Genomic DNA, 143,362 nt, shown 5'->3' on the forward strand with positions numbered 1-143,362 from the left:
TCTGGTCTTTTGACCACATGTGGTTCTTCGAGTTGAAACGCTGCGTTCTGGACTTGGGCATATTTCCCCAATCGGTCCTTCACATTTTGCGCGTGCTTCACTTCGGCCCTCGAACCTTTTATTTGCGAATTTGGCCCCAAATTATTGGCCTGATTCCAATTCGATCCTCGACCCCTTTTTTTTTACTTTAAGTTTTTTATTATTTATTTATTTTTATTTCTTATAAATATGCATGCTTAAAATCAGTTTTATTTAATATTTTACTTAATGCTATACATATATATAAAAAAAAATTTCAGGTTTCGTCATATACATGTACATGCATGCTTCTTAATACGTACATATTTTTACAATCAATATATATACATACTTATATTTTTTATATGCTACAATCTATATGGTCTTTTTATTTTCATATATACACGTATATACACATTTTTTTTATAATATACATGCGCACATATTTTATGTTATAGATTTGTACATACACGTGTTTTATATTTTATAACTCCTACATATGTATAAACATATATTCCTCTTTTGTGTATATTTTATAATCTAAAAAAATAAGTATACCTATATACATTTTTAAGTGTACATATGCACATACTTACATTTTTATTTTATAATACTTACAGTTTTTTATATATGTATATATTTATATACGTTTTCATACTCTATAATTTATATGCATTTCGTACTTTCATGGCTTATAATTATACATGCATACACATTGTTACATAATTGTGTTTATTGTCATCATTGTTATTTGGTGATTGTTTCTTTATTCATGAACACTTTCACTCTTTAAATGTTAGTTCTATTTATTTATTTGTATGCTTTGTTTATGTAATCGCCTCGTCATTTCATTTTGCCTATTGCATTGTTGTTACTCACTTTACTTTGCTCACCTTGTCTTATTCGTTATTGTTTTGCCAAGCATTGACACTAAACACCAAAAGGAAAATTTTTCTAAATAAGGCAATATTTCGCGTTTGGAAACTCGAGAAAACGTGCCCTAACGTGCTGGGTTTCGATTTCTCGTTTGACTAAATAGCCAAATATCCTCTTAAAGCTTCAAAGTATGGTTTCATTAAACTATAAGGTGATCTTGGTTTCGATGGTTTAGAGTATCGTGTCCTAACGTGCTGGATGTGATATTCCTTAGGAACAAGAGAGTCTTATGTTTCAATTCACGATATCAGATTTTCTTTTAAGGATCGTATTTTTAAAACTCTTCAAATTTTCAATTTTCGACACTAAGACACTAATTAATCAACTAGGTACCAATTTTGGGCGTATCGAGGGTGCTAATCCTTCCTCGTGCGTAACCGGCTCCCGAACTCATTTTTCTGAATTTCGTAGACCAAAATCGTTGTTTTAATAAAATTAAATCATTTATTAAAAACAACCACTTTTTGAGGTGACCCGATCACACCTCGTCAAAAAAGGATTGGTGGCGACTCCCGTTTTCATTCTTTTTTAAATCCAAGTCGACCCCGTTTTCATCAAAAAAATGGTGTCAACAATCATAAAGTACTTCTTTGGATTATTTATGTGATTAAGTGGATAAAATGTTATGATTAAAAATAATTTAAGATTTTTTTTTGAATGGACCGACCAAATAGGATATGTGATTTATATGTTTGGCATTGTTAGGCAAATTATATATGTTTTGCAAGTAATTAATAATTTTAGACGTAAAAAAGAAAATAAAAAAAAATTGTAATAGAACACAGTACAAAACATATAAACATTTGATGACAGAGATGGGGTTTTTGGTAAAAATACCATGGCAGTCCTTGTATTAGGAGTTAAATTGCATTCACTCTCTCTACTAAAAAGATCGGTAAATTAGTCTCTATATATTATATCAAAGAGCAAACTAGTTATTTTGTTAAAAATTTCATCCATTTCTACTGTTAGAAAACCGGTGTCATTATATATCAGCATAAGGTACACGTGGCAAGTCACATGGAGCAGTTTGGTTATTCCATCAACTACACAAAATTTTAACAGTAAAATGGATTACATCTTTTATAGAAAAGATTAGTTTGCTCTTTAGTTTAACCTACAAGACTACTTTGATCACTTTTTTAGTAAACGGGGCAAAATGCAATCTGACTTCTAGTATATGGGTCTCCATAATAGTTTTATCTGGAGTTTATTTTGAATAAAATAGGCTATCATTAATGAAGGGGATTTCATATATTTTTAATAAAATTTGAGTCATTTGATACCTATTTCAATGCTACTACACAATCTTAACATTTTGTACACAATTGGCCAACTTTACTTGCACGAAAATACTTCAACACATACCATTCAAATGCAATTAACCACAATTTATTTCATATAAACTTATATCACTTGTTCAACCATTAAACATATCATTTCAATATCAAAGCATACACATCAAGTAATTATCCAATTGCCAAACATTTACCTATATCAAGTCTTCTTGAAACATACATATTTACATCTAGATATGCCATTTCAATTGTCATAAACATATCACAAAAATGTTTACTACAACGTTCACATTCATTTAGGCATTAAATTTTTCAAAATCATGCTTTAGATAGGTTTCAAGAAATATCCCACAATCAAAGATAACATAGACAAAACACATATATACATGCCACAATTTCGGACTTAAAACATTTGAAAAGCTATCGATTCGAAAACGGGATAGTGTGAGCTTCTGAACAATCAGCCTGATATATTCCACAAAGTGACAATGCACAAGGAAAAAGGAAACACTGGAGTAAGCACATTGAATGCTTAGTAAGTTCATATGAAAAGCTACCGATTCGAAAACAGGAGTGTGAGCTTCTGAACGATCCGTCTAACATATTCTACAAAGTGACAATGTACAAGGAAAAGGGAAACATCGAAGTAAGTATATTGAATGCTTAGTAAGTCCATATAAAATTTACTTAGCTTACCTTAACAATTCAATAAGCTAATCATCTAACACAATGGCAATCAATATGACATTATTTGACATATCTTGAAACAACTAACACATAACATCATATACAACCAATAGGTTAGTTCATTTGTATATCAAGTTAATAGATTAGAAATCATAAATCACATTTCTATTTGAAATCATTTATCATTCAATCTATATTCAATTACTTTTAATATTTCCATTTTTGTTAAGTTAAAGTTTCACCTAAGAGAACCTTAGAAAATAGAACTCGGATACACGGGACTATATTGCTTACACAAGTTGACAAAGATCAAGGTTGCTCATACAAGCTGACGATATAACGGATTTGCTCACACAAGTTGACATCGTATCGAGGTTACTAATCTAGGCTAAACCAACGATACATATAAACCAAGAATCCACAACAAATGTTGGATCTCATATCATCATGTAAATCTTTGATCGATTTCGTATTTAACCCTAATGGCATGCTATACGTATCCTAATCTTTTACTAAGTTCATGTGGCCATCATAATCGTAATCGTATCATTTCAAATCCTGTATCAATAAACACATGCCATAAAAATCTTGTAAACATTCCATGTCAATTTTGGTATCTTGTACCTATTCATAATAACCATAATTTTCCTACTTTGCAATTTAGTCCAATTGATGCCAGATTCATCCATTTCATAATAATCTAAATTATATAACAAATTAAACATAATTCAACATAGCAATCAAACAAAATAGTAAGTTCCACATGAACTTACCTACAAAAACATCAAACAACCAACTCTTCAAGGACTAATAAATAATTTTGCTTTTCCTCGATTATCTTCGGTTTGATTCAATTCTCGATCTATACAATTATTCAATTCAATTTATCAATACCAAAAATTTTATAACATTCTATTATATGTATGAACCAATTTAATTTCATTGTCCAATGCCCCTAAAGTTTTTCATTTTATTCAATTTAGTCCCTAAAACTGAAATTGTCATAACTTTCAATTTTGAGCTTCAATTTTAAAAACGATCTCAATTACATCCTTTTAGGACCCTCTACTATCTATAATTACATAAATTTTTCATCAAATATTCAATTTATACACTTTAGTCCTTTTTGACAAAACTAGCAATTTAAACTTTACAAAACCCTTTTTCACATCTAAGCTTAAAATCTATCAATTTAGTATTAATTTCTTTAAGAAATAAACAATGAAAACTTTCAAAAATTGGAATAGTTTTGCAGATTGGTACATGGGCTAGCTAAATCAAGCTCCCATAACCTCAAAAATATAAAAATTACAAGAAAAAGACTTAATTAAACTTACCTAATTCTTATCAAAAGTTTGAAAGCTTCAAACCCTATTTCTTTCTATTTGCTATGGTGAGGAAAAGATGATAAGCAAAATGGTTTTTATTATTATTTTAATTTAACTTATATTCTATGTTTAAACTTAATAAATCTTAATTAATTAATTAATTAAACATTAAACTAAATTAACAAAACTTAGTGGATTTCACCTTTATCCACCACTATTTGACCAATTAGAAATAGTCTAATTACTCATCTGGTACTTTGGCGATAAAATTTTTACAATTTTGTCCCTATACCTTAATTAACTATCAATTCGAAAAAAATACTAGACCAAATTTTAATAACCTTTATACTAGCCTCGTAAATATGCTCAAACTACGGAAATGGGGTTCCAAAATCGCTGTTTTTGACACCACTGAAAATCGGGCTGTTACATGACTATTCTTGGCACATAATGTTGTAACTAGTCACATGTCAACATTAACATCCAAATAGGTTAGACACACTTACATATCATGAATAACATCACCTAACACCGAAGTACTTACATGCCACTTATCAAGTTACAAACATATACCATTCTGTATTCAATATATTTTCAAGCTTTCTCATTTCAATTAAAATATATACTGCCTGATGGAAGTCTAGTAAAACAGACTCAGATACTCGAGTGAACTAGGTTGCTCGTTTGAGCTAAACTTATATCAAGTTACCCGTCTGGGCTAAACCTATGTCACTTATTACCCGAGAGTTTGCGACTAATGTTAAATCTCGTTACCTGAGGATATGCAACAAAGGCTACATCTTATTATATTACCCAAGGGTCTGCAACGAATGCTAGATCTCGTTATATTACCTAAGGATCTACAAAAAGTGCTAGATCTCGTTATAATCTATACAAGCGCGCATATGACCCTATTGACATGCCAATTGTATCCTAACCTTTTACTATGTTCACATGAGCATTCATTACACATATTTCCTCATCATTACTATAGTTATTCACATTTATATATTTTACTCAGTTAATAATCACATCTTACATTTCCATCTCATGAAATCATTCAAATTTTCTCATAACATCTCAATTCAATCCTTTACTAGTCATATATGCCAAATTCACTAGTGTTTTAAATTAGAATCAAACATACATCTATCAAATTAAACTTAGCACGCATATCAATCAAAAGAAATAGTAAATTTCACATGAACTTACCTGTTCAAAATATGAAATGAGTGGATGCTTCAGGGACTAATCCAAAATTTTAGCTTTTCCCCTATTTGCTCCACCTTGATCCAAATATTGATTTATTAATGGCCGAGAGCTTCAAAAGCTTGGGAGGGTTTTCTTTTGCTTTAACAATGGTGGGCGATTTAAGATGGTGAGGAAGATGACAATTTTTCTCTTTCTTTCCACCAAAATTTGGTATTTATAGGTTAATTAAAGTTTAATTAATTTAACTAATCATATTTAGTTAACTTAACTAATTATTAATCATGTTAAATGAATATGCCATTATCATCCACTACTAGTTGATTAAAAAATGGTTTGATTACCATTTTGGACCTTTGGTTAATTGCTCTTCAAGTCCTCAAGCCTTTTTTCAATTAAAACTCTATAGAGATTGAACTTTTACAATTTAGTCCCTAGGCCTTAATTAACTATTAATTCAACAAAACTACTCGACCAATCTTTAATATATTTTTATACTAACTTCGTAAATATTCATATTTAATATTTACAGACTTAATTTACTAAAACAAGATTCTAAAACTATATCTTTCAGTACCACTAAAAATCTGACCGTTGTAGTAACTTTATCCTGACTTATTTGCTTGACACTTTCATGCACTAGCTTGTTTCTCAACCACCACAATGCATGCATCACAACAAAAATAACTTGTCTAGAAACATCATTCTATGCTTCAAACATATATTATAACTAGGACCATAATGGGTTATTATCAGTGAATACCTAACAACTCCTAACTCTCTCTCATAAGACGACAATCCAAGAGTACATGAGTTATGGTCTCCCTACCATCTCCATACCTAGGAAACATAGCGTCAGAAGTGATTCTTTTGAGATATAAATTTTCCATAGTAGGAATAAAGTTGTTGTAAAATCTCCAAATTGTAATTTTAAGTTTCGATGATCTTATAATATGCCAAAGTAGATGATAGAAATTAGTAGCTTCTGTAGAGATACCATTATAACCCTCATTGATCGAGGGTGCCAACCTTGACACAAGCAGCTTGTATCATCTTTTTATTTAATACTATTTGGTATTATCCAAATGCCAAACCAGCATATCTGGCACATTAGCATTTGCAATGGGCACACAAATTTTTTCGAGCCTCGATCGGGTTAAAACTTGTAGATATTAGAATTAAGCTCCAAAACTTACTATTTGGTAGGAATAACTCAGAAACATAAATCATATTTTTGAATTTAGGTGAGTGTATTTTGTAAGAATTGTTGTGAGGAAGCCAATAATCATCCCATATCGATATAGAGGTACCATCTCCCACTCTCCATTTTAATCCAGCATTAAGCAAACCTTTAGCACTCCATATGCTCCTCTATGTAAGGGATGGAGATATAGAAAATCTGAATTGGGGAAATTCTTAGCTTTTAAAAATCTATCAACAAAAGAATTAGGCCAAATCCCAAAATCCAAGACCTCCTTTCTCCTTTAGAACACAAAGTTGAGGCCAAACGCCCCAGCATATACCTTATTTTTTGTGCGATATCTACCACCAGAACTTACTAATAACATTTTCTAAATCACCACAAAGCACCTTTAGTAGAAGAAAACAAGACATAATGTATGTAAGTCACGACTGTAAAATTGACTTGATAAACATTTCCTTTCCACCTATGTTAATAGTCTTGAGCTCCAACTATCCACCCTCACCCGAAATCTATCCAATATTCCTTGAAAAGTGTTAGAATTAAGTGACCCGAATCATTATTTAAATAGAATACCATGATAAAATAAAATAAAAGTAAAATCCCTATAGAATTACACTTCTTTTATTTTATTTTAGAATAAGGTTTTTTAAACCCTATTAAACTTCATCTATTTGATATTGATTAGAATAAGGTGTTTCACTCCTATTAGAATATGGTTTTACAAGCCTATAAATAGACATAGTCTACTCCTCTTGTAATTATTCGAATTCGACATAGTGAATTTTCTTCTCCTCTGCCAGTGGTTTTTTCCCGAAAGGGTTTCCACGTAAAATCTGTGTATTCTTTATTTTTATTTCTATTTCTATTTTCTTTGCAATATATTGCCATTACCAATATTCTATTTTTACAAAAAGCAATATCTTTTGTTCCTCTCAACCATCGTAGGAAGCCTCAAATAACATTCAATGTTTCAACTCCACAAGTAGAATTAAAAAAATTATCACATGTCTCGTTTATTTAACTTTTAGTTTTTTTTTTAAAACCAATTAAAAAGATGTGATGATTTCTTAATCTTATGAAATTAAAAATGCTTGAATTGTCCTAAAATTTGACCTACATTAAATATATATAAGTTTTAAGATACCACTACCCTCGCAATTAGTCATTCCCATTGAAAATGGCTGACACTAAACTAACCATGATTTTCCTGTTCTTATTTATAATTAAACACAAATACGAATATTATAAACTGAATCTCAAATACTAAATCTTAACTTTTAAACCAAAGTTATTGGAACCAGATGATCTGATCGATTGGATTAAAAATCGATTGGTACATCAATTCGGATAAAAAGGTTGAATTAACCTTTGAGCGCACTGTTCAAAACAGATAAAATTCGAAAATCAAAATAAATAAACAACGGTTGAACTAGTTTTATAATTTTTTTAAAATATTTAAAATATTTTTATGAACTTTGATTTGTTTATGTAATTATTGTTGGATTGATGATCAAACCGAAACAGATGATCAGATCAATTTGAACACTGATTCAATTTTTAAAATATTAAAATTAAATATAATTAAATTCTAAAACCTCAATAATAAATATAATATTTACAAATCAATAAAAATTAAATGCAATAATAATACACATTACATTACAGTTAAAAAAAGAATTTAAATTCAAGTTTTGGAGACATATTTTTAAAAAAAAAATCACAACTTACCCAACAGTATGAACCCAAAAATCTAAACTTTAATCTTAAATCTAATATATTTAAAAAAAAAGTATTTTGTGGCTGAAATTTGTCACTAGAATTTAATGTTTTTAAAAGTCAAACCCTGGAACCTCTTCTATTAATGGTCAATTTATTGATCTTTATCAAGAAATGGAGTAATTTCTAGGAGCCACCTCTGCTTTTCCAACTCTAAAAAAGTTGAAAAAAAGGAATATAATTGTCCTTATCCATCAATTTACCCCTCAAAAATTTCACTATATAATTCCCCACAAACTATCTCACCCTTTCCCCATTGCTCTCATCATCACAACAAGATCCCCCCTCACCATTCCATTAATCTCCTTTCATTGCTAGCTCTCATCTTCTTTAGCTATGGAGATTGCTTCTATTTTACTATACATTATCCTCTTCCTCTCCACTCTTCTTTCATTATTAAAGAAACAAAAGAATGGGATTCATTTTAAAAAATTCAAGCTTCCACCTGGTTCAATGGGTTGGCCATACGTTGGTGAAACTCTTCAACTCTATTCAGAAGACCCAAATATTTTCTTTGTAACCAAACAAAAAAGGTTCCCACCATGATCCCTATAAGCTCTTACAAGCTCTTATTTGAGGGTTTTCTTTTTTGTTTTTTTAATGTAACAAATTTGGTGTAATTTTCAGATATGGTGAAATATTCAAAACCCATATACTGGGTTGCCCTTGTGTGATGTTGGCCAGCCCTGAGGCGGCTAGGTTCGTGTTGGTGACACATGCTCATTTGTTCAAACCGACGTACCCGAAGAGCAAAGAGAGGCTCATCGGTCCTCACGCACTGTTCTTTCACCGAGGCGGATACCATGCTCGGTTGAGGAGATTGGTGCAGAACTCGTTAGCACCTCAAACTATAAAGAAATTGATCCCTGATATTCAAGGCATTGCTGTTTCGACACTCGAATCATGGGCTGCTTCTGGTCAAGGTGTAAACACCTTTTACGAGATGAAGAAGGTTTGTTTTTATAACAAAAAACAAAAAGGGGTTATTTATTGATATAGTCCTAAAGTATACTCCTTTTTTCATTTTGATACCTAATTTTTTTGGTCTCATTTTACTCTAAAATAGAAAAGTTATCAATAACAACGTCACGCATGATCCAAATTTCTTTTTGTTGTATGTTGAGTTTAGGGTAAAATGAGATGAGAATGATAGGTTAGGTATTAAAGTAAAAAAAAAGTATACCCTTTTTCATTTTGGTACTTTTTTGGAGTCTCATTTTAGCATATGAACTATTATTTCTGTTTCATTTTAACCCTAAAATAAAAAAAAAAAGTTGTCAATAACAACGTGACACAAAACACATTTTTATTGGACACTAATTTTGAGGTAAAATGAGATGAGACTAAGATGGAAAAAAAAGTTATAATTTAATGGCCAAATCATGACATAAGTGAAATTAAAAAATGTTTTTATTGGTCAAATTCAAGTTTAGTCCCTATGTTTCTTTTTGAAATGTGCATTTTTCTTAATTTTTTTTGTATAATTGCATAAATTTTTGCATGTTTAAAAAGAGAAAAATGTAGAATGTAAAAAGAAAAATTGTGGGTGTACAAATTTGAAATAAGTTTCATATAACATCGAGACAACCTTTATGAATAGATCATACGGTTCTAACATGTGGGTTTTGTTTGACTTTACATACAGTTGTCATTCGATGTCGGCATTTTGTCCATTTTTGGTCACATGGAAAGAGGGTTCAGAGAGATGTTGGAGGAGAATTACCGGAAAGTAGACAAAGGTTACAATTCCTTTCCGACAAACATTCCTGGGACTGCTTATCAACAAGCTATCCTTGTAAGTCCCCCCCCCCTTTTCTATATTATCCTTAAATTATTAAAAAAATTTAATTAAGCCTTCAAAATTGAATGTCAAGATTGGCCTTTGATTCTTACAACTTGACCTAATAAGATAGAGAAGAAGGCAAAAGAGGCAAGCAGTGGCCTTGCCCCCAAATGAAAGATTTGTCATTTAGTTCTTTAAATTTTTTTATAAAATTATACTTTTAACCCCTTAAAGAAATTTTGTGGTTTCGTCTATGAGGGATTGGTATATATATAGCCATTTTCTGATTATTTTTTTCTATTTGACTTTATGGAAGGCGAGGAAAAGGCTGAACCGGATTTTGGGTGAAATAATAAGCTCAAGGAAGGAGAAAAGGCTGTTGGAGAAGGACATGTTGGGCCATTTTTTAAGCTTCAAGGATGAAAATGATAAAAAATTGAGCGATGAGCAGATAGCAGATAACATTATTGGAGTACTTTTTGCGGCACAAGACACAACAGCCAGTGTTATAACATGGGTTCTTAAATTCCTTCATGATGATCCCCAACTTCTAGAAGCTGTTAAGGTAAAAAAGAAATATTTCATTTCCATTAGGGACTTTGTTGCAAATTTTGTCATTATTTTTGTCCTGATTTGTAATATTCCCAAAATCATTACAGGCAGAGCAGATGGCAATATATGACACCAACAATGGAGGAAAAATGCCATTAACATGGGAACAAACAAGAAGCATGCCTCTCACACATAGGGTATATAAATATGCAATGTTTTTAAAGTTTAAAAAGGTTTCCTCTATTATAAGGATCAGATCAATTTAGTCCTTGTATTATTAAAAAGAAACAAACAAGGCTAAGTTTTTAAAAAGTAAATGTTAACTTTATTTTATTTTTTTTAATTGTATAGAGACTAATTTGATCGGATCCCTATTATAGAGGGACTTAGTAGGTACTTTCACCCATTAAAAAGTGATGAAGCTTGAAGAAACTTGTGTTATTTAAACACTTATTTGCTATTTTTTGTAGGTTGTAATGGAGAGCTTGAGGATGGCAAGTATTATATCTTTCACATTCAGGGAAGCAGTAGTTGATGTTGAGTACAAAGGTAAAATTGAAGGGGCTTAATCTGAAATATTCCCTTTTCTGTATATTGCATTAATTAGCATATTGACCATCACTGTTTTTTATATTTTCACTTTAGGATACTTAATACCCAAGGGTTGGAAAGTGATGCCATTATTCAGGAACATTCATCATAACCCAGAATTTTTTCCCAATCCTCAAGAATTTGATCCATCTAGATTTGAGGTAATATTTAATTTATACCGAATTTTAATTATAATTTTGCTCTTGAATTATATATATTGTCACGTTTTGGTACTTGAACTATTATCTTTGCCTCATTTTATCTCAAAAATTAACATCCACTAAAAATGCACCACACGTCACGTTTTTATTGGGAATTTTTTTTTATTTTAGGGTAAGATAGGAAGAAAATGATAGATTAGGTATCGAAGTGAAAACAATAGATAAAATTTAAGGGCTAAAGGATGAATTAAGCCAACTTTTTTAATGGTTTAAACTTTGAAGCAGGTAGCTCCAAAAGCCAATACCTTCATGCCATTTGGAAACGGCGTTCATGCTTGCCCCGGAAATGAACTGGCGAAGCTGGAGGCTCTCATTTTGATCCACCACCTAGTAACAAATTTTAGGTATTTATTTATATATATGATTTTATTAGATGTCCTCAAACTATGTCTTAGATTTTAAATTGGTCCTTAAACTTCAAAAAAATCCTAATTGAGTCTTCAAAGTAAATATGATATTAAACAAGTCCTTCCATTAGTCTAACTATTAGTTTGGACGTTAACGTTGAACATATTTAAGTCACATGTATCAAATTGAAAGCACGCGAGTACTTACAGCATAGAGAATTTGGATTTGACGTGTTAAAAAGAAAGAAACCTATTGTATTTTATCGATACTATCAAATCCAAGTACACATGTGCTTTAAATATGCTTCACGTTCAATTCGAACTGATATTTAACTTTTAAGCCGATACGAAGCCTTGACTAATACTATATTGATAATTTAAGAATTCAATCAAAATATCTCGAAATTGATGAAAATCTAAATCATAGTTTAGATAGTTTACACAAGTCTCTATCCGGTTTAGGGTTATGCATGTGGTGATGAACATTTGAAATTACAGGTGGGAGGTTGTGAGTTCAAAAAGTGGTATTCAATATGGGCCATTCCCAGTGCCTCAACAAGGACTCCCAGCCAGATTTTGGAAGGAACCAAAGCAGTCACAATAATGATGTTTGGTCTTTAATTAGTAATTAGTTAACTAATTTGGTAAAAAAAATACTAGTCCATGCTTTCACCATTGTACCAATAGTCCAAACCAATACTTTTTATGCTACCTAATGAAACTCTATTATTTTTCACCATGGGGTTTCTACTACAATCATGTATATATTATTACCTTTGGCTATGGCACGTAATAATAAGAAAAGAGTTTAATGCATAGTTTAGTATTTGAGTTTATAATAGTGGTATTTGTGTTGTTTTTGGTTCAATGAAACAAATGTTATACATTTTGGTACCTAAAAATAACAGTGTAAATTTTTTAGTGTTTAATTTGGATTTTAGAGTTGATTTAATGAAAAATCATAATTAGCTAAAACCTGAATTAAATCGCATCGATCGGACCGTACTTGACAAATTAAAAATAAATTCACAATTAATACTAAATTTATTCTATTAACATAATCATGAAAAATTCAACCCTAATAATTGTTATGATAAACGTTGATAATGGCGGTAGAACGATCGCAAAACAATAAGAAAAAAAAAGAACATATAGATTTTACCTCTTTCGGGAAAAACTACGAGCAGAGAAGAAATTTACTAATGTTGAAAAACAAATGATATAAGAGGAGTTTTAACTGCATCTATTTAAGGGTTGAAATAGAAGAAGAATAGTTCTATGCGGATTCAACTTGTGCTGTATCCATCGCCCCCACAGATCTCCTTATTTTGTCACTATATTTATTTTTTCAACAAGTAACAGATTCAGGTCACACAATCTCTAACAATAATATTAACAATTAACTTTCACCAAATCAACCCTAAAATCTGAATTAAACACTAAAAATTAACATAATTACATTTGAGTACCAAAATATATAACTTTTATTAAATGCAAGTACCAAATTAAACAAAAAAAACATAAATACCATATTAAAAAAAATGTCAAACTCAAGTATTTAATGATATTTTAAACCTAAAAAAAATTATTACAATCTTGTAAGTGTACTTTGGTTACTGTTATATAATATTGACTTCAATTTTAGGTCCACTCCAAGATCAATTATTTTTCTTTGCTTCACAATTTACATAAAATTAAAATTATTTGTTACAATTTACATAAAATAATTGAAATTATTTTTTATGCAACCATCGGATTTGTTAATTATATAGTAAGATATTAACACTGATTCAATGTAGAACATAATACATGAATTTTGATATGATACAATTATATAGATAAAATTTGATTTTAATTAGTTTATGATATCGATAAATTCTTTAAAAGTGTCGAATATCTTTCTTTAGAAACTTTTTACCGCATGTCCCTAACGTCGGAGTTGGAAGATCCACCAAAAAGGTTCATCGCCGGGAGGATGATCCGCCAAACTCGTGTGGGGTTACGGAGGATGTTGTTCCTGTGCAAAAAGTTTCTTTTAAGGATATGTCGTGTGGTGGTAATAAGAATTTGATTCTTGATAATGACAAAGTTAGAGAGTATTGGCAATAACCTTGACCTCCCCAAAATTGATAGAATTGCTTTAAAGCCCCTTTAAGAATAATAAGAATACAAGTTAGTACAGTAATAAATTTTCATTTTGACCTCCTAAACATTTATAGTTTACTTTTAACCCCTCCAGAAAAAAATCAAGCTTCACCCATGATTCTCGATTTTTCATACTAATTTTAATTTGATTATAAATTATTTGGTTCATTTCCTCAATTTTTATTTTATTTGTATTTCATAATCTATCCAAACATTTTAGATTCGATGTCAATCGCTTTTCGACTTATCAATTTTTCTGATTCAACCCCATCCCCACAACCTCCAGTGGACAAGCAAAACGCGTAAAAATGTACATACTAGTTCTTCACGTGGGAGTGGGCGAAACTGGCCCTAAAAGTTGTACAATTGTGGCCTTGGCTGGTGGGCACGTTCTGTGTTAAGGGCACAAGCTTCGATTATGTCCGGTGAGGCGACCCCTCCACCTCTCCCCTATATATGGACCAAAGTATCGCCATGACTGATAAGCCTACGGCCTACCGATATGGTGGCTTTACCGGTGGCTCCAATGGTCGATACTGTTTATGAAAATGAGGGCACTCTTGTTGGAACAACCTAAGCAACAAGACCAACGTACTCCATATCAAGTGGCCCAAGTACTTATACCCCTATCCTCCTGCTATATAAAAATCAATCATTTTGAATATGTGAAAAATCACTAAAACATAATACTAAACAAAAATGTGAAATTTTTCGGTTGTTTTTTATTGAAATAATTCAGGTTTTTAAATTTTTTGACTTGTTTTAAATTTAGATCGTTTTTGAGTTATTTATTCGAGTCACTTTTGTTTTAAGTTATTTCGAATTTGAATTGTTTAAAATGTTTCATTATATAATTGGGTACAAATAAACGGCTAAAAGACTAATAAAAGCCATTTTCGTTCAATCAATTCTCTACAATGACAAAAGAACATTGGCATTTACAAATGGCAGTGCCTTCTTCATCCTTCAAACTGTGTCGTCTGTATCAGCTACATTGGAGATGTAACAGCCACTACCACCATAGCCAACACCATTGCTATGGTGTTTTTAGTACACGAGATTCTATTATCATCATTTAGCCGATCATAGTGCCACAGCTGTACATACATGCACATGGAACCATCAACATCATGGCTATGTTAGTTCGGCATGCCATTAAACCATTCTCGTCCTTCTAATAATTCATGCCAAGAATCTGAGTATCGTTTCAATCGACATTTTTTTTCTTTGGTACTGATATATAGAATCGCTATGTGTTCATGTACGCAGTTTGGGGTTTATTACAATTTTTAAAATAATTTTTCATTCAATATATATACACACAACATACCATTTTAGGGTTTCATTTCATATCGTTTCGTTAGAATATTACTTTTTGCTTTTATATTGATATATATGGATGCGATGTGTTTAAATGAACTATTAAGGGTTTGTTGATATACTTAAAATAATTTAAGCACTTAAAATAAAAGATATTCAAAGATATTCTTTTCAGTCTCTTAAAATAAAAAATTTGTAAATTTAAGTACTCACGTTACATAGTTCAGTCATTTTGATCGCTGTCATTAAAAGCAGAAATGGTTTACGTGACAGTTAAATAAATTGATATAATAACAAATTTAGCCATCAACTTTTACATATTATATCAATTTAGTCACAATTTAAAAAAATCAACCCTTAAAATTTACAAATTGTCTAATTTGATCCTAATTATAAAAAAAATCAAAGAAATTTATAAAAATACATAAATATTTTTTAAAAAATATAATAATAAATTTAAAAATATATAAAAATAAAAATATTGTTGATAAAAAATATTAATATATAAAATTCAAAGTAATATATAAAAATAAATAAATAATTTAAAAAATATAATAATTTATTTAAATTTATTATATATTTTTTGAAAATATTTATTCTTATATAAATTTTAAATTATATATTATTATTTCTTATCAACAATATTTTTCTAGTTTATTATTATATTTTTTGGAAACATTTATGTACTTTTATATATTTCTTTGATTTTTTAGAAATAGGATAAAATTGAGACCATTTCTAAATTTTGAGCGTTAATTTTTTAAAAATATGACTAAATTGATATAATATGTAAAAATTGAGGGATAATTTTTTTACTATATCAATTTATTTAACTACCACATTAGCTTGTTAGTTGTAACTTCAACGGGAGTGACTGAAATGACCAAACTATGTAACATGGGTGCTTAAATTGCAAACTCTTTATTTTGTGTGCTTAAAATAATTTTTTTTTTATAATTGGGTGACTATCTGTGTAGTTTACCCTACATTTAATTTCTTTTAGTTTCTAGTTTCTTAGTAAATACTAGATTTTATCACACTCATGACGTTGGTGAATAAAATTATTTTATATTAAAAATATAGTAATAAAATTATTTCAACACATTATTATTGGTGGAGTGTAGAGGTGCTCATGGGCCGGGCCGGGCATGGCCCAAAATATGGGCTTAAAATTTTGTCCAGGCCCGGCCCGGGAAAAATCATAAGCCCGGGCCCGGGCCGGCCCATTTTTTTAATAAATACCAAAAATTTATTTTAAAAATTAAAAAAGTATTTTAAAAATATTTTAAAATTAAAAAAATAATAAAAAAAGTATTTTAAAATTGAAAAAATTAAAAAAATAAATATATTTATTATATCGGCCCGGGCCAAAAAAGTGGTGCCCGAGGCCCGGCCCGTTTTCTAAACGGGCCTCGTTTTTTTGCCTAAGTCCATATTTCGGGCCTATATTTTTACCCAAACCCTCCCATATTTCGGGCGGGCCGCTGGGCCGGGCCGCTAGGCCCATGAGCACCTCTAGTGGAGTGTTAAGAGATTTTCACGTGAATTTGTTAGCCTTGTGATTGATTCTCAAAAATGTTTTTGATTTGTTTTGTTTGAAGATTATTTAAAAGTATGAAAAGATTAAAAAACCATGATAATAATATTAATTACCCTTTAAATAAGGGTATTTTGATAATTACATAACTAAGCTGGTGTCGAGTTAACTCATTACACCAACTCAACTAGTAATTTTTTATATACTATAGATATTATATACATACATGCATATATACTTTAATTAGTTAGATATAAAAATTTTAAATTTTTTAATTAGGTTTAATACCTTAATTTAACGATTATATTTTGTTTTTAAATTTATTCATAAATAAAATAAAATAAAATAATTAAGAAAACAAAACATTAAAATTTTGTACTAATCTATGGGTTGGGTTGAGTTTAGTTCATGCAAAGTATCAACATCATTCTTAGTTGTCCAAACTCAACCCGATTTAAATAGGAGCCTCAAATTTTTCTCGAACTCGTCCATATTTGTAAATATTTAACTTAGGACGGTTTAGCCCACCCATATTATTTTTTAAAAATATACTTATTTTTATTTAACATTTAATAATTATATATATATCTTTTATTAAATTTCTAAATATGAACAACTTAACATATTTTTAATATTATATTGTTGAATATTAGTTCAGATGATATTGGTATTGTTGCTAGTGCAGGAGGATGCGGATTCGAACACGTTTAAGCACGTTTTATCCTCCTATTTAAAGAGGGTTGGGTCAAGGTCGAGCTTTGAATATTGGTGCTCGAACCATGTCCATAATTTAAATGAACCTCTTTTTTTTTATTTTTTGCCCAAGTCTAGTTTTCAAGCTTAAGATTTTTGTTCAACCCCTCTCAAGTTTCAAACAATCTTTTGAGCTTTGATAAGTAACCCGACATTAACTAGGTGTAGTTAGTATGTACAAGTATAAGTAGGTATTAAATGAACCAAAACAGTCTGAAATTGTTGAAACACACTTTTTTTTTGGTAATTCGTCATGTTTATTTTACGGTTCTTGTTTGGAATTCAGGGTTTATCCTTCCAAAAATACTTAAATTTTAAGTGAACTCGACTTAAAACCAAAATGGCATGTACTTACATATTCCTATACTAATAACCATTGATTCACACATCTATGATAATACTAGGATTTGGAATACGTACGTGTGAAACATGAATATTCTGTGCTTAAATTGCAATGAAATTGTTGAAACAATTGACGTTTCCACAATTCGTACTCGATCTGGTGCTTGTATTTACCACATTTTTCTGTTCATATTTTAATGAAATATCATAAGGTTAAAGCTTTTAATTAATTTAAATCTCTAGAGCCAACTATAGCCACATATGTTTGAAACCACATCATCTGGGATAAATCTCATGAATAAGGCTTCAAAAATGAAGTAAACCGTTGATTGAGTCTTAACTCGATTGGTATGGGTAGCACATTATCCTCCTGTTTATGAGTTAAGAAGGGGCTATGAATAGTTCTAAACAAATTGGAAATATAACTGATAAATTTTCATTAATGGAACTAGGGTTGCCCTTAATCAAATGACTCTGGTAGTTTCCTAATTACCTTAAACTACTACAAGATCTAGACTATTAAAATGGTAAAATTACATTTTTACTATCATAAAAAAATACAATTTAATTTCGGACCCCCTAAAAAATTTTCTAGCTTCACCCCTGCCTAATCTATAGTTTTTATCCATGAAAGCCCTTGATTTTAATATTAAAATAAAAATATTTTGAATTTTTAAAGTAATTTGTGTAGCGACCTAAAAAAAATTTTGCACGGGTGCTAGTCGGAGTAATTATTGAAAATTTGAAAACAGAATCTCGATTTTATTTGCAAAAGGAGTCGCCACCGATCTTTTTTCTAGGTATGATCGGACACCTAATAAATTCTCTTTTTAGAAGAAAAATTTATTTTTAAATTTTTCTAAAAAAGATATTATTTTAGGTTTACGTGAAAATCCAGAGAATATTAGAGTTCGGGAATCGATTACGCGCGAGGAAAGTATTAGCACCCTCGCGACGCCCAAAATTGGTATCTCGTTAAACGCATGTTGTCTTAATTTTCAAAAAATACGAATTCAATTTAATATTAGTCGTGATCTGATTGAAACACGAGAATTTTAAAGCACAACTTTTTCTTTTTTTGAAAATACGAATTTTTTTTAAATACAAGAATTTTAAAAACACGAAAATTTTGAAACACGAGATTTTTTTTGAAAACACGAATTTTCTTTTTGAAACACGAAATTTTTTAAAACACAAAATTTATTTTTGAAAACATAAAAATTTTGATAAAATACGAAACACGAGGATTTTTTTTGAAACACGAAAATTTATTAAAAACGGTCAATTTTTTGAAAACACGAAAATTTTTGAAAGACGGGAATTTTTAAAAACACGGGAAATTTTTTTGAAAATACAAAAATTTTTGAAACACTGGAATTTTGAAAACACGAAAATTTTTGAAACATGAGAATTTTTGAAAACACGAAATTTTTTTAAAATACAAGAATTTTAGAAACACGAATTTTTTTGGAAACGCGATAATTCTTGAAACGATAAATTTTTTTTTTAAAAAGTGAATATAAAACACGGGAAATTTTATTATTGTTTTTTTTGAAACACGATAGATTTTGAGAATATGAAAATTTTTGAAACACGATTGTTTTTTTTTTAAATATCGTATTTGACACGAATCAATGATATCCACCCCTACATGGCGATGAAATCATCGAATTAGTGTTAAATCGATTCAACTTAATATTAAATCATGATTCTATTAAAACACAAGAATTTTTTTTTTGTTTTCGATTTTAAAAGGGCGTCCCGTATTTAACACGAGCCATCGATATTCACCCGACATAGTGATGAAATCAACGGCTCGATGCTAAATCGGTTTGTTGCCTTATGCATTAAAATAAATTTTTTTTATTTTAAACATGCATATAAAATGACATAATAATATTTCTAAAAAAACTATTTTAAAAATGCTAATTTAAATTAAATGAAACACCATTTAAATACATGAACAAAATTAAAATGGATTAAAAAAATTACCAAAAGCCCAAAGTTATGGGCTTGAATTTTGGGCCTTTCTTTTATATTTTTTGCTGTTGGGCTGCCAAGAGATTGGGCCGAAGCTGCTGGGCTGGAGCTGCGGGACTGCTGGAATGGCCTGCTGCTTGGGCCTGGGTTGCTGGGCTTGGACAGGCCTGCTGCTGTTTTTTTTGCTGCTTTTTTTTAGGGCCTTCTGTTTGCTGTGGTGGCCTGCTAAGCTGCTGGTGCCGGGTCGGGTCACAGGCGGACGGGTCGGGTCGGGTCAGTTTGACCCGACTGTTAAAATTTTTCCTTCTTTTTCCTTTCCCTTTCTTCTTCCTTTTTCTTCTTTCTTTTTTCTCTCTTTTTTATTCTTCTTCGGCAACCCCGACGGCGCTCCCCGGCCTGGTGCGACGGTCGACGGCGGCGCGCGGTGGAGATCTCCTCTTCTCCGCCCCTTTTCCTTTTCTTCTTTTTCTTTTTCTTTCTTTGTCTTTCTCTTTTATTTTTGTTTGTTGCTTGCTTCTTGCTCTCTTTTTTTTTGCTTCTTGGTTGTTGTTTGTTTTGCTAGGTGCCGGCGATGGGAGTGCTGCGGCGGTGGGCACGGTGGCGTTGGTGCGATGGCCGGCGATGTGCTGTTGTTTGTTTGATTTTTCTCTCAAAAATTTTTGCTCTTTTTTTCTTGCTTGGCTCCTCCAATCCCCCCCTTTCTTCTCTTTTTTCCTTCTTTTAAATCCTTCAATTTTGTTTTCTTCGTCTTTATTTTCAGGTGGCAGTGGAGCAATCATGGCCTAGGGAGGCTGCTGGAGCTGGCCTGCTGGTTGCGGCGATTTGACAAGTTCAGAAGGACCAAACTGTAGAAGGTGAGAAATTTCTAGGGTAAAAGTGAATTTTTATGAAAATATGAGGCCAAAATGTAATTTTTGGAAAGTTTAGGAACCCAAATGTAATTTATAAAAATTTAGGGGTTAAGATGAAAATTCAAAAAAATTAGGGGTCAAAATATAAATTTGAAAAAGTTTAGGGACCAAAATGTAATTTTTTTTATATTTTTTCTGATTTATTATTGTTTTATTAATATTATTAAAACATAAAAAACAAAAACACCAATGGGCTAAAGCCCAAACAAGTCCAAAATTAAATAATTTAAAACCCAATTATCCAACCCCACATGCCCAACCATTAGGCCCACATAGGGCAAGCCCAGAAAATCACAATTTTTAAATATATATATAATAAAATAAAATAAAATACGAAGAATGGACCGGACGAAATTCAGTGATTACAATTTGCACTTAATGCTTATGTGAGTTTAATGTTAAAGTAAAATAGTATTCTAAAATTTATTAAAAGTTCTTTTATATACAATATATTTAATCACTCTTTTAAAAATTCTGATTACTCTTTTAAATTTTATGTTGCTGTTGAAGTGTATATAATTTTTATTACATCAACAAAAAAATTAAGATAAGAACTTGAACTTTAAAATTTTTTCCTTTAATATTAGAATCAAGGGTTTTTATGGATAAAAAATAATAAGTTAGGGGCTTATTTAACTACAAAAATACTTCAAAGACTTGTTTAAATAAAGTGCAATAGTTTAAGGGCTTTTTTAGTATATTAGCCTAAAACTTTCTTCCATTAAATCCCTAAATATTAACAACTTGATTTTTTTTAATATTCATATTATAGTATAGTGTAAGTAAATAATAATAACAATAAGATTCTATTATAAACTTATAAACGAGTCGGGTTGGGTTAGGCAGTCGGGTTGGGCTAAGCTCGAGATTTGAATATTGAAACATTAAGTTTGACTCATATTTAAGTGAGGCTTTTTTACCCAAATAACATAAAAAATAATTAATTATAAAAAATGTATGGAAAATAAATTAATTACAAAAATAAGCATTTGCTACAGTGTTCTGATGGTACCACCTGACAAATTGGCAGCACCAGATTGAAATATGATGACTTAAAATATTTAGAGACCTAATATGTAAATTTTCCATTTTGGTTGGCAGCTGAAAATGTGCTGCACCAAACTTTAAATGGGTAAATTACTTCATAAACCCTCTTGTTTATTATTTCTTTTATTCCCCTTTAACACCAAAAATAAATAAAATAATACAATTTTTCGAGATTGTTCAAGGTCTCCTGGTGATATTCGTGGCTGCCATGGGAGAAATTGAAGCAAGCAACGTTCATGCCGGCCCTCAATAGCTTCTCGATCATGGGTACCAATTGCGATGTCAGACCCAGAGTGCAAACGACTTTGGTTTTGGCGATACGACCATCATTTGGAAGCTCCTTCAAGATCCCATCCATGTTAAAATTCGCCATTTCCTTTTGATTTTCTCGAATTAAAAATATGCTTTGCTGCACCCATTATCAATTAAAAAATATTAAAAGTCATCAATGAAAAAGATTGGGGAAGAAAATCTGAACAAAAAGAAGATTATTGAGAGAGATCAAATGAAGTAAATATAGAGATGATTTTTTTAAGATATATATAATCAAATATGAACAAATTACAAGCAAAGAGAAATAAAAATAAAAATAAAATTGTTTTATGTTGAGTTAAATTGAGAAATGAGATATTATACCTTATAAGCAAAAAAAAAAACAGAAGATTTTTGAAGCATATATAGAATAGTGGGGAAAAATATCTTTTGAAAAATTAATAAAATTTTTGGTATTAAAAGAGAATAAAAAATAATAATAAACAAGGGGGTTTATGAAGCAATTTATCCATTTAAAGTTTTGTGCAGCACATTTTCAACTGCCAACTAAAACGGAAAATTTACATATCAGGTCCCTAGATATTTTAGGTCATCACATTTTAATCTGGTGTTGTCAATTTGTTAAGTGGTATCGCCATAACACTGTAGCAAATGCATATTGTCGTAATTAATTTATTTTCTATACCTTTTTTATAATTAATTATTTTTATATTATTTGAGTAAAAAAACTTTTAAATGAATTAAAATCATTTATAAATTTAATATTAGTATCCATATTTTCTCATATTTTAAATAAATTTTGAGATTGGATGAATAACCAACCCGTAATGAAAAACTTTAAATCAAAATTTCCAAATTATATAAACTCAAACAATGTGCACATAGAAAAGACCTTTTAACAGTCCATAATAGAACGATCAAATGATGATCTAATTATGCTTCTAGTCCCTTTACTCTTCACCTATTTAAAATTTAGTCCGTTTACTTTTAATTTCGGAAATTTAATCCATCTGATCTATTGATTTAGTAATTAAAGTCCAATTGATAACTTCAAAAGTGTTATGTTAAATTGTATTATGTGACATTTAAAGAAAGATTTCTAATGTAGTCAACATAAAGCCTCGTGGAAGCCATGTAAACAATATATATTTTTCTGAAATAGAGTAATTTCGTTTTTAATGTCACATAATCTAATTTAACAGAAGTCCTTTTGATAGTCTTACCATATGGACATCAAAAGAGTAAACGGACTAAATTTTTGGGATTAAAAATAGAATATTAATATACTAAAAAAGCCCTTAAACTATTACACTTTGTTTAAACAAGCCCTTATGCTATTTTTATAGTTAAATAAGCCCCTAACCTATGATTTTTAGTCATAAAAGTCCTTGATTTTAATGTTAAAGTAAAAATGTTTTGAATTTCAAGCTCTTATTTTAATTTTTTGTTGTTGTTGTTGATGTAATAGAAATTATATACACTTTAACATCAACATAAAATTTAAAAGAGTAATTAAAATTTTTCAAAAGAATGATTAAGTGTATTATGTATATAAGCACTTTTAAAAAATTAAAAATCTTATTTTATTTTTTATTTAATAAACAATTTTCATCAAATTCACATCAACATTAATTATAAATTAGTTTAAAATTCAAATGATTTTCTTTTAGTATAATAATCAAAGACTTTCATGAGTAAAAATCATTATTAGGGACTTATTTAACTACAAAAATAATACAAGAGTAGTAATTTAAGGGTGTTTTTAGCGTATTAACCTAAATAAATGAATAAAAATTTCAAATATACAAAAAAATATAGGGCCGAGAGCATAATTAGACCTCGGTAAAAATACTTCAATCTTATTATGTTTCTGATCTATAAATATACATCGAAGGAATGGCTCTTGCTTTGTTGTTTTATTTTTCATTTTGGCAATTTTAAGATTTGTCTTTGAAATCTATCAATGGGTCTTAAAATTTGGGCCTCAATTGTGTTTATTTTGCTATTAATTTCAGTCACATATCCACCATCCGCGGCCGGCCAGTGGTGGCTGAAAACGAACTCGGGCGGGCCCTGTGCAGTTCACGTCCCTGATTTGTTCCGTGTCAACAAACAATTTAAAATGCCTCAACTCTTTTAGAACAGATCCAAGTTGTACAAAATAGTTTCAATACTATGTTGTCGATTTTTTCTTTTACTTTTGATCCATGTCTTTTTTTTTTCTTTTAACGTGGAAATTAGTATCTTTACCGTTGATAGCAGTAATTAATCTCCAAATAGGGACAAAGTCAAAAAAAAATTTGAGGGGAGGGCAGAATTGAATGTTATCATGTATTAAATTTATCAAAATATAATTCTATTATATTTGATCATGTATTAATGTTATAATTCTCTTATTTTCGAAGGGACTAAATAAAATTTTTCATATTTGAGGGACAAAGTGTAATTTTACCATGAATTAATTTGTAATTTTGTTATTTCTAAAGAGACTAATGAATTACATTTTTCTTTTCATTTTTAGAGGAGGGCATCGCCTTTATCCCTAGGGGCAAATATAATTATATCTATAATTTCATCTAATGCAAAATAAATTTGAACTCAAAAAATCTAAAACTGAAAAATCCAAAAAAAAAAAAAAGAAAAGTAACTTTTTAAAATCTCTTAAAATAATTAGTAGAATACAAAGATGCTCGTGCAAGTGTATGGGCAACCCTATTAGCTATTCGTCGAACCCAGCAAAAAGTAAAATTGAAAATGTGTGTGCAAACGATGACAGTCGTCAAGAAGAACCCCGAACTCAGACAGATTTGGCAAAGCTGTACAAAGCACAGTAAAGACCTCCATACAGTCGCCTTCAAGGATCACATGAGAGTAGCCTTTCGACTTGAGCCAAGAAAGCGCTTCCCTTATCGAAAAAATTTCAACTAGTAGGGGCAAAGAAGAGCTGGATAGGACCCCGAAAAAGCCTTGACAACGATAACAACAAAACTGGTCCTCTGCTGGTAAGCAAGAGGCAGAATCAACATTGCATTTGAAGGTTCCCGCTGGCGGTGGTGACCATAAACCGAGAGCATTCTGTCGTAAACGAGGAAGCAACTCGACGCGACAATGAACCGCATTCGAAGCATGCCAGTCATGCCTAAATCGAGTGGCAAAAGTGAGGATTTGAGGGTCATCCATAACAACATTCTTCCAAAGAGCTAAATTTCGAAAATACCACAAACTCCACATTATTATAGCAACAGTTTCCATAGCACCACCATCGGAGCCATGGCAGAGAGCCACCTGACAATTGATTTCCCCCAACCCAACCCACCACACCGCACACAATCAGTCAGCACCAAACAGCCCCTTTCGGCTAAACGACAGTGAGTTGGCAAAAAACGACAGAGTCAATGCCAAACAAAGTCCTTAACTTTCAGTGGGAAGGTAGAATTCCAGAGTTTAAGCCATGGCCCATCAATTGCAGCATAACGGCCACTCTCAACCATATCAAAAGCCAAACGATAAGCAGACTTGACCATATAAATACCATGCTTCTCATCATGCCAAATTAACCTGTCACTAGTAGGAAACAAACTGACCGGAATTCGAAGAATACGACTTACGTTACATGGCACCATCAAACCGTCAACAAGAGGAACATACCAAGCAGAATCGGATGGTTGAATGTCCCTCACACGCAAGGATTCCATACTAGACAAAGGACTCGATGCCACGTAAAAGTTCGCATCATCATCAAGCTAAGCATCATGATAAACAGAGATATCATTACCGTCACCCAAGCGCCATCTAATACCGCGCAAAAGCAAATCCTTAGCTGCACAAATACTCCTCCATACAAACGAGGGATTATGACCGTCACTTGAAGACAGAAAATCACCCCTCGAAAAATATCTAGTCTTGAAGATCCTACCAGGGGGGGAGTCTGGGTTGGAAAGCAGACGCCAACCCTGCTTGCTTAGTAAAGCCAAACTAAAACAGTAAAGGTTCCTAAAAAATAGATCATTTTAATTTGGCCTAACAGCCTTCAAGCTTTTTTCTCAGATCGATTTAGATCTAAGAAATATTTTTTTTATTTATCGATGGGTATTAATCTGTCATGCCGATCAACAAGTCACCACTTGAAACTCGCTGACTAAACTTAAAAGTCCAATGAGTTAAATAAAAACTTTTGAATAATTCCCTGACTTAAATAAAAATTTTCGAATTATTCAATGACCAAATTGTAACTTTTTTAATTAAGTGACCAAAATAAAAATCTACCTATAATTCGGTGACTAATGGTGCAATTTATCTTATCCTTTAACTTACAAGTTAAGAAAAACGCAGCGTTTTGCATGTTTCGCCGTCCATACTTTTTCACTGCCCAGATATTGACTCGCTCTTTGAGTACACATTCCATTTTACTGTTACCAGCTTTTGGCTTTTCGATAAATTTTTGTTTTTATTTATTTACTAATTTTTTTAATATGTATCAATTAAATTAAATTTAATTATTTTTAAAAAAATATTATTTAACTAATTATGATTATAAAATTAAAATATAATAATATATAATTACACCAAATTAAAGTTTATGTATCAATTAAAAGTTATATATATTCGATATTTATCTCAATAAAAAATGGATAATATTAAATTTATGTTAAGGAAAACGCAGCGTTTTGCGAGTTTCGCCGTCCATATAGCCCAGATATTGACTCGTTCTGAGTACACATTCCATTTTACTGAGTCAATCAAAGCTGTTACCAGCTTTTAGCTTTTCGTTTTAATGTTTCCTTATGTGATGCGGAAACTTGGGCTACCCATGTAAAAGAGGCTCCACTATTTGACCTGTGAAATGTTCAAACTTGAATTCGTCAAAGGGATTAAAATGAAAATAATAACAACAGTGGTGGACCCTTTTGTATAATTCCGTCTGCTCACTGTTGGCTTCTGAGTTCTGACGCTTATGTTTCACTCAATTTCCAGCTGTCAATGTAAATGCTGGTGGACCACATAGCTAAACACCAAAACTTCTTTTTCCGACCATTAATTAATAATAAAGGGTTAATATAACTTTTACTCCTTAAACTTGGTAATTAGCTCCATTTGGGTATTTTAATTTTTTCGGTCCACTTTGGTGCGTGAATTTGGTAATTAGATACATTTTGATCATTGAGCTTGACAATGTAAAATCTTGATGTTGTCACACATTTAGATTGTGACATGTCATCAAATTTCAATAGAATTCAAGTTTAAAAATCAAAATAGACCTATTTGTCAAGTTCCAATAAAAAAGTACAAATACTAAAGTAGACTTAGGGTGGGTTTGGATGAGCGATTGAGTGCGGTGTGGTGCGTTTGCTTACTTTTTGTCTCACGCTACAGTATCGCTACAGTATCTAATCTCACCGCCACCGCTGTTTTTACACTAACCGCAGGTAAACGCACCGCCCATCCAAACTCACCCTTAGTTGTTAAGTTCAAGGACTAAAAGTTATATTAAACAAAATGGTTAAATCATTATTTGGGGTTTGAACTTGGCAACAACTCCCACAGTGGGGCTTAAAGTTTTTTTGGTTCATGTTATTCCTTAAACTTAGTAGTAATTGTTCCCACATTGTGGCCTAGGCAATTGTTCCTACAATGGAGCTTGAACCTTTTTTGTCCAAGTTAGTCTCCGGACATGGTAATTATTCTTACATTGGAGCTTGAACTTTAAGGTTTTCAATAAAATATCAGGGACTAACTTGGAAAAAAAAATTCAAGTCCCAATGTGAGAACAATTTCCAAGTTCAGGGACTAAATTGAACGAAAAAATAATTTAGACCCTATTGTGGGAATAATTGCCAAGTCCAAAGACTAATTTAAATTTTTATTTTAAAAAGTCTATGCCCTAATATGAGAATAATTACGAAGTTTAGGCTCAAAAAGTGATTTAATCCTAACCTAATAAAAAATTATAAATATTCGAAAATATAAATATTAATTAACTAAAGAGCTAAGATGATATTTATTATATAAGAAGGGTTGTAGAATGGTGTTTAATAAAATTTTGTTAATATCAAATAATTTATTAACTAATCAAACACTTTTTTTGCATTCATCATCATCTCCACTTTTATGAATTTGTAAAAGTAATTTGTATATCATAATAAAATATATTCATCCCATTCAACTAAAAATAATATATAAAATTGTCAACTATAATTGAGTTATGTTCAATTGATATCGATATTGTTGTCAATATAAGAGGACGTGAGTTTGAGTGCGTTGAAGCGTATTATCCTCCCATTTAAAGGTTAAGGAGGAGCTATAGGTAATTCTAGGCATTGTATCAAAAAGAACAGATAAGAATCTATAATTAGATTAATATTCAAAAGAAAAATAATAATATATTAACCGATCAGGCTATTGCTAGTAGAAAACTCATGTAAAAAGAATATAATTTAATTATTTCAAGGTTACTTAATACTTTATTCGTACTAGTTCAAGACATTATTATATAGTAATCCTTTAAAATACTATCTAAATAGAATAGGGTTAGGGTTCAAAGAGAAGATTTGTAATGGGAAGAAATTGAATCATAAAAAATTACGAAAGTATAACCGGTGTTCTTTCTCTTCTAATACAAGTTAATAAGTACAACAATGAAATAACATAATACATCTTCAATTAACTGTGTTGATGTGTGAATCTAACAGGACAGAGAAGGAAGCGAGGATGAGTAGTTTAGCTTAGGGCAAGGCGGAGTGCAATCAAAGATGGTGGTCGGAGGAGGTGAAATTAGGACTGAGATATGAAGTTGAAAAAGGATGGTGTCTTAGGAGAGATGAGGAGAGAGAATCCTCCTTTCTACTGAGATCGTGGGCTTTTATAGTCTTAGTTGCAGTCCCGAAGTGTCACGTGTCGAGTCCCTATTAGTGGTCAAAAGCAAGTGACCAAGTGGCCTACCACTATAAGCTTAGGTAGGGTGGTGACTAGACATACTTTCAATCACTTTAGATAGGATATGATAATTGAAGTTAGAGATGGCGGTTAATGAGTAGGGTCCACATGAGTGTTAGGTCGAGGAGTGTTTGTGAGAGGTTATCCCTGAGGGGTAAGGGTATAACAAGTTGCAATAAACACAAACAAAAAAATTAAATGAGACATGATTTTAAGGTGGGAAAACCACTTTAAAGCAAAGGATAAAAAACCATGAGACTTGAGAGTACTCCACTTAAAGGTTCCACTCTTCTCAAAAATCTTGCTACAATATTACAATATAATGCCACTTAAATGAGCATATAACTCCAATAAGCCTAACAAGTAATCTCAAACAACTAAGAGAGAAAAGTTGAGAATATCATTCAAAAACAATGCTAACTTTAAAATTGAAATCCAAAAGTTATAGTATTTGAATGAAAAATCCAACCATACACAATTAAGATCTTCAAGTCTACTAGTCACTATCAAAAAATCAACTCAAATCTTTAGTGCTCAATCCAAGGGCAGTTGCAATGTTGTTTAAACTTGATAGATCAATTAGACCAATTGGATTAGGAACTAGTTGACCGATTCGAAGAGAGGGTTAGACTGGTTGACCCGCGAATCGCTCAAAATCGATTGACTTGAGCTAAAAAAAGTGATTGAACAGACAATTGAACCGATTGGATCAGTTTTCTATATTTTAATAATTTGTTTAACAATGGTTTAACCAGTTCAACAATTGACTCAGTTCTAAAAATCTTAGATAGTTAATACATATAAATAAGGTTGTTTGAACCAAACCGAGCCGAACCAACTAATCGGATTGGGGATGAGCCAGGTACAGGTCCAGAGGGCATTGAACAGGTTGACCTAAGAAACAACAAGGACAACTTGATCTGATTATATTGAACTTTTAATATTATTTATTTTTTATCATTTTAATAATTTATTTAATTAAATTAAATGAAACGCTCAGATCAATTAAACCAACAAACTGATGAATTGACTAATTTAACCACAAATTCGATTTTAAAAACCTATTTTATTTTTCTTACAATAAAACCGTCCAATATTTTTTTTTTCAAAAAAACCCGCGTGTATAGTATTATAGTGTCAGTATCCTAGATTACATCATCAACCACGTAACATCATTGAATTTGTTATTTTTAAATTATCCTCCACGGGCCTTGTCACACAAGAATTGGTTATCCGTTTATCCCGTGTGTTACCAGTGTCCCAGCTGGCATACCACGTTGGCATTCTTACAAAAAGTCATGATATAAATTCCTTCTTGCATCTTTTTTCTTGTCCGGACACACGACAACCTAAAGTCAAGAGCCTGCAAAAACAAAACTTCTCTGTCAACACCATAGTACCCACGAAGCTTTAATTTTTATGCTTAGGCAAAGGAAACGGTACCGATTTACTGTAATTTCGCCCTCTCTGACGTTTCCACCGTCACCGATCCGTCGTCTTTCTGCGGAACAAGAAAACTCTGTCATAGTTTCCGCTCTCAAAAACGTCATCACCGCTTCAGTCCCTTCCTCTTCTTCCTCCTCCACCGTTGACGTCGCTGCTGACTTTGGTTTGAATTTCGGTACCCTGACCATGGCTGGGGGCTCTTCTTCTTCTTCTTCTGCTTCCTTGGTATTACAACCGAGTGAAGTTATGGAAAAGTGCCACGTGTGCGAATTTGACGGTTGTTTGGGATGCAACCTTTTCCCGCCAAGTCAACAAGAAGACAAAAACGGAGCCACTGCTAGTAATAAAACTACTAAACGAGTAAAGAAAAATTACAGAGGGGTTAGGCAAAGGCCGTGGGGCAAATGGGCGGCGGAGATCCGAGACCCTCGACGCGCCGCTCGGGTCTGGCTTGGAACTTTCAACACGGCGGAGGAAGCAGCACGGGCTTACGATAAAGCCGCCATTGATTTCCGTGGACCAAGAGCTAAACTTAACTTCCCCTTCCAGGTAGCAGCAGAAATTGACAATGACAATGTAATAACACCAGCACCACCACCATCGGCCGCCGCATCGTCGACCCCTACAAATACCACGACAATGACAACAACCATTGTTTCGTCCGATCAAGAAATTAATAGCGGCTCGTTAAATGCATTACAACAAGAGAGTGATCAACAGAAAAATGCGAGCTTTGAAATGGGGTTAGGGACTGAGTTTTGGGATGGAATAAGCAATGATGATGAGATTCAACAGTGGATGATGATGACTGGTTTCGGCGCCAACAACAACAATAATTCCTCGGACTCTGCCATGACCAGTACCAGAAATGCTAATAGTCCTAGATATCAGTTTTGAATTATACTGTGTAAGCTGTAAGCCAAGCCTGCAATTTTATCTCTTTTTCTCCATTTAATTTCTCTTTTTTTTAGAACTAATAACTTAAATCTGCTGCGTTTTTCTATTTGTTTGCAGAATGGGTTTTAGTTAGAAAATTTCAGTCTTCGAGTTTTCAATGAAGATGATCGATGAAATATTTATTTGTTTAGGCTCGTCATAATTCATAAATTAATAACGTATGTATACAGTTTATGTAAGCTTGTTCTACTTCTTTTACGCGAAACTTTTAAAGATCTAAGGAGCAGGATAAGATAATGTAAAAGTCACTATCGTTCGTTAGTTTTTTGGAGTGTTGTTTTGTTTGTTTGTTTCCTGAGAAAATTATTCCCTGGGTTCTTCGTTTTGGTTGACGACATTCAACGCTGCAATTAAAGCGCGCAAATTGAAAAAGCTGGTTAGTTTTTGCTTCAATTTGACTGCTACGAAACTTTTAGGACAAAATGTGGGACCCACTGAAAGATGCTGGATGTTTCGTTTTCACAGGTAAGAGTGAGTCAAATACTTACATACTGTCGTGTACGAAGAAATGTTAGTAAGTGGGACCCACTTTTCTCACGTGTGCCAAAGTTCAACTTTTGTCTCTTGGTGCTTCCTAATAATAAAAAATTTAGCTCTAGGTGTGACCTAAGTTTGGATTGTGTTTGTTGTGTTGTTATTAGACCCTTCTAACCAAAAAAAAATTGAGTTGGTACACCATTCATTCATTATATAAATTTAGTTTGTCGTCAGTCATTAATTTTTTTTATTTAAATTCAATCTTAATTAAATGATAGCGATTAAATTTATGAATTTTCACATGTCTAATAACATGTTAACTTGTTATTTTCATATATTATTCACGATAAGTTAGTTGAAGTGTTTAATAATTGTTACTTACATCTAAGACTAAAATTTCAAATTTAAAAAAAAAAGTGTATGAATTAAGAACGATCAAATTAGAGATCATGGACCGAATCTATAACTTTACACATTATACAAGTTTAATAACATAATTTAACCAAACAAATTTAACCGTTATCGTTTAAGTTAGAATTGAAATTTAAAATTCAAAAATTAAATGGACTAAAATTAACCAATTTAAAAATTACATGACGAAAATTGATCAAATTTAAGTATATGGCCTAAAACCATAATTTGCATAAAGTATAAGGACCAATAACCAAATTTCACCTTTATATTAATCGGATTTAAGCTTTACCATTCAAGGTTTGAATGCATGATTAATTTTAAATTTTATAATATGTTAGTTTTCTTCATACATTGCATAATTTTATTATAAAAAATCATAATGTAATTATAAAAAAAAATATTTAAGTTATTTATGTTTGAAAATTTAATAGAAAAACATATTAAATAAAAAATATCTTTTTTAACAAAAAATAAAAATAATAAATACAAGCTTAAGCACATTATAATATTATATATTTAAATCTGTCTAATTCATGTACACTTCTAAAGACAACACCAAAAGATCTGAATTGCACCAATGGAACAAATAATTTAGCAATATGATTATATAAATCCTATAGAGAGCAAAGCAAATAAAATTTAATTCAACAAGAACCAACAAAACAATTACTCAGGTTGGAGTCATCGTCCACTGCCGGAGAGGCTGATCGAGCTGACTTTCAAGGGTGTTGCCACAATGAGTGGAGCTTCTGGCAAGTCACTACCGGCATATTTGTCGTGCATGAAACGACTCTCTACAATAGACTCATCCTTCAACACAATCTTGTAGCAATAACAGCTCTTTAGGCCCTGCTGATTCCTGTAGCATCCATGGCTAGTGTTCTTCACTTGCTGGAAATCCCATACCACACTGAACTTGCCCACAGTCGCTACTACGTGACGCTCTTGTTTACCATTTTCGGTCACCTAAAAAGAATCATCTATGTCAAAGAATGTAAAGGAGGAATATGATCACAAATGGAACGTATCGGGTGTAAAAGAGATTTGATTGTACCCAAGAGAAATGGCCACCGTGAAATTTGTTGTCATTACCGGCTAAATGTGAGTCCAGAGGAGTCAACTTCAACAATCTGGGTGCCGGGATTCGGTTCCCCATTCTACCGGTAAACCCGGTTTTTGTCTTCCCATCTTTATCTGTAAACAAAGTGCAAATGAGGATAAGGTATGTATCAGTTGTGCCCAACACCCACTTCCCATCATAGGTAACGTCTACTTGAGTGATTGGAGAACCAAGTCCCGGAAAAGCGGTTTTGGCTTGCCTCATTGAAGCCTTTGAATACAACCTGATCTTCCCATCAAGTGACCCGACCACGATCGATCCGTCACCAGTACTAGCAAAGCACTGAAAATTCGTCCCTCTAGAGAACTGGTGCCCTTGTGTCCAATGCAATACAGGTGAACCACTTGTGGCAATATCTTGGACCATCCCTTTCTTATCTCTCATATCCCATTGGCACAATATTTTATCATTCAATCCTAAAAATGTAGATTCAGAGGGATCCAATTGTGACCCTTTGGTATCATTTGTAATATCCCTCATCGTGATATCGGTCCCATCTTTCTCGAACTTCCATTCTGTAACAATCTTCCCAGTCTCGATATCAACTTGCTTAAGGCCAGTAGCATTAGGCTTCCCTTTGTTGGCCGGACTCATAAGCATTATATTCGTCTCGGCTCTCATCAACAGTGTCTTTTTCAGGGTCAAATTCGACGCATTCCCCCCACCATCATACTTAACACAAATACCTTTCCCATTAATCCCACGGTTAAGGTTCCTATAAACATGGACACCAATATCATTTACCAAGAAACTATTATCCAATGCACCTAAAGCCAAACTTTGAACACCTCCATTCGCAGCTTCCTCGAACTCCTCTATTGATCCTCGACTCCCTTTTAATGGAGTCGAATCCGTGCTATGATCCTTTGCATCTTCCCACATAGAATCATCTGCTACCTCAGGTTTCACCCATCCGATAAACTCCTTCCCATAAACCTTGACCTTGTTTTCCTCACTAGCTTCCATGCCATAAGCATTCTCAAACAAACAATTCTGAAACAGGGTAACGAAATTCCTATACTCATAATCACTCAAAAACTTCAAAGCCCAAACAGCTTTATCAACGAAATCAACTCTTCTTTGATCCCCAAACATTTTCATTTGCATTTCAGTCGAAACCCGAACCCTAACTTTAGACCCCACTTCCAAAACCCACCCTGCACTGTCCAGTTCATCATCGTTGCCGTTGGTTTTAGCTGTCTTGACGAAATTATACGAAGTGAGCTTCTCAGAGATTACCCATTTGGCTTTGGGGGTGTTTCCTCCGATGTGAAGTAAGAGCTTTACGGGGTTTTCCAGATTGGGGTTTCCCTGTTGTTGATAAGAACTGTATTTCAGTTTCAGGGATTTGAGTTTAGCATCGATTTTATCGAGGCCTTTGTGGGTACCTGAAGAGGATCCAGATTTCTGGTGATCGCCTAAAGCGTCGTCGTATTGCTCCTCAGCTTCTTCTTTTTCTTCTTCTTCTTCTTCACAATCTGAATCTATGATGCCATCTTCATGGCTTTGAGAAGTGCCCATTTTCAGATTCAAATGATTTGCAGAAATGATTTCAGAGAGAGGGTAAACCACCAAAATTTTCAAACAACTACCCATTTCAGAATAAGGTGGTTTCAGTTAGCATTTTGGGTCAAATTCTGGTGTTGATCCCTCTACTATGCTCAAATTTATGATTCAGTCCTTATATTTTAATTTAACCCTCTATCATTAATCTAAGTAATTAAAGCCGTTGATTATTCCAATAATAACATTAAAGAAAAAGTAGAGGGACCATAAAATGCCAAATTAGAGTACAGGGACTAAAATTTTCAGCATAATAGAAGTATTAAAATCACAATTTGACCAACATTTTATATAGGCTGGCCTTTGGCACTTTGAAATATAAATTGCATGTATTATGAATAAAATGAAGCACTAGATTGTAGATTTAATTTGGAAAAAAAATTCCTGTAAAATTATATATATATGTAGCACCAAAGTCCAAATATAATAGTGTTACAAGGCCTCAATTTCCAGGTAATTTCAATTGCCATTGCCTCTATTCTAAAACAGCATTGTTTAAACCATAATTACCTTGGCATTTGCATATCTTTGGCAACATTGACTGAGAAGCAATGCCGCCCTAATCTATATCGTAAACAGAACAAACTAATCTCTATTAATGGAAGTCAATGGGAAGCATAAGAAGTGAGTAAAAAAACGAAAGTGTAAAGATAAAAGACAATGGTTCACCATTCTTATACAGCATCCTGAGCAGCAACGCGACATGTTATGGCATCTGCAATAGTGGATATTCCTAGCTCGGGGCCGAATATTTTGTAGTGCTGTAAGAGAAACACCACAAAATTGATAAATAAATTGATGAACAAGCTAGAAGAATATGATAAAGGCGATGGAAAATGAAACTGGGAGATCAAAAGGGTTCTCAAACCTTTAGTATCTGAGCTTGGTCTGCTCTTCCTTCCAACTCTTCTAAACCAATCTCTTTTCCATCGATAAGTTTCTTCACAGCTTTCATTTATTGGAAACTCTTAATGTAACATTAACGTCGAATATGCGGGATATAGTCGAAGACAGAAATAGTGAATAGCCACAAGCAAAACATGTATATATATGATATAGTACCACCTCATCACGAGAAGCATTAAATCATAACTCGAATCATCAGAGACACCACCTCTTTTCTCTGTAATCTGGAAACAATTGTTAGTAACAGGAAAATGAGTGAAGTACTATAGTCATAAGCTAAGAACATTACATGCTTAGATACCAAGTAACTGTAAACAAACTCAGAATGCACTGAACTAAGCGCCTTACACGCTGCAACTAGAACAGGGAAAACATCTGGAATCTGTCGAAAGATCTTCAAAACATGAGATCCTAGAGAAAACCATACGAATCGATTCAAGATCAAAATTAAAGTCGGCTAGAAACATAAAATAGAAAACTCAGGAATTCATACAAGTGATGCATTAAGAAATGAAACTTCAGGGTCCAGTTTCCCAGCTTACATAGATTCTTTAAGTTCCCTACAAGGTAACAAAGCAAATTCAGGGCCAAATTACCCAATGTTAGCATTTTCAAAGGAATCCCATTATAAATAGCATCAATGGGGTTTGAAAATTCTCGATAAGCATAATCAAGGTAATGGGATTAAAACCCAATGGCTCATATTGATTGGAACTGACTTAAGAATTCATAATTGCATAAACTATCAACAAAAGAATAAGAACAATTAGAAACGACAGCGTAGAGAGTACTTAGAGTTGGTGACGTCAATGAAGAGGGTAAGCGAGAGAGTGTTGCCATTGATTTCAAAAACCTTCATCTATGCTTTCACCTTGCTTTTCTCCCCAAAAATCAATAATCAGAAACCCTGGAAATGGAGATTAGGGGTTTTTGGTTTGAGGTTCAGTCTCTTTTGCCAGCCTATAAACGTAATACGGCTGCGTTTAATTGTAAAAAAAAGAAGCTAATATTTCTTTTATCAAAAAAAAAGAGGTAAATCTATTAATTCTAGAATCATAGAAAAAAAAAACAAATACTCAGTTATAAATCGTAAATGATAAGCTTTATTAACACAACAAAAATTTTAACCTCAGCATCAATAGAACATTATGACACATTGATAATTGACTTTGTCACAACTGAAGCACAACATATCTATAATAATTGCAAGCACTTAATACTTTAAAAAAATTAGTCTGGATGGTCTAAAGCAGCGATCAAAAATCGACAAAAGAATCGAGCATTCACCAAACTAGGGAGGGCAACAACAAAATCATCCCTAAAAAGCCTTGTAAAATTAAGATTACATGCATAAACAAAACAAAAAAAAACGTGCTACAAGAGCATACAAAAACTTTTAAAATTGAAAACTTATTAAATAATAGAAAAACGAATATAAAAACATATAAAACTTAAGACAACACGAGTCTAAATCGACACGTGAAGTTTTTTTATCATTAAGGAAATCACTTAATTGTGATTTGTGATCTTAATTTATATAATGGATAACGCAATATATAATATCTAAATTTATCAAAATAGTTAACCCCAATACCATAATAAAAACACATTTGACTAATATTTTTAAAGTAAAAATACCATATTAAATATTTTATTAAAGTATATGTACCAAATGTGAAATTACCCCAATATAAATCATACTATCTAGGACTCATTGGTAAACATATTTAAAGGTAAGCAGTGAGTAGTAGACCAGGTCAAGCAAGTTCTCATGGATTCTGCAAATTGGATTTCTATAATCATGCATAGCCATTAGTCCTTCATTTCTCATCCTCTTCTTCCTTAAATTTCATTTCAAAATTTACCCAAAATTTCCCTTCCTCTCTCCCCCCATCCCCAGCAAAATAATCCAAATTATCGGCAATATGTATGTCTCTATCTTCCTCCCATGGCTGCTTACCATTCCTTTCTTGGTCCATTCATCCCCTGATCAGCAACCTAAAGGTATATTACATATGTATAACCCCATTTCACTAATACCCCATCGCATGTTTCTCTGCAAAGTTACATGATTTTATATATATATAATATATGTTGCAGGTTTGTTGATAAATTGTGGCTCCGACGTTAAACAAACGGTAAAGGAAACCGGCCTGACGTATATTCCCGACGACGGTTTTACATTTTCCGGCAACAAAACATCTCTTGACGCCAAAAATTTGCTTCCCATATTAAGCACGCTCCGATACTTTCCCGACAAGGTAGCAAGGAAATACTGCTACACGTTCCAAGCCATTAAAGGGTTGAAATATCTAGTGAGAACCATCTACTATTACGGTGGTTTTGATGGTGGGAAAGAGCCGCCGGTGTTTGATCAGATCGTCTGAGGGACGAAATGGAGTGTCGTTAATACGACGGAGGATTACGCTAATGGACTTTCTTCGTATTATGAGATCATCCTTGTTGCTCACATTAAGACCCTTAGCGTTTGCATCGCGAGAAATAACCAAACAGTTTCTAGCCCTTTTATATCCGCCATTGAAGTGATTTCTCTCGATGATTCGATGTATAATTCCACCGATTTAGGTGCTTATGCGCTTGTTACGGTGGCGAGAAGTAGCTTTGGGAATGAAGATACCATCAGGTAAGGGAAAACTACATAACGCCATTAATGGATTATATAAAGTTGGTTAAAATATGCAATTAGTCCTTGTACTCTTTGTAAATTTAAAATTTAGTCCCTATAATTTTTAGATTTCAAAAGTCAAGTCCAACTGTTAACACTATTAAAATTATTTTGTTAAATTCAGGTTCATTACAACGTCATTTTTTTAGTTACATTGCTATCAAGTGAGTATTTTTTTTATTTCAAAATGTCACACCAACAAATTTAATTTCAGTGTTAATAATTGGACCTGAATTTTGAAATATGAAAAATGAAAGAGCTAAATTCTTAAAAATAAAGTATAATGCCTAAGTTTCAAAATTGTGAGGAGTACAAAGACCTACTGCATATTTTAACCTATTAAGCTTGAAAAAGGGAAATTGTTGTTTATGGTAAATGTGCAATCTTTGGTCTGATTTGGAATTTCATCTCACGACTTTATAAAAATTGATAAGTTAGTCCCTCTATTTTAATTCATTTTGGAATATTTCTCATACTTTATCAGAACTGAGAAGTTAGTCAATTAGGCAGAGAAGAAATCAAGAATTTTTGTGTTGGTGAGATAAAGATAAATTTATAAAATTTCGAGGGGGCAAAACTGAAACATTTATGTTGGAAAAGCTTAAACTAAATTATTAATTTTTGAAAGGGTCAAAAATGAAAATTTCTCATTTAACTAAGGAATTAGTAAAAACCAACTATTTATATGTTATAAATTAGCAAAACCCAGCTTTTGAAGTAGGAGGACCAAAATTTGACAAATTGAAGTACATAACTAACATTTTCAATTTTCGTAAAGTAGAGCGATGGAAATTTATAATTAGGTCGCACTTCTTTTGAAGCTTTCCTGAAGATCCATATTATCGATTGTGGCAATCATTCAAGGATGACAGTACTGATGTTGTTTCGAGCCAATCGAGCATAACCACTTCGGAGTTTTGGAACAAGCCGCCGGCCGAAGCATTTGTGACGGCAATAACGATGAGCACCACGAAGAAACTCGATGTCCAGTGGCCACCAGGGTTGCTTCCAAGCACCAGATACCACGTTTCATTATATTTTCGTGACGATAGAAACTCAAAGACAAATACATGGAGAGTCTTTAGCATTTTGGTAAATGGAAAAACTTTCTATAGTAATCTCAATGTCACAACCGATGGTGTGACTGTGTATGCACCAAATTGGCCTCTATCAGGGAAAACACTAATCAGCTTGATCCCTGATACTAAAAGTTCCATTGCACCTTTGATCAATGCCGGTGAAATCTATCAACTTATGCCCCTCGGTGGAAGGACACTACCACAAGACGGTACAGTATTTTCCGATCACTAGTTTCGGCATTCGTCATAATGGTTATAATCCATTTTTACTTGGTTTTTAACAATATGTTGCTCTCTGATGTTTCCTAGTGATGGCAATGGAAGAACTTGCAAGAGGCTTTGACAACCCACCACTTGATTGGAGTGGTGATCCATGTCTCCCCCGAGAGAACTCGTGGACCGGAGTTTCGTGTTCCCAAGAAAAAATGCCTCGAATTATCTCTCTGTAAGTATCATTTATAGCAAGCACTTGCTTTTAGTGTAAGTAGAGGTATTCACAAGTCGGATAAAATTGAGTTTGAACCAAATTTATGTGTAGTTTTAGTAAATTTCATGTTTGTTAAAGCTCAACCCAAAATTTGGACCCAAATTTTATCAAAATCTGTTCATATTTGTAAATAACTAACCAAGGATTAACAACTTAACATTTTTTTTTAGATTTACATTATAGTATTATGAGCTAATTGCACCAAACATCCCCAAACTATATTCTTATTTTAAATTGGCCCTCAAGATTAAAAACATTCTTGTTACATCCTTAAACTATGAATATTATATCAACAATGTCATTTCGTTACCAAACATATCGTTAATTTAACTGTTAGGTGAGATGCTAGATCTTATGTGATATAATTTAAAATGAAATTTAAAAAAATAAATATGGTAAAAATCTTGATTTTGAGGTTTTCAAAACTTTTTCAAAAACTACCATTCTCTCTCACTCTTTTAGTTTTTAATTTTAAAAGTTATGCGTTTTAAAACTTTTATTTTAAATTAAGTCACACAAGATTTTACATGTCATTTAATGGTTAAATTAATAGTTTCAATAATTGAATGACTTGATTGAAATAATATCGATAGTTTAGAGATGTAATTAAAACTTTTGAAGTTTGGAGACAAATTTAGAATGCGGGTCATAATACCTGTATAACCTTGATATTTATTTTTTTATTTTTAAATATATGCTTTTTTGTTTTTTCTATAATTGAGTTTGTGTCACTTAATTCGTGATACCAACTCATTGAGAAGCTTTATTGTTTACGAGGCAAGTAATTAATTTAATTTTTTTGTTCAAATCTATTTTTCGGATCTATTATTTTTTATATAAATCCTTTCGTACATTAAGTAAAATTTCGAGCTCGAATGGATAACTCAACCCTTTAACATATTTACTTCCAAAAAAATAACACATATTTGGTTACATTTGAAGGCAACTTACCAACCTTGGGCTAACTGGAATTCTAGCTCCAACAGTAAACAATTTAACTGCACTCCATCACCTGTAAGTAAAAACTAGCACTAGTCTCTTCACTTCCATTGCTTGCAAGTTCTAGTGTTAATTGCTATTAATTGGATGGTTAAAATATGTTATTAATTTTTGTAATTTTAAAAAATATATAAAATTTAGTCTTTAATTTTAAAATTTAGGGTTCAATTGTTAATACTGTTTTTTTTTTGTTAAATTCAGGTTAATTACAATATCATATTTTTTTTAATTACATAGCTACCAAGTGAGTATTTTTTTAATTTTAATATGCCACATCAAAAAAATTAACAAAAAAATATTAACAATGTTAACAATTAAATCTAAATTTTAAAATCTAAAAAATAGGTAAACTAAATTCCTGAAATAAAAGTACGGAGATTGAATTCTAAATTTTCAAAAAAATACAAAAATTTATGTAATATTTTAACCTAATTGGAAACCATGTTGTTGTTGTTGTAGTTGGTTAGAGGATAATCAAATATCAGGTTCCATCCCAGAGATGAACTCAGTGGATCAGCTTGAAACTTTGTAAGTGATCCTCTTAAAACTCAGTGGAAGGGTGTTTTAAGAAAAGGCTAAAATCCAATATTGGTCCTTAAATTATATTGTTTTTCCCGCTTAGGTACTTAAAGTTTTTTTGGGGGAAAATTTGTTACTTATATTATCAGTTTTATCTCAAAACATGATACCATCCAATAAAAACATGACATATGTAGCGAATTTATATTGCACACACTACATTTTTTGGGTAAAATGAGATAAAATTGGTAGTTTAGGTAATAGTTTTGACGAAAAAAGTTAAGTATCCAAATGGAAAAAAATATAATTTGAGTTAATTAAAATAATTAACAGTTTTAACTATTTGGACTAACTAATGATATTATAAAAGTAAGGAGATTATATTATGCTAAACTATAGGGACTAAATCTTAAACTTATACATAATAAAAAGACCAAAACTGGAATTTAACCACTTATTGTATTTTAGCATTAATCTGGTTTTTGTCCTTTGAAAAGGCATTTGGAGAGTAACAATTTTACAGGGCCAATCCCCAAATCATTAGCCACACTTCAGTACCTTCGTGAGATGTAAGTGTAAAGCCGATGGGAGCAAAAATACAAATTGCACCAATCATAAATCGCCCAAACTTCAAATTGGTCTTTAAATTCAAAACATTCTAATCAAAGTATCAATATTGTATCAATTAGGCACTTTCGTCGGCATAACAGTCAATTTAGACATTAAATGTCAATTTGGATTTGACATATAGTATACTTTGAACATGTAGGTCAATTATCCACTAACATGTTGAAAAAGAGAAACAACATCAATAAACTTTAAGAAAGTTACTCTCTTTTAACACACTAGATCTAAGCATTAGCCTTAGGTACATACGTATTTACGATCTGATTCATGTGCTTTAAACATAGTCTACGTCAAATTTGAGTTTGACTTTTAATGCACAAACTAATAGATAGGCTGACTGAAGGACTTGGCTGATTCAATACTGATACTTTCAGGATTCAATTAAAATGTTTTGAAATTTACGGACCAATTTAAAATCCAAAACATAATTTGAAGGGGACGGATGGAATTAACCCTATATATTAACCTAATGGTTTTCTGCATATTGACAGATTCCTTCAGCATAACAAACTTGATGGTCCAATCCCTCAAGAACTACAAGGGAGAAAGGGCTTACATATTCTGTAAGAAAAAAATTCATCATTCCAAAGCTTACATTAAGTGTATTTTTTTGTTTTAATTGTAAATTGGTCCTTAAATTTTGTTTGTTTTGATTAAAAGTGGTCCCTAAACTATCAATTTATCCCATTTTACCCAAAAAGTGTATGGCATTCAACTGAGACAATTGACTGCTTAAGAACCACTTTTGGCTAAAAAAAAACTTTAAGGACCAATATGGGAATCAGATGTACTTTAGGAGTCAATTTACAAAAAAAGCCTTGGTTATGGTTCTTTTTCAGGGTGTCTCCTGAAAATCATCTATCAGCATAAATGCTAATGAAGAAAGATATAAGAAAGACAACAACAGAAAATTTCAGCACCAAATGAACAATGGACATTGGCAAGTTTTGGCCTTTAAAAAGTATGCATTCAAGCAGTAAACACCCTGGCTATCAGACCAACATACGGGATTCTTTTTGTTTGTGTCTTCGATCTCAGCTTAATATCTCGATTTTGTTCAAATGAAGGGTTAATATAAATTTTGGCCCGGAACTTAACAATTAGGTTTACATTGATGCATTTCCTTTTTTTGTCCATTTTAATATCTAAACTTGAAAATTAGGTTCATTTTGATCCCTAAACTTGGATTCTTTTACATTTTCCAAGTTTAGAATTAAAATGGATCTAATTGTCAAGTTTAAGTCCCAATGTGGACAAAAAAGACATAAATACCAAAATGAACCTAATTACAAAGTGTAGGGCCAAAAATTACATTAACCCTTAAAATGAAAACCGAAACTGTAAATACACAAATCCTATATATTAGATTACATAATATTTAGAAGAGTGAGATTAATTATATTAGCTCAAAGGATGAAACATGTTTGATTCCCATCCTATAAATATGGCATTCATCTTTTTTGTTTCCTTTTAAGGGATAATACCATCAAATGCCACCGAACTATCACTTAAATTTTAAAACATTCTAATTGAATTCTTAAAATTTTAATATTATATCAATCAAGTCCTTCAATCAGTCTAGTTGTCGATTTATACGTTAAATTTCAGTTCTAATTTGATGTTAACGATTAGATTGAGATTTTTTTAATCTAAAAACTAAGACTTTTTAAATACAAAAACTATATATCAAATTTCACTCAACTTCAATAACTTGATTTAACCTTATTTTCCTATAACATATATAATAAATGCTTTCCATATTCCTTTCCAAGGAAAATTGTTATCTTTCCACATCAATGAGCATTTTCCTTGTATCTGATCAGGGCGAAGTCGGGAAATTTTTGTTTCGGGGGTCAGGATTAAATTATATATTTTTACAATAGTAAAAATGTAATTTTGCCATTTTAATAGCCTATATAATTGTTTCGGGGGTCAGAATCAATTTTTTTTATCATTTTTGGGGGCCAAAGTACAATTTTACCCTTATTATACTAAGGGGACCAGGGCCCCTGCCAACCCTTGGATCCGCCCCTGTATATAATGAAGTTTTCTAACATTTTATAATTCAAAAACACAAATCAAGAAAAGGGTTTCCAAACTGTCCTATATAGCAAACATAAAAATAGCATTTTTTTTTCATTTGTTGGATTTAAGAGGTTGATTCATTCATGAAAAGCTTTTAAAATGTTGATATAATCTTCTATCGAGATTTTATCACTCAACCCTAAAGAGAACTCAAATGTTTGAGGTTATCCAATAAAGTGAAACTATTCCATCAAAACAGACCTTCCATAACACAAAATCATCTAATTTTTAAAATATCGTCCACCCAAAGACAATAAACCCGATCTAAACAACATTTAAGACAAAAAAAATTTCCTAGTTTTTTTTTAACTAAAATCAAACCAACAAAGTTAGGGTCCTTTTGGATGGGCGGTGTGTTTACCTGTGTTTAGTGTGAAAACAACAATTGTGGTGAGATTAGATACTGTAGCGATAGTATAGTGTGAGACAAAAAGAAAGTTAAATGCTCACACTAAAGATAAACGTCTATCCAAAGAGATAATTAATGTTTAATTTTGTTATAAATAAAATACAAAGAGAGACTTTAATCTAGTTTACATTCAAAGCACCTAAATAAGAATTAAGAAAGTAGAGTTTTTTTTTTCCTTCTTTTTTGAGATCCAACATTGTAAATTGAGCCTTGTTTTGAACACCAAAAATATATAAGATAGATTCTTTGTATAGATTAATATTAAACAAAAGACAAGTTTGCAACCAAAATGGGAGACCAAAGTGGGACAAAGACTGCCCAATTAGACCAACATTTTCTCCATTTAACCATGAAAGTTGGCACCTTTGGCACATTGTCTTTACCCTTTATATAATCCATAGCTTTTTAGGTCTCAAAGTACCCAAATTCAACACTTGTCAAATTCCCATTTGGGGATTCATGTAAATAAAAAAAGAAATTGGGAAAATTTTATACAAAGGTCCTTGTATTTTATGTTTTTGTTGGTTTTAGCCCTATACTATAATGATCATTTCCAATCTCTGTACTTATCAATTAATTCTAGTAAATAATTTGACGTGACTTGGGGTGGGTTTGGATGGGTGGTGGGTGCGGTGCGGTGTGTTTAGCTTACTTTTTATCTCACGCTACAGTACCGTTGCAGTATCTAATCTCACTACCACCGCTATTTTTACATTAACCGCAGGTAAACGCACCGCCCATACAAACCCACCTTGAATTTAATGTATGATAACATAACATATACAGATTAATAAATTTTGTATAGATGGAAAATTTTTTGTGTGTGTCAAGGTACATACCATGTCACTACATGTTAAAAAAAATGTCATTATTTGATGGAATTACCTTAAAAAAGGTTGGCTTTAGTACCAAAATATAAAAATATTCATTTCAAAAACTAGAGAAATTAGAAAGATCAAATTATAGTAAAGAGATTAAATTCGTAAAAAAAAATTAAATTATAGTAAAGGGATTCAATTCGTGAAAAATGCATAGTATGGAATTAATATAAAGAAAGTTAACCTCATGAGTATCGAAAATACACAGCTTGAGAGCTAGCGACACTAGAAATGATCAAATTATAGTAAATGGATTAAACTAGTTAAAATGCGAATTAATAGAAAGAAAGAAAGCCTCATGAGTATTGAAAATACACATTTTCGGAAACGACAAACACTAGAAATGATCAAATTATAGTAACATAACTAAATTCATAAAAGAACATATAATAAAAGGACCTCTTATATAATTTGACCAAAAGAATGAACCATGTGAAAGTTCAGTAGGCAAAGGAGAAAAAACAAATTGATAGTCAAAATAGATTAAGTAAAATAATATTTTAATTAATTAATTAATTAGTGTTTAGATAAACTTTAATTTCTACTTGATCACCTTTTTAACAGCTAAGGTCCACATGGAGCTTTACAAAGTGTTGAAAAGACTTGAACCTATGCATGGTTGGAAATGGCAATAACAAAACATAATAATCTTAAAATATAAGAACCCTAACATGGGATTTTGGGGGGTAAATTGATAATGGATGTAATAATTGTCTCAAATATATGTATGTAAAGTTGTGCTACTTATAAAGTAATCTCCATTACACCTTTTTATGAACTTGGATTAATCATGTATTATTATTATTATATTTCAACAATAATTGATCCATTACATTAAAGATAAAGAAAAGTAGTTATTTAACTCACAAGTTTTTTTTGAATCTTGTGTGTTGGTCCGATGGTTAAGATGTTCACCATCTCAGGTGTAGCCTGAGTTCAAGTCACGCTAATCGCGTTACTGTTAAGACTTTATTCTCCTCTTATAATTCACCAAAAAATAAACTTAGATGATTTTTCTAACCCCAATCATCAACTCACTAACACTAACAAGTTAAACATATATTTTATGAAATTAGTGCATATATATTGTAACACATCAAATTTCAAAAATAACAAAACTTAATGAATTCAATAGTTATTATTTGGTTAGGGCTAAACTTTTCAAATTCTAAAAGTACAGCGACCGGAAATGACCAAATTAAAGTACAAGTACTAAATCCACAACTTACGCAAAGTATAGGGTCTAATAGCAGAATTTGGAGATTTAATTAATAATCATTGGAACCTAGTCACATGAGTTGGCCAATACACTCAAAAACCAATGAGCAACACTACTATACTATAGACTAGCTAGGTCTCTCTCTCTCTCTCTATATATATATATATATTGTATTTGCCAGCTTATTAGTTGCATAGTTTAGCCATTGTTGAACAAATACAAAAGTTAAAAAAGAAAAGAGGGTTTAAAATTAATTAACCCCACCACATTATTATTATTATTATTATTATTATAAATCTCACATTAGATGACAAATCTAAGTAACATGAGAGTGTCCAAGATGTCATATATATAAACCCTAAACATCTCCATGTGGATTCTAACAACTGTTAAGCATTGTTCATTGGTGTTCTACAATGGACCCTAGGATTTCATTCTCTAATGATTTTGCGGATGTAGGGATCAAGTATGAGAACAACTATTACAGGGAAGCTCCGGTATCGTCGTCGGAGTTCGAATTCTCCGTTAAAAACTACGCTATGATACCGGCGGACGAGATCTTCTTCAAGGGTGTGTTGTTGCCTTTGAAAGGTGATAATGAACATGGAAGGAAGTTGACTTTACGAGATACGCTGCTCGTGGATGACGGTGATAATGGCGGCGGTTCGTTCCGGCGGAAGGGTTCGGGGTGGTGGAAAGAGAGGTTGGGGTTGAAAAAGGCTAATGTGGTGAGTAAAAAGAGGGAGAGAAATGAAGGTATCCATGGTGAACATATTATTAGCAAATGAAGCAAAAGAAGATTAAGTGAGACTAGATAGGGTGTTTTGCAATAATTATGTGTGTTTTAATGATATGTTTTGGTTGTAGGGAAGGGAAGTGCCATTGAAGCCTTAGAGAGATGATGTAATTTGGGGTGTCAAAGCTAACTATGTATAGGGGTGGAATACAAGGAGAACAAATCCTTTGCAATTCAATGGTTTTTTTTAAAGGTTTTGGAGTGTTTCTCCCTGTCCTGTACTGTAGTATTTTTGTCTTTCATTTTGATTATGTATAAATTTGTCTGCATTTTTAGGGTTCTTCACTTACAATCCATGTAATTCTATTTGTCTTGTTTCTATATTTTTCAATTTTCAGATTTTTGTTTTCTTCTTCAATTTAGCTCATCTAATCTGGGTGTTGGGCTTTTTCTGTTAAAAAGAAGCCAACAAATGGAAACTAGGATGGTAACGAGGTGAGCCGGTTTTTTTGCTTACTCTTCCTCAACTTAATTTTCACTTATACATGCTATCAAACTTATTATTTAGTCATCCTCTTCGTCTCCATTCCAAATTTTACAAAATGTTATATAAAAACCCCAAATCCACCAATCCCAACCCCCATCAAATCGGCTTCTTTTTTCTTCAAGTTGGGGTCAGATTGAGAATAAAACCCTCCACCCAAATTATTTGCAAAATTACCCCTCTATACATATCTAATTTGTTTTCCAAGCCCCCTCTCTTGCTCTCTTTTCAATTTATTTCACAAGTCCCTTCTCTTTGTAAGGAACCTTTGTTGTTTCTTTTTTCTTGTATGCTGTAATTGTAAATCACAACTATTCCACAGGTGAATCATCAAGCAAATCTAATAAAAAATTGGTATTACAAAACTTTTTTTTTTATTAATCACATTTTCACACAAATTTAAAAATATTTTAAAAATGGCTGAATTCATGGGAGTCAAGTATACTATTATTTTAGGAGTATGAGGTTAAAGCGAGTTAAATTCTTTTAAAACCAAGCAAGCTCAATGCAGGCCAAAAAACCATCCCACCCATTCCCATCACAATATTTTTATATTAATTTCTATAAAACTAAATCAAATATTATAATATTCTTATAAAATTAAGAAATTATTATAAAATTAAAAGAGATGCAATAAATATATTAGTACCCAAACCCAAATTTTCAAAATAAAAAACTAATTGATTTTTTTTTGTTTTTGCGATCCCTACATGTTCATGTTAGGGGTGCTTGAGGTTCATCCCATAATTCATTTGATATTTAAGAAGGTAAGAGAAGATTAGATTTGAAGGTTGTAATAATATATATAGATTAATTTGGGCATCCTATAAATCTAATATATTTCCGATAAATAGGTAAAAAGCAAAGACAGACATTCTTTGAAAGAGGAATTCAAATTGCTTCCTTTTTCTTTCTTTCTTTTTTCTTTTCTGAATAACAAATATGCAATGAATTTATTTACAACACAAAACAGAAGCAATATGCACAGTGCACACAGCACACCTCACTGTTTTTAGTGGGAAAGACCATCACTATAGGAAAGCTAATACTTTGCTTATAATTACTGATATACATAATTACATTTTTGTACAAAACTTACCGCCGGAATCCGATTCCGACGAAAAAAGAATCAGTGTAATGGCCTTGATTAACTGTATACCTGGAACAAGCAGATTACATTTAAAAAAAAAAATCAGGCATTGCACAATTTATGAAACCGGTTAAGCAAAGCCGAGCTAATAGGGTCAGGGCAGTAATTTAGCTAGTGACAGCGGACCATAAACCCAATAGAATAATTACAGTAAATGAATATTACTATTTTAAGAGGCTCACTCAACTTACATGAAAAGTCGAACTCTCGCCAGCGAAAAGTCGAGGTACATGACAATCCGTGTTCTCCTCGAGGAAAGAACACTCTTTGATCCATCACAACAATCCTGAGTATCGATAAGAAAATGAAACAAGTAGCTGAAAATTTCTTTTGATGCGCAAATAGTTGACCAATAGAAAATTTTGAACCGTAGCAAGGTGAAAATACCAGAAGTGACACTGTTGCTTGCAAGATTAATTTGGATCCTGTGGCAGAGTGGGACCAAAATATTTCTCCATCGACTCTTTCTTGCGTTCAGGATCAAGGCTGCAACCAAAGATACCATCATAAGTTATTTACTCCAGATTTAAAATGTCGCTTGGAAATCATTTTGTCAGAACAACTAAAAAAAAAGGAATGAATAAGTGACAAATGGAGGAGAGCAGTGTATTGCACTCGCACAACCAGAAGCTGGAGTAAAATGATTTATTCATTTGTCATGAGAAACCATGGCTCCTTCATTATAATCCTAGATAAATTACCTATTTCTGAGTCCAAGGAGAGCACAGTGTATTGCACTTGCACAACCGGAAGCTGGCGCTATAGCAGCAGTAGGAACTGCCCTAACAGCAGTTGCCAGAGCAGAACTTGCACTGGCTCCTCGTTGGTATTTTTTCAAAGGTTTCTGAACCAAAGCAGAAGCAGATTTCCCAAGCCCGTTACTGATGCTCTCATAAGCCTGCCAAATTTCGACCATCAAAAACTTTGAAATATAATTTGCTCAGAGCATGTATCAACTTTTAGTGTCACACTTTAAGACTAGAAAACATATATCTCAATATTAAAAAGGGTGAATGGGTTCACCTGAAGACAAGGATCTAGTACTGCTCACCTGTTGTATTCCTTGTTGGGCATCTTTAGGATGATTATGCCTAACATTTGTCTTTTTCTTCGTCTTTGACTTGCCTTGTGAAGACCATGATACAGGTGGAGGAATATTTGTGAACATATACTCAGCCTGAAGCAGAATGTCACGAGTCCCTGCTGCCAAATGCACACCAAGTCCAACAGCTTCAAGTGATATACTTCGAAGGAATGCCATTGTACCTGAATTGCACATCTTAGCTTGCACGCAAGGGCAAAATTTGCTTAAACAAGCAAGAGTGAAGAAATTTTGCTTAAACAACCTACCTCTTTGCATTCCCTTCAGTACCCTCTGATCTTTTCTATAGCTCTCAAGTGGCAAGGAAACCAGCTTTGCAGCAGCAGCACCAACAGCAACCAAAGATTGGACGGTAGGAAAGCCACACAATACTTTATGAATCTATGTTAAGGAAAAGGAGAAGCATATCATGAATAAACATTTGCAAGATGGCAAACAAAATTCTCTCAATAAACATCCAGAAGGTTGGTATACCTGATTTTGAGAAATATCTTCCAACCACTCCCCGATAATTGTTTCACAAACACTGCCCCACCCATAGACACCAACAGCATGAACGTGTTTAAGTTCTAGCTCAATTCCCTGCATCAAAATCTTGTTTCAATAAGAAAGACATACCACACATAACCTTGCACAGTTGAAAGTCTACGCACATGTATGATGGGAAAGAGAGAAAGTCAAATGCATTTTAGTTATCAAGGTGCTGCAGGTGTAAGTTCAAATCACGAGAGAGCCATTATAGGCATATTACCAAATAAAACTACAAAACATGAGAATGCAATGAGGAACAGCGGTAACATCAAATCTACAAAGATAATGCATAATCTTGGCAACTAATTTAAGAACAAGAGGAGAACATTCTTAATCAGTTGGCAACTAATTTATGAACATGAGGATAAGGGAACATCACTAATCGGTTGGCAACTAATTTTGAGCTTGAAAGTAGGGAAACATTGTTAATCAGTTGGAAACTAATTTAGGAACATGTGACATATCTCGGCAGCAGCCAGAAGTACTATGAGATGTAACCATTACAACGAATAAGTAGATAGCAGAAGTTGTATTATTTTTGCAATTCCAGTAAAAAGAACAATGAAACAAAATGCCACGTAGAAAGCACAATCCACAACATTCTTTTAAACAGAATTAAATAAGCAAATGAAAATAGAAATTTAGAAGCAGTTCTCTTGATCTTAATAAATATTATTTATGGGATGACATAAAAAGCAGTGGAACTACATAAGTAGGAGGTCTAGCACGTGTTTGGAACAATAAGAAACTAGACTAGGAGGCTTAATAGGACCAGAACAGAAATCATGACACAATGCCACTGAAATCATGCAGCACAAAACGTGAAGCCAACTATTGTCCTACTTTATTCATAGTTTAATTAGAAGATACAAATTATTCAAAAGAAAAAGAGACAAAAACAAAAGAAAAGACAAAAAGCAACATCAAATGTAGCATTGGGACATGCATAATGAAATTGCAGAAAAATGATAATAGGAGGAAATAGTTCACCTTCCATGGAACAAAGTTTACAAGTTCCGCATATTTACCACCTTTCAGTGCAGCTAGATCAACATGGTGAGGACTATAGTCAACTCGAACAATAATGGGCCAAATATCAAACTTCTGTAACAAAATTTCCTCATTCAGTACACTAAATTAAGTAGACAAATAGATACATAAATAAATAATCCAACCAATAAACTCAAGTTATGCTGCTCATAGATTATCCAACAATAACTATATTATATATCAGCCCTGAAACACAACACTATTCATCAAATCCATACCAGAATAGTATCAGAAAACAAATAATGCCAAAAGGAGAAAGATAGGAAAACAAATTGGCTCGCCAACTGTCCTACCAAAACTAGAATCATATGCTAATAAGTGTTCATAAATTTGGATACCAACTGTGCAATTGCTACACCAATCACCAAGATGCCAACACACCAAAAAAAAGTGCTGAAAATGCAGATCCAAGTTAAAAGTGACTCAAGAACATGCAATAAAAATATAAAGCCACACTTGCCTGAAAATAAGGTAGCAATGCCTCATTTGCAATGGCATGGCCAGCAAGATTATGGCTCTTCTTCACCAACAAATCAGTATCTGGAGGATAGCTAGTAGTCTGATCAAGTGATGTGCTTTTTTCACCAAAAAAGCTGATGAGAAAATCAAGTTGGCTTTGATGAAGCTGTAACCGCATAGGAAGGAGGGCAATGCGTAACCTGCAAGTAAACAAAAGCAACAGCAAAGTTGCATAGCCATAAGAAAGTGACAGAAATTCAGAAACAGAAAAACAGCAAGCAGAATAGTGACAACTAAGAGTGATTCTAATATTTACTTCAGTTATAAATTGCGTCCAACACAAAAATAATTACAGTGAAACCTATGGTGGCAGCAATAGTTTTAATAATACAAACTTTTTCCTTCTGAATAGAAATGGTAAGCAAAGCAAGGCTCCAAGAAAATGCCGCTAAAAACTCAAAAAACTACATTATAGAACATAAAAATATTGACTACTGAGTATATAATATGTAATAGCATGAGGCAGTTATTTAGATCCGAATCAGATCAGTATCTAAAGTTCTGAGCAGATGGAGCTAGACATGTGAGTGACAAACCATTTCAAAACCTAAACTGCGAAAAACAAAATGACCAATTCTACTAGAATACTAGTCCTCCCAGTCAAAAACAAACAACTGAAATGATAAATTAATTTAGATCATGCATATGGGCAGCGCTTTTCATGGAAAGGACAACACATAATTTCCCTCACTGCTTATGGAACCCTCACAAGAAAAGATTCAGTGCTAATTTTCATTTATTCAGAAATATATATAAAGCAGTAAGAATACCGGTATTCCTCAAGAGGTGTAGAAGGATCTGGTCTTACAGCCTCTAGGTCCAGTTTGAATGCCTTTGAAGAGGATTCCCTAGGATGATCTTTTGAATCGTAGTATCTTAGCACCTACAAGTTAAGCAAGGATTAGAGAAATTCAAATTTTTTTATCATATAGGAGAGGTAACGAACTAGAAATAAAAGTAAAATAGTAACGTGAACATTACCAGTTTCCAAGGTGCATCTGTGCTCTTGTCATAGAGATGAAAATCATGGACTGAAAGAGAAAGTTTGGACACAGAAACTCCGCCAGGTGTGAATATGTCATATTGAAATTCCAACCCAGATACTGCAAGCTCTAGACATACAGTTCTATCCCTTCCAAGAATATTATTGGAACACATGTTACTCTTTCTAGTTTTGTGCCAGTCCAACCCAGCATGCATTCTCCATCTTACATTAATGTTCTTAAGGAGTACACGTCCTATGATGTTTACTGTATTATCAGGTACACCAGAGTCATGATATGAAAGCTGGCCTTCCACAATTGGTTTCAAACCAGCTTGACCACTTGGTTCTGAAATGTGATTTTCTACAATTCTTAAAGAAGCATCTTCATACCATCCACTGTTCCCTCTTCCAAGATCTCCCTCCCCCATATCTATGGATCTGTATTTCAGGACCTCATGAGAAGATTTTAGTCCTGTAGATAATTCTGTAAGGGGGCGTAACTCAGATAGACAGTAACTTTCTATTAGTTCAGGGAAGCAACCTGGTTCTAGAAAGGAAGTTTGGCTACTTTCAAGACCTATCCCATTAAAAGGTAGATCGCGAGAAAACATCTCAGCATTTTCAAAGCTTAAGCTACAAGCTTCTTCAGTAACATGTTCCTCAAGGGGAAGGTGAAACTCTACCTCAGAAGAACTGAACTGGAAGGTCTCCTTTCTATCCAAGTAAAATGCATCTTCAGATATCTCATCCATCAAGCCAGCCACCCCACATTTACCCTCTAACTCTACAGTAGCAGTATGAATTTGAGAAGATGGGCTAATGTCCGAATTTAGGTCTCTACTTTTCTCATCAGTCCTCTGTTGTGCCATCTGATAATTATTCCACCGTGTTTGTAAGTGCACAATAGACTCCTCCACATCAGGGGCAAATAACTGTTGGAATTGAGCGGCCAGGCGAATCAAACCAGATGTGGTGTCATGGCAGGTTTCAACATAAATTTGAGAATTAGAACACTCTACCATCCACAGAAGGCCATTGCTACAGTTAGTTTTTACAACAGCTTCAATAAGTGCCTCTCGAGCAACTTTAACATAACCACCCCCATTAAGTTGTTCGGCACTATAAGAATCCCCAAGTTTGTCGCACTCAAAGACTTCACAAAGAAGAAGACCTAGATCTTGCACTCTAATTTTATATTCATTATCTAGGGAATCTGCCACCATTGAATTTGAAAGACAGAAGGTAGATGCAGCTAGCAGACAAGCTACATAAGGTTCAGACATGTCTTCTTTGCCATTTGAAGAAGCAGAATTTGAGTCAAGAACTTCACTATGAACAGTCAAGTTCTTTAAGTGGGGTTCATAACTCACAGCAATATCAACCAATTTAAGAACAAATGAAGCTCGGCGAGGGGGGGTGTCTAAATCTCCCTTTGGTAAATTATGCTCAACAGATTGTTCAGGATCCACTGAAGGCAAGCTGAAAAAGGAGCATATGACATCCATCCAGTCCAAACGACCACCTACAGCAACAATTGTGCTGCACCTCACAGTTATAGATGTAAAATCTTGGCAGCTCTCTGGCTCCCAGAAGTTTACAATATCTAAACCAGCTAACCTAGAAGATAAAGCATTTGAACCTCCTCCATCACCACGTTTCATTGCAGAATCACTACATGAGATTAAAAGAAACTCCTGATTTTGAACCCCAGAGATTGAACCCCATAATGTACCCTCACTGTGGGTTAACCATAGAAAACTGGAACCTCTAATACCACCAATATTTGAGACAGATAGTAAATTGAATTTCTGAATGTTCAGTCTCAGACAACCCCATGAACCTGGAAGTTCACTCTGCATGGGAGCTTTCACATTTTCAACTGCATCTGGTTTGATTGAAATTTCTAGAGAATCGCATTCCAGAAGAACTGATGTTTGAGGCATTGAATCCTCTTCTTTGGTACCAGTTGCATCACATGAGAAACACGATAATCCAGTAATAATCTGTTTTAAAAGGTTATGCAAGCCACTATACTGTGAACTGTCTAGGTCAACCATAACAGAAGACAAATGAATGTGAGCAAAGCATGTTGTGCTAAAAATTATCTCCTGGCGGGTTTGAACACTTAGATCATCAAGATCTTTCACAGTGGTAACAGTCGCAAACTCATAACCTTTTCCTATGTATTTATTTCCACTCCTGCTTTCTTCTTGTGTCGCTAAGAACTTGGCTTTCTCTGCTATCCAAAGGCCAGTCACAGGACCCTCCTGCCAAAAGATACTAATGAAGGAAAGACACCCACTCCCGTTGCTGACAGAAAGAATCTTTTGAGAAGAAAATTTATGCCTCTGCATGCCACCATAGTCAATTCCACTACCATCTTTATGAGCAGATATGACTGAGTATAAGCAAAGATTACCAAAGTTCAGATGCAAAGAACGTGTGCCAGCTGAGGGAAATTGTTTCTGCAGACTTCCATCAAGATGTGGACTATTGTCTTGCATTCCACCCTTGGACGGTGATGGTGAAGAAATATCAAGAACAATAAATTGATCCCATGAAGTGTATCTTCCATCATCATCATCATCACTCTTAAAAGGGAAACAGAGAATTACTCTTGCATCGGAGATTAATATGTTGCCTCGTAACGTTTCTGCCGAAGACAAGGTTGTAATGCAAGTGCTAGAACTTCTTTTAACACGAGGATGAGATGATTCAGAATTCTCATAGCAAGCATCATATGAGACTTTTTTGTTATTACCTATTTCAGTAGATTTTCCAACTTCCTTCAAGAGCTCCGATAACATTTTTAGCAATGAGAAGTTAAACCAAAAAGTTAGAGGTGGCAGTTTCAGTGAGAAAGAAGTTTGCCCCGAAAACCCACCACCAGATGAACTAGACCTCACAGTACATTGGCAGTGAGTGACCCCAGAGGTTGTAAACAACACAATTTTGACCATATCACCGTTGCCTCTGAGTGGAAAATCAGTAGAAACTAACTCGCGGAATACACCTGAAGATTGATCTCCCGTAGATGAGGAAAACAGAGGAAGAGCATGGTGAACCTCATCTTGCAGATTTCTGATTTTAAAGGTTTTACTGTCAACGTTACTGCTACCATCCCCTCCATCCTTGCAGAAGAAATAATCAGCAGCTTCAACATGCACCAGTGTTCCTTCAAACCTCATTTCTTGAGGACATACCTGTTAAGCTCACGCATATTTCAAATTAGTGTTGTTCTGTCATGAAGAACAAACATAAAATTATGTTTCAAAAATAAGACGGAACAGAAAAGGACCTCTCCAAACAAAATATTACCTGCACGAGAACAGAGATATCCCTGCATTCTATGCCCAAATAATGAATGTTTGAACTGAGATCTATTAGATCACACAAAAGATCCAGATCTTCATCATGAAAGGACAACACAATAGAAATTCCAGCAAAGGCTGCTTTAAGATTAGTTTGAACATGCTGCTGTTCTGTTTAGAAACAAGGAAAAGCACATGTCAAACCAAATTACACAGGCCAAAGCCTGAAATACTTGTTTATCAGGAAGTACAAGAAACAACAATGACAATAACAAAGTTCCCACTACTTCGGTGACAAGTGTCAATTATATTGATCAAATTATGCTCTGAAGCCTCTATTTATGACCGTATGTGAGCACCAAGATCAAATCTCCATCATGCTCAAAGTGGGTTAATACCTCCTGGACGTTAACCAGAGGTCTTCCTTTCATACACCAACAAGCACTGTTGATTAAAACAGGATGTATGTAACCCTAACTTATTTGGCTCTTTCTTTCCTACAAAGAATTATTCCTTAAATCCCTTAACCTGTTCTAAAAGAATTGAATTTCAATCAGGCACAATGGAAGAGGAAAACAGAGCACATACCAGAAGGAATATGCAAAGATCCAGATGCAAGGCTGGAAGCAGCAGTTATTGCACTGAAAACAGAGCATGTCCAGTTCCACATTCCACTACTTCCCAAAGCTGATTGTGAATTTCTCATTCCATCAAAACACTCAAAAAATTGGTCCACACTATGAAGAGGCAAGAAACTCAATAGGTTAGAAGAATCGCATTTGAAAAGATTACAATGCATAATCTTAGGAGGTAAGTTTCAGCATTAAATTCTCCCTCATTCATATTTCATACTCAGTAATAGTCAATGCAGAACCATTGAAGCAATTTTTAGAAAATGTTCTTTAAGATTCGAATTAGAAATGCTTAAGATTTCTTTTTTATGAACAGAGATAACATGCGAAACAATGACAGTAAATACTACATGCAAGCTAGACGGTGCTTTTTTCTTTTTGTATTCTCTAAATTTTGTTACTCGTAGATATGATATATAGGTTTCTAAATAAAACCTTAGAAGCTTATGATATTAGTTCCTTTCAGAAAAACTCTTCATAAATTTTAATTGTGCAGAAACTGGGACCAACCTTGCACCAAAGTCAGCTTCTTCTCCAACACGGTCCCTCTTGTTTTTACCAATGGAAATTGGTACCCAATTAGGTATAAAACGCGAACCAGGTAGCAATACTTCATCGACAGATTCTTGAACACGCAAGGAAGTACAGTCTGCAGAAAACCTTCCATGATTTTCTACAACTTCATCAATGACAGCCATGGCAGAAGCATGTGCTGGTGATTGGAATTGAGAATTGGAATTTAAGTATATAGAGTCTGCTGTCTCATAGTGCATACTCTTCTCAACCTTGTCAAACTTCTTGCAAGTTTCCCATGAAAGTAAGAACCATTTAATTATGCTAGGTTGAAATCTTAATTCTACTGGATCAATAGAAACATCTGCATCCACTTTGCGAATGTCCAAGGAACCATTCTTCCAGGGAATGCTAAGCTTCAAATTCCCTGAAAATCCACCTCCTTTCCCTGACAGGATTCGAATAGCAGCATTTGATGGAGAACACGACTGCAATCCAGAAAAAGTCATTCCTGATGTGTGTGAAGCACAAGATTTATTGTCAACATCCTCCATCTGAAGAAGCTCAAGTGCAGCTCCATGGAATTTAACAAAGTTTGTAAGTTGGCTAATTCCAAGAAAACTGTGATCTCTATCTTCATCACCTAAACTAGCATCTTCAGAGACACAAGTTCCACATTCTATTTCTGATATCCGAAGCACCAAAGTCCTGTGGAAGCCCAGTTCTTCACCCTTCTCTAGAGATGGATCAAATGCAACTATTAACTTTTTAATCTTTACATTAAAGCTTGTAAGAAACCATTTTACCATCTTTGCAATTGTCTTTACACCTTCATGGACATTATCAGGATTCCTATGACTTCCTGCCATTTCATTTGAAAATTTCCCTAAGTCAGTGTAATTATAATCATTACCATCATCATTGGAACTACAAGTCTCATCTGCACTTGATAAATGATCCTCCGAGCAAGGGGCAAGCAACAGCTCAAGTTCATCAACCTCAACTTGACATCCTTTACCCTTCCAAGGCATTTTAACTAATAAAGAGCCTATAGACCCCTCTTTTATGACCAAAGATGCTGCTGGACCAATCTGGCAATCAAGCGCAGAAAGAGCAATATAACCATAAGAAAGCAACAGAATGCTAAAAATGTTTTTTTTTTTAATGTATGAGAATACTGCCCCTAGTTACACTGTGTTTCATTAATATTCTTGCCAAGAACCCCTAGTTACAAAGTCGCACTCAAAACCTACAGCCTAATATTGTCTATCAAATTTCAAAATAAAGCAATACGGAATTTACTTGATTACTGACTGTTTCGTATTTCTTCCTTTCCGTTTTCCTTGTTCAAATTTCGCACTACTTATAAATGTAAAAGCCCAAATATACAGCCATAGCACCCCGTATCACATTTTGCCAACAAAAAAAAACCCATAATTTAAATTTTAATCATAATCAAGCATTTTTACTCTCATAATTCATTACAAGTTTTGAAATAAACCAATAAAAAAATACAAAGCGTACCTTCCGATTAAGATAATCGACGTTGAGGACGAGGTCAGAGAGCTGGATGGTGCCTTCTGTAAGCTGAACATCGAGTTGGTCCAAATCAATATCCCCTAAAATAAATTGTCCAAGCTTCTTCTTCAGCAAAAATTTAAACACTCTCTTCACCGCCCACCGGGAAACCACCGCCTCAGCCGATTTCGCAAAATTATTCCACGCGCCAAACATCTCGTCCTTTCCTCAATTCGCCGCCGTTTCAATCCAAATTCGCAGCGAATTGGTCAAACCAAGAGAGTTTCTTTCTCTTTTTTTTCCCCTTTCTCGGTCTAGGGTGAAATTAGGGTTTGGAAACGGTGAATTATGTGCTCGTGATGGAAGATTGTGACTTCCATCTAGAGCGCGAAAGCGAAGAGAAATAAAATCGGGGATTTTCGTGAGAGAAAATTTTTTTTTTAAAAAAAGATTCAATTCAAAGGGATTTTGATTGATTTTTGGATGAAAATTCAATGATTTTGCGTTGCTATTTTTGAGAATCGGAGACGTACCTGTCGCTTTCGGACGTGCAATTTGTAAAAATCCAGCTGTTTTGTGCACACATGCAAAATTTCATTTTAGGGTAATTATTTTATGGGCTGCCTGCGGAACCATAGTTGAAGTTGCGTGTAAAATTCCCAGTTTTTATATATAAAATATTGATGTTAAAAGGTTAATTACACCATAAATCCTCTAACTATAGTTTAGATTTTGAATTGGTATTAAACTTCAAGGTGTTTTAATTGAGTTCTCAAAGTATCAATATAGTATCGATCATGTTCTTCCGTGAGTCTATCTGTTAGCTTGTATATTAAATATCAGCTCAAATATGACGTTAAAAGATATGGATTGAATTGTAAACAAGGTTTTCAAAACTAGACTAGTGGTCGAATCGGTCAAACTGTTGTTTGCCAATCTGATCAACCTGTCAGATTTGATTAAAACTTGTTAAAAATTAAAAATAAAATATGAAAAATTTGATTCAATTCCCTTCTCCAAACTAATACCCCATCGATTCTCGATCTAACCAATTCAACCGACTAATTCAATCAGTTCAAACAACCTTGATTGTAAATACTGTGTCAGATCCAAAATGTTCAAAAAGAAAGACTCCTAAATTTCATTCATTTTGTCTTTTTAACACGTTAAATCCAAGTTGTCCATGTATTTGCACGTGTTGGGTATTTTGGTTTGACTCTGCTTTACACCCAAAAAGAAGCGAGCTACATCTGAATTAAACTTGAAGATGGAAGCCTTCTTTCGTTTCTTGATAGTGAAGTAAGACCAAGTCCATGAGCTTATTATCCTAAGTCAGAACAAGTTGATAAGATCTCCTTTTACGTCCCTGGGTCCCTTCCATGTGGCGACATAGGGGCGTAAAAAGGAAAGAGAGGGATGGGGTTTCTCTCGCTTTTGGCATAGCCGGCCCCCAGCGGGAGGCCTGCACGACGGGCTATTAGCTCAGTGGTAAAGCGCGCCACTGATAATTGCGTCATTGTGCCTAGGCTGTGAAGGCTCTCAGCCACATGGATAGTTCAATGTGCTCATCAACGCTTGACCCTGAGATGTGGATCATCCAAGGCACTTTAGCATGGCATACTTCTCCTGTTCGAACCGGGGTTTGAAACCAAACTTCTCCTCAAGAGGATAGATCGGGCGATTCAGGTGAGATCCAATGTAAATCCAACTTTCCATTCACTCGTGGGATCTGGGCGGTCCGGGGGAGACCACCACGGCTCCTCTCTTCTCGATAATCCATACAGCGATTGATACAATACATATACTTTAATAATTCAATTAGAATGCTTTAAACCTTAGGGACCATTTTAGAATTTGGGTGACAGTTTAGGGATGTTTGATGAATTAACCCAAAAAATTGTATAATTTAAGTATAAGTTAATTATTATTATCTTTCAAAGTGTCTATTTAGAAAATAATTTAAAATACTATTTGAGTTTAAAATTTATTATCGATAATTAAATAGTAATTAATCAACACATCATCAAATTTTAATATAAATAAAACACTAATTTTAAATTTAAACTAATTAAAAGAATTAGATTATCTAAAACGATAAATAAAAATAAGCGATAGAAAAAGGAATGTATATTATAAATACGTAAATCCTTAATTATATTTGAGGAATAAATAAAAAGAAATTATATAAATTGCTTAATAAATTAATGAAATTCATTTTAAATTATCAATTACACTTTCAAATACAATTAAATTGTATAATTTATTAATAACTATTTTTAAAAAAATAGGGGGATAAAATTTTAAACGGGTTTTTTGACACATTAATTCGAATTATTCATACAATAAGTATAAATGTATTTATATTTTAATTAATATATTTAAATATAATCAAGATTGAATTCTACCTAGCTTTTATCACCCAATATAACATCTAGATGAAGAAATAATTCGATTGATACGATAATATTTTTAAACCCTCAATTAAAATATTTTAAAGCTTAGGGTCCAATTTAAAATTTGGGTTATAGTTGAAGAATATCTGGAGAAATTAACCCGAAAATAAAAATATCAGCTTCTATGGTATTAACAAGGGATAGTATAATTTTTTTGCCCCTTCGCAAGTCCACTTTAGAACTTGTATTTTTTTTGTTCACTTTGATCATTAAGCTTGGCAACTAGATCTATTTTGGTTCATAAACTTAGATTTTGTAACAAGAGATTGGATAGACCAAAAGTTTATGGATATAACGGTCCAAAAAAATGGGTTGAATCGATTGACTCGGAAACTACTTGAAACTAGTAAAAATAAAAAAAATCGAGACAAAACTGAAAGTTAAACAAGTTGAATCGGTTTAATAAAATTTTTATATTTTTAAAATTCTTAAGACTTTCTAATTATTTATTTAATTTTTGTTGGTTTTACGATCGAACTAATCAAACTAGTTGAATTGAGAATCCGTAGTTTGACCTATCCAGCCATTTATGGATGTGACACTTTGAGATTGTACCACATTATATCACTTGAAATTTTATATACTTTTTTTTAATTTTCAGGTGATGATGTGGCACAATCTCAGAATACCACATTATCAAATTTTTATATTTTTTAAATTTAAGGACTAAAAAGATCTACTTATTAAATTCAACAACGATCAAAAAAATATAAATACCAAAATAGACTTAATTACCAAATTCTGGACAAAAATTATATTATCACAATTTATAAGTCGGAAAAACAATTATAAACTTTTATTTGGCAGCTTGCTTGATTTTAGTTAAATAAATATACAGCGACAGTGAAAAGAAACGTCATTAATAGTTATATACAGTTCTCTTTTATTTTTCTTTTGTTTTTGTTAGCTTTGCTTCTAAAGAAAGGTTTCCTTCAACGTTAAAAGGGTTGCTTTGAAGCGACAATGAAAAATGGAAAAAACATATATATTTTACGATTTAGTCATTCAGTTTTAAAAAATTACAAAATAGTTATTAAATTATTTAAAAAATCTCATTTAAGTTGTTAAACTATTTGGAGATTTTTATTTAAGTTATTATGTTATTAAGTTTTTTTTTAAAGTTTGACTAGTTAGTTTCAAGCGATGATTCAATAATGATAATGTGGATCAGTACCCATTAATAAGTAGAAGAATATACATTAAGTCCAAGTTGATCTGACGGCCAATGTCGAAGATTTGAAAAGAAAATTATTTAGATTCTGGTTTGTAGATTTGTGATGCTCAAAACTGTTTTATGAAAAAAAACTGAACAATAGAAGATAAGGAGAATAAGAGCCTTTGATTGGTATAAGCGGTGACCATACAATAATTTTTTTAAAAGCCCAGTGACTTAAATAAAAATTTTCAAATAGTTCAGTGATAATTTTGTAATTTTTTAAAATTAAATTACTGAAATGTAAACTTATAAGTAATTTAATTACCATAGATGCAGTTTACCTAAATTTAAATTGTATTTATGTTTTTCCTTTAAGTTGGCACCTGAATTTAACTTCTATAGTACATTTAGTCCATTTTGTAACTCCATTAAAATTGGATGTTATGGACCAATCAAGTTATTACATGGGACAAGTACATCACATTTGTGCCATGTGTCTAAACATGATAGGTCCACGTTGTCAAATTTCAAGAAGTTACAAAAATAGACTAAAATGTGTGACGGAAACCAAATTCGGTAGCAATCTAAACAAGAAAATATAAGTACCAATGTGAATATTAAAATTATTTAGTTAAATATATTTCATAAAATTTAACCCTCAACATTTACATATTTTATCAATTTGACCATTATTATTTTTAGTTATATTTGATCATTAACTTTTCAGAAAAAGTCAAATAACTTTTTTTAACGAAATTACTGACTAAAACATTAATTTTTTAACGATGCTAACATAGTATCACAATTTACGTGTACTTTATGCTAACATGATACTATTTATCTTAAATGCCATGTTAATAAATAGTTTGATTATTTCATAAAAAAAAAACATAAAGTACACATTGATTGCCATGCTTAAAAATTTAATGTTTTAGTTAGAATTTCCTCTAAGGTTGATAATCAAATTTGACTCTTTTTAAAAGGTTGAGAGCAAAATTGAAGTAAAAAAAGAAAAAGAATAAGGACCAAATTGACAAAAGATATAAATGCTAAAGGTTAAATTCATCATTATGCCATAAATATATAATATCTTAAATACGATATAATACGTGAAAATATACGTACACAGTAGGATACAACCAAATGGAATATATATTGATGAAAGCTTCTTCATTTTTCAACACCATTGAAGTCCCTTTCAATAGGCAAATAGAAGACTTAAAAATATTTCTACAACAACTTCCCTATATATGTCACGGTCCATCCGGTTGCTTGACTAAAGTTTCGGCCCGTGACACTTACATGAACTATCACCATGCGGCTGTAACCTCTTCCCGAAATATAAGCTCATATTTCTCGGCGTTTTCTTTCAAGGTTTCTATCTCGGTATCGAGCTTATGCATAGCATCTTTGAGTTTCACAAGCTTCTGTTCAAGTGATTTTTTCTCTTCTTTCATGTGATCTTGCTCTTTACACCTCTCCATATTCACACCCTGCTGTAATTCTAAGGAAAGGGTATTCAACCGGTTCAATTTAGCTCGAAGAAACCCGACATTCATGCCTAATAACTCAAAGCCTTTTAGAGTCTTGTCCCAAAGAGTATAATCTGCTTGAGAGGTAGAAATTTTACAGGCTCTAATAGCTTCTGCAATGTTGATAATCTGTGTGATTATTTCAAGTGCCAATTTACTACTAATACTCTCGAGAAGATTATCGTGGAGGAACGAGTTCTGACTACAACAAAGCTCATAGTACTTAGTTCTATGGTACTCTGAAAGCTCGGAGTCTATTCTCGAACCGTTCACTATAATGATGAAGTTGTCAATGCTTTTGATCTCTTTAAAATCAATAACGGACGCCAAAGATTTGATACCATCGTCGAGACCCGAGCTAGGATCCTTGTTGTCATTATCATATCGATCGGTTAAATGCTCACTATTGGTGTCTAATACCATTAGACTCTTATTTTCGACATTGTCATCTGGTGGGTCGAGTGGGAGAAGCTCCAAACACTTGGCCTTCTTAGAGGGTCTCTTTGTCCTCTTCATACGAACTTTCAAAATCACCGTAGAAAAAGGCCAAAACAATCGGATCAACAACGTTAATGGACTTAGAACTTATTAAATAAGAAAGAAGTTCAAAGAGAACATACTTGAACGAATTGGCTTCGCTTGGATATCCACTTCTAGTGACCTAAAACATCGATCTACTTCACTAGATTTGAATGCTCGGACTATGTAAACCTATAAGAACATATGCTAAAGGATTCAAAAACACATTATAGGACATACAAGTACAAGAGAAATAAATCAAATCGTGTACCTTAAATTTCGAAGAACCAACCAGATGGAAAACTAGAACGTCTCCCTCGACTAATTTATGATCAGCCGAGAATGCTTTCCAGCCGGCACTCAATGCCGTCCTTTGTGCAATGTAAGATGCTTTATATTCTTCCCCACTTTCATCTTCCAAAATTATGGTCGTATCTTGTTTTGGCATATGCAATTTGCAGAAAGGCATAGGAAGATGCTGTCAACATATAACCAAGAGTTAGAACTTCTAACACATAATATCATTCCTAACCAATTCACAAATATATTCGACACTCACCAGCCAAAATCCATGTGTAACATTCGAGCGAACCATGGTCTTCATACAGCTCGGGAATCTACCAGCTAGATTCGCTTGAATCTCCTCCACCCGCTCCATAACATTAGGCTACAGACACGATCAAAGAACATCGATCAGATCCTTCTTTTATTCACAGCAAGGAATTAACATGAGGCAAATCCTAAACCGAGAGACAAGCATTTGAACATATGGTGCAGATAAGCTCATAGCTGATCATTCATAGACAAAAAAAACAGCACAATGTTTGAAAACTATCCCAATGTTCATCAATCCTGAGGTTTCAAGCGAGGCCGGATTACGAGTTCGAGATGTTCCAAGCAATTTCTTAGGACGAAAACAGTGCAACGATAGGAAACCAGAACGGGAAACCTATTACAACTCTAGGAATGGCTAATAAGGCACTACCAGAATACAAATGGAGCAGCCATTGATGTCAATCAGCTCAATGTTTGAAAACTATCCCGATGTTCATCAATCCTGAGGTTTCAAGTGAGGCTCGATTACGAGTTTGAGATGTTCCAAACAATTCCTTAGCACAAAAACAGCGTGGCAACGATCGGAAACCGGAATGGGAAACCTATTATAACTCTGGGAATGACTAATTAGGCACACTACCAGTACCAGAATACAAATGGAGCTGCCGTTGATGTGTCAATTGAACATCAGCTAACTTAGCAACATCCTAGGAAAAGATCTTCGACCCTGTCTTGTTACAAACAAGTTCTTAGCACGAAAACAGTGCGATGACGATGAGAAATCGGAAAGGGAAACCTACTACAACTCTGGGAATGACTAATTAAGCACTACCAGTACCAGAATACAAATGGAGCTGCCATTGATGTGTTAATAGAACATCATCAGCTAACTTAGCAACTAAACTGCTTAAACAATGACATCCTAGTAAAAGATCTTCGACCCTGTCTTGTTCACAGGGATACAAAAAGATCCAAGTTCCTGATGGTCCTGACATAGGAACAAAAATGACCCAAAACCATCTGTGCATGTAACACTGTGAATCTTCCTAGCTATCTAAAACAAAAGAGAAAAAACAAAAGCAAACCCAGGATTTATTTTCTTACATATAACCTAAATCTAACAAACATCAAGGAAATGAAACAAAAATCATGTCGGAAAAACAGGGTTTTCTTACTTGTGGGTTAGTAATTTCAGGAGGATCCAACGACATTTCAGGAATCTGAGGTTCATCTATTTTGGTTCCCATTAGCTTCTTCACTGTGATGATGGGAATCTTTTTGGTTAGAACAAACAGATTCACAGTGTAATCAGAAACTTGGATCACTAATACAGGGAAGAAACAAAAGGAAAAGGCTTGAAACTGGGGAAATTTACGAACCTGGTACTGTTTTGAAAGCTCTGGGTGTTTGGTTTTCTTTTTTCAGGTTTTGCTTGGTCTTTCAGGGGCTATAGTTTTGGTCTTCGTTTTATGTTCCTGACATAAAAGAAAATGAATTAAGTGATGTTTTTAGTAATACTACTATAGTATGGGTTAAAGAAGCTATATAATTTTGATTTGATGCTGTAAATTTTTTTTTTTTCATGGCTCTGATCTTGGGTTTTTTTTCAGACATGTTTTGGATTGTTCAGGAATCTTTGTCAGCGATAAAATTTTAGTTGATCATGAAGAGGATTAGTTTTGGAATTTTGGTTTTTAGTGCACAAAATTATGGTCGCTGGTCTATTTTTATCTATAATTTTAACTTTCATTGTAATGTTGAGTTAAGATTTAATTGACGATTAAATACAATTTGTGTTCGAATTATAATAAAATTAATTTAAGACTTAATCGAATATAGTTAATAGGTACTATTTCGGTCTTAAATCGATATATTTAGGTTTTGACAGGTAATATTTTAGGAAATATTTTTAACCTGGGTGTTGCAAAAATGTAATATTTTTAATCACTTTTTATTTTTTTTTACTCGAAGTTTAATTTGGAAACAAAAAATCTATATATTAAAATTCAAATTTAAATATTTTGACATCATCATCAACCAATTATATTAATTTCAGATTTAATTATGCCACCATTCAAATAATGAAGATGTCTTAAGTTAAAATATTTAAATTTTCATATTGCGAAAAGGAATTTAAGCGAAAATTATATGAAAACAGCGTTACTTATTACTCTAATTGATAATATATTTACTGCATAAGATTTTAAAAATAGTATAACTTAATGAATTTAACTATTATTTTTTGGTCAACATTGAATTTCGAATTCGAAAAATGGGAAGATAAAAAATATCAAATTAAAGTATAGAAATTAAATACATAATTTATGTCTAGAAGAGAGACTAATAGCAAAATTTAACTAAATTTAATCATCAAAAACACCAAAGAGAGAATTTCAATCAATCTATCTATTTATCTATGTATAAAAGAGTTTACCATCTTCTACAATATCCATAAGTCAAAAGCAAAGAACATTCAGAAAATTAAAGCACACTAAAGTCTAGACTATGAATATGATTTCAAGAACTGTCAAAATTTCCCAGAACTTTGAAGTATCTCTTATGCATTAATCACCTAAAATTCCTAAACTATATAATATTTAGTTCAAAGAAACAAAGAAAAAGCAAGTGCCAGTTAATATTTTCCTATAGAATGATGAATGGTTGAGGTGTAGCATTGGTATATAGCTAAAGCATTAATGGTATGCAATATATAGAGAGTAAAATGTTTCTCAACAGTCAATCACCATGGAGCATTAGCAGCTGCTTCAAACATTAGTTCATATCTCTTGGCATTCACTGTCAAAGCATCTATTTCAGCATCCAGCCTTTGCATTTCCTCTTTTTTCCCCGAAAGATCCGATTCGAGAGACTTTGTTTCTTGTTCTGCATAAGCTCTCTCGAGTTTGGCTTCCTTGTACTTCAATTTCAGTTCCGGTTTTGATTCAAAAGTATGGTTAAGTACATGGCGTACCCTTTTGTGTAAAGAACCAACATCGGTTCCTAGAAAATCGAAGCTGTTCAAAGCGTTGTCCCACGGCACGAAACCAGATCGCAGGGTGGAAATCTCGGAAGCTCTAATGGCATCTGCAATGCTAACAGTCTTAGTAAACCTAATGCCTTCCACTTTACTGGAGCCAACATCCAAAGTGCCATTTTCTGACTGGTTTTCTTGGGCCCTAAGAAAAGACCTGCCATACTTATGGACTTCATATTGATTTATATCATTGCAAAAAGGCCTTGAATTGTTCTTTCCTGCAGCATCTTTTGTATTCAATTCACAGTCAATGCATGGTAATTGTTAAAGGACCAAACTGAAATCAACTCTACATATGCATGGTAATGAAGCACAGTTGATGAGTAGATCACTTACAAATGCCTGTCTGATTTGCACTGCTTTGTAATCTGAGTAGGCCAAGAGCTGCATCTATTTCATCTAAGCCATTCATTCTCACAATATATACCTGAAATTTTGAGAAAAGAAGAGATGTTTTATGGAAATTTTCAACAAAGCCGGCAAATTTTTAATCACTTCTAGAAATGAAGCATTTGAAGTAGGAGTTTAGGCTCTATTCTAGCTCATGGACTCTTTGTCTTTATTAGGCAAATAAAAGTTTCTAAATAGAGAACTTAGTTTATAATTCCATGAAACTAAAAAACATTGGCTCAATAACAAGGTTGAGGTCCCAAGTTTGAGTACCCTGTGTAAATGTGTTCTACACCTTATTTTAGTTAGTTAACTATTCTAGACTCGTTCTTAACATTTTTAGGCCCTAGGCAAAACAATAAAATGGGGTTTTAGGTTCTTTAAAAGTTAGAGAGAAATTTTTTAGGTCTTTTAAAAGTTGGTAAAAAAAATTTGTGGCCCTTAAAAGCTAAAAAAAGAAATTGGGGCCCTTAAAGGTTGGGTTTTTTTTTTTTACTTTAAAAAGTTTAAAAAATTTTTTGTGGGCCTCTTAAAAACTGAAAAACAATATTTTGAACTCCTTTCAGCCTTGGGCCCTAGGCGACCGCACCTCTAGATGACCCCCAAGGTCAAGCTTGACTATTTAATTCAGTGCCTGCAATGGTTAATGGCATCAATTAATTGTTATATGGTAAATTTACCATGGAAGCTCTAGTACTAGGAGTCAAATTGCATTTTACTCTCTACTCAAAAAGTGGGTCAATTAGCCTCTATATGTTAGATCAAGAAGTAAATTGGTTATTCTATTAAAAAATTCATCTATTTTTACTATTAAAAACTGACCCTTATATGTTAACATAAGGTACACGTAGCACGCTTTGGTTATTCTATCGGTCATGCCAATTTTTAATAATAGAAATGGATAAAAATTTTAACAAAAAAGACCGGTTTGCTATTTGATCTAACGTATATGGACTAATTTGCCATTTTAAAAAAAAGGGTTAAATATAATCTAACTCCTAGTATAAGGAACTTCATGGTACTTTTACCTTATATATTTTTATATGTATATGTATATATATATGAGACAATACCTTAAACTTGGAAGGCCTGATCAAATGGAAAACTAAAGCATCCCCAACAAGTAAACCATGTTCTTTGGAAAACTTTTTCCACCCACCACTCAAAGCCTTCCTTTGAACAAGAAAATTGATTCTGTATTCTTTTCCAGTTTCACCAACCAAGATTACAGTAGCATCATGATTAGGCAGATTCAGTTGGCAAAATTCCTTAGGTAATGACTAACAGCCAAAAGAAAAAAGAAAGAAAATCAATGCATTGCACAAAGATTTATTTTTCCATAAGCAATGGGGGAATGAATATATTCATACTCACCATCCAAAACCCACGGCAAACCACTGATGGGATCATGATCTTAAAGAAGCTAGGGAATTCAGCTGAAAGATTAGCTTGAACCTGTTCTGCTCTCTCTATTACAGGGGATTTTGCAAAATCTTGTTCTGATACCCTTTTGGTACCCTTAACAACATGATCATTATAGTTCTTATCCCTAGGTCTCTTCCTTTTGGATACATAAAGATGAACCAAATCAATGAAGACAATAAAAATCGAAGGCTAAATGCCCAAATTGGCCTTAACTTTTTACAAGTTGCTCACATAAGGACCAAGTTAAATAAGGGCTAATCCCTTTCAAGTGTGCTCAAATAAGGGTTAAATCTTTCAAAATGGTCAAATAAGAGTAAAACTTCTTTGAAAGTGTTCAAATAAAGAGTTTTCACATACTTAACCTCAGTTTGTAGTAAAAAATTAAATTCCGCTCTTATATGACCAGTTTGAAAATTTTGGCATTTATGTGAGTAACTTTTAAAACGTTGAGTCCTAACTAAGCATTTAGCCTAAATCAAAAAATTATCAATGAATTGACCAACCTGGAAGCTTTCTGTCGACAATCACGAATATTTTCCTGCTGAGGAAACCAGGTTTCCATTATTTTGGGGCACTCCAAAAGAAAATAATAATAATTCCCACACGATGCACCAACCAGATTCATGCATGAACCCCAGCTTACCAGTCAAGGCAATCGTGGTTACCCCTCCCTTGTCTACAGGTTCGAACCACCCTAATACTTGTTGGCTCAAATCTGATTTTCTGGTTTTGGGTATTAATTGTTACCAAATGCATTCAATTCAAGTGAATCTTTATACCCAAAACATTACAGTTCCTATATGGTTTTCCTAAAGCAAAAACACTGGAAAAACAAAAAGTAAAAAATCCAAAGAACATCGTACTATGAGGATTCTTAATAATACATCCAAGATTCTACAGAGATAGCTCAAGAAAACAAAAAAAAAAAAAGAACAAAGGAGATAAGTAACTGAAGAAAATAAACAAATACTAAAAACACAGCCATTTAGCTACGTACAAAAATCATATATATATACATAAAACATGACAGGTTTTGCTTATTATTTTGTACCATAACACGTTCTAAGCAAGTAGAGAAAAGGGCAGAGAGTTGCATACCATGGAAATGGATTGGCGTTGTTGAAGGAGCTGGAAAAGTTGAGAAATGGGGAGACGGTCATTTCCTTCATCATCAAATAGTTCTTCTTCTTCTTCTTCAATCTTGATTTTCATGTTGGTATTCATCATCATCCATCAATATGCCCCCCAAAAAACAAACAAAACAATCTCTCTTTTCCTTTTTCTTTTTTTCAGCTTTGATCTCAAAGTGGGTTGGTTATATACTACCAAAATGTCAAGTGGTGATACTAATGAAATACCCAGAATTTGTTTGGCTCACTGTAATCAGTGTACCTGCGACTCTGTACGTCGTTTTCATTTGCATACGTATAGGTGAGGGTACGGTACAGTCAAAAGGATCGTTTCCGAGGATGGTTGATGGCGTGGCCTTAGCTGAGACGACAAAATAACGTGATTACCAGAGTGAATCAGGCTCCGTTCGTTTTAATCAATCAAAAAAGTTGGTGTTTTACGAGATATAATTGCATTGTATATTCTCAAACTAAGACACTCATTTTAAATTAGTCCTTAAACTTTAAAAGATTCTAATTACATCATTAAACTATTGACGTTTGTTGATACAAGTCTTAAAAAAGGAAGAGGTAGCGGTGGTCCAAAGGAGGTCAGTTCACCTTAACAGGCTAAGAGCCAAAGAAGGTTAAGAGGATGATGAGGTAGATTGGTGAGGGCTAAGAGGATTAATTGTCGGAAATAGGTGCTCAAAGTTGCTAATGGGAGAAGAAGATTCCTTTCTCTTCGAATTGAAGGGTATTTATAGGAAATACTATTTGACTGAGAGTAATGACGGGATAAGGTGGTTATCATCATGGAGCATGTGAGGGAACATGTATAGTGGAACCTATTCTATTATTTCTTTTCAAACGAGGCTATTATGCTCAGGTACGTCTTAGTGGTCCTTGAAGAAAGTGTTTACACTTGAAGGAGTTCACGTTGAAACCCAATAAGCCTAATGAGTGGGGACATTTTCATTATCAACGAGTAATCTTACAGCGGGTGGTTGGTTTCGAGAGGCTAGGCAATCGAGGACAGCCCAGTTGATGGGAGGTGGAGAACCGACTTTAGATACCCAACTGGTACCTCCCACAAGCGCCACATGTTTAGCTTGAGTAGGAGTGTAATAATGTTATATCAATAAGGTATTTTCTTATTAAAATCATTAGTTTAACCATTAAATTAGACGTCATATTTCATGCAGTATAATTTAAAATAAAAATTTTAATAGAAAAATGAATATTGTGAAAATGAATGTTGTAAAAATTTTGGTTTTGAGGTTTTTAAAGCTTTATCGTTCTCTCTCTCTCTCTCTCTCTCCCTTATTTTATTTTATTTTTATTTTTTATTTTTAAAAGTTATGTGACACTTTTCTATTGATATATCATCAAGAGTTTGGAGATATAATTGGAATATTTTGAAGATTAGGGACTAATGTAACACTCATACACCCGGTCTGATTGTATGGACCTAGTATAAGACTATTACATTTGGTGTCAAAACGGTTTTGGCTAGATACTGTTTAATTTAAACATTTATACATAGTATTTTAACTTACCAAACCACATTTGCAAACATACTTATAGTTTCACTAATTCATTTCATATAGACCAAAATATTTCAAGTAAACCAAAATAGATAGAATTTCAAGAGTTTGCATTTTAGTCCCTAACACATGAGAACACATTTGGTCTACCTATGTACATGTCATTTTAATTCAAAATATAGTACCTACTCTTGAAGTTCTTGAGGATGTGATGAGATGAGAGATCTCCTAACCGGACTCTACCTCTTCGAGTCTAACTGTTCCTACACGTTAAAAATAAACACGTTAAGCCGATGAAGGTTTAGTAAGCACTACAAGAATTAAATAGATAAATGAAACATAACATAATATTTTAAACTTATTCAACTAAGACATATTTACACACATACACGTTTCTTCAACTATACCTTACTTTAATGAAATTTAACTTACCTTTTGTAAGTTATTAAACTTACCTCCACACATTGATGATTCACTTTTGTTCACAACTCATATTCTTAGCACAAATTAGACTTTATAGAACAGAACAGATATACAGAACAAATACAGAGGTGCATTATTATGCACTATTGAACAGAAAGCACTGAAATGCTATACAGAGAGCACGGATGTGCTAAATGGAGAGCACTAATATGCTAATAATCGGAGAGCGCGCTAAGGTCCCTTAATGGCATGCCACTAATATCCTAGTAGTTCTAAATTCCATCTACTTGGGCATTAAAGCTGAATTTCATACATTTAAATAATTTATATAAATATTTCGAAAAAGATTTCTCATTTCTCCATCATCTACAATTTAGTCCCCATTTCACAAATCACAAATATCACACCTTTTTCACACATATACTTTTATCACAACATCATTGCTTAGTGTTCAAACAATATATCATTTCATATTCTCCACCTATAATTTTCTTTACAAATTTCATAATTTCATATTCTAATCTCTCTTTTTTATCTATTTACAAATTTAAATATATATTTTACATTTCTATTCTAAGTAATTTCATACTACAATATAAGCATTTAAATAAAAAAATAATTTAAAAAATCTTGTAGTACTTACAACAGAAAGGTTGAGATGATGTATTTTCTTATTCCTTCACTCCTTAGCCTTTTCTTTTCCCTTTTCTTCAATTAGGTTAGCCTTCACTTTTCCTTTTTCTTCAATTAGGTCCTCTCCTTTCTTTTATTTCTCTTCAATTTTATATAAAACATATAACATTTATATGTTAAAAAAAACCACAATCAAGTGACTTTCCTATACTATTTAATAAAAATAAACATGTATGGTATGATAATTTCATCATTTCTTACCTTAAGCTTTTTTTATTTTTACTAAGGAAATTTCAAAGAAAAATGAAGGTTTGAAGCTTGGATGGTTCAACTATGATGGGAGGACATGAAGGGAATTAAAAGAAAAGTTAGATGAAAGTTGGGGGGAGAAGAAGAATTAGTGACGGTTTGGTGTTTGAGAAAAGATGACATCTTTTCTCCACTTTTCTATACCATTGCACTAAAATATCCCACCTTTTTAATTAAAATGATCAAATTGCTACTAAGTCCTTAAGTCATCCATCTTTTTACTTTTACCCATCATTATTACACCTAATAAATATCCACTTGGCTAATTACCACTTTGTCCTTCCTCATCTTTCATATTTCCTAGTATGACTCAGACAATACTTTGGTTAAATTTCTTTTTAATCATTCATTCCTTTTCTCTACTGTTATATATCTCCTAACTTAATATTTTTCCTACTTTGGCCACAACAATTTCTTTATTCTTTCAACTAAATCAATGCATCTATTTTAAAATTTCCTATTTAAAGAGAATTTTTTTTATTTTTTTTCTAATTTCTTATTGGATCTATATACTTCCTAATTTAATACTCAAAATTCTTATTTATTATATTTCAAAAATTTTATACTAATTCTTGACCCGATCCATCAATGTACCTAGTCTCGAGTTAAAACGCGGATGTTACAACTAATTTAGAATGAAGGTTATAGTTTGGGGATGTTTGGTGCAATTAGCTCTTTTTACGGTAAAAAAAGATAAATATCAAAACTATACATGAACTTTGATTCAATGTGTAATTTGATACATGAACTTTGATTTATGCAATTATATTGTAACACTCCTTACCAGACCCGATCATCGGGTTCGAGCTACAGGATGTTACATCTGTTGCCGGAGCAACTTCCGTAAAAATACAGTAAATATATCAATCAAACAAATATTTATGACTTAAACACATTCATAATATGATTCACAACTAAATTTGAGCCTTGATCAAGCTTGCGAAAACTCTTTTGTTGACCTGAGCATGAATTAGAACCAATATATAAAGTTTTAAAAATTAAGGGTTGACATCGTGACGTCACCTTCTCCACGTCGTGATGTCGCCAAACAGTTTGTCACGTTGCGACATCCAGCGTCTCAACATCAGGATGTCATATATTATTGGTGGATGTTGCGACGATGAGAGTTGCTCGTCTCGACGTGAACTCTGTTTTTGATAAATTTTAGGCCATTTGGTACCTACTCCATGTCAACCTAATCAATTTCGCATTTAGAGCATAATTGTACACCTTTAGCTGCACAAGATCATACCATAATACATACCAAAAACGTTACAACATCATTTCAATTCAATCTATCCAAGATATCTTCATTTGAACAACAAAATATATCAAATTTGCTTAATCAATTCAATAGAATCATCAATGTATTTTCCATTTCTTACCATCACATACACTACCTCATTTCATACTCATTTTACCATTTAAATATCAAGCACAAAGTTACACAAGTTACCAAAACATACACTAATGCATATATGAACATTGGCTTTCCAAAATCAAACATTAACCAAGGTTTAAACCAAACCATCATTCACAAGTAACACATATATAAACACCTATGTACATGTTACATAATTGAACTTAAAATGAGCAAAAGTTTACCAATTGATAGTTGGATAGTCTGAGCTTTGAGGTGAGCTGGTCGACGAGTTCCGCAAACCAACAATCTACAAAAAAAGGGAAAAACTTTTAGGTAAACATTTCGAATGCTTAGTAAGTTTATAGGTATTAAAATGAGCAACTTACCTTGGATTATAATTAAATATAACAATCTAATTAACTTCATACAATTTTCCTGACATAGCATTTCACAACGATAAGGTGAGTTGTCACATAAAAAGTCATATAGCAATTCAACATCAAAACGCTATTCCATTTAATACAACCCGCAATTCAACTCTATTTATGATATCAAAATATCAAATTTCCATTTTGAACATCAAGCTTGTAACATTTCAATGTCATTTCTCTTTTGCATTAATCATTTAGCCCGATGAACTCTAATAAATAAACTTAAAAACATAGGTAACTACATCACACCAAAAAACACTGAGGTGCTAAAAAGAGAGCATTGAAATGCTGATCAAAGAGCATCAAAGTGCTAAGTAGAGAGCACCAAAGTACTAAACAGAGAGCACCGAGGTGCTAAACCCGTACAAGTGCACAAATAACCCTATTGCCATGTGTAATACCCTGAAAATTATTACAGTAAGAAAGTAAGATAGTATCCTCGATATAGTAAAAATAAGGAAATAACGTGACAAAAAGGGGAAATTTTGAGTTATGTCAACATTGAGAAGTATATTATGGTATATTATATATTAATTCAAGAAAGGACTAAATTGTAAAAGTGAGAAAAGTTTTGTTGTCTAAGAGTAAATACTCAAGATTTGAGAGGTTAAAGTGTAAATATAAAAAATTTGAAGGACCAATAGTGCAAATATTTTAAGGGTGGAATAATCTAGAAACTAAGGAAAATGGATGAATTAAGACTAAATTGAAAAGGTGAAGAATTTTGAGGGACTAAATTGTAATTTTACCAAATTAAGTGATGACTCAAGGATGGAATTTTAAATATTATAAAGGGTAAAATGGTCAATTAAAAGAGAGAGAAATCTAGAAGGCAATGATGATGTTAGTGATATTTTAGATTAATTAATTAATTAATTATTAGTTTATTAATATTTTAATTTGATTTTTAATTGATATTTTATTATTTTATTAGTATTTTATTTAGTATATATAAGAAAAGGAAGATGAAGAATCATCCATTCCACCATTTTTCCATGCATTTCACATTAGAAGAGAAGAGAAGAAAGAAAGTTTTTCTTTCTTTACAATTTGGTCCTCCAACCCAAAATTCACTATTTTCACTTAGAAATCAAAGAAATTTCCATAGCCACCAAGAGAGAAAATTGATAAGGAGACTATGAGGAGCTAGAATATCAAGTTAGATTCAAGAAGTAGAAGCAGGAGGAGAGAGAAAATCAAGTTAAAGATTGAAATCAATAGCACAAGGTAAGAGCATCAAGATTTCAATATATTTTTAAGTTTGATATTATTGAAAAAGCATGGAAATGATGTTATAGTAGAGTTTTATTAAATAAAGTCTTATGTTCTTGATATATTAGTGAAGGAAAATAAGAGAAAGTGATGGGAAATATTATAGAGAAAGGGAATAAGGGTGTTATAAATTAGTAATCAACATTTTGCACTAAAACAGTTTTGAACAGCAGCAGTAGGTTAACTTTAAAAAATCACCATAAATTGTGGAAATCGAATTAGAGTATGAATAAAACATGGAATTAAATATTATTGAGTCTAGTTTCTCATAGAAGAAACGGTGTAAGTAATGGAATTCTAAGGGTGCGTTTGTTTGCTGTAAAATGGTTTCCGGAAAACGTTTTACACCATTTCCGGTGTTTGTTTGGGGGAAAATGATATCCTTTAGTAAAACATTTTCCAAAACACGGTAAAATCAAACCCATTCCTCCGGAAAATGTCTTACGGCTTCAAAATTGGTAAGACATTTTCCATTCTTCTCTAAGCAGACATTTTCCATTCTCTTCTAAGCAGCAGACACTTTTCATTCCTCAAAGCTTCCGCCTCTCCTCCTCATCTTTGCCTCGCCATCTCTGTCTCTCAGCTTCATCTTCCTTCTCCATCTCTCTGCTCCATAGATCTGTCAGTGAGTTACCCAAAAGCTTCAAGTTTTTATGAAATTGATGGTTTTTGCTGGATTTTTCAAAAATTGGAAAAAGGATGAAAACTCATACTCTTCTTCCCTACACCACTCAACCCCCACTTCTTCACTAAAGGGAAGCTTTCCCTTTTAATTTTCTTGCTATTTTCACTATAAAAATCTCAACATTTCTACCTTTAAAGCTTCAGTTAGTATATGCGATTGACCCGATTCATTTATTAAGTACATGATTATAAATCTTGCTTATTTTTGCTGAATTACAATGATATCGGTATTTCTGCAACAGGCTTATTTTGTTTCTTCCTTTTGATTTCTGAGTTTTTGATCCACTGCCTTGAGAGAGTGAATCTTTTTTCTGAAGGGATGCTTTGGGTTCATTTAAAAAATGCATGAAAAAGGCACCGAAGAAATACCAATAAATTCTTGGAGACAGTTTATATTACTAGGATTTGGATTTTGTGTTTCTATTGTTTGCCCTTTTTTGAGTGGAATTGTTATAGCTTTGATTCCAATTTTAGAGACCAGATAAGAAGAGAAAAAGAAGAATATTTGGTATTTTTTCTTTCATGAGAGGTTGTGAATACACTTGATAAACAGTGCATGTTTTAGCTCTTCTCTCAATTATAATAGCTTTTACCTTCAACTGCTTCCTTATACCATCTTGCTTCGTTGTTTCCTTCTTGCCTACTAGTTTCACGACACTCTTCTTGATTTCCACTAAAGCAAAAATATGGTCTAGCAACCAATATGTTTACATACAGAGAAAAAGAAAATCAGGAATTTCTCCATTTCAATTACCCTCCCCTTCTACAAACTCTGAATCACAACTGATTAGGGACCCTGCCTCGGACAAAGTATCCGACTCCTGGGTGGTTGTGGACCGCCTGGAGCTTCCTTCACCACCCATGTCTTTCACATTCTTTCGCCTACTTTTCTTTGAGTCTTTTGTGGTTGTCTCGGTTGTTTGGCTTGCATATAGGATAGTAATTGTGTACTTAATAAGCATGTAGCAAATTAGTAGCGTCCCATGTGGAGATTTTAGCTTCACCAGTGGTGCACTAAATAATCCTTTTTTTTTCATGGAGACAGTAGATTCTTTTATGTTAAGCATACTAGCAAATAGTGTATTCCATTGCAATTCCTCCTAAGCTCCTGCTAATGAATGATATGGATGTTTGAGTTATGCTAATTGAATTTCAAATGCAGTTTATCCTGAGGTGCTTAATGTTTGAGAATGGATGTTAAGCAATATTATTTGTTTAGTTATTTCAAGGATATATTACTTTTTTGCAGGGCTATTGAGCACCCAACTTTTTCAGCACTTACAAGACCATTGTGTGATCTGTATTCACTTATTCCTCCTCTTCTAGTTGTAACGCATAAGAAACGCAGGGTATGTAGATGTTTTTGTAGTTTATGATATTCTGAATGCCGTGGGTCTTATTTACTGGAATAAATTGTTAATGCTTTTAGTCCTTTGCATTATAATTGATTCCATGGTTTAGTTTTAGCGTTGAGTTAATGGATTAAAAGGAAGTATTGAGGTGATTCTCCTTTGCAGTTTAACATGGGGAATGATGTGTTGTCTTTTGGTGATTTGAATGTTTATGGAAGTTGAGTTCTTCTAGTAATGAGTTTGATAGCTTTGATGGAGGTAATAAAGGGAAAGCTGTTGGTTTTTATGGTGTTGAAGATTAGGGTGAAACTGGTGGCATTGATCCCTTGCCTTCTGATTATGGATTAGGCTCAGGAGTTGCAATGGGCAAGCACTAGGTTTAAAGGCAATTAGGATTTTATTGATGTGCATGTATAAGTTTTTTAGCTAATGTCTGGTTCATCATTTTTTGCTGCAGTGAAATTTATGCTAATGTATAAGAGACTTTATGCTTGAGATTTTGGACTCGTTTTCATATGCAAATTGTTTGTGAAATGAGTTGGTAACATGCTAAACATGTTTAAGAGCATGTAGGAGACCATTAGCATATCTTGAAATTCTATTTGTTTGAGTTACTCCATCAACAAATTTTGCGTCTTTCATCCAAATCCTCAAATTTGCACCTAATAATATATTGATTTTTAAATGAATTCCATTCAAATTTCCCATTCAAATTCTTGATTAAATATATAATGAGGGATTAATTAATTAACGGGAAAGATAACCTAATAATATATAACAAAATCTTGCACCAATCAAACTCATGATTCAACACATTAGTTACAATTCTTTCACAATTTCCTACAAGAAAACTCATTTTTCATGCTTTCATTTTAAGTGGTACTTTCAAAAAATTTATATATGTAAAAATAATTTATTAATATATATTAATAAATATATATTAATATATGTAAAATATATGTAAAAATAACTTTTCCGAAAAATATTTTAAGGAAATCTGCCAAACAGTAGAAAATATTTTACACAGATTTACCAAACACCAGAAAATATTTTCCAGTAAATTATTTTACAGAAAAGTAAAACATTTTCCAGAAATCATTTTACGGAAAACATTTTACTGCCAAACAAACAGACCCTAAATCATGAGATATAATAAATTTTGTAAGATAAGGTCAGAATGAATTCGGGTTTCCCCTGTTCTGACTTGGAAAAATCATTAAAAATTTTACAAAAATAATTATAGGTTATAATTTATATTTTTAAAATCCTTAATGAGTCTATTTTCAATAGAAACAAACGGGGACATCATACTAATTCTGTACAAAGAGATAATTAATTTTTAGTGAAGAGGGGTCGGAACTGTCAAACAGTGAAATATGGGAAACTTTAAAGAATAAACTGTACTTATTGGATAAACCAAAAATTCTTAAAATTTTATAGTAATAAGATATATGAGTCTAGTTTCATATAAAATTAACGGATCTCAATTCGGAGTTGCGTAGCTCAAGATATAAATAATTTAGTGACTATAACTCAAGTGGACAGCTTTGAATGAACAATTAAGTAAATAGTGAAATTATATATAATGTTACATATAAGCATGTTATATACATTAAGGATGTGGAATGGAGAGGAGGAGGAAAATATACGATTATTCAACTAGCATGAATTTTCATTAAAAATGGCTAATTTACATGTTTTAGGTTCAGAGATTAAATTGAATAAAAGTAATATTTTAAGGGTAAATTTGTTAAAATGTCAAAAAGTGACCAAATTGTATGAAATGAATTATTTTATTATTTAAATTAATAAATTGAATGAAATATTAATTTAGATCAAGATTGGGTGGAAATTTGAGGAAAATAGAAAATTATCAAAATGTCCCTGAATTTTGATATTTCTACAATTTAGCCTGGTAAGTTTGTGTAACTTGAATTATATTCTTAAATGCTTGAAATGTTTGTTATTGATGTGAATATGATTTGAATGTTCATTATATGAAAATTGATGAAATATTGATATATTTGATAAAAAGGGGAAGAAATCCCGGTTGAATGGAAGGAAAATTCGATGGATCTCTGAAAAGGAATTGACGGTAAAAATGATCTAGCCCGCACGGGTGATCCTATCCTAATATAGTCCTCCCAAAGAATATGTGGAAAATGGATTTAGCCCGGATGGGTAATCCGAATTAGGGTCTGAATTTAGCTTGGACTGATAATTCAGATCTCAGCTCATTAGAGTAATTGTCATTGTAGGGGATTTAGCCTGGACTGGTAATCCCGACAATACTCTATGAGTTTATATTATAGGGGATTTAGCCTGGACTGGTAATCCCACTGTAAAGATGAGGTTCAAGGGAGTGTGCTCTCTGAAATGAAAATGTGCGCACATGAATATGAATTGACGGACCCGGATTTGTACACTTAGGTGTACCTTTGAAAATCCATCGAAATTTCAAGTAGTTCAATGGGATAAATATGGAAAAATAACAAGGGAATGGAAATCATGGAATTGATGAGCTCATCAATCATGGTATATACATTATTGATACATGGAAATGATTGAAATAACTTGAATGTTGAGTTTGTGCATGTTAGGGGAATAATGCATTGAACGGCATGTATAATTTAAATTGGCCAACGTTTGCTCATTAATGTTTTAATTTTGATTGGTTTCAAATATGAATGCTCCGTAACCCTGTTCCGGTGACAAATTCGGGTTAGGGGTGTTACACCATGCCAGTCGTATCATACTCATTTATTAAGTTCACGTAGGCATTAATACAGTATTCATAACATTTAAATCCTTGTAATGTCGTCGTATACATATTATCACATTATAAAACATTTCATATCCAATCAAGTACATATAGCACATATTATCATTTCTTTACAATTTAATCCATGTCTCACCTTTTTGTACCAAATTGTAACCAATTCAAATTTTTAATTACACACAAACAAATTCATAATTAAAAGATATTTACATTAATATTACATATTATTACACCATATGAATCTACCTAGCAAAAACTACAATAACAAAATGTCAGGGACTAATATGTAATTTTCCCTTTCTCGATTATTTTTTAGTTGGTTCAATTCCCGATCTATCATAATAATTTATTTCAATCTATCAATTTCAAATACTTTGTAACTTCATATTTTATGCATATGACAACTCAATTTAATATTTCAAATGTTCCCTAAAATTTTAAATTTTATTCAATTTAGCCCCTAAAATCGAAATTTCTATAACTTTCAAATTTGAGCTTTGATTTTGAAACTAATATCAATTTAATCCTTCTACAGCCCTCTACTATCCATAATTTTAGAAATTTAACATCAATTTCAAAATATTTACACTTTAGTCTCTATGTTAAAAAACTAGCAATTAAACATTATAAGGTAGTCATTTTTCATATCTAAGCTAAAATCTAACAATTTAATACCAAAAGCTTCAATATTCAACAATGGAAACTTTTGAAAACTTTAACAGTTTTGCAAATTGGTGCATTGGCTAACTAAACCAAGCTTTTGGAACCTCAAAAACATAAAAATTACAAGAAAATGACTTAATTGCAATACCTATTTATCAACTGAAAGTTGAAGCTTTAAAATAGGGTTTTATCAATTTTCTATCTTTTATACTTTAATTAAATTACTAATCTTAATTAATTTTAACTAAACTTAATTAGTTAATGTTAATGATAATTTAACAAAGTTGGTGGATGTAAAGCCCTATCCAGCCCCCAACATTTAATTAGAAATGGATAACTGCTTAATTGGTTGTCCCAGCAAATAAAAATTTATAGCAATTAACTTTTACGATTTAGTTCATATACCTTAATTAATTATTCAATTGACCAAATTAAAGGATCAAACTTTAATCAAACTTTATATTAGCCTTGTAAATATTAAATAATAATATTTACAGACTCATTCGTCGAAAATGGGATTCCGAAACTACTGTTTCCTATACCACTGACCTTTGGGTCGTTACATATACAGGTTAAACTTTGATTTTGATTTAATTCTACACATTTAGAGAAATGAATATATTTATTTTTTTATATTAGATAAGTATAATTATTTATGTAAGTAATAAAATGGCATTATACCGATAATGATGTTAGTTCTTTACAAAAATTGAATAAAATTAAAATCTTATATAAAATTGTACAAAATTAAAGTTTATGTACACCATAATTCTTGTATGGTTTTGGGATTTATCCCTAGAAAAAAGTTTTTGAAAAAATACTATCGTTTTTGGATGGTTAAAATATGATGTAAGTCATTGTACTCCTCACAAATGTAGAATTTATTCTTTGTACTTTTATTTTCATGAATTTAGTCTCTTTATTTTTCAGATTTCAAAATTCAGATCCAATTGTTAATACTAATATTTTTTTTATTAAATTTATCGATGTAACATTTTGAAATAAAAAAAATAATTTGGTAGCTATGTAACTAAAACAATAACGTTGTAATTAACCTAAATTAACAAAAAGAAGATTAACAGTGTTGACAATTCGACTCCATATACTAGGAGTTGGATTATATTTTGTCTTTTAAAAAAAATAGCAAATTAGTCATTGTACATTAAATCAAAGAGCAAATTGATCATTTCTGTTAAAAATTTCATTAATTTCTATGTTAAAAATTGGAATGTCTGACGAAATAATCACAGTTACACATGGCACACCATGTGTACCTCACGATAATATATAATGACAAGTTTTTAACAGTAAAAGTGGGTAAAAATTTTAACGAAAAAATTAATTTACTCTTTAATTTAAGATACAATAATTAGTTTACTCATTTTTTTGAAATAAAAAAATCAAAATGTAATTTAACTCCTAATAAAAAAGACCTCTATAGAACTCTGACCTTATTTGAGCTTTATAATGAAACTTTCAAAATTCATCCTTTTATTAAATTTATTAATTCAGGTAATAATTAAAATACATTTGATTCAATTTCAATTAATAAATACCACATACATATAAATTATTTCAAATTTGCTCTCATGACTGTTTCACTAGAAAAAAGAACAAAAAAAAGATGTTTGTACACATATATGAACTTTCAAATTGGCATCAGAACAATTTCATAAAGCTCACATACAAACAGTCCTATACATATAGTCTAATACAATATATATATGTTCATATTCCTGAACTACCTGTACACTTCTTGCCAGAGGATTAGACCACAAAAAGGAAGAGGCCAAAAAAAAAACCACAGATAAACAAACAATGAAGCTAATGAGGTGCCCCAAATTGAAATCGTAAAAGACATGCACTATAATCTCGAACGACGACTGGACTTGATACCAAGGAAAGAAGACCTACGATCAGAACCCGAAAATCTAATATCCCAACCTTCGATGTTCTTTGGAACACAAGCATCAAAGAGAATTTGGCCGAGGACGCTGTGAGCGTTAATGGTAGGGGGTACAGGTAGAGAGAATGGTTGTTCTCTTTGTTCATCTTGTTTAGAATTGGTCTCTCTACCGTTGTGACATTCGGCTGAACTTGGCAAGAAAAAGTGGTCACTAGGTCCAACGGCAACTCTCCTAAGGCTTTGGTTTGAGTTCACTGTTGCTTTCTGCAGGTTGAAGATTAGCTCGGAGATCTCATCGTGCAAGCCATTTGTTTCTCCGAGTTTCTTGATCCTATGGGAATAGACTGAAGTTGCCTTCTCGAGAAAACTGGCCACAACAGCTCTGTATCGAATAGGATAATGCTTGTAGTGTTCTGAAATATAAAACACTGACAGTAGGTAAGTTTTCATGTGTCACAAAGTAACTGAACATTTAAAGAGTGCAGAAGCAGGATACGGTGCTTTCGAGTTAGAGCAGAAAACCTCAGGTTTTTGTAACTCTAGAAGAAGATTACATAAATCAGCTTACGATGCCTTTATGTTCTTATCTAGGGTTTAAGGTTTAGAGTTCAGACCTTCAGTTGAATTAACTGAATAGTATAGGAAACTCCATTTGTAAATTGTAATCTAGAGAGGAAACAGCTGATAGCAAAAAACATAATACAGCAGTAAAAGTACCATGAAGGTCCCTGTAATAAGAGTTAGATTGCATTTTGCACTTTTTACTCAAAAAATTTTCAAACTAATCCTTGTACATTAGATCAAAGAGCAAACTTATCATTTCTATTAAAAACTAACGTGATTGATGGATTAACCAGACAGTTACACGTAGCGTGCCACATGTATCTCATTTGAGAGGTAGGCACAAGTTTTTAGCAATAGAAATAGATGGGATTTCAACAGAAGGACCAATTTGCTCTTTGATCTAGTATACAATGACTAATTTGTCCATTTTTATAATAGAGGGGGCAAAAAGCAATCTGACTCTTAGTACAAAGGGCCTCCATGTTACCTTTACCTAATACAGAATGTATATATGCTCTGATCATATATGGCAATTGATAATATAATTTATGGAAGCTACAGTATGTTCTAGTAATAACAAACCAAGAACATGGCTCAGGACAGACCTAAGTGAGTAGAGCCATCCCACTTTACAACCTTAATATCTGCTCCACGATCTTGTAAGCATTCAGTAAAATTGTTGATATCTGGATACGAGGCAAGGTCATCATTCTCCGAGCATAAAATAAGGTATGGAGCATCCAAGTCCTGCAAAAGAGGAAAGGTGTAAAATTAACTGATGGGAGCAGATTAAAAACAACTTGGACCACCTACAGGGTTAATATTAACTCACAACTGATGAGTAAAGGGTCTGCCAATACTCGGCACGTTGCGACTCGAAGCCAGTAAGATAGAGACCATCCAAACCAGAAGCAACGCCTTTAGCAATCCAAGAAACGAGCTTTGAAGGTCCAGGCATTTTACGTATGGAGGGATGTAAAGTAAATCGTGCATTCAGATCACTTGCAAAATCTACGGGGCTAGAATCATAGATTTGTCCCGAAATGCAATTTCTAACCAAGTGGCTCCCATCCTTTACAAAATGAAAAAAAGGGGGAAAATAACAACAAAAACTTTAGTATGATATATAAAAAGTTGAGATTTTAGAAAACTATTACATTTTACTAATAAATCATTACAAGAAATTAGGAGAGAAAAGAAGGGTACCAGATTAAGCTGAGCTTCACCTATTCCTTGAATAATCTACATTAAACTTAGCTAAATTATTTCAACTGCAATAATGGGGTAAAAGTACCATGGAGGCCCTTATATTAGGAGTCGGATGACATCTTGCTCCCTCTACTCAAAAAATGAGCAAATGAATCATTCTACGTTAGATCAAAGAGCAAACTGGTCACTCTATTAAAAATTCCATCCATTATTACTGTTAAAAACTGATCCTTGTACGTCAACATAAGGCATACGTAGCATGCCACCTGTAACTGTTTGGTTATTTAGTCAACCATGCTAGTTCTTAAGAGAAGAAATGAATGAAATTTTTAACAGAAAGAACCTTTGATCTAACATACAGGGACTATTTGCCCATTTTTTGAGTAAAAGGGGTAAAATGCAATCTGACTCTTAGTAAATGGGCCTCCATGATACTTTTGCCGCAATAATGGAGATAAGAGAACAAAAAGTGAATTGATTCATTGGGAACTGGAATAAGAACTAAAGTTTACCTGAAAAACCTTGTACATACAAGCCTTTGGACTGCCAGAGAAAGCAACAAATACTACAGGACAAGTTCTAATCTTTAGCTCCCGTGAACCAAAAACCAAACAGGTGTTTAATGTTTTAAGATTTTTGTGGAACTCCCAAGTGAAAAATTATCAGGGATCATTAAAGATAATAAACCTTAATGAAACTGACCTCAATAAGCTCATTTAGAAGAACAAATGCCAAGGACATTGCCCTATCAGGATAATACCTGCAGAAAGAATATGAAATGAAAATTTCAAATACTTGAAAATGAAAAAAGGAAAGCAATTTGCGAAAAGTGCAGCAAAGAAATGCCAAGTTCAATATCTTAAAATTTTGATTAATACCATAACAGATTGTCAAATCTCTAATCTTACAAAGCCACACATAACTTATATAGCCCACAACTACTACTCTTCCCCCGAGGCACACCTTATATCTGTTCATGTGAGCCATCAACTCATTCTCACACTAGTAGTAAACATTATTTTCAGCTATCATTTTCGAAACGCTCGGATCCCAAACCAAACCACTTCTTGCTGACATCGTATCCTTTATTCCCCATCCCAATAACTAAAACTAAATCTTACTTTTCCACAAACAATTACTTTTGATTGCCAAAAGGAAGTCCTAAAATAAACCCCATTCGAATACCCCAATAATACAATTATCAGTCATTACCACTCTTTCAACAAGTCACATCTTCCATGTGTTCTATGTAAGATCAATTCATTCACCATACCAGTAGTTAACATTATTGTCGGCTATCATTTTCGAAACAACTCCACCCCCAAACCAAACCATTTCTAGCTGATATTATATCCTTACTTTCCCATCCTCAATAACTGAACTTAAATCTTCCTTTTCCACAGACAATGACTTTTGGTTGCCAAATTATAGTCTTAAAATAAACCCATTCAAACGCCCCAATAATAGAATTATCACAGTCATTATCACTCTTCCAACAAGCTGCATCTACAATGTGTTCTTTGTAATCCATCAACTCATTCACCATATCAGTAGTTAACTTTCTTTTCAGCTATCATTTTTGAAACAGCTCCACCCCCAAACCTAACCACTTCTAGCTGATATTATATGATTATATCCTTATTTTTCCATCCTCAATAACTAAAATTAGATCTTCCCTTTCCACAAACAACCACTTTTGATTGCCAAAATACAGTTCTAAAAATAAACCCATTCAAAAACCCTAATGATACAATCATCACAATCATTAGCAGGACAAATAAAATACAATGAAAGCATCTGAAAAACACCATCAAAATAGAAGAAGCACAAACTCACCTACAAAAAACCCAATTTATAAGAATCCCAAAAACCCACTAAAGTTCTCAACCCATGTGATAAAATTTAGAAAAATTAACAATAACTAAATTAAGCTTGTTCTAATTCTAATTCACTTCCTAAATAACCCCCAAAAATATCAATGAGAAAATGAAAGAAAAAAAAAACTTACACGTTGAGAAAATCGGCACGAGAAACGAGGGAATTCCAACCGAGGGAGGAAAATAAATCCACGTAATTCAAAAGGTGTTTCTCGTGAATCGAAACCCAAGCAAACATCACCACTATTCCCTTCACTCGTTTACTCTTTTCTTTCCTTCCCCAGTACACACTTCCACCGCCCATCATTTTATCTTTTTCAACACTCTCCGATTTCAACTACTACTATTTTTTTTCCCTTGAATCCAAATTTTCCGGGAAAACTTTGAATCGGGAACTTTATTTTTGTGGGTTAAATTTAATGGGGTTTATATTTCTTGGCAGTAAATTGCAATTTGTGCAATAATAAATAAACAAAATATGAACAGAAATAATAATAATAAATAATGGTGATCTGGTGGTGGTAGAGCTGGGGGCCGGGAAGATGCTGTAAAGATGCCATATGCCACGTTGGATGTTACGCACCCCTAGCACATCTTGGGATGGATAAGTTTTTTTTAGGTAAAAAAACCTCTTCAGTCCCTATCAATTTTGATATTGAGTAAATTGGTCCCTCTAAAAAAAAAGAATAACTTAATTCTTGTCAATTCTGAAGGTGAACAATTAAAAATAATTAATCACGTTGATAATATTTTTCATCAATTGTACATAATTTTAATTGATATAATAATAAATTTAGCCCTCAAAATTTACATATTTTGTCAATTGGCTTTAATTCTAAAAAATATCAACAAATTTAGCTTCAACATTTCTACATTTACACAAATGTTACAAGCTAAATTTGTTAAATTAAAACTAAGTTGACAGCATGTGTAAACTTTGAGGGCTAAATTTATTATATTAATCAAAATTATGTACCATTGATGAAAAACATTAATGTTGTGATTAATTGTACTTGGCTGCTCACTTTTGAAATTGGCAGGAATTAAATTGCTCCGGTTTTTTTAGAGAGACCAATTTGCTCTATTGAAATTGAGAGGGATTGGAGAGACCTTTTTACTGTTTTGTTTACTTTACGAAATTTTAGCCTTAAAACGATGTCAAGTAAGAGTAGGGTGTTTGTTTAACACAATGATGTTGTTTTTCTCTTATGCTAGAGTAACTAGATGCCAGGAATGGGGTTTATAGGCCTATTTAAGGGTCAAACTACCCACTTAAGCCTGAAAGTACACACCAAATTTAGGAAGGTTTGAATAACAATATTAGGCTCGAAAAATGAATTTAGACAAAAAATTAGGCTCATTTAAATATGGGCCAAACTCATGCTCAAACATTTAAGGCGCGACCTACTTTCTAAGTTTTTAATATATTATAGTGTTATTTTATATATTATATAATATATAATACATTTTAAACAAATAAGTTATTTATTTATATAATTTTAATAAATGAATATACATAATTATTAAATATTAAATTAAAAAATATAAATATTTTTAAAATAAATTTAAAAATAATATGAGTGGACTTGAAGTAGGCTTGGGTTAACCATTGATAAATATGGGTGAGTTTGACCAAAATTTTAGGTCCATATTTTGGGCTGAACCGAACTTAAGTAAGCTTAAAGAATGTTAATACCATGCTTAAACTTATCCCACAACCACACCTAGGTCTTTAACTCAATTGGGTGACCAAAAAAGAGATATACTTATAGTTGAATAACTATTGGTATAATTTACCAAATAAAAATAATTAGTAAAACTATCATGGAGACTTTGAATTAAAAGTTAACTTGAATTTTGCTCCTTCTGTTCAAAAAATAGTAAATTAGTCATTGTACTTTAGATTAAAGAGCAGATTGATCATTTTTGTTAAAAAGATTATCCATTTGTGCTGTTAAAAACTGGCATTACTGGCGAAATAACCAAACAATGACACATGTTGACGCACGTGGACCAATTTTTAACAGTAGAAACGGATGAAAATTTTAACGAATGACCAATTTGCTTTTTTATCTAACATACAGAGATTAATTTTCTCATTTTTTGAGTCAATGGGGCAAAATACAACATGACTCCTGGTACAAGGGTCTCCATGATACGTTTACCATCGATTCGGTTATAAATTTCAACAACCCATAACTAATCAACTTGATCAAGATCATAATTGACTAAAGTGATAAAATTGATTTAATTGATACATAATTGATTGAATGAATTGGTTAAGTGCATTATCTTCATTTCGAGTGCTCTCTAAAGAGATAAACAACTGGTCACAAAATATGTTTCATTCTCATGAGGAAAGATCTAATCTTTAAACCACATGGTTAAAAAAAATGTGAACAAACACTACATGATAGACTTGTCTAAGGGTTGGGTAGCCTGTCAGGCCAAGCTTGGACAATGATTTTTGTACTTTAGGCCGCACTAATTCAATTTAAATAATAAAAAAATATTTTTAAATTAAAATTTAATTATAAAAATGTATAAAATAACAGTTAAAAAAATATAATTTTAATATTTTATTAATTTTTAAATAGCAAAACAAGTTTTTTGGATGGGTTGACTCGATCTGAAAACAGGCTTGGGCTTGAAAAATATTTTGGAACAAAGTCTTTGCCTAGCCCGACTCTGCCCATAAACACTTCTACTACATGACATCTTGTAATTTAATTTTGGCCTCTCTTGAAAGTTAAAAATTCAATTCATTACTTCACCCCAAAGAACGACTATAAACAATATCCAATGTCTATGTAGAGATAGTAATAATATTTAGTAAAAGTACCATGAAACCTTTTGTATTAAGAGTCGGATTGCATTTTTCCCTTCTACTTAGAAAATGTACAATTTAGTCATTGTATGTTAAATCAAAGAGCAAACTAGTCCTGCTAAAAATTCATTCATTTCTATTGCTAAAAATTGATCTATGTAATGCCACGTATCACTATCTAATTATCCTATCAACTACACTAAATATGTTCTTTGAACTAATGCACATCAGTACATGAACCGATTTTTATCCATTTTTTAGTATGAAGACCTTCATGATATTTTTGCTATTAATATCCAAGTTTTAACACTTACGTTCTCATAACCCATATCAACATTAAAACAAGGATGAATTTAATAACCTCTACCCGACCTCACTCCATTGCCATCCTTAATCGAATCGGAAAATTTGTATTTTCACTTTATTTTTTTCCTTATAAAATCAGGTGATTTGGGTGATATCACCACTTTTGGCACCGCCATTCAATCATCTCTCCCTCACAAATCCCACATCGGATAAATTTTCTTTTTTTCCTAACGATTATCAGTAGGCAGTGGTACCTTTATTCTGTCACAAATGCATGAAGAATTAAAAATTAAAAAATAATAAAATTTGTGGCCATACATAGGCCAAAAGGGAATATTTTTTCTCAACAGCATCTGCAAATAGCAATGATGAAATGAACCAATTATACAGTCTTTCTTTCCCCTTTTCTTGTTATCCTTGTGCTCTTGACAAAAACGTGTTTCCTCATCTATTATTTTTTATTATTATAAAATAGTTTCATAACTGTCTCTCTCAAATGTTGTCTTCAAGATTTGAACTTATTTTCTCCCTTTAAGAATACAATATACCTTACCATTACACCCAACCACTTGTTGGTATCTATTATTTTATTTTGCCTATATTTCAATCTTACAAAAAGAGATGGGAAAATCTCTATGTTTGATGATAATTATATTAGATCTTGATTAAGCTTAAAGTTAAGTTGGATTGAAATTTTAAATGGAGTTCAAGTTTTATCGGTATAAGGATATCGGTTTGGAGAGATATTAGATTGGTTGATTCAAGAATCAATATGAGATGGTTGAACCAATTATTTTTTAAAAGATTTATTTAATTGAATCGATTGGACTGATGAATTAGTAAACTGACCGATTCAATAGTTAATTCGATTTTGATAATATTATTTAAGAAAAAGGACATTAAGCTCCTTATTATTCAATGAAGAAGATAACAGTTTGGCTCGAATTGATTCTAGAGAAAATTTTCAATTATCACACAATAATCTGATTTTAAAAATTTTGATCCAAAACCGAATAAATTAGTTTGGTTTATTGTTTCTATTAGCATTTTAAATTTTTTTCAACCATTTAAAATATAAAATTTTTTATGTTATAAAAAATAATTATAAATAAATTAAAATTAAAATTTAGCTTCAAATGATTTTGTCTTTTTAATTGGAATTTGATATTTAGCTTGAGGTTGATCAAACATTTATTTTCAAACTTAACTTTGGCTCGAAACATAATCGAGCTATTTGAGCTCAAGTTTAATTAAGCTCGTTTACTTATTTTTGTACTCAAATTCAAGCCCGACATGATAATTAAATACAGAGTTAATAATATATATTAAGGGTATTAACATAATTTAATAATATAAAAATATGAAATATTTGATAAGGCTCGCGAGTCATTTGAGTTAAATATTACTATACTTGAATTCAGCTTGATCAATAGCTCAAGCTTGTCTCAATAATTATTAAATCGAGTTTCGAACTTTTTTAGTTGAATTTAAGTAACTTATGGACACCACTGTCTCACTAATACTCTAACTCTAAAAAAAGAATACAAATTTAGATTCTGAAAATGATATTATTAAGAGATACGACCACAAATTCTAAACATAAATAGTAAAACGAAATATTATATTTGTGTACTAAAAATCTAGTAATGATTGACAAGTGTTTTTAGTCATGTTGTGTACAACTGACACTTAACCAAAAGGATTAGGGTATAAAAGTTAAAATCTCAAAAAGAAATGACACTTTCTGTTTTCCATTCTCACACATGATGCCCCTTATCCTTCTTAAATGGTCCCCATTAGTAAGCTGGCATTGTAATATGAATGAATATCAAAACAAGTAATTTTCGAAAAGTAGATTAAAATGTGTAAGTTTTTTTTTGGTTCCAAGTGAATATATTATGTATCGATTTTGTCACGGTAATAGATTTTTAGTCTCGCAATTCGTACAATTTTAGATAATTTTTTAGTTTCGAATATTTTAAGTTAGTCTAATTTTCGTAAAAAATAAAACTGAAGCAACTTAAAAAAAAATAATTAAAGATCAAAATATGCCATAAGAAAATTAGGTACACAAGATGTTTAAATAAATACTCTTAAAATATTATTTTATAATTGAGTTTCTCAAAACCAACCGTATAAATTAAAGTATGAATAATGAAAGTTAAAATCTATCTAAATTAAGAATCTTAGAACATTTGTTGTAAATTTTATCATTTAATTACGCATAAACACACTTATCTATGCACTCTTATCTATAAAATTAAGCCTTTCAAAAGGAAATTAAATAGTGATCAAAATTAAGTATTTTTCCCCCAACTACATAGATTACTACTCTCACTGAAAAATAACTTTTAAATTTTACTTTTTTTTAATAGGTCCAATTTTGCAGTCGATTTTCATATAAATTTTATTTTTATTCAAAGAATTCCATGCATTAATATATATTTGATACTTTAACATTGTATAAGTTCATACACTCTCAATAAACAATAATATGTCACTTTAATTATATTTATTATTAATAAATTTAAAATTTATTAATTTTTTATATTTTTTAATTTTATTTTATAGTCCATATTCAGAATTCAGGTTATTCTTCCTAATAATGTTATTAATTTATTACTTATGTAACTTAATAGGATTTATTGAAATGTATCCCTAGCAACGATACTAATATCAACTAAGCTAAAACTCAACCGGTAACTAAATTTTAAATAAGATAAATAAAAAGATTAAATTTATAAAATTAAAAGTAAAAGTCCAAAGTATATGAACACTATGGACATAATTAAAACTTTTTTACTATTGTTTTACCCAAAAGAAAAAAATAAACAAAAAAAGGCTTGCTTCTTAACTGTACAAATTAAGTGACTAACGCAAAAATCCGTGCTACTTTGTGTAACTCTAGCATCTCTCTTCTTCTGTCTTTCAGGGCTTTAACCGAACCCACTGGTATCGACCGTCGACTGCCATATCCTTGACAATATCATAGTTGTACCTGCAAAAATAAAAAGAAAAAACTTTGTTTGTTAGTTAGTTAGTTAGAGACTGGGATTTTTTTCTGATTCTATGAATGCTAAATTGCGACATTGCGGTGACAATGCTTATCCTACGCACCAAGGAAATGGAAACGATACTCACTTTTCCATGAATCGTTTTTGCTCGTAGTTTTCAGCTACTGTGAAAAACTCGTCGATCTCCTCTTGTGAAGGCGTTTTCGGCTGCTTCGCAGGTGAAGGTGGCGTTTTTATCTCCGGCGATTTCATTTCCTCTTCGGTTAATGGAGTTGTTTTTTGACTGAAATAGGTGAAAAATGAAAATGAAGGTTATAATTTGTAAAACGGTGAGTTAAGGAAACGAGTCAGCTTTTTTTTTCTTAATATGAAGGATAGTGTGAGTGTACACTGAGCTCGGTTAAAACGGTGAGTTAAAAGAGAAACGATTCAGCTTTTTGAATTTTTGAAAATTTGAAAGATAGAACTAGAAATAAATGAAAAGAAGAAGAAGAAGAAGAAGAGATAGTCACTAATGAAGGAATTAGTGAAAATTAACCTGAACCTGTTGACGTTGATGCACGTTGAGATTTCAGTTTCGAAACTCTTGGCCTGCAAAAAAGCACATTCATGAACTACGATAAGGTAAATTAATTGTAAAAAAACGATCAATTAAACCTCATATGAAACGGCAATCTTTTGACGAACCGTTCCGTGATTTCCTTTCTATGTGTATTTTTCTTCATTTCTCAGCAACCAAACTGGAGAAACATAAAAGCACAGAAGGAAAAAAAAACCGAAACAGAAATTCAAACTTCACCTTTAGATCTACGAATCTCAAGCTATCCTTGACAACATCACAGCAGCCATTGCTAAAACAACTAGAAAAAGAAACCTCGTCGTGGCTAAGTCTGCAACACTTGTCACCGGCGAATACTACGTCGGAAGTAGCAGAAGCGGCAGTTATAGCGTTGTCCAACTCAACGTCCGCCGGTGAAGCTAACGCCAGTTCCTGTAATTCTATAGAAACAACGGATTTTCTTCTCTTTGATAACAATAACCTTTTTTTCGAAGCTTCCATTTCCGCTCTTTCTACACTTCGTTTATAGCTCCTCATACAATCGCCCATTTTTTTTGTTCGTGTGTGAGATTTTTTTTTTTTGCTTTTTTAGATGGAGAAGAGAGTGTTTATAAACAAGAAGGCGATCGATCGAGTGATTAAATGGTTTATTTGCAACCGTTGATATCTTGGACGGTGGAGATTTGTTTTTTTTTCCCTTGTTTTGGTACTTTGTGTGTAAAATGTATACGTGGTTTCTAAACTCCGTTATATGTGACACCGTGACCGACCTGGAATAAGAATAACGCCGTTACCGTCTTTGGTCTGCAGTCACGTCAACTTCCTCTGGCTGGTTGGTGGCTACATCTAAAAAACTTGAAGCATGATATAAATTTTTTTTTGAAATTGCGGGTTTTTTTTCTTTTTCTAATTTTATAAAATAAATCAAATTTATCATATTTTTAAATTTAGATTATATTCAAAATTTTCACTAATAATGAATATTCTTATATTTAAGTAATTTTTTAATCTTAATATTGTGAATAGAGAAAATAATATTCGAAGCGCTTGTTTTTTAAATTGAATTTGACTTGACTTGGAATTTATTTGAAATTTGAGATATAAGTCAAAGACCGAAATGAGATTTTATGAGAGCTCATGCAATCTTATATATATATATAACAATTCAAGGTGTTTATATAAAGATAGGGTTGTCGCGGTTTGTGATAGTTCATCCGGCAAGCCAAGAACTATAGCAAATAGTAAGTTTGGGTTCCCTGATAGTTTAGTACAAAAGAAAAGGGATGGGGTTACGGTGGTTTGTTACGGTTCATCTAACGAGTATGAGCCATAGAAGATAGTGAGTTCGAGTTCTTTGGCGAGTTAGTACACGGGAAGAGAGAGAAAGAGAGATTCCCTTTTCCTTGGATCGAGATGGTCTTATGCATCACCAGTCATTCTCAATGTGTCATGTCTCATTCGATCTTATTACTTTCCCATTCTTTAGAGCTCAACCGACTTACTAACATCTCTTCCCCGTAAGTATAGATTATCGTATCAAGACAAGCAAATAAATGTGATTTAGGGATGATAGATACAACATAAAATAAGCAATAGGCATAACATGTGAATGAATATGGCATATGAATGTTACCAATACTTTAAGCAAGAGACCTAATTATTCCCTTCTGTTTAAGGACTTATTGTACTTTAAACCTCTATAGTCTTTGATAGTTATTGCCACCATAAATATATATATTGTATTCTGGAAAATAATAATAATAATAATGAAGATATATACCATCTTAAGAAATACATGATGGGTAGATGAAAATTTTAACACATACAATAACTCTTAAATTTATCAACTTTCTCTAAACATATAGATACAGATGAATTCTAATAAATAAATGGGATCTTTGTATTGTAAAAATAATGCCTTTTAGTTATTAGAGTTGGTATTGGTCGGATCTAATTAAGAATTGTAGCAGATGGATTAAGTACGTAGGAAAATAAATGCAAGATAAATATCCAATCAAATTGTAGGTTTAAAATATTTAAATATTCACCTTATTTATTAAAAAGATATGACATTTATTGATTGAGTCTTAGTACAGTTGGTATGAGTATTGTTGTCAATGTTGGAAGACGTGGGTTTGAGTGGAGTGAAGCGCATTATTCTCCTATTCATGGGTTGGAGAGGAGCTATGAGTAGGTCTAGGCATTATGTCAAAAATAACAAATCTGATTAGTGTTGACACCATTTTTTGGATGAAAACGGGGTCGACTTGGATTTTGAAAATAAAACGAAATTGGGAGTCGCCACCAATCTTTTTTGATGAGGTGTGATCGGGTCACCTCGTAAAATGGTTGTTTTTGATAAACAATTTGATTTTATTAAAACAACGAGTTTGGTCTACGAAATCTAAAAACAGGTTCGGGAGTCGGTTACGCACGAGGAAGGGTTAGCACCCTCGATACGCCCAAAATTGGTACCTAGTTGATTTCTTAATGTCTTAATGTCGAAAATTGAGAATTTTGAATTTTTTTTTAAAAAAATACGATCCTTATATTAAAACATAAAAAAAATTCAGGAAAAGGGACATATTTCACGTTATCTGAGAAAAAAGAATCATATCCAGTAAGTTAGGACACAATGTCTCGAATTCCCGATATCGTTTAAAACTCGAATTTGAAAAGATTCATGTAATAAAGTTTAAAAGAATATTCAATTGTTTAAATCAAATAAAGAAATCGCAACCCAATACGTTAGGGCACAATTTCTCAAAATATTAAACATTGAATATTGCATTTATTTCGAAAAATCCTTGTCTCGAGAAAGCAACGTGTCACATCCAATGCGTTAGGACACAACATATTAAATTCTTGATAACGAGCTTTTTATCATTTTTTTTAAAGAGTAATCTCGATTATTTAAATTCAACGAAGAAAGTCGGAACCCAATGCATTAGGGCTCGATTCTCTCGAAGATCTAAATATCGAATATTACTTTTATTTTGAAATTTCATTTTTGGCCAATCCGATTGAAAAGATACGATGTGACAACAATGATGATAATGTAAGTAAAATAACACGAGCAAAACATAAGATAAATAAATAATAAAACGAAGAAAACAATCAAAAAGGCACAATAACAAATAATAAACAGATAAAAACTAAAACATGAATAACAGGCATATAAACAAATAAATAACTGAACAAAATGATCCAAAAAAATTTATGAAAAGATAAAAGACATATATATATGTACAAAATTATGAAAATATAAAAAAACATATGTGTGTACACATGAATTATAAACCATAGAAATATCATAAGAAAATATAAATTTTTAAAATATAAGAGTATGTATAAATACATATATGCATATTTATGAAAAATAAAAGAGATACATGTAAGTACGTATATACATAAAAAATTTAAAATGCAAATATAAATATATTCATGTATATAAAAATAATAATAAAAGGCGTATATATATGCGTGTAAATATTAAGTATGTACATATGAATGTATATAATATATATATAAACTATATATATAAAAAAATATGGTAATGAAATATACACGCACTATATATATATTTAAAACATTTAGAAATAAAAATATACACATATATTATAAAGTACACATGCGTGTATGTATGCAAGTATAATAAAAAATAATAATAATAGTAATAATAATAATAATAACTATATTAATAAAATAAACTAAAAACTTAAAATGAAAGATTATGGATTAAATTGAAAATAATTGAAGTTTCAGGGGCAAATCTGAAATAAACAAAACACCAATGGATCGAATGGAACATGCAGTTAACAGTGGAGGACCGAAAGTCAAATTAATCCCTCCGTCCAAAACTCCACGCAGCAATGGATTAAAATAAAACAAATTCGACATTTCATGGCAAAATTTGAAAACAAACCGCAATGATTTTGAACTGATGGGATAAAATGAAGGATTAAAATGCAAATAACCCATCAGTGTTTAAAACCCTTTTCATCTCCAATTAAAAGCCTACTCTGCAGCAGCAATAGACGCAAAGTTGCTTCATCTTCCTTTTTTCTTTTTTGTTTTAAAACAACAGAGGGAAGAAAGAGGGATCTGCTAGGCCTTCTTTAAAGCCCTAACTACCGCCACGCCACCGCCGTTCAAGCTTCACCGCCGACTCCGATTCAGGTAAGTTTCGCCCTTTCCTTTTTGCCTTTTCTTCAAAAATTGTTTTTGATTCTTTGTTTGTATTTCAGTATTTTTCCAATACAAGATTTTTCTCTTTTTAGTAACCAATCCCCCCTGGTGTAGTGAGATTTTCGGTTTTTATAACCGAATTATTTTTCCTTTTTTACATTATTTTCTTTGTTGTTGCGCCTGCTTCTTGGCTTTGCAGGTGACCGTGGCCGACAGTGGTGGGGGTGTCAGACGGTATGGGCGTCGTGGAGGCTGGCGCGGAGCAGAGGCGTGCGAGGGGTTGGGCAGAGGCTGGAGCGGCGCGCCCTAGGCATGCTGCGTTTGGATTTTGGGCTTCCGAGTTTCGGGCCCCGGGCAGATTTTGGGCTTTACAGCTGCCCCTCTTTGCTCGTTGTCGTGTAACGAAAACAGAGCAAAGACCAAGAAAGACCAAATTTGCCCGGGCTTGCCGAGCCTTGGCTTCTTTTGGTGCTTTTCTTCTTCAAGTAGCCTCGTTCTGTTCTGCTGTGTCTCGTTGCTTCAATCCACTTCACTGCGCTCCAGAGAAACAATGACTTAAATCTATTTTGCTGCAACTCCATAGGGATGAGATTTGTTGTTTTCTTTGTCTGCTCCACTACTGCTTAGGGATATAAGACTGAATGTGATCTGCTCCATTACTGCTTAGGGAGATACGATTTGTGCTCTTCACTCTATTCCACTGTTGAATGCAGGGAGATAGAGTTATTGGCTTCAATGTACTCCACTGTAGTCAGGGAGGTAAAATCCACCATCGTCGATCTGCTTTCTTCGATCTACTTCACCACCAGTATGGGAAGACAAGATCTGTATCTTGGATCCACTTCCTATCAATATAGGAAGATAGGATCTGCTATCTTCGATCTACTTCACGCCAATACATGAAGACAAGATCTGCTTTTTGCGATCTACTTCGCCACCAATATGGGAAGACAAGATCTGCGTCGTGGATCCACTTCCTATCAATATAGGAAGATAGGACCTGCTATCTTCGATCTACTTCACGCCAATACATGAAGACCAGATCTGCTTTCTGCGATCTACTTCGCCACCAATATGGGAAGACAAGATCTGCATCTTGGATCCACTTCCAATCATTATAGGAAGATAGGACCTGCTATCTTCGATCTACTTCACGCCAATACATGAAGACAAGATCTACTTTCTGCGATCTACTTCGCCACCAATATGGGAAGACAAGATCTGCGTCGTGGATCCACTTCCAATCATTATAGGAAGATAGGACCTGCTATCTTCGATCTACTTCACGCCAATACATGAAGACAAGATCTGCTTTCTGCGATCTACTTCGCCACCAATATGGGAAGACAAGATCTGCATCTTGGATCCACTTCCTATCAATATAGGAAGATAGGATCTGCTATCTTCGATCTACTTCACGCCAATACATGAAGACAAGATCTGCTTTCTGTGATCTACTTCGCCACCAATATGGGAAGACAAGATCTGCGTCGTCGATCCACTTCCAATCATTATAGGAAGATAGGACCTGCTATCTTCGATCTACTTCACGCCAATACATGAAGACAAGATCTGCTTTCTGCGATCTACTTCGCCACCAATATGGGAAGACAAGATCTGCATCTTGGATCCACTTCCTATCAATATAGGAAGATAGGACCTGCTATCTTCGATCTACTTCACGCCAATACATGAAGACAAGATCTGCTTTCTGTGATCTACTTCGCCACCAATATGGGAAGACAAGATCTGCGTCGTCGATCCACTTCCAATCATTATAGGAAGATAGGACCTGCTATCTTCGATCTACTTCACGCCAATACATGAAGACAAGATCTGCTTTCTGCGATCTACTTCGCCACCAATATGGGAAGACAAGATCTGCATCTTCGATCCACTTCCTACCAATATAGGAAGATAGGATCTGCTACCTTCGATCTACTTCACGCCAATACATGAAGACAAGATCTGCTTTCTGCGATCTACTTCGCCACCAATATGGGAAGACAAGATCTGCATCTTCGATCCATTTCCTACCAATATAGGAAGATAGGATCAGCTATCTTCGATCTACTTCACGCCAATACATGAAGACAAGATCTGCTTTCTTCGATCTACTTCGCCACCAATATGGGAAGACAAGATCTGCATCTTCGATCCATTTCCTACCAATATAAGAAGATAGGATCAGCTATCTTCGATCTACTTCTTGCCCCGGGAGATAGAACTATCAGCTTCAATGTACTCCACTGTAATCAGGGAGGTAAAATCCGCCGTCTTCAACCTGCTTTGCTGCCAAATACAAGAAGGTAAGATCTGCAATCTTCAATCTATTCCATTGCCAAATACAGGGAGATAGAGTTATCGGCTTCAATGTACTCCACTGTGGTTAGGGAGGTAAAATCTGCCATCTTTGATCTGCTTCGCTGCCAAATACAGGAAGGCAAGATCTGCAATCTTCAATCTATTCCACTGCCAAATACAGGGAGATAGAGTTATCGGCTTCAATGTACTCCACTGTGGTCAGGGAGGTAAAATCTGCCATCTTTGATCTGCTTCGCTGCCAAATACAGGAAGGCAAGATCTGCAATCTTCAATCTATTCCACTGCCAAATACAGGGAGATAGAGTTATCGGCTTCAATGTACTCCACTGTGGTCAGGGAGGTAAAATCTGCCATCTTTGATCTTCAATCTATTCCACTGCCAAATACAGGGAGATAGAGTTATCAGCTTCAATGTACTCCACTGTAGTCACAGGGAGGTAAAATCTGCCATCTTCAATCTGCTTCGCTGCCAAATACAGGAAGGCAAGATCTGATATCTTCAACCAGCTCTGCTACAAACTAGAGTGGCAAGGTTTGTCTTCGATCTGCTTCGCTGTCAATGCAGGAAGGCAAGATCTGCTATCTTCAACCAGCTCTACTACAAACGAGAGTGGCAAGGTTTGTCTTCGATCTGCTTCGCTGTCAATGCAGGAAAGCAAGATCTGATAACTTCAACCAGCTCTGCTACGACCGAGAGAGGCAAGGTTTATCTTCAATTTTTACTGATCTGTCCTCTAGGGAACATGACCTGTATAATGAACCTAATTATGCCTAATGATTAGGATGGCATGATCAAAATGAATCAAATGCTCCTAACTAGACATGCGTGAATGGTATTTGAATGAATGCAGAATGTCATGAAAATAATTCCTTAATGCTTAGGTTATCATCGCTCAAAAGTTTATTAAGGCTTTATCACTAACGTGTCGCAACGCCTTCTTGACCAGCCAGCATTTCCAAAGAAACACGTAATCTGATTGCCCCCACTGTGAACATCGAAGTTCAACCCACTGGGACATAAAATTTGTACCATCAATCTCCCAATGTAACCCCAGGGTAGAAAGATATGGCTTTTGTCAATCTTCTCCTATCGCAATTCAAGGGTATAATATTTAAATCCTTCTGGTCCCTTACATCATTCCCAAGGTGTCGTACCAAAGACTCATGCGCAAACGAGGGCTCTCCTTCCCGAGGTAACCTCTTCCTATTACCTGAAGATCATCACTTTCTTGTTTATTCAAGCTTTGTCACCAACATGACGTCTTGTCAATCAACGCGTTTGACAACAAAAATCCAAAGAGAAAGTCTAAACTTAGACTATTCCTTCCCAAATTTCCAACCTTTAAATTTGGAGTGTTCTAAACAATTGTCCTGCTTCAGGCTCCTATATTATTTAGAAACTTTTCAGAGTAATATGCAAAACTTCCTTCGTGAAAGTTTTATTAGTCCATTAACCATTATTCCAATGCAACATGCTTGCAAAAGATCATAACGATAGATAAAATAGAATTGATTTGAGAGCATAGCTCAAAATGAATAAACTATCAAGGATAGCAAGAATAAAAGGGGAATTAATTGGGAACACGTATCTTGAAAAAGAATGAAGTATTCCAAGAAAAAAATAGTATGAGGACAAGATGCCCCAGATATCGTAGCTTGAACTTCTCTGTACCAACTCTTTGAAAGACCATTCTGTGTTTGACATGTGTTTAGGAGATCTACAAGACTTTGTCGATGCCCCAAGATGCTACCTACCCTTTCCTGTTGAATCAGGTATAGCAAGATCATTACATGCCCCGATTTGATCAAAATTTGAGCTGCTCTGATCGCCTTATGCCCCAATTTGATCCAAAATTTGAGTCGCCCTTTTTTTTAGGGTTTTCAACTCAAGCCCCTTTGGTCTCAAGGCGCCCTTTGCGGGTTTTCACCTTGGCCTCTCCTTTTTTCACTTATTTTTCTTTTCTTCTTTTTCATTAATTCTCTTTTTTTTAAGTGAAGTATTTGTTCCTTGAATCAAAATTCTCAAGATTAGGCAAGTTCTTGCCATCTATCTTGGTCAATACCTACACTTTCCCAGATAAAGCCTTCCACATAAGGTCCTTCTGGCTTGGCATCCACTTTCTTCTGAAGTCCCCTTTGTATGGGAAGGATCTTCTTTGATATCGGGTCCCCTTTGTGGAATTCTCTGGAGCAAACCTTGTTTTGGTGAACTCATACCATTTGCTTTTGGTACATTTGACCATGATAGATATTTTGAACATTCCTCTTCAACCAAGATTGGATCCAAAAACTCAAAGAGAAGGAAATCTTGACCTCAATAGGTGAAACCGCGATAAGCCCAAAAAGAGGGCGTTGCCCTGAGAGAGTTTTTTTGGCGATATGGTGTTATTCTTGAACAGACTGCAAATTTCTGATATTGTGCTCTTGTTCAAATTTAATGCATTGTCAAATATGATCCTTTTCGACTTTTCAAGCTGACGTGATTTTTTTCAAAAAAATTGCTGTCGACTTTGTGACATTGGCATATGAAGCAGCTTCTTCCCGTGAAGATAAACTGATGACCGCTAGACTCTTTTGACGAGATTGACCTAACAACCTTCATGCCTCACATAGGGGAAGTCATGGACTCCATTGATTTTTCGTAAGGTGGAATCTGTTTTTCACCTTGTTCTACCCTCCTCAATAAGTACGGAGATAGGCCACAATCTATGTCCTCTTCGAAGTCATGAGATTCCTCTAAACACATGTCTCACTCAAAAGGAGGTTCTGAGTTTGTAGCAGTGTCATTCATGTCGTTGATATTCAGGGACCCGTTATAGGTGCAGAAGAATGTACGAATTTAAGAATAATTATCTGTACAGTATGATTATGAATGAATGATTTGGAAGAAAGAATGAAAGATTAAAAATAATTATTCATAAAGAATGAAAGAATATTAGCTCAAAAATGATCGCAAAGATGCATTTCATTAAAATAACGACGTTCAGACATGAGCCTATTTCACAAAAAAAAATTCATATTGCTTCAGGCTAAAAGCAACAAGTTTATTCTGAATATTACTCTAAGTAGGTTCTAAATACTACAGAGACTTCTTTTACAGTCTGATTTATTTAGAACACTTCCAAGTTTATAAGGGTCGATATCTAACAAAGTCCCTTCTTCAATTGTGTCTTCATGCATGTCATTGATGTGAACACTTCCCAACATCTCTTCATACATCGCATTCACCTTATTGTCAATCATGATTGGGTAGCAGATTTTCTGCCGTAGATGAGTCACCCAACTTGACAATACCCATGTTGATGAGTTTTTCAACTAGTTTCTTGAAGGTGATGCAATTCTCTATTGAGTGCCCCGTAATTCCTGCGTGGTAGTCACAGTGTGTGTTCGCATTATACCACTTTGGATATGGAGGTTGTGGGGGTTTTGAGTAGGAAGGGGAAACAACATGCGCATCGAATAAATTTTGATACAACTCTTCATATGACATTGGAATTGTTGTGAACTGGAGGTTCTCAGTACCTGGTTTCACTCCAGGTTCTTGTCTCAATGAGCCTTGTTGGTTAGCGACCATTTTTCTTGGCTGATTCACCGTAATTGGTTTTGAATAACCCTTGCTATATGTACTCGTGTTGTTCACCTCATTGTCTTTGTGCTTTGGGGTTGATCTCTTGATGCCTTCTTCCGCATCTATCTTCCCACTTCTTATTGCATTTTCAATCATTTCACCAGACATCACTACATCTGAGAAGCTCATGGTAGCACTTCCTAACATGTGGTTAATGAACGGTGCTTTCAGAGTGTTGATGAAAAGCATCGTGGTTTCTTTCTCTAAAAGAGGTGGCTGGACCTGTGTCGCGACCTCTCTCCATCTTTGGGCATATTGCCTAAAGCTCTCACTATGCTTCTTTTCCATGTTCTGCAATGTGATTCTATCAGGTGTCATATCTGTCACATGGTTGTACTGCTTTATGAAAGCCTGTGCTAAGTCCTTCCATGAATGGATGTTGACGCGGCTTAACTGGTTGTACCACTTAGCTGCAGACCCGATCAGACTGTCCTGGAAGCAGTGGATCAACAGTTGATCATTATTGATGTATCCCTTCATTCTTCGACAGAACATAGTTATATGAGCTTCAGGACAACTAGTCCCGTTGTACTTTTCAAACTCCGGCATTTTGAATTTGGGAGGGAGTACTAGATCAGGTACCAAACTCAAGTCCTTGGCGTCGACTCCACAATGGTAGTCGGTGTTCTCCATGGCTCTAAATTTCTCCTCTAGCCATCTACATCGGTCCTCAAGTTGTTTTGACAAGTCCGTTTTCGCTTTCTCTATCTCTGCCATGTTATCGAGATCAGGAAACACGGGGTTGGTAGGATTATCACCGGGATTAGAACCCGAGCCTATTGGAAAGTTCATCGATGCCGGGGCACCGACCTGGTATTGGGATCTAATGGTAACAGGTGCCCTCTGCGGGTACACCTCTAGTTGCGCTTGGATGTTAGTTGGGGTGAAACCTGGAGGATAGGCAGGGTCATCGTGATCATCCCCAGCATCAACTAAAGGGCCTTTTCCTTTGTCATTCCTTCCAGTCAATAACTGCTTTAATTGGTTCATCACAGTGTTCTGGGATTCTAACATGTCTTGCTGGATTTTTTCCAGTCGTTCGTGCATCTGATCTTGCATCTCTCGTTGCAACTGTTCCAATCTTTCCAACCTTTGATCCATTGCTTTCGTTTGGCGACGAGTACCGTAGTGATATTTGATTAGATTTTTGGTGGTTTTCAGGGTAACTGAAATAATTTTACCTAGTTAGGGTCACTTCGTGAAAGTCTAATGCATATGATGCAATGCAAATGCATGAAATGAATGTCAAAAGAAACGTTGATTCTTGGTTCAATTCTATTAGAACAACTGGAATAGAAAACAAATCTATTTACATAAAGCAGATATATATACGGCTTTGCCGTCATAGGCGGGGACATTCGATCTTCTTCTTTATTCGAGCGTTAAGATAAATCTCCCGAACTCTTCAAAAGGGACATCCCTTCTATCTCTTTTTTTCTTCATCTGGGCCGCGACTCATTACTCACTCATCCTTGTGATGCTCGTTGGCTTCTCTTTAAAAAGTTTAGCGGTTCTCGAATAATCTTTGTCATCTTGAGTCTTCAGGCAACGAGGCAAAGTCGTATAGTCCTCTACTGAACTATCATCCTTCTTTGGTTATATCTTCTCGGACCGTATTAGGACAACCGTATCGTCATCCACTTTATCAAGAAACCCATTTTCTTATGACAAGCTATCTATTTAGCAATTGAACGTGAATCAACACCTCTTTTTATGATGAAAATGCAATGCAATCATAACAAAAAGAAAACATGTTAGTACAAAGCAAAAGCAAGCAAGAATAAATAGAACACCTATTTGGGTGAATACTAGGGGTTCGAAGTGGTTCTACCTAGGGTGGGCTCCTAAGGTTCACTACATGGGGTTTGGTTCTAAAGTAAGGGTACCTGAACCAGCAGATTCCTCGATCCTCACCCATTATAGGCTCATATGGACCGAGTTCAGTTCAGGGGAATACATTTCCCTATGGCCATGCGGAGATGAAAATCTCACGAAGACATAGGTACGGATGTATCCCGGAAGCGATTCACTATCCCATGCGGAGGTGAAAACCTCACGAAGGCGTAGTTTCTCACTCCCACTTAAAAGGGTATGACCAGCGGTCATGCAATGCAATGTGCAGAGGTATAAAATAAAATACAGAACACGATAAACAAAAAAAATATAACTCAAAACAAAAGAGATGCAATGAGAGGATCGTAAATTTAAATCGAATTTTCCACTTTCAACAAAAAGACAAGAAATAATCAACACGTGGCTTGACTCTCTTATTGTCCCCAGTGGAGTCGCCAAGCTGTTGACACCATTTTTTGGATGAAAACGGGGTCGACTTGGATTTTGAAAATAAAACGAAATTGGGAGTCGCCACCAATCTTTTTTGATGAGGTGTGATCGGGTCACCTCGTAAAATGGTTGTTTTTGATAAACAATTTGATTTTATTAAAACAACGAGTTTGGTCTACGAAATCTAAAAACAGGTTCGGGAGTCGGTTACGCACGAGGAAGGGTTAGCACCCTCGATACGCCCAAAATTGGTACCTAGTTGATTTCTTAATGTCTTAATGTCGAAAATTGAGAATTTTGAATTTTTTTAAAAAAATACGATCCTTATATTAAAACATAAAAAAAATTCAGGAAAAGGGACATATTTCACGTTATCTGAGAAAAAAGAATCATATCCAGTAAGTTAGGACACAATGTCTCGAATTCCCGATATCGTTTAAAACTCGAATTTGAAAAGATTCATGTAATAAAGTTTAAAAGAATATTCAATTGTTTAAATCAAATAAAGAAATCGCAACCCAATACGTTAGGGCACAATTTCTCAAAATATTAAACATTGAATATTGCATTTATTTCGAAAAATCCTTGTCTCGAGAAAGCAACGTGTCACATCCAATGCGTTAGGACACAACATATTAAATTCTTGATAACGAGCTTTTTATCATTTTTTTTAAAGAGTAATCTCGATTATTTAAATTCAACGAAGAAAGTCGGAACCCAATGCATTAGGACTCGATTCTCTCGAAGATCTAAATATCGAATATTACTTTTATTTTGAAATTTCATTTTTGGCCAATCCGATTGAAAAGATACGATGTGACAACAATGATGATAATGTAAGTAAAATAACACGAGCAAAACATAAGATAAATAAATAATAAAACGAAGAAAACAATCAAAAAGGCACAATAACAAATAATAAACAGATAAAAACTAAAACATGAATAACAGGCATATAAACAAATAAATAACTGAACAAAATGATCCAAAAAAATTTATGAAAAGATAAAAGACATATATATATGTACAAAATTATGAAAATATAAAAAAACATATGTGTGTACACATGAATTATAAACCATAGAAATATCATAAGAAAATATAAATTTTTAAAATATAAGAGTATGTATAAATACATATATGCATATTTATGAAAAATAAAAGAGATACATGTAAGTACGTATATACATAAAAAATTTAAAATGCAAATATAAATATATTCATGTATATAAAAATAATAATAAAAGGCGTATATATATGCGTGTAAATATTAAGTATGTACATATGAATGTATATAATATATATATAAACTATATATATAAAAAAAATATGGTAATGAAATATACACGCACTATACATATATTTAAAACATTTAGAAATAAAAATATACACATATATTATAAAGTACACATGCGTGTATGTATGCAAGTATAATAAAAAATAATAATAATAGTAATAATAATAATAATAACTATATTAATAAAATAAACTAAAAAACTTAAAATGAAAGATTATGGATTAAATTGAAAATAATTGAAGTTTCAGGGGCAAATCTGAAATAAACAAAACACCAATGGATCGAATGGAACATGCAGTTAACAGTGGAGGACCGAAAGTCAAATTAATCCCTCCGTCCAAAACTCCACGCAGCAATGGATTAAAATAAAACAAATTCGACATTTCATGGCAAAATTTGAAAACAAACCGCAATGATTTTGAACTGATGGGATAAAATGAAGGATTAAAATGCAAATAACCCACCAGTGTTTAAAACCCTTTTCATCTCCAATTAAAAGCCTACTCTGCAGCAGCAATAGACGCAAAGTTGCTTCATCTTCCTTTTTTCTTTTTTGTTTTAAAACAACAGAGGGAAGAAAGAGGGATCTGCTAGGCCTTCTTTAAAGCCCTAACTACCGCCACGCCACCGCCGTTCAAGCTTCACCGCCGACTCCGATTCAGGTAAGTTTCGCCCTTTCCTTTTTGCCTTTTCTTCAAAAATTGTTTTTGATTCTTTGTTTGTATTTCAGTATTTTTCCAATACAAGATTTTTCTCTTTTTAGTAACCAATCCCCCCTGGTGTAGTGAGATTTTCGGTTTTTATAACCGAATTATTTTTCCTTTTTTACATTATTTTCTTTGTTGTTGCGCCTGCTTCTTGGCTTTGCAGGTGACCGTGGCCGACAGTGGTGGGGGTGTCAGACGGTATGGGCGTCGTGGAGGCTGGCGCGGAGCAGAGGCGTGCGAGGGGTTGGGCAGAGGCTGGAGCGGCGCGCCCTAGGCATGCTGCGTTTGGATTTTGGGCTTCCGAGTTTCGGGCCCCGGGCAGATTTTGGGCTTTACAATTAGAACTTACAATGGTTTAGATGTTTATCCCTTCTTAAGGATTAAAAAATGATTTTTCCATTTGTGGGGGTCAAGGTCTCTACTTGCTCCCTCTAAATTCGCCCACGTGTGCAATGATAAGACACATTGTATTCATAAGTTTAAATACTCAAGTTGGCATTGTTGAAAGAGATGGTTATGAATCTTGAAAAAAGCTATGCACGCACTGTGTGTTAATAAAGTTATTGATTATTAGCAAAAACTTCAAACTTCTAATTAATATGAAGTATTGGCGAGAATTTTGTTTTCCAATTCTGCCGAAAGGTTAAACTCTAAGTTTGGATCCTTAACGCTTCAAGTATTGTCTTGAGTGGACACTTTTTATTCTGAACAATCTTTTTATAAGTTCTGATCATATCTGTTCTTTTTGACACAATACTTAGAATTACTCATAGTCCCTCCCCAACCCATAAATAGGAGGATAATGCACTTCTGCGTATTCGAACCCACATCCTCCTATATTGACAATAATACCCATGTCAATCGAGTTAAGACTCAATTTGCAAATTTTAGACACTTTTAAAGTAGTATCTGAATGAAGACAATCATGAACCATCTTTCATAATAAATTTTGATTGGATATATTGTTGAAACAAGAGTTTCAAAGGATGCAATATGCAATGTGCTTAATATGAAATTTCAAGATAAAAGCAAATGAGGGACCAAATTAATTAAGGTCCACAAAGTCTCAACTTCAAAAGGCAATGTTTCTAAAGTCGATGACCCTTTTCATCAAAGTTGAACACTTTGCGGCTACCTTTATCAACATAATTCATCATTGAGAGCTTTGAGAGATTCCCTTTACTGTCAAGCCACAATTGGAGAAAATAAAAAAACAACTATAAAAATAAAAGGCAAATATTTTTTATATTAAAAAATTATATATACTAATATATAATAAAAATTTATTTAATATCTTGTAATAAAGTTTTTGGGTAAACTATCAAAATAGTCACTTTTGTTTGCCTCAGGTTACATTTTAGTCACTTATGTTTGAAATATTACGTTTTAGTCACTTATATTATCGTGTTGTAACATTTTAGTCATTGAGCAGTTAATTGTCATTAATGGTGTAACGGTAAGTTTACATGACATGTTAAATAATCATTTCAAACAAAAAATTTAGGTTAAATTCTACAATCGGTCCATATATTTTATTCATTTTGAGAAATTTAATTTTTTTCCTTTTATGTTTTTTAACTTTCTTTTTTTTATTTCGTTCTCTTCTGTTTCTCCCTTTATTTCCCTCCATTATTCATTTCTTTTAACGTAGTTTTTCTATGTTTTCCATTTGTTAAAACTAGTACACAAGCTCGCCTCACTCGAAAATTTAAATTGTTCAAAAAAAATAAAAGTATAGGAACTAGTTTTAACAAATGAAAAATATAGAAAAACTATGTTAAAAGAAATGGAGAATGGAGGAAAACAAAGGGAGAAACAAAAGAGAATGAAAAATAAAGAAAAAATGAGAGTTAAAAGAACATAAAAAAATTAAATTGCTCAAAATGAAAAAAATATAAGGACCGATTGTATAAATTAACTTAAAATTTTTGTTTGAAATGATATTTAACGTGCCACGTTAGCTTACCATTACATCGTTAATGACTTGTGACTAAAATGTTATAACGCGATAACATAAGTGACTAAAACGTAACATTTCAAACATAAGTGACTAAAATATAATCTGAAGTAAATAAAAGTGATTATTTTGATAATTTACCCTAAAGTTTTTAGACTTTACAACGAATTAGGTTGAAAGGGGTGAGATATGTCATTGTTTTGTAAGGTTGAGTTCGGGTTTTTTTTAAATGTATTTTTTGAATTGTTCATGATAATTTAATTCGTTTTTAACTTTATATTTGACTATTGAACATTAATTTGTATTTTAAATTATTTTTTATATGTATTTTAAATTATTTTTATTATTTTAAATATAAAATATTTATTTTTACATAAAAATAGTTATAAAAACTATAAAAAATAGAATTAAATTTGGTTGGATTATGTTAATCTTAGCTTTTTAATATGCAATTACTTTTGAGACCCGTGAATCTTTCTTGCTGTATAAGTTTTAGTTATATATATATACACGGTAAAAGTATCATGGAGATCTATATACTAAGAGTCGGATTGCATTTTATTTCCTCTACTAAAAATGAGCAAATCAATCCATGTACATTAAATCAAAGAGAAATTGGCTCTTTTGTTAAAAGTTCCATTCATTTCTCTATGGTTAAAAACCGGTCTCCATACATCAGCATGAGGTACGCGTGGCACATCACATATCATTGTTTAGTTATTTCGTCAATCATGCCATCAATTTGCTCCTTCATCTAATGTATAGGGATTAATTTACCTATTTTTTGTGTAAAAAGAACAAAATACAATCTGACTCCTAATACATAAACTTTTTTTTTGTTAGAAAATAAAGCATAATCAATTAACTAAAATTATCAAGCCTCAACATATGCTGCTTTTGAATGTAGCGCATGTTGGATATCCTCTTCCAATATGTGTCTCACATTCTATGGTGGGTCATTAAGAACAACCAACTGATTCATCCTACCTCTTGCCTCATTATCTAATCAATCAACAACCTTGTTGCTATATCTCTCAAAATAAGTCGACATTTCACCTCCCAACCCTTGTAGAACCATTCATGAATCATTCTAACTTCGACTATATTATTGACCGCTGCTAATCCATTGCGCAAGGTGTCAATTAGCAGAGCATTATCACTTTTAATCTCTACCTTTTGAAAACTCCATGACCAAGCTAATTTCAATCCTTCCAACATTGTCAATGCCTCGACTTGAAAATATATGACATCCCTGTCACCATTTCGGAACCCACCATCCAGCCTCCAATTGGAACTCTTATTACTTCTATAATACTTTTACCATATATACACATAAAAGAGAATGGGTTAGTAACAACTTTTTTTTACTTTTTTTTTCTCCATTTTTGTACTTTCTAAAGCAATGACAAAGTTAGATGGAAAAAGAAAATTCCTAGTAGATAAAAACATTTGATGCATTCATTTCAAAAACATGCCACGACAAGATAACAGACATGGCTCACAGTTGACAGATGGGTAGGTTTTATATATATATATACACACACTTATATAAAGAACATAAAAAACACATATGTATTGATTGTATGAAATTAGGTCTTTTGGGTTGGGCACTGGGGAAGTTGCACTAGGTCTCAGTTTAAGCACTGAAAAACTGTCATTGCACGTACTGCTAAATAATAATCAGCTGGTGAGGTTTTCAATTCCTTCTTTGAAAGCCTCCACGTGTATATATTTATGATCTTACTGCATATCTAGCAGCTAACCCTAACTAGTTCTTCATATCAATATTTACTTGTATTTTTTCCCATCTAGAGTGTGTGAGCGGGTTATCTCAAGAGCAAGAGTACTTTGTTGGGATGGACCACCTACCAAGGAAATGTAAATATTTACGTTCGGTAAGATTTGTGTAAGAGAGAGCAATTTTCGGTTTAAACCAAGAAAACTGACTCAAATGGTTTGGGCAGTTTTTTCGATTATGGGTTTAGTTTTGTTGATTATTTCGGTCAGTTATTGATTTTTAAATTTTTAAACTGGCTTGACTAAAGAAGAGACTTAATTTAATATGTTTTTTAATTATTTAAAAATATTTATAATTTATAAAATAAATATATATTATTTAAGCCCAATAACTAAAGTTGGTTAATCGATCAACCTAAAGTTGGTTCAGTTATGTTAGTTTTTGAGCTTTAATTTGATCAGATCGGTTTTTGTAGTTTATGGTCTGTTAAATAGATTTAATAAAAAAAACCAATCGAAATGACTGAAAAACTGAATGCTCACCCTGATAGGGCACTTGTGGGCAACTATGCTACTATTTAGTGGTTATGGGACGACGACACTTTGAAAAAATCTTTTAAAGGAGTCAGAAGCCCTTCCATAATATATATATTGTTCCAAGTAATTTTGAGTATATTTTTATTTTTTTAAAAATATTCGTGTTCAATACATGTATGCAACACCCAATGACGGAATGTAATAGGAGCTAGAAGGTGCTTCAGCCCTTAAAAATTGAGAAATTGTCATTAAGCCTTTCAAAAAATTTGAAAATTTTAAAAGTTCTCATTAAATCTCATGGTTTTTGGAATTGGATCGATGGTCGAACAAATCAAATCATCCGTTCCTAGTTCAACCAATCTAGTTTCAATAAAATAAATTATTAAAAAATTATAAACTCAGTTCAACTACCAGCTCAACAATTTTTTATCCTGATCTGTAAGTCAACTAGTTCTTTCCCTTGATCTAGACGGGTGTACTGACCGCTTCGATCCAATTTCAACAACCATGTTAATTCTCTCAATATTTTTAATTAAATTCCTAATTTAAAAAAAATTTAATTACACCTATTATACTATATCTATATGCGAACATGGAGGACAAATGCAAAAGCAAATAAATTATGATTGATGAATGTGTCATCATTCAAACGATTTTCATCGTCAGTGAAATTCACTTTGAAACATGGCACTACACCTACCAATAATTAATTCCAACAAAAATATGTATTCAATGCAAATGATTCCATTAGTTGGATTTGGTTTATGAATTTAATTTCAATTTAATTAATTTGGATTTTAAAATTTCTGGACTCGAGTAATTTTAAATTCAAATTATTTTAAGTTTGAAATTTGAGTTTTCAAATCGGACATTTCAAGTTTCATATGTAAATAATTTCGAGCTCAAATAAATTTTAATATCAGATTATATTGAATTTAAATTTAAATTAATCGAATCAAATTTTTCTCAAGGTTACAACTACCTTATCTTTCCCAAAATGTTTTCTCAAATTTAGAACCACCCAAAAAGTTTAAAAGGGGCCTTAAGAGAAAAAAAAAAGAAAAAGAAAAAGAAAAAAAGGTGTTGAAAAACATACTTTTGTGGCTAACATCTACCAATCCTTGAAGGGATGAGATTGAATGTAATACTTTTGTTAAGTGGGGAAAAAAGTTTCTTTGGACATATTAATCGCTGTAATGCTACATATTTGGAATTAATTTTTTATACTATTTGTTATTTAAGTTTGATTTTAGTGTTCAATTTGGTCCCTGAGTGTTTTTTTTAGTTTGGTACCTAAGTTTTGCTTCAATATTCAAATTGGTACTTGAGTTTTTTTTTCTCAATTAAATACTTATATGTTTTTTTACTGAAGTACACATGTCAAATATTCATTTGACCACATGATGTCATCTGGACTGGGTACCAAATTGAACATTAAAGAGAAACTCAGGTATCAAATGGTATATTAACCCTCAAGTAAATTACACCCAAGATTACTAAACTATTAGTAAATTTAAATTTTAGCCACTCAATTTCAAAAAGTTACAAAATGATCACTAAACTATTCAAAAATTTTCATTTAAGTCACTGAGCTGTTAAAGTCGTTGTTGTATGGCCTTCTCTGTTCTCACTGCCTGAACCAATCGAAAACTCTCGTTCCCTTTATCTTCTACAGTTCAAAATTCAAATAGCTTTCTTATTCGGTCTCTGGCACTGATTGTCTAATCAACTTGATCTAAGGTATGCTCTTCTACTTGTTGACGAGTACTGATCCACCATACCTAATGATTTAAATGAAAATTTTTGAATAGTTCAATAACTTAAATGAAAATTTTTGAATAGTTCAGTGACCATTTTGTAACCTTTTAAAGTTGAGTGACCAAAACATAAACTTACTAATATTTTAGTGATCTTGGGTATAATTTACCCTTTTTTTTGTACCTAAACTTTTTTATCCCAATTAAGTACTTATGTATTTTTTACTAAATTACACATGTCAAATATTTATTTGACCACATCATGTTTAATCTGGGTACCAAATTGAGCATTAAAAAGAAAAGTCAGATATTAAATGATATATTAACTCTCAGATAAATATAGAGTGACAAAGTAACAATTTCATCTATTTACAATTACACAAAATGCATTGTCTAGATATAAAGTATTGCCTATTTAGGGTTATTTTGGATGAGCGTTTATATCCAGTGTGGTGCGTTCAGCTTTCTTTTTATTTTACGTTACAATATCTAATCTCACTGTCACCACTATTTTTATACTAACCGCAAGTAAACGCACCATCCATCTAAAGCAACCCTTAGATAACTTTTTGCTTCTAACGTTTTGATATTTTGACTTATTATTCATGTAGTTAATAGTCCTTCTTGGCTTCTAATTTTAGCAATGTCGGTTTATTATTGAATCTTTTAATTTTAGTGCATAAAACAATCAAGTAAATTAAGCTTTCTTAAGATTGAAAAGATTGGTTAGCTTTTGCTTTTGCTTTTACCTTTTTGTTTTTGTCTTATTAATGTTTCTATTGTTATTTCTTGAGTTATAATACATATTTAGTTTTAATATTTAATTTAGTATTTGAGTTTTTTTATCTCGATACTTAAATTAAATAATCTCATGTTGTTTAATAAATATTTGATATATGTGTTTTGGTAAAAAAAATAGGGATTTAATTGAGATAAAAGAAAAAACTCAGGTACCCAAAGTGAATATTGAAGTCAAACTTAGATACTTATATGAGACAAAGAAAAACACAAGTATCAATTTAAAAAAATGTAGGTATCAAGTTGAACATTTAGGTTAAACTCAAGTATCAAATTGAGATAAAAAATTTAAATACTAAATTAAATATTGAAGTCGAACTCATGTACCAATAATGTATTAACTTATTAAAAATATGGACGAATCTAATATGGCCATCCAAATAATAAGTGATGTATTAAAGCATTAAAAAGAAAAGCACTCAAAACCAGTGGTCGAGAGTTCAATCCTTGCCCTGGAATGGAACAACTTTAAAACTCGTGGCTAGTATTTATCCCTTTAATAGGCCTATTGAATGCGGAAGATTAATTACTGGGCTCGCTCTAACAAATACCTTCGGAAAGAAAAGCACTCAAGATACTAATGTAGTATTTATGTTCAAATTTAGATGTTTCACCCTATTCTGTCTAGCGTGTCATGAATAATAGTCAATTGATGATTGTAAAACGTTTGAATGATGCCTTTATGATCACTGGCGGTGGCTGTTTTAAGCGGAGGAGAAGGCGGAGGAGCCTCCGGAAAAGTTACCTTCATTTAGCTAATAGGTTTTTAATGGGCCGATCCGTAATGCAATCTAAGATTTTTCAAACATTTTAATGGGTTGAACCGAGTTTTATTTAAACTTAGTGATCAACCCAAGCGAGTTATATTTATTAGACTAAATGAGTTGCTAAATCCTTGAAAAGTCTAATACCCACCTAAATCATGTTTTCACTAGATCTGTTCAAGGATCGACCTATTTGTTAAAGCTCGAATGTCTAACAAAAATATAAGCGGGTATAAACCAAAGTATGATGCTCAAAAAATGGGTTTAGACAAAAAAAATTAGACGCATTTAAAATATGAGTCGAGCTTGAGCTTCAACATGAAAGGTTTAAGCTCTACTCATTTTCTACTTTGTATATATATTATTTTATTTTATATATTATGTAATATATATCAAATAAAATTAAATATAAAATACTATAATATAAACATTAAAAATATGTAAAGTTGTTTATGTTTAAAATTTAATAAAAGAAAAAAATACTTGTACCAAAAAATAAAAGAAAAAAATTAATAATTAATGTAATTTTAACCGCTTTTACAAAATAATAATACGGGCATGGCTAAAATAAGCTTGAGTTAACTATTTACAAATATAAGTGGGCTTAGGCAAAATTTGAGGCTAATATTTCAGGCAATGCGAAGTTTGGGTGAACATAAAATGTACTCATATCGTACATAGGCCTGATCCAAACCCAACCTAACCCATGAACACCTCTACCTATCAGAATAGATCTCATCTTCGTTTTTATTTTATTGTTCATCTTAACGGTGTGTTGCCAAAAAGTAATTGCAAGTAAGGTTGAGTAAGAAAACCGAAAAATCAAAAACCAACTCGAATCAATATATTTGGACAGTTTATAGAATGCAAGATTAGAATCACGGTTGCCCAAAAACGAACTGAATTCTAATTTTTATTTAATATATAATTAATTTTATTTTTATGATATTAAAATAAATATTTTACATTTCAAATAATAAAAATAATTTAAAAGTTCTTGGAAATTTATTGTTTTTTAAAAATATAAATGAAAAAACTTTAAAATTTTGTCAATAATATTTTAAATTTATAAAACAAAGCTAATCTTGTCAAAATAAATTTAGAAATCCAAAACCAAAAATTAAAATGAAAAAAATCAAGAGCCGAACCAAATTATTATGGGTGATAAAAGAATTTCCGAAAAACTCGACCGAACCAAACCAATATCCCTCCTAGTTGCAAGCATTGAGGTTACAACCTCTTGTGATTATAAAGAATTTTAATTCACTAAAGCTATTTGACGAGCATAGCATAATTATATATCAATAATTTGGAAGTCGTCGGGGTTAATTACTCCCGTAATTCCTCCAATCTCAATCTCTTTCTTAAGATTTGGATAGCATAATTGGAGTACTCTAATTACACTCAATTCAATAAAATTTTATAATTATAATAATTATCCAAATATGTATAATTACATATAAATATATCTAAATTAATTTTAATTATTTTCAACTTATAAAGCATATTAAGCAACTTCTAGCTAAACCGTGGGAGGTGAAAATTCTACTTATGCTCAGAGAAGGTAACAAAGTTGCGGATAGCCTCGCTAAATTGACAGTTCATCGGCGACCTAGAACTTATAATTTTGATTGTCCGCCACTTGCTCTTCTTCGTTTTGTTACTGTAGATGTTAATTAATAGCCGAAAAGGTTCAAAAAATCAAGTTAGATTTAAGGAGAGCTCATATATAATTATTCAAAAAATAATAAATGATAAATTTAAGAGTAAAAGTATCATGGAGATCCTTGTACTAGGAGTGGAATTATATTTTGCCCCCTCTACTAAAAAATAGTTAAATTAGTCCCTATACATTAGATTAAAGAACAAATTGGTCATTCTGTTAAAAACTTTATCCATTTCTACTAGGTATGTCAATAGGGTGGGGCAGATATTGCTAAATCCACTACTGCTCACAATTGGCACATTCAATTCCACCACCCGCCCCACTCCATTATGGATGTATAAATTTGAAAACCACTACCCCCTCCATAGATGTTGGATCCATCCATCATTGCCCCAACCCGTTTCGCTTGAATCTAATTTTTGCTATTTATCTTTAATATTTTCAAATTTTCAAAATCAAGTAAAATATTTAAATATAATTCTTTAAAAAACATATTTCAACATTAAATATATGATTTTTTTTCTATATTTTGTTATTACACTTTTACCCTTTTAATCGTTTATATATATATACAAGGATACCATGATAATTTTATATAGTAGAGCGGGTCGGGCTGGGACAAGCAATTACTGTAACCGCTCCATACTCACTACCTAAAAGAAAAAATTCATTCTCCCCGCATCCACTTTTCAAACAAAAAAATATGTTCCATTTAAAGTGGATCAACTCGGAATCCATCCTTAATTTCTACTATTAAAAATTGGTCATATATATCGATATCGACATGAGGTACACGTTTCATCAGGCATGCCAGTTTTTAAAAGTAGCAATGGATTAAATTTTTAACATAAATGACTAGTTTGTTCTTTTATCTAACATATAGAAACTAATATATTTATTTTTAAGTAAATGGGAAAATACAATTTAATTTCTAGTATAAGAGACTCTATAATACTCTTAAATCCAAATATTCAATGATAAATTTGAATAACTCGAGCTTAGAATATAATCATAACCCAAAATTTATCCTAAACCCTAAAATTATTCACACCCAAAATTAATCTTATCCAAATGAATTCAACCTTAAGTTTTAGGCCTTACCCTGGTTAATGAACTCTGCAACTTTTTTCAGCATAGCCACAGCATTTGGGCAGTTGGGTTTGTTTAAATGGAACACATGGTCTTCTCCTTGAGCCTCCATCATCTCCACTTCACCACCCCACTCACTGTTCTTCAACTTCTCGCAATAGTACCAGCCCCTGTGTCTCATTACATCCTTTTCTGCAACACAAACCAGTACCCTTTTACATCCCAAGAACCTCCCAAAGCTTTGATCATCAATGGGGTTTATCCATGGATCATCGGATCCGCTTGTTGTAGGATACGCCAATCGCCAAATCCCTTCCATTTTTTCCCTTATAGCTGGTTTCTTAACCTCATCGCCAACCGGTTCTTTGCCCCAAAAAAATGGATGGTTTAAAATGATACCGACGAGATTCATACCGTCGAGCTTTTCGTTGGTGATTTTAACGGCGAGATGATGGGATATGTTGGCACCGGCGCTATCCCCTGAGAGATAAACATTTGCAAAGTCAACGTAGTGGTTCAACCACTGTTCAGGACCGGTTCCGATGTAATGGGAAGCGACCCATTTAAGGGCGGTCCATGAATCGTCGTACGCGGCGGGAAGTGGGTGCTCGGGGGATCTCCGGTAATTGACTGAAACAGCGACGATTTTAGCTTCGGCGACTAAGGCGTTTAAGTAATTGTGATACGTAGGAGAGAAGGCGCTTTCTATGCAGAAGCCTCCGCCGTGGAAGTACACGAGGAGAGGGAGTTTCTGGGCGGAGGTGACGACGGTTCCGGGAACGTAAATCCTTACGGATTGGGCGATTTCTTGGGAGTAAAGGACGTCTTTGGATTCAACGTTGGTTTTGGGGTCGAGGCCTGGAGGGACGTTTTCGGTACCTGAAAGCCTTTTGATGCGACCGTACTTGTATAAGCGAAAAAAAGGAGCGCCGTCTATGAGTATCTCCGATGCGGCGGATTCCATGGCGGTGAAAAAGAAACAAAGAAGATACAAAAGGCAAAGCACAAAGATTACAAAGATGGTGGAATATATAATAAAAGGAAAAATGATGAACGTAGATTACAAAGATGGTGAATAGATTATGGTGCATTGTAATGAGCTAGCGGCACTGTGCATTGTAATGAGCTAGCGGCACTCTCTTAAGAACCAATGTTGCTTCAACCACAGTCAAGGTATTAATTTGGGGAGGAGTTTTAAATCTGTTAATTCGAGAATTGATATTGAAAATTTTAGTCGGGTAAGATTGTTTTATTATTTTTAATAATTTTTTAATTGGATTAGTCGAATCAATGAATTAGTGTTTGATCAATCATAGGTTAGATTTAGAATACATTGTTAAAAACTAGACTAGTCGGTTGGACCGAATGAATCATTCTTTTTTAAATTGAGATAATATAATTTTTGGCCCGTGAATTTAGCAATTAGATCTACTTTGGTATATAAACTTGATGCTTAGATTCATTTTGATCACTAAACTTAAAAATTATAAAAATTTGATAATGTGGTACTTAGAGTGTCACATATAGTGTTTTAATAATTGGACTAGTCTACTGGTTCATGATTTAATCGATTTGATTGGCTCAATTGCTAGATCAACAATAATTAAAAATTCATATATATTTTTTTTAAAAACTATTAAATTGGTTTGACATATTCAACTATTGGTTTTTGTCTTGATTTTTTATTTTTATCGGTTTCAAGCAATTTCTAATTTAATCAATTCAACTCTTTTGTTTGGACTAGTATATCGGTCAGTTCTCGACCCAATTGGTCCGACCATCCAATCCAGTTACGTTCCAAGAACACTGGTCACAATATCAAATTTTAACGAAATATTAAATCATGGGCCAAAATGGATATAATTACCAAGTTCAGGTACCAAAATGAATAAAAAAAATACATGTACCAAAATAGATCTAGTTGCCTAGTTCAAAGGGAAAAAAAATCATATTACCCCTTTTTAGTTTTATAATTTTTTTTTAAAAAAAATTATTCAATTGAATCAACCAAACCGATTCAACCTATCAAACCAAAAAGTAATAATCTAACCGGTTTAACCATCAATTCACTTTTAAAGATTTTGAGCCTAATCATTGAGGCCATTGTCTTGTTTAAAAACTAACCTTAAATTATAACATTTTTATCATTTAAGTATTTAAATTTTTTTTTATCAAAAGTAGTACTTAAACTTACTTTTGCGTTAATAAAATTCTTAATGAAGAATTGTAATGGGTTAAATAGGATGAAGATCAATCAAATTAAAAATTGATTGATATAACAGGAAGAGACACAAAAAAAATAGTTGATTTGTAAGTTAATATAAACTTATACTAGAAAAAATTAGTTGAATAAGATGTTATAATTTTTTTAAAAATGCAATGTTTTAAATAAATTTTTAATAAATTATTTAAAACATTGCATTTTTGCTCATCAATAATTTGTAATAAGACATGGATGGCATAGATGATAGTTTATATTTATTACAGAAAAAGATAAACGCAGGAGACAATGAGGAAAACATAAAAACAAATGAATATGTTGAGATTAAAATATTTATCTTAAAATAAATGTCAATTTTAAAAAGAAAATTTTGAAACATAGCAAGAGAATTGACTTTGGATAAAAGGACAAGCAGATAGATCACAATCAATTAAGAATTATTGATGTTAAAATATTGGTTATTTTTACGGATAAGTTTTAGCTCGATTGGTATGGATATTATTATTAATGTAAGAAAACGTATGTTCGAGTATGTCAAAGCACATTATCCTCCTATTTTAATTAATAATTCAATAGAGAAATAATTAAAATATCAAATATTAATAAAATTAGTGATTAAAATAATTTATTGTGAAAATAATTCAACCTACATATTATAAAAAAGGATATCATCCGATCAACTCAAGTAATCCAAACTTAAAATAAAATAAACTCTAAACAATCCCAACCCAAAATAACTATAAGATCAAAATTAACAAAATTCAAAAATAATTCAAACCAAAAACAACTTTAAAAATTTAAAATCCAAATCCGAATCGAATTGCTGGGTATTGTTCATATTATCATCCAAAACACAATTCAACACTAAATTACTATCCCAATTATACTTTTTTACAGCTACTTTTAAGCCTTACCCTGGTTCATGAACTCTGCAACTTTTTTCAGCTTAGCCACAGCATTTGAGCAACAGGGTTTGCTTAAATGGAACACATGGTCTTCCCCTTCAGCCTCCACCACCTCCACTTCACCATCCCATCCACTGTTCTTCAACTTCTCGCAGTAGTACCAGCCCCTGTATTTCAGTATATCGTTTTCAGCAACACAAATCAGTACCCTTTTGCACCCTAAGAACCTCCCAAAGCTTTGATCATCAATGGGGTTGATCAATGGATCATCGGACCCACTCGTTGTAGGAGAGGCCAATCGCCAGATCCCTTCGATTTCCGCCCATACGGCTGGGTTCTTATCCTCATCGCCAACCGGTTCTTTGCCCCAAAAATATGGGAGGCTTAAAATCATACCGACGAGATTCATACCGTCGAGCTTCTCCTTGCTGGTTTTAATGGCGATGTGGTGTGCTATGTTGGCACCGGCGCTATCCCCCGAGAGATAAACGTTTTCGAAGTCGGCGTAGCGGTTCAACCACTGTTCGGGACCGTTTCCGTCGTAATGGGAAGCCACCCATTTAAGGGCAGTCCATGAATCGTCGTAAGCGGCAGGGATAGGGTGTTCGGGGGCTCTTCGGTAATCGACGGAAACGGCGACGATTTTAGCTTCGGAGACTAAGGCGTTTAAGTAATTGCGATACGTAGGAGAGAAGGCGGTTTCTATGCAGAAGCCTCTGCCGTGGAAGTAGACGAGGAGAGGGAGTTTCTGGGCGGAGGTGAAGACGGTTCCGGGGACGTAAATCCTAACGCATTGGGCGGTTTCTTGGGAGTAAACGACGTCTTTGGATTCGACGTTGGTTTTGGGATCGAGGCCTGGTGGAACAGTTTGAGTGCCTAAAAGCCTCTCGATGCGACCGTCCTGGTATACCCGAAACATCGGAGCGAAGTCGATGCGGATTTCCGATGCGGTGGGTTCCATGGCGGTGAAAAAAGAAAGAAGATAAGGGAAGCAAGCACGAAGATGGAGCTTGTTACTTGCAGGATGATAGAGTGGTTGATGGCTCTACTTGGATTACCATATAAGACAATATAAAAAGGTTTAATATACTACTTGGTACCTAAGTTTGGCTCTAATGTTTAATTTGGTACCTTATTTTTTTCTCAAGATCTCTTGAGTTTGGCTTCAATGTCTAATTTGATACTCAGACTAAACGGCATCATGTGGACCCATAAATGTTTGATACAATACTCTAATAAAAAATATGTACTTAATTGAGAAAAAAAAAGACACTAGCATCAAATTGAACATTTGAAGCCAAATTTAGGTGCTTAATTGGGACAAAAAGAAACTCAAGTGTCAAATTAAAAAAAATAAGTACCAATTTGAGCATTGAAACCACATTCAAGTGTTAAATTGAGATAAAAAAAATGTTAGATATCACATTGAACATTGAGATCAAACTTAGATATCAAATGTTATATTAATCTTTAGAAAAATATTAAAATATTACGATCCATTAATTAAATGTAATATTTTTTTTCAAAATTTAGAGTTGATTTGATTAAATTTTATTTATATTATTATTAGTTAATTATTAAATTTCATTAGATCAACCCTAAAACCCGAATTAAATATTAAAAGGTTAACATCATCACCAAAAGACATAATGACAAATTTAGCCTTTAACATTTACATCTTTTATCAAATTAACCTTTATTCTTTTTTCAAGCTAAATTTGGTTCTCAACGTTTGAATATATACATATATTATCATTACAATATTGAAATTATTATACAATATATTTTGATAGCCAGGTCGAAAATTTTAAAAAAATAATATCAGTGCGAAGATTAAAGAAGAAAGCTGTTTAGAATTTGGTTCGTAGATTCGTTACGTTCAAATCTATTGCATGAAGAAAAAAAATTGAACTTTAAAAGAGAAAGAGAGTTTTCTATTAGTGCAGACAGTGTGAACAGAGAATGCCATACAACAAAATTTTTAATAGCCCAATGACTTAAAAATGAAAACTTTCGAAAAATTCAATAATCATTTTATAACTTTTTGAAGTTAAATAACATAAACGTAAATTTACTAATAGTTTAATAGCATTAGGCATAATTCAATTTTAAAAAATTTCAAACTTTAGTTATTATATATGCAATTTGAAGAAAAAAAATGAGGGGAAAATATTTATGACCATCCTAGGTTGTTAGCAAGTGAGAGTTGTAATCTAAACCTAATTTAATGGGAAGATTAAAATTGAAGTTAAAGTATGGTTTAATGAAATACATATAATAAATATCATATTTAACCTAATAAAATTATCACATTAAAAAATTAAAGCTGATTAATTGATCAACCTAAAGTTGGTTCAATTATGTTAGTTTTTGAGCTTTAATTTGATCAGATTAATTTTTGTAGTTTATGGTCTATTAAATAGATTTAATAAATAAAAAAACCAATCGAAATGGCTGAAAAACCGAATGCTCACTCTCACCCTTTGATAGGGCACTCGTGGGCAACTATGCTACTATTTAGTGGTTCTGGGACGACGACACTTTGAAAAAATCTTTTAAAGGAGTCGAAAGTCCTTTCACAATATATATATTGTTCCAAGTAATTTTGGGTATATTTTTTATGTTTTTTTTTAAATATTCGTGTTCAATACATGTATGCAACACCCAATGACGGAATGTAATTGGAGCTAGCCCTTAAAAATTGAGAAATTGTCATTGAGCCTTTCAAAAATTTTGAAAATTTTAAAAGTTCTCATTAAATCTCATGGTTTTTGGAATTGGATCGATGGTCGAACCAATCAAGTCATCTGTTCCTAGTTCAACCAATCTAGTTTCAATAAAATAAATTATTAAAAATTATAAACCCAGTTCAACTACCAGCTCAATGATTTTTTATCCTAATCTGTAAGTCAACTAGTTCTTTCCCTTGATCTAGACGGGTATATTAACCGCTTCGATCTGATTTCAACAACCATGTTAATTCTCTCAAAAATTTTAATTAAATACCTAAATTGAAAAAAAAATACAACCTCGAATTTATTTTTTAAAAATTAATTTTAATGCCACATTCTGTGAACGACAACACCTACTATGTCTATATGCCAACATTGAGGACAAATGCAAAAGCAAATAAATTATGATTGATTAATGTGTCATCGTTCAAACGATTTACATTGTCTCTTATAAAAGTGAAATTCAATTTGAAACATGGCACTACACCTACCAATAATTAATTCCAACAAAAATATGTATTCAAATTATTCCATTAGTTGGATTTGGTTTTGAGTCAATTTAATTTCAATTTAATTAATTTAGATTTTAAAATTTCTGGACTCGAGTAATTTTAAATTTAAATTATTTTAAGTTTGAAATTTAAGTTTTTAAATTGGGCATTTCAAGTTTCTTATGTAAACAATTTCGAGTTCAGATAAATTTTAATATCAAATCATATTGAATTTAAATTTAAATTAACCGGATCAATTTTTCCTCAAGGTTACAACTAGCTTATCTTTCCCAAAATGTTTTCTCAAACTGTATTTATAGCATAAATTTTTAAAATATCAAATCATATAAAAATTGTATTTATAGCATAAATTTTTAAAAATAATAAATTTAATTAAATTTTAAAAAATTAATAATTAAAATAAGTAAATTAAAATATGGGAAAGAAATGCATCACCATGAGAGCGAATATGATAATAATAGAAAAAAGTCAATTCAATCAATTTTTTAATTTACTTCAACCGATTTCGTGTGATTTTGCTCAAAATTTGATTCAAGTTTTTGTTCGTATTGATATATCAAACGATTCCCGATCCAACTAGTCCGATTCAACTTTAACAACCATGAAATTAATAGCTACAATTCTTTATTTATAGGATCAATTTTAGGTTGAGCTCTTGTATAATATTTGAGCGATTTTCAATTATTTCAATAGAAGTCTTCAAAGTATTGTTCGCTTGAAATTGATAGACTTCTCAAGATATCTAATATTGTCTCTTGTTGAGGTTTTATCTCTCAACTCTAACAAGAGCCCAAATGCTTGAAGCTACTTAAAGAGACTATAAGTCCAATAAAGAGCATCTCATCACAATAGATCGTGCATGAGATCGCTTATCAAGGAAATGTGAGCATTTACACTTGATAAGATTTGAGTCAATGCTCTACTATATATACTGCACTTACAATCAACTATCATATCAATTATGGGCATATGGCACCCACTCTGTTGAACCCGTAGTCTCTTTAAACAACCTTCGACACTTAAGCTATTAACAATATCATCAAGAGATAAAACTGTTGACACCATTTTTTTGGATTAAAAACGGGGTCGACTTGGATTTTGAAAATAAAAACAGGAGTCGCCACCAATCCTTTTTGATGAGGTGTGATTGGGTCACCTCGTAAAAATGGTTGTTTTTAATAAACGGTTTAATTTTATTAAAACAACGAGTTTGGTCCACGAAATTCAGAAAACGGGTTCGGGAGTTGGTTACGCACGAGGAAGGATTAGCACCCTCGATACGCCCAAAATTAGTACCTAGTGGATTACTTAATGTCTTAATGTCAAAAATTGAGGACTGGGAAAAATTAAAAATATGATCCTTGTATTAAATTTTTTTTTAAAAAAAAGGGAATATTCCACGTTAATCGAGAAAGAAAGCATCATATCCAGTAAGTTAGGACACAATGTCTCAAATTCTCAACACGTAAAAATGCCAAAATTTTACTCATTTAAAAGACATTTTAGCCATCTCGGGTTTAAAAATAAGATCACACCAGTAAGTTAGGACGCGATTTTTTCTTAAAATCCCGAGATCGTTTGAAATTTGAGTTCGAAAAATTCGTGCATTTAGATTTATCGTGAAAATCGAAACCCAGTAAGTTAGGGTACGATTTTCTCGAATCTAAACACGAAATGCCATTTTTAAAACAAATCTTGTTATATCGAGTAAAATAAAACACGAAATCGTAGTAAAGAATGTGAAAGCAAATTACATTTTGTTATGCATGGAAAAATCATAATGAATACGAAAGTATAAAAATGATATGAACAACGATAACAACATAAAATAGATAAAAAGTCAACCTTACAACATATAAACAATAAAATATAAAAACGAATAAAAATTACAACATGCATTCAAAATAATAATGGAAATGAAATAAATTAAAAGTAAATACAAAATAAAACAATAGTAATGAATAAAAATATAATATATATGTATGTTAGAATTATAAAGTATAAAAATATATGTATGTATATATAAGAATATGTAAGCATGTATATATACATAGATTATAAAATATAGATATGTATATAAAAATGAGTATTTGTATTAAATAAGTTGAATATATATATATACGTATACATATATAAACAATTATATAATAATAAAACATATATATCTAGAATTTACATAAGTAAATAAAAATAAAAATAACTATAATAATAGTAAAGATGATAATAGTAATAATAGATATAATAATAATAACTAAATAATAAAATTGCTAAAATATAGGCTAAATCGAAATAAAAACGAAAATATTGGGCGAAATCGAAATTAAAAAGGATTAGATTGTAATAAGCGCCAAAATAAGGGGGACCAAAATAGAAAATAAACCAAAGTCCCCAAAACACGGCGCAGCAGAGGACTAATATAAAACAGAAATAAAACTTCGGGGCTAAATTGCAAAAATGCAGAAAATTGCCTCGAAAGAGCCACAAAATCGGAGGGACTTATTGCGGAAATACCCCATTTAAAGAAAATACGCGGATCCTCCCCTGGGTCGGGTCACCGCACGGGTTAAAGAGGGCCTAAACGGCGCCGTTCTATTTTTAATATAAAAAATAAAAAAAAAACCCAAAACCATCAGATTTTCATTTTTTACAAAAAAAAAAAGAAAGGGAGGGAGAGAGAGATGCTCTCCCTGGCCACGCATCCGGCCTGGGCATCCGGCGAGCCTCCGCCGTAGCGCCATGATGTGTGGCGGCCGGAGGCTCAAAATCGGACCTTTTTTGGTTCCCTTTGTAGCCCACTGCTTCTAGGCCAGGAATATGGAGCCGAAACTCGTCAAAAAGGATATCAAAGACTCGAAAACGAGCCGACACCCTTCGACTTCTCCCCCTCCGGCGCGGCGCAGGAAGAAAGGTACTCCCTTTCCTTTTCTTTTTAAATGTTTCTTGTTTGCTGGTGTAGGGAGAAAAATGAAAAATAAAAAACGAAAAAAAAAAAGCAAATCAGAAACAAGAGAATCACAAATCACCTTCAAACTTTGTTTTTTTTTTTATTTCTGAAAGTGTTTCTTTTACAAGATGATAAAACAAAAAAAAGTCCAACCCCCAAATATTACATATTGTTGGCTTTTATAGCCGCATCTATTGTTGCTGTTTTCTGCTTTTTGCTTCTTTGTTCCTTCTTTGTAGGTGACGGCGCAAGTGGCATGGGAGCGGTGACGGTGACTGACGTGCGGCGGTGGCAGTGGCTAAGGGTAGGGTGCGGCGCCAGAAGACCAAGAGTCAAAGCATGCGGCGCTAGAGGCGGCGCCTAGGGATTCAGACTGAAAACCCTAGGCAGATATTTTTTAGGGAAATTGGGCCTGGGCTAATGGACTTCGGGTTTGTATTGGGTCAGGAGGGTTTAGAATTGGGTCATTTGGGTTCGGCTGGTTGGTGAGGTTTTGGGTAGATTTTAGATGGATTTATAATGGGCCGATCGGGTTTGGGCTGGTTGGGTTAGTGAGTAGTAGGCCTAGGGCTATTGGGTCAGCCTTGTAATTGGGCTTAAGTAGGTTGGGCTGAAATGGGTTAGGTCAAAATGGGCCTGTACAAAAACCTCAACTAAAAATAATCCCGAACATGTTAAGAATTTACCGACTCTAAGTAAACGACAACTCAAAAACTTATTTAAAAGGAGTCATGAAAATATCTTTCAACCTACATATTATAAAAAAGGATATCAACTCACTCAAGTAATCCAAACTTAAAATAAAATAAACTCTAAACAATCCCAACCCAAAATAACTATAAAATCAAAATTAGCAAAATTCAAAAATAATTCAAACCAAAAACAACTTTAAAAATTTGAAATACAAACCCGAATCGAATTGCTGGGTATTGTTCATATTATCATCCAAAACACAATTCAACACTAAAAATCAATGGTTCATAGAACACTAAATTACTATCCCAATTATACTTTTTTACAGCTACTTTTAAGCCTTACCCTGGTTCATGAACTCTGCAACTTTTTTCAGCTTAGCCACAGCATTTGAGCAACAGGAATTGCGTAAATGGAACACATGGTCTTCTCCTTCAGCCTCCATCACCTCCACTTCACCATCCCACCCACTGTTCTTCAACTTCTCGCAGTAGTACCAGCCCCTGTATTTCAGTATATCGTTTTCAGCAACACAAATCAGTACCCTTTTGCACCCTAAGAACCTCTCAAAGCTTTGATCATCAATGGGGTTGATCAATGGATCATCGGACCCACTCGTTGTAGGAGAGGCCAATCGCCAGACCCCTTCGAATTTTGCCCTTACGGCTGGGTTCTTAACCTCATCGCCAACCGGTTCTTTGCCCCAAAAATATGGGTGGCTTAAAATCATACCGACGAGATTCATACCGTCGAGCTTCTCCTTGCTGGTTTTAATGGCTATGTGGTGTGCTATGTTGGCACCAGCGCTATCCCCCGAGAGATAAACGTTTTCGAAGTCGGCGTAGCGGTTCAACCACTGTTCGGGACCGTTTCCGTCGTAATGGGAAGTGTTGACACCTTTTTTTTGAAAAACGGGGTCGACTTGGATTTTGAAAAAAAGAATGAAAACGGGAGTCGCCACCAATCTTTTTTGATGAGGTGTGATCAGGTCACCTTTAAAAGCAGCTGTTTTTAATAAACAATTTAATTTTATTAAAACAATGAGTTTGGTCTACGAAATTTAGAAAAATGAGTTCGGGAGTCGGTTACGCACGAGGAAGGATTAGCACCCTCGATACGCCCAAAATTGGTACCTAGTTGATTACTTAATGTCTTGATGTCGAAAATAAAAACTCGAAAAAAAATTTAAAAATACGATCCTTAAACGAAACTCTGATAACGTGAATTGAAATATAAGATTCTCTTGTTCTTAAGGAATATCATATCCAGCACGTTAGGACCCGATACTCTAAACCATCGAACCAAGATCACCTTATAGTTTAATGAAACCATACTTTGAAGCTTTAAGAGGATATTTGGCTATTTAGTCAAACGAGAAATCGAAACCCAGCACGTTAGGGCACGTTTTCTCGAGTTTCCAAACGCGAAATATTGCCTTATTTAGAAACTTTTGCTTTGGAATAATAGCGAATCTGATATTTAAACAACGTTGATTATTTGTTTGGATTTAAAAAAACGATTTATTGGATAAATGCACCGAGGCTTGATTCGTGAGGCGATGATATGAAAAAAGATAACAATGAGCATGAAACAAATATACATGGATTTATCAAGTAAACAAATTAAAATAAACATCACGACAATACATCATTTAAATAATAACATCGACAAATAACCAATGAATTTAATCATATATAACAATCTTTAAAAATAAGGAAGATATAAAGTAAATTAAAACAAATAAAAATGTAAACAAACTTTAGAATGATAATAAATGAATTTAAAATAAATAATGTAGAAAAGAATTTTAAAATCCGTAATACACGAGGCAAATTAAAAAGATGATATATATGAATAATTTCTGTCCTTCAAAAAAATATATATATATATGCAAAAGTGTAAAAAAAACATATGCAAACAAACCTAAAATAAATAATAATAGAATCATTTAAATAAATAAAAATGATTTAAAATGGATGATAAATAACACGACTTAAGGTAGTTACGGTAAAAATAATTTCAAATGAATGATGTATAAAAGAAAAAAGAATATATATATACATATATACATATTTATATATATAAATAAATGGCTTAAAATAAGTATTACAAAAAATAAAAGAAAATTTAAAATGAATAACCTACAGAATAGCTTGAATTAAAAGTTATATATGAATATAAAATATGTAATAGTTTAATATAAATAATTTATATAAAAACATATAAAGTAAACAACGTGTAGAAAGTTAACAAACAACACATGAAAGCATTAAAATAGAAATGAGACAAGTTCCTTAAAAAAGGGCTAAGTTTAAGGTAAAACGAATTTGTAAAGCAATCTTAAATGCATAATACATAAGTCAGCTTAAAGAATTACTAAAAATCTAAAATAAATAACATGTGAAACTGTTTAAGATAAATGAATAAATAAAAGTATATGTATATGAAAAATCAATAAAATATAAAAGATTAATGTTATAAGATTAAGTATCGAATTAGAAAAGATTAAAATCAAGGGTCCTATCTAAAAAAAAAATTAAAAAGGGACGCAGGGCCTAAAATAAGGCACACGTGAAAGAACAGGGGTTAAACATGCAATTATTCCCCAACTCTGAAGATGTATGTCGAATTTCGAAGTACCAGAGAACCGAGGGCTTAATCAAAAACAAAAGAAAATTAAACCGTTAAATCTATGAAAAGATAAAATAATAAAAGGGGCCCGAGGTAAACAAGCCCAAAATTGAAGGGACCATGGGAGCGAATAGCCCATAGGTTCAAAACACACAGGTTCCCCCTAGACTACGCCGTTTTGGGGCGTGGGGGTGTGTGTGTGAGGGTGCAAAACGGCAGTGTTTTGCATGGCCATTAAAGCCCCAAATTTTTTCATTTTTAACTTCATTTTCTTTCAAAAAAAGACAGAGAGTCTTCCTACTCTCTCTCTCCCTTCTCTATTTTTCCTCCCTTGCAGATAGGGTTTCGAGACCCATCCTCACTGCCATCGTCTGACCGCCGCACCACCACCATACTCGGTGGCCGGCAATGCACAAGAATAGGCCATTCGGCCATGTTCCAAAAGAGTTTGAAGGCCTAGCCTTCTTGAGTCGAAAAGAACCGAAAAAAGGGCCCTCACCCCTCTTTTAGCCCCGACGATGGAGGAGAGACCTCCCGCGAAGCAACCACAGGCGGTTCCGGTAAGGTTCTTCTCTTCCTTTTCTTTTTATTTTATGACTACTCTTATTTAATAGATTCGTGTTAAAATAAAAAGGAAATATTAGAGAGATGAAAAACGAAATGGAAATAAAGAAAGTAGAATAAGAGATCAACCTTTTGTGTTTTTTCTTTTATTTCCAATGTTCGTTTGATACGATTTTTGTATATTCAAAGGTTCCCCCCTTGCTTTTAGTCCTTCATTTCGGGTTTTATAACCCCTTTTTACATCCTTTTTCTATTATTCTATCCTGTTTTTTTTGTCTTGATCTTGCAGGGCATGGAGGTGCTGGTAGTGGAGGAGGAGCATGCAGCGGCAGATGGTGTCAGACGCGTGGACACGCGAAGCCAGCGATTGGCGAGTAGCGGCAGTGGGCGTGCGCAGGAGGTGGCAGCAACAACATGCGGCTGGGGTTTCTTTTTGTGTTTGAAAGTTGGTGTAGTTTTGGGCCATTCGGGCCTCTAGGGTTTTTATTAACATTGGGCATTTGGGCTTGTAGTTTTTGGGTTTAAATTGGCTGAAAATGGGCTGCTTTTATTTTTATTATTTGGGTCTATTTTGCTGGTATGGGCCCGGGCAGATTTTGGGCTTTACAGCTGCCCCTCTTTGCTCGTTGTCGTGTAACGAAAACAGAGCAAAGACCAAGAAAGACCAAATTTGCCCGGGCTTACCGAGCCTTGGCTTCTTTTGGTGCTTTTCTTCTTCAAGTAGCCTCATTCCAGCCTGCTACATCTTGTTGCTTCGATCCACTCTACTGCAACTTCAGATACGCCTTGTAGCTTCAATCTACTCTGCTACGACTCCATGGGGATGAGATTTGTGTTTTTAGTCTGCTCCACTACTGCTTAGGGAGATAAGACTTATTTTTTTGCTCTATTCTACTGCCAGTACATGAAGACAAGATTTGCTTTCTTGGATCCACTCTCTACCAATATAGGGAGACAGGACCTGTTATCTTCGATCTACTTCACGCCAATACATGAAGACAAGATCTGCATCTTGGATCCACTTCCTATCAATATAGGAAGACAGGACCAGCCATCTTCGATCTACTTCACGCCAATACGTGAAGATAAGATCTTCTTTCTTTGATCTACTTCGCCACCAATATGGAAAGACAAGATCTGCATCTTGGATCCACTTCCTATCAATATAGGAAGATAGGACCTGCTATCTTCAATCTACTTCACGCCAATACATGAAGACAAGATCTGCTTTCTGCGATCTACTTCGCCACCAGTATGGGAAGACAAGATCTGCGTCGTCGATCCACTTCCTACCAATATAGGAAGATAGGACCTGCTATCTTCGATCTACTTCACGCCAATACATGAAGACAAGATCTGTTTTCTGCGATCTACTTCGCCACCAATATGGGAAGACCAGATCTGCGTCGCCGATCCACTTCCTACCAATATAGGAAGATAGGACCTGCTATCTTCGATCTACTTCACGCCAATACATGAAGACAAGATCTGCATCTTGGATCCACTTCCTATCAATATAGGAAGATTGGACCTGCTATCTTCGATCTACTTCACGCCAATACATGAAGACAAGATCTGTTTTCTGCGATCTACTTCGCCACCAATATGGGAAGACCAGATCTGCATCGTCGATCCACTTCCTACCAATATAGGAAGATAAGACCTGCTATCTTCGATCTACTTCACGCCAATACATGAAGACAAGATCTGTTTTCTGCGATCTACTTCGCCACCAATATGGGAAGACAAGATCTGCATCTTTGATCCAGTTCCTACCAATATAGGAAGGTAGGACCTGTTATCTTCGATCTACTTCACGCCAATACATGAAGACAAGATCTGCATCTTGGATCCACTTCCTATCAATATAGGAAGACAGGACCAGCCATCTTCGATCTACTTCACGCCAATACGTGAAGATAAGATCTTCTTTCTTTGATCTACTTCGCCACCAATATGGAAAGACAAGATCTGCATCTTGGATCCACTTCCTATCAATATAGGAAGATAGGACCTGCTATCTTCAATCTACTTCACGCCAATACATGAAGACAAGATCTGCTTTCTGCAATCTACTTCGCCACCAGTATGGGAAGACAAGATCTGCGTCGTCGATCCACTTCCTACCAATATAGGAAGATAGGACCTGCTATCTTCGATCTACTTCACGCCAATACATGAAGACAAGATCTGTTTTCTGCGATCTACTTCGCCACCAATATGGGAAGACCAGATCTGCGTCGTCGATCCACTTCCTACCAATATAGGAAGATAGGACCTGCTATCTTCGATCTACTTCACGCCAATACATGAAGACAAGATCTGCATCTTGGATCCACTTCCTATCAATATAGGAAGATAGGATCTGCTACCTTCGATCTACTTCACGCCAATACATGAAGACAAGATCTGCTTTCTGCGATCTACTTCGCCACCAATATGGGAAGACAAGATCTGCTTTAATGATTTCAATCCATCCCATTGCAACTTCAAGGGTATAGGATCTGTTCCTTTGACCTATAAAATCAATTTTATGGACCTATTTACGTCTAGTGTTTAGGATGACATGATCAGAGTGGATCAAATGCTCCTAACTAGATGTGTATGAATGATATTTGCAGAATGTCATGAGAATGATCCATTTTTAAATGCTTAGGTTGTCATTACTCGAAATTTATTAACGGTTCTATCACCGCCCCTTCTCGTTCAGCTGGTATCTTTGACAGAAAAAACTAAGGAAATAGTTGCAATTTAGACTATTCTTCCTCCAATGCTTCTAACCCTTAAGTTTGGTCAGTTCTAAACAATAGTCCTGTTTCAGGTCCTCGTACTATTTAGAAGCTTTCAGAGTAATATGTAGAACTCCTTTGCTTGAATATTACCAGTCCAGTAATCATTATTTTAATGAAAAATGCTTGAAAAAGATTATCAAGATGGACAAGATAAAATTTTGCTGAGAGCAAAACTCGAAATGAATAATTCAATCAAGATAGCAAATTTTGCTGAGATATGATGAAAAAGATTATCACAATGAATAAGATGGAACTTTATTGAGAGCAGAGCTCTAAATGAACAAATAGCAAATTTTGCTAAGATGTAAATAAGATAAAAACAGGTGCCCCAGATATCGCAGCATGAGCTTCTCTGCACAAACTCTGTGTTTAAAAATCCTAAAAGACTTTGTTGATGCCCCAAGATGTAGCATCTCTCCTTCTTGTTAATTCGGAGAAGACAAAACTACTCTATGCCTCATCTTTGATCGAAAATTTGAATTGCCCATTCCTGGGTTTTCAATTCAAAGCCCCTTTGGTCTCAAGGTGCCCTTTGCGGGTTTTCGCCTTGGCCTCTCCCTTTTTTTTTTTTAGGCAAAGTACCTCTTCACTGAATCCGAATTCACAGGATTGGGCAAGCTTTTGCCATCCATCCCAGTTAAAATTAATGCCCCTCCTGAAAAGGCATTTTTTACTACATAAGGTCCCTCCCAGTTTGGCATCCACTTTCCTCTGAAGTCTTTTTGTATGGGAAGGATCTTCTTCAGTACCAAGTCCCCTTCATGGAAGTTTCTAGGATGAACTTTCTTATTGTAAGCTCGCATCATTCGTTTCTGGTACATTTGACCATGACGGATAGCTCTTAACCTCTTTTCTTTAATCAAGTTCAGCTGATCATATCGGGATTGGACCCATTCTGCTTTGTCTAACTTTAGTTCTGAAAAAACTTGGAGAGAGGGAATTTCAACCTCAATTGGTAGCACTGCCTCCATTCCATAAACCAAAGAGAATGGTGTTGCCCCGGTAGAAGTCCTGACGGACGTTCGATAAGCATAGAGGGCGAATGGCAACTTCTCGTGCCAATCTCTATAGGTCTCAGTCATTTTCCCCACAATCTTTTTGATATTTTTATTGGCTGCCTCCACCGCACCATTCATCTTCGGACGATATGGCGATGAGTTGTGGTGCTTGATCTTGAATTGACTACAAACTTCTGCTATCGTGCTATTATTCAAATTTAATGCGTTGTCAGATATAATCCTTTCGGGCATTCCATACCGACATATGATTTCCTTCTTTAAAAACTTGCTGACAGCTGCCTTTGCGACGTTGGCGTAAGAAGTAGCCTCTACCCACTTAGTAAAGTAGTCAATCACTACAAAAATGAAACGATGTCCGTTTGAAGCCTTTGGCGATATAGGCCCAATGACGTCCATGCCCCACATGGAGAAAGGCCATGGGGAAGTCATGACGTGAAGAGGTGATGGAGGCACATGAATTTTGTCTCCGTAAATCTGGCATTTATGGCACTTCTTAGCATATTTGATGCAGTCTCCTTCCATGGTAGACCAATAATATCCAAATCTCATGATCTGTCTGGCCATTGTGAAACCGTTAGCGTGTGTTCCACAAATACCATCATGGACTTCTTCCAAGATCTGCTTGGCCTCCACAGCGTCCACACATCTTAACAGCACCTGATCTTTTCCTCTTTTGTACAGGATCTCTCCATCTAAGACGTAATCGCTGGCTAGCCTCCTCAACATTCTCTTGTCATTCTCAGTTGCTTGGTTTGGGTATTCACGATTTTTCACGTATCGCAATATATCCTGATACCAAGGGTTGTCGTCCTTTTCTTCTTCGTCAATGTTACAACAGTGGGCTGGAGCATCATAAATGCTCATTTGGATAGGCTTCACATCCTCTGGTCTATTTACTTTGATCATGGAAGCCAATGTAGCTAAAGCGTCGGCCATCTGATTCTCGTCTCGTGGGAGATAACAAAAAGTGATGTCGTCAAACTCCTCAATCAATTCTAGGACTATCCTTCGGTAACTAATCAACTTAGGGTCTTTTGTTTCCCATTCGCCTTTGAGCTGATAAATTACCAATGTCGAATCCCCATATACCTCAAGTACCTTGATTTTGCGTTCCATAGCCGCGCGGATTCCCATGATACATGCTTCATATTCCGCCATGTTATTTGTACAATCAAAATCTAGTTTACTGGTGAAAGGATAATGATCACCGTTTGGAGATACCAAGACTGCCCTAATCCCGTTGCCCATGGCATTTGAGGCTCCGTCAAAATTTAATTTCTAAGTATTACCTTCTTGTGTGTTTGCTTCAGTAGTTGCCACATACATCAGATCCTTATTTGGGAAATCAAAGTTCAAAGGCTCATAATCGTCCAGGGCTCTACTTGTTAGAAAATCTGCTATCGCGCTCCCTTTTACAGCCTTTTGATTCACATAGGTTATGTCAAATTCAGATAGTAGAATTTGCCATCGGGCCATCCTTCCGTTTAGAGCAGTTGACTCCATCATGTATTTCAGAGGGTCTAACTTTGAGATTAACCAAGTCGTATGGTACAACATGTATTGTCTCAATCTCCGAGTAGTCCAAACCAATGCGCAACATAATTTTTCAATTGGCGAATATCTCGTTTCGCATTCAGTGAACTTCTTACTGAGATAATAGATCGCTCTTTCTTTTCGTCCTGACTCATCATGTTGGCCGAGCACGCACCCCATGGAATTCTCAAATACTGCCAAGTATAGTATCAGTGGCTTGTCAGGGCAAGGTGGCATCAGTACTGGGGCGTTGGACAAGTAATGTTTAACTCTTTCGAAAGTTTTCTGGCACTCTTTATCCCATACACCTGGATTGTGTTTCCTAAGAAGACGGAATATGGGGTCACATTTCTCAGTTAATTGTGAAATGAATCGAGCGATGTAATTTAGTCTTCCTAGGAAACCCCGAACTTCTTTCTGAGTACTTGGCGGAGGTAATTCTTGTATGGCCTTAACTTTGTCTGGGTCAATTTCAATTCCCTTTTCGCTGACTAAGAATCCTAGCAATTTTCCTGATCTCACCCCGAAAGTACACTTGGCTGGGTTAAGTTTTAGCTGGAACTTCCTTAACCTTAGAAACAGTTTTCTCAGAACTTGCACGTGTTCCCCTTCTGTTCTGGATTTTGCGATCATGTCATCAACATAAACTTCTATCTCTTTATGCATCATATCATGGAATAATGCTACCATGACTCTCTGACACGTTGCTCCCGCATTTTTCAACCCAAAAGGCATTACTTTATAACAAAACGTCCCCCACATCGTTATGAATGTGGTCTTCTCCCTGTCTTCAGAAAGCATCTTAATTTGGTTGTACCCGGAGAAACCATCTATGAAAGAGAACAGTGAGTATCCGGCCGTGTTGTCTACCAAGGTATCGATATGAGGCAGTGGGAAATTATCTTTTGGGCTGGCTTTGTTCAAGTCTCTGTAGTCCACACACATTCGCACCTTCCCATCTTTCTTAGGAGCAGGGACTATATTGGCTACCCATTCTGAGTACTTGACCACCTGTAAGAAACCAGCATCAAATTGCTTCTTAACTTCTTCCTTTATTTTTAGCAAGACATCAGGCCTCATCCTTCGAAGCTTTTGTTGGACTGGTTTGCATTCTTTCTTTATAGGCAATCGGTGTACCACGATATCAGTACTTAACCCTGGCATATCTTGGTAGGACCATGCGAAGACATCTTTAAACTCTTGAAGCAACTCAACAAGGTCTTGCCTTATTTCCTTGGCAATGCAAGCGCCAACTTTTACCTCTCTGCCCTCTTCTAAGATCACAACTTCTACTGATTCCTTATAGGGTAGAATTTGTTTTTCTTCTTCTTCCATCATTCTTAACAAATCCGGAGATAAAACGCTGTCTTGGTCACCTTCAAAATCTTGAGGATCATCTATACTCATGTCTTGTTCAAATAGAGACTCTGAATTCGTAACAGAGTCGCTCATCTCGTTGATATCTGAAGACCTGTTATTGGAACAAATGGAGGCCCAAATAAAAGAATCTAAGAATACTTGTATGCATAGTATGATTATAAAGGGAATGAAAAGAATGAAAGAATATTTGCTCAAGATGAAACTGAATGATAAGTTTTCACTAAAATTAGATTTTGGACATGTGCCTTTTACAAAAGATTCTTATCACCCCCAGGCTTAGGGCAACAAGTGTTCTGAATATTACTCTAGATTAGCTCTAAAAATACAGGGATCTCTTCCACAGTCCCATTGTTTAAAACACTCCCAAATATGCAAAAGTTTGGAGACTTTTATTCCTCAGTTCCCTTTTCGGATATATCATTGAAATTCCTCGATATTCCTTTTAGGCTTTTGACTTGTTCAAGGCATTACAACTCTTTGCTCATTATCGTGTAACGTAAAGATGCCTAGTCATTTGACTTTTGTCAGTTTCCAAGTTAACTGGGATAATTTTACCTAATTAGGGTCATTTTAGGGAAAGTCTAATGCAAAATAAAGCAATGCAATGCAAATGCATGAAATGAATGCAAAAGAAAGGAAGGCGTTGATTCTGAATTTAATTTCATTGGAACAACTTTTCTAGAAAACAAATTCCTTTACATAAAAGGGACTACATACACGGTCTTTCTCTCATATTCCAAGTGAAGACACTTTTCTTCCTCTTCATATCTGGATCTTATGGTCGAGTCTGACGAATTCTCCAAGAGATGTCTATATTAACTCCTTTTTTTTGCTTGATCCAGGCTGTGACTCGTTGCTCACTTATTTCTATGATACTTTTCAGCTCTTTTAAGAAAGTCAAGACATGACAGCTCTCGAATAATCTTTGTTAGTTTCTGTCTTTAGGCAATGAAGCAAAGTCTTGTATTTCTTCACGGACTATCAGCCTTCTTTCATGTATTCACTTGGACCATATTTAGACAACCGTGTTATAATCCACTTTATCAAAAAAATTTGTTTTCTTATGACAAACTGTTCTATTTAGCAATCAAATATGAATCAACACCTCCTTCCTAGGATGATGTAATACAATGCAATTATAAACAAAAAACAAAACACGTTAGTGCAGAATAAATAACAAATAAAGCAATTCGGGTGACCACTAGGGGTTTGGAGTGGCTCTACGTAGGGTAGGCTCCTAGGTCTCTCTATATGTGGTTTGGTTCTAGAGTAAGGGTACCTGAACCAGCAGATTCCTCGATCCTCACCCATTATAGGCTCATATGGACCGAGTTCAGTTCAGGGGAATACATTTCCCTATGGCCATGCGGAGATGAAAATCTCACGAAGACATAGGTACGGATGTATCCCGGAAGTGATTCACTATCCCATGCGGAGGTGAAAACCTCACGAAGGCGTAGTTTCTCACTCCCACTAAAAAGGGTATGACCAGCGGTCATGCAATGCAATGTGCGGAGGTATAAAATAAAATACAGAACACGATAAAAAATATAACTCAAAACAAAAGAGATGCAATGAGAGGATCGTAAATTTAAATCGAATTTTCAACTTTCGACAAAAAACAAGAAATAATCAACACGTGGCTTGACTCTCTTACTGTCCCCAGTGGAGTCGCCAAGCTGTTGACACCTTTTTTTTGAAAAACGGGGTCGACTTGGATTTTGAAAAAAAGAATGAAAACGGGAGTCGCCACCAATCTTTTTTGATGAGGTGTGATCGGGTCACCTTTAAAAGCAGCTGTTTTTAATAAACAATTTAATTTTATTAAAACAATGAGTTTGGTCTACGAAATTTAGAAAAATGAGTTCGGGAGTCGGTTACGCACGAGGAAGGATTAGCACCCTCGATACGCCCAAAATTGGTACCTAGTTGATTACTTAATGTCTTGATGTCGAAAATAAAAACTCGAAAAAAAATTTAAAAATACGATCCTTAAACGAAACTCTGATAACGTGAATTGAAATATAAGATTCTCTTGTTCTTAAGGAATATCATATCCAGCACGGTAGGACCCGATACTCTAAACCATCGAACCAAGATCACCTTATAGTTTAATGAAACCATACTTTGAAGCTTTAAGAGGATATTTGGCTATTTAGTCAAACGAGAAATCGAAACCCAGCACGTTAGGGCACGTTTTCTCGAGTTTCCAAACGCGAAATATTGCATTATTTAGAAACTTTTGCTTTGGAATAATAGCGAATCTGATATTTAAACAACGTTGATTATTTGTTTGGATTTAAAAAAACGATTTATTGGATAAATGCACCGAGGCTTGATTCGTGAGGCGATGATATGAAAAAAGATAACAATGAGCATGAAACAAATATACATGGATTTATCAAGTAAACAAATTAAAATAAACATCACGACAATACACCATTTAAATAATAACATCGACAAATAACCAATGAATTTAATCATATATAACAATCTTTAAAAATAAGGAAGATATAAAGTAAATTAAAACAAATAAAAATGTAAACAAACTTTAGAATGATAATAAATGAATTTAAAATAAATAATGTAGAAAAGAATTTTAAAATCCGTAATACACGAGGCAAATTAAAAAGATGATATATATGAATAATTTCTGTCCTTCAAAAAAAAAATATATATATATGCAAAAGTGTAAAAAAAACATATGCAAACAAACCTAAAATAAATAATAATAGAATCATTTAAATAAATAAAAAGGATTTAAAATGGATGATAAATAACACGACTTAAGGTAGTTACGGTAAAAATAATTTCAAATGAATGATGTATAAAAGAAAAAAGAATATATATATACATATATACATATTTATATATATAAATAAATGGCTTAAAATAAGTATTACAAAAAAATAAAAGAAAATTTAAAATGAATAACCTACAGAATAGCTTGAATTAAAAGTTATATATGAATATAAAATATGTAATAGTTTAATATAAATAATTTATATAAAAACATATAAAGTAAACAACGTGTAGAAAGTTAACAAACAACACATGAAAGCATTAAAATAGAAATGAGACAAGTTCCTTAAAAAAGGGCTAAGTTTAAGGTAAAACGAATTTGTAAAGCAATCTTAAATGCATAATACATAAGTCAGC

At 33.1% G+C, this 143,362-nt stretch overlaps 12 protein-coding genes, 4 long non-coding RNA genes and 1 pseudogene across 31 annotated transcripts; 8 read left to right on the forward strand and 9 right to left on the reverse strand.

The window, feature by feature from the left end:
• The first annotated feature begins 8,704 nt into the window (after window positions 1–8,704).
• LOC107908906 (abscisic acid 8'-hydroxylase 4) lies at window positions 8,705–12,766 on the forward strand. Of its 2 annotated transcripts, none has more exons than XM_016836198.2 (9): window positions 8,705–8,989; window positions 9,084–9,408; window positions 10,102–10,251; window positions 10,556–10,804; window positions 10,899–10,988; window positions 11,262–11,340; window positions 11,437–11,543; window positions 11,826–11,947; window positions 12,449–12,766. In XM_016836198.2, the coding sequence occupies exons 1-9, from the start codon at window positions 8,793–8,795 to the stop codon at window positions 12,552–12,554; spliced, it is 1,425 nt and encodes a 474-aa protein (XP_016691687.1). In that variant the 5' UTR covers window positions 8,705–8,792; the 3' UTR covers window positions 12,555–12,766. The 2 variants fall into 2 exon arrangements, with proteins under 2 accessions (XP_016691687.1, XP_016691688.1); XM_016836199.2 differs by having other exon boundaries at window positions 8,706–8,989; window positions 11,829–11,947.
• Window positions 12,767–20,296: 7,530 nt separating this feature from the next.
• Window positions 20,297–22,504, forward strand: LOC121214841 (uncharacterized). The gene is made up of 3 exons (XR_005910578.1): window positions 20,297–20,881; window positions 22,040–22,070; window positions 22,168–22,504. It is a non-coding gene; the product is annotated as an uncharacterized lncRNA (long non-coding RNA).
• An 8,023-nt stretch (window positions 22,505–30,527) lies between these two features.
• LOC107908908 (ethylene-responsive transcription factor ERF109) lies at window positions 30,528–32,304 on the forward strand. 2 transcript variants are annotated; one of them, XM_016836200.2, is made up of 2 exons: window positions 30,528–31,551; window positions 31,652–32,304. In XM_016836200.2, the coding sequence occupies exon 1, from the start codon at window positions 30,611–30,613 to the stop codon at window positions 31,532–31,534; it is 924 nt and encodes a 307-aa protein (XP_016691689.1). In that variant the 5' UTR covers window positions 30,528–30,610; the 3' UTR covers window positions 31,535–31,551; window positions 31,652–32,304. The 2 variants fall into 2 exon arrangements, with proteins under 2 accessions (XP_016691689.1, XP_016691690.1); XM_016836201.2 differs by having other exon boundaries at window positions 30,528–31,544.
• Window positions 32,305–32,969: 665 nt separating this feature from the next.
• Window positions 32,970–37,043, reverse strand: LOC107907723 (protein CYPRO4). 7 transcript variants are annotated; one of them, XM_041089206.1, is made up of 6 exons: window positions 36,866–37,043; window positions 36,617–36,634; window positions 36,423–36,485; window positions 36,037–36,291; window positions 33,540–35,929; window positions 32,970–33,451 (listed from the first exon to the last, which is right to left on the reverse strand). In XM_041089206.1, exons 5-6 carry the CDS (start codon window positions 35,199–35,201, stop codon window positions 33,167–33,169), a joined length of 1,947 nt encoding a protein of 648 aa, XP_040945140.1. In that variant the 5' UTR covers window positions 35,202–35,929; window positions 36,037–36,291; window positions 36,423–36,485; window positions 36,617–36,634; window positions 36,866–37,043; the 3' UTR covers window positions 32,970–33,166. The 7 variants fall into 7 exon arrangements, with proteins under 7 accessions (XP_040945140.1, XP_040945138.1, XP_040945139.1 ...); XM_041089204.1 differs by having other exon boundaries at window positions 36,037–36,298; XM_041089205.1 differs by having other exon boundaries at window positions 36,037–36,298; window positions 36,364–36,485.
• Window positions 37,044–37,999: 956 nt separating this feature from the next.
• Window positions 38,000–43,038, forward strand: LOC107907724 (putative leucine-rich repeat receptor-like serine/threonine-protein kinase At2g14440; annotated as a pseudogene).
• A 4,365-nt stretch (window positions 43,039–47,403) lies between these two features.
• LOC107908188 (uncharacterized) lies at window positions 47,404–48,143 on the forward strand. Its single transcript, XM_016835434.2, has one exon. It carries the CDS (start codon window positions 47,479–47,481, stop codon window positions 47,848–47,850), a length of 372 nt encoding a protein of 123 aa, XP_016690923.1. The 5' UTR covers window positions 47,404–47,478; the 3' UTR covers window positions 47,851–48,143.
• A 1,076-nt stretch (window positions 48,144–49,219) lies between these two features.
• LOC107908909 (autophagy-related protein 2) lies at window positions 49,220–60,293 on the reverse strand. 2 transcript variants are annotated; one of them, XM_016836202.2, is made up of 15 exons: window positions 59,660–60,293; window positions 58,133–59,226; window positions 57,579–57,727; window positions 56,998–57,161; window positions 53,676–56,882; window positions 53,465–53,577; window positions 52,636–52,834; window positions 52,116–52,229; window positions 51,069–51,176; window positions 50,843–50,975; window positions 50,544–50,758; window positions 50,194–50,390; window positions 49,880–49,978; window positions 49,684–49,778; window positions 49,220–49,501 (listed from the first exon to the last, which is right to left on the reverse strand). In XM_016836202.2, the coding sequence occupies exons 1-13, from the start codon at window positions 59,867–59,869 to the stop codon at window positions 49,906–49,908; spliced, it is 5,976 nt and encodes a 1,991-aa protein (XP_016691691.2). In that variant the 5' UTR covers window positions 59,870–60,293; the 3' UTR covers window positions 49,220–49,501; window positions 49,684–49,778; window positions 49,880–49,905. The 2 variants fall into 2 exon arrangements, with proteins under 2 accessions (XP_016691691.2, XP_040945141.1); XM_041089207.1 differs by lacking the exons at window positions 49,220–49,501; window positions 49,684–49,778; window positions 49,880–49,978 and having other exon boundaries at window positions 50,329–50,390; window positions 50,516–50,758; window positions 59,660–60,261.
• A 4,012-nt stretch (window positions 60,294–64,305) lies between these two features.
• On the reverse strand, window positions 64,306–67,526 carry LOC107908910 (B3 domain-containing protein Os01g0234100). 2 transcript variants are annotated; one of them, XM_016836203.2, is made up of 6 exons: window positions 67,248–67,526; window positions 67,044–67,126; window positions 65,873–65,980; window positions 65,585–65,791; window positions 65,415–65,505; window positions 64,306–65,315 (listed from the first exon to the last, which is right to left on the reverse strand). In XM_016836203.2, exons 2-6 carry the CDS (start codon window positions 67,113–67,115, stop codon window positions 64,573–64,575), a joined length of 1,221 nt encoding a protein of 406 aa, XP_016691692.1. In that variant the 5' UTR covers window positions 67,116–67,126; window positions 67,248–67,526; the 3' UTR covers window positions 64,306–64,572. The 2 variants fall into 2 exon arrangements, with proteins under 2 accessions (XP_016691692.1, XP_016691693.1); XM_016836204.2 differs by having other exon boundaries at window positions 67,044–67,142; window positions 67,248–67,501.
• Window positions 67,527–68,259: 733 nt separating this feature from the next.
• On the reverse strand, window positions 68,260–72,236 carry LOC107908912 (B3 domain-containing protein Os01g0234100). Of its 2 annotated transcripts, none has more exons than XM_041089208.1 (6): window positions 71,816–72,236; window positions 71,221–71,255; window positions 70,667–70,853; window positions 70,366–70,572; window positions 69,239–69,329; window positions 68,260–69,129 (listed from the first exon to the last, which is right to left on the reverse strand). In XM_041089208.1, the coding sequence occupies exons 1-6, from the start codon at window positions 71,945–71,947 to the stop codon at window positions 68,609–68,611; spliced, it is 1,173 nt and encodes a 390-aa protein (XP_040945142.1). In that variant the 5' UTR covers window positions 71,948–72,236; the 3' UTR covers window positions 68,260–68,608. The 2 variants fall into 2 exon arrangements, with proteins under 2 accessions (XP_040945142.1, XP_016691694.2); XM_016836205.2 differs by having other exon boundaries at window positions 71,221–71,258; window positions 71,816–72,181.
• Window positions 72,237–78,192: 5,956 nt separating this feature from the next.
• LOC121214842 (uncharacterized) lies at window positions 78,193–80,487 on the forward strand. The gene is made up of 3 exons (XR_005910579.1): window positions 78,193–78,429; window positions 79,738–79,837; window positions 80,006–80,487. It is a non-coding gene; the product is annotated as an uncharacterized lncRNA (long non-coding RNA).
• Window positions 80,488–84,923: 4,436 nt separating this feature from the next.
• Window positions 84,924–89,307, reverse strand: LOC107908913 (uncharacterized). 4 transcript variants are annotated; one of them, XM_041089211.1, is made up of 7 exons: window positions 88,970–89,053; window positions 87,664–87,721; window positions 87,474–87,526; window positions 86,959–86,994; window positions 86,585–86,824; window positions 86,358–86,499; window positions 84,924–85,616 (listed from the first exon to the last, which is right to left on the reverse strand). In XM_041089211.1, the coding sequence occupies exons 3-7, from the start codon at window positions 87,489–87,491 to the stop codon at window positions 85,147–85,149; spliced, it is 906 nt and encodes a 301-aa protein (XP_040945145.1). In that variant the 5' UTR covers window positions 87,492–87,526; window positions 87,664–87,721; window positions 88,970–89,053; the 3' UTR covers window positions 84,924–85,146. The 4 variants fall into 4 exon arrangements, with proteins under 4 accessions (XP_040945145.1, XP_040945143.1, XP_040945144.1 ...); XM_041089209.1 differs by lacking the exon at window positions 87,474–87,526 and having other exon boundaries at window positions 88,970–89,307; XM_041089210.1 differs by lacking the exon at window positions 87,474–87,526 and having other exon boundaries at window positions 84,924–85,601; window positions 88,970–89,306.
• A 5,384-nt stretch (window positions 89,308–94,691) lies between these two features.
• Window positions 94,692–96,161, reverse strand: LOC107908914 (cyclin-dependent kinase inhibitor 7). 2 transcript variants are annotated; one of them, XM_016836207.2, is made up of 4 exons: window positions 95,785–96,161; window positions 95,524–95,576; window positions 95,113–95,268; window positions 94,692–94,969 (listed from the first exon to the last, which is right to left on the reverse strand). In XM_016836207.2, the coding sequence occupies exons 1-4, from the start codon at window positions 96,091–96,093 to the stop codon at window positions 94,900–94,902; spliced, it is 588 nt and encodes a 195-aa protein (XP_016691696.2). In that variant the 5' UTR covers window positions 96,094–96,161; the 3' UTR covers window positions 94,692–94,899. The 2 variants fall into 2 exon arrangements, with proteins under 2 accessions (XP_016691696.2, XP_016691698.2); XM_016836209.2 differs by having other exon boundaries at window positions 95,530–95,576; window positions 95,785–96,147.
• A 3,126-nt stretch (window positions 96,162–99,287) lies between these two features.
• LOC121214843 (uncharacterized) lies at window positions 99,288–100,212 on the forward strand. The gene is made up of 2 exons (XR_005910580.1): window positions 99,288–99,723; window positions 99,932–100,212. It is a non-coding gene; the product is annotated as an uncharacterized lncRNA (long non-coding RNA).
• An 18,602-nt stretch (window positions 100,213–118,814) lies between these two features.
• Window positions 118,815–121,683, reverse strand: LOC107908915 (probable carboxylesterase 7). The gene is made up of 2 exons (XM_016836210.2): window positions 120,290–121,683; window positions 118,815–119,185 (listed from the first exon to the last, which is right to left on the reverse strand). Exons 1-2 carry the CDS (start codon window positions 121,239–121,241, stop codon window positions 119,142–119,144), a joined length of 996 nt encoding a protein of 331 aa, XP_016691699.2. The 5' UTR covers window positions 121,242–121,683; the 3' UTR covers window positions 118,815–119,141.
• A 1,611-nt stretch (window positions 121,684–123,294) lies between these two features.
• Window positions 123,295–124,563, reverse strand: LOC107908916 (probable carboxylesterase 12). Its single transcript, XM_016836211.2, has one exon. The coding sequence runs from the start codon at window positions 124,362–124,364 to the stop codon at window positions 123,402–123,404; it is 963 nt and encodes a 320-aa protein (XP_016691700.1). The 5' UTR covers window positions 124,365–124,563; the 3' UTR covers window positions 123,295–123,401.
• Window positions 124,564–129,304: 4,741 nt separating this feature from the next.
• LOC121214844 (uncharacterized) lies at window positions 129,305–130,272 on the forward strand. Its single transcript, XR_005910581.1, has 2 exons — window positions 129,305–129,555; window positions 129,831–130,272. It is a non-coding gene; the product is annotated as an uncharacterized lncRNA (long non-coding RNA).
• Window positions 130,273–130,482: 210 nt separating this feature from the next.
• On the reverse strand, window positions 130,483–133,350 carry LOC107908189 (probable carboxylesterase 12). Its single transcript, XM_041088372.1, has 2 exons — window positions 133,278–133,350; window positions 130,483–131,181 (listed from the first exon to the last, which is right to left on the reverse strand). The coding sequence occupies exons 1-2, from the start codon at window positions 133,348–133,350 to the stop codon at window positions 130,619–130,621; spliced, it is 636 nt and encodes a 211-aa protein (XP_040944306.1). The 3' UTR covers window positions 130,483–130,618.
• Window positions 133,351–143,362: the final 10,012 nt, after the last annotated feature.

This window comes from Gossypium hirsutum, chromosome D02, assembly GCF_007990345.1.
Source record: "Gossypium hirsutum isolate 1008001.06 chromosome D02, Gossypium_hirsutum_v2.1, whole genome shotgun sequence".
In the NCBI taxonomy this organism is placed as follows: Eukaryota; Viridiplantae; Streptophyta; class Magnoliopsida; order Malvales; family Malvaceae; genus Gossypium; species Gossypium hirsutum.

What these genes read in the sequence shown, in the direction of transcription:
- LOC107908906 (XM_016836198.2), top strand. Translation starts at nt 8,793, where the DNA reads ATGGAGATTGCTTCTATTTTACTATACATTATCCTCTTCCTCTCCACT. An exon ending in GCATGCCTCTCACACATAGG is followed by an intron (nt 10,989 to 11,261) that starts GTATATAAATAT and finishes TATTTTTTGTAG; the next exon opens with GTTGTAATGGAGAGCTTGAG. An exon ending in CACCTAGTAACAAATTTTAG is followed by an intron (nt 11,948 to 12,448) that starts GTATTTATTTAT and finishes TTGAAATTACAG; the next exon opens with GTGGGAGGTTGTGAGTTCAA.
- LOC107908908 (XM_016836200.2), top strand. Translation starts at nt 30,611, where the DNA reads ATGCTTAGGCAAAGGAAACGGTACCGATTTACTGTAATTTCGCCCTCT.
- LOC107907723 (XM_041089206.1), bottom strand. Translation starts at nt 35,201, where the DNA reads ATGGGTAGTTGTTTGAAAATTTTGGTGGTTTACCCTCTCTCTGAAATC. An exon ending in ACGGTGGCCATTTCTCTTGG is followed by an intron (nt 33,452 to 33,539) that starts GTACAATCAAAT and finishes GATTCTTTTTAG; the next exon opens with GTGACCGAAAATGGTAAACA.
- LOC107908188 (XM_016835434.2), top strand. Translation starts at nt 47,479, where the DNA reads ATGGACCCTAGGATTTCATTCTCTAATGATTTTGCGGATGTAGGGATC.
- LOC107908909 (XM_016836202.2), bottom strand. Translation starts at nt 59,869, where the DNA reads ATGTTTGGCGCGTGGAATAATTTTGCGAAATCGGCTGAGGCGGTGGTT. An exon ending in ATATCTCTGTTCTCGTGCAG is followed by an intron (nt 56,883 to 56,997) that starts GTAATATTTTGT and finishes TGAGCTTAACAG; the next exon opens with GTATGTCCTCAAGAAATGAG. An exon ending in CAGATGCACCTTGGAAACTG is followed by an intron (nt 53,578 to 53,675) that starts GTAATGTTCACG and finishes CTTAACTTGTAG; the next exon opens with GTGCTAAGATACTACGATTC.
- LOC107908910 (XM_016836203.2), bottom strand. Translation starts at nt 67,115, where the DNA reads ATGGGAACCAAAATAGATGAACCTCAGATTCCTGAAATGTCGTTGGAT. An exon ending in TTACACATGGATTTTGGCTG is followed by an intron (nt 65,792 to 65,872) that starts GTGAGTGTCGAA and finishes ATATGTTGACAG; the next exon opens with CATCTTCCTATGCCTTTCTG. An exon ending in TTGGTTCTTCGAAATTTAAG is followed by an intron (nt 65,506 to 65,584) that starts GTACACGATTTG and finishes ATGTTCTTATAG; the next exon opens with GTTTACATAGTCCGAGCATT.
- LOC107908912 (XM_016836205.2), bottom strand. Translation starts at nt 71,947, where the DNA reads ATGATGATGAATACCAACATGAAAATCAAGATTGAAGAAGAAGAAGAA. An exon ending in TGTCGACAGAAAGCTTCCAG is followed by an intron (nt 70,854 to 71,220) that starts GTTGGTCAATTC and finishes TGTATCCAAAAG; the next exon opens with GAAGAGACCTAGGGATAAGA. An exon ending in TCAGGCCTTCCAAGTTTAAG is followed by an intron (nt 69,330 to 70,365) that starts GTATTGTCTCAT and finishes TCAAAATTTCAG; the next exon opens with GTATATATTGTGAGAATGAA.
- LOC107908913 (XM_041089209.1), bottom strand. Translation starts at nt 89,145, where the DNA reads ATGATGGGCGGTGGAAGTGTGTACTGGGGAAGGAAAGAAAAGAGTAAA. An exon ending in GTGAAGCTCAGCTTAATCTG is followed by an intron (nt 86,825 to 86,958) that starts GTACCCTTCTTT and finishes CATTTTGTAAAG; the next exon opens with GATGGGAGCCACTTGGTTAG. An exon ending in AGACCCTTTACTCATCAGTT is followed by an intron (nt 86,500 to 86,584) that starts GTGAGTTAATAT and finishes CCTCTTTTGCAG; the next exon opens with GACTTGGATGCTCCATACCT.
- LOC107908914 (XM_016836207.2), bottom strand. Translation starts at nt 96,093, where the DNA reads ATGGGCGATTGTATGAGGAGCTATAAACGAAGTGTAGAAAGAGCGGAA. An exon ending in TGAGATTCGTAGATCTAAAG is followed by an intron (nt 95,577 to 95,784) that starts GTGAAGTTTGAA and finishes GCTTTTTTGCAG; the next exon opens with GCCAAGAGTTTCGAAACTGA. An exon ending in CAAAAACGATTCATGGAAAA is followed by an intron (nt 94,970 to 95,112) that starts GTGAGTATCGTT and finishes TTATTTTTGCAG; the next exon opens with GTACAACTATGATATTGTCA.
- LOC107908915 (XM_016836210.2), bottom strand. Translation starts at nt 121,241, where the DNA reads ATGGAATCCGCCGCATCGGAGATACTCATAGACGGCGCTCCTTTTTTT. An exon ending in TGCAGAGTTCATTAACCAGG is followed by an intron (nt 119,186 to 120,289) that starts GTAAGGCCTAAA and finishes TAACATCTACAG; the next exon opens with TAACAAAACGAAGAAGAGCA.
- LOC107908916 (XM_016836211.2), bottom strand. Translation starts at nt 124,364, where the DNA reads ATGGAACCCACCGCATCGGAAATCCGCATCGACTTCGCTCCGATGTTT.
- LOC107908189 (XM_041088372.1), bottom strand. Translation starts at nt 133,350, where the DNA reads ATGGCCGAATGGCCTATTCTTGTGCATTGCCGGCCACCGAGTATGGTG. An exon ending in GCGGCGGTCAGACGATGGCA is followed by an intron (nt 131,182 to 133,277) that starts GTGAGGATGGGT and finishes TTCAAAAAAAAG; the next exon opens with GTGTCAACACTTCCCATTAC.